General features: G+C 36.7%; 6 protein-coding genes across 7 annotated transcripts; 2 read left to right on the top strand and 4 right to left on the bottom strand.

Moving 5' to 3' along the window:
- Positions 1 to 6553: 6553 nt before the first annotated feature.
- Positions 6554 to 7330, top strand: LOC142605876 (uncharacterized). The gene is made up of 2 exons (XM_075777303.1): positions 6554 to 7129; positions 7244 to 7330. Exons 1-2 carry the CDS (start codon positions 6554 to 6556, stop codon positions 7328 to 7330), a joined length of 663 nt encoding a protein of 220 aa, XP_075633418.1.
- Positions 7331 to 35946: 28616 nt separating this feature from the next.
- Positions 35947 to 37317, bottom strand: LOC142605875 (uncharacterized). The gene is made up of 3 exons (XM_075777302.1): positions 37248 to 37317; positions 36434 to 36527; positions 35947 to 36310 (listed from the first exon to the last, which is right to left on the bottom strand). Exons 1-3 carry the CDS (start codon positions 37315 to 37317, stop codon positions 35947 to 35949), a joined length of 528 nt encoding a protein of 175 aa, XP_075633417.1.
- Positions 37318 to 40018: 2701 nt separating this feature from the next.
- Positions 40019 to 41630, bottom strand: LOC142605873 (uncharacterized). The gene is made up of 2 exons (XM_075777301.1): positions 41239 to 41630; positions 40019 to 40274 (listed from the first exon to the last, which is right to left on the bottom strand). Exons 1-2 carry the CDS (start codon positions 41628 to 41630, stop codon positions 40019 to 40021), a joined length of 648 nt encoding a protein of 215 aa, XP_075633416.1.
- Positions 41631 to 43945: 2315 nt separating this feature from the next.
- Positions 43946 to 70987, top strand: LOC142608040 (uncharacterized). The gene is made up of 14 exons (XM_075779743.1): positions 43946 to 44251; positions 45586 to 45676; positions 45825 to 45912; positions 46208 to 46277; positions 46828 to 46897; positions 48648 to 48717; positions 63738 to 63783; positions 63885 to 64134; positions 64237 to 64442; positions 64589 to 64663; positions 65545 to 65605; positions 65778 to 65858; positions 70218 to 70297; positions 70743 to 70987. The coding sequence occupies exons 1-14, from the start codon at positions 44109 to 44111 to the stop codon at positions 70819 to 70821; spliced, it is 1410 nt and encodes a 469-aa protein (XP_075635858.1). The 5' UTR covers positions 43946 to 44108; the 3' UTR covers positions 70822 to 70987.
- Positions 70988 to 80454: 9467 nt separating this feature from the next.
- Positions 80455 to 88309, bottom strand: LOC142605646 (leucoanthocyanidin reductase-like). The gene is made up of 5 exons (XM_075777081.1): positions 87783 to 88309; positions 87311 to 87451; positions 86949 to 87186; positions 81271 to 81474; positions 80455 to 81043 (listed from the first exon to the last, which is right to left on the bottom strand). The coding sequence occupies exons 1-5, from the start codon at positions 87981 to 87983 to the stop codon at positions 80796 to 80798; spliced, it is 1032 nt and encodes a 343-aa protein (XP_075633196.1). The 5' UTR covers positions 87984 to 88309; the 3' UTR covers positions 80455 to 80795.
- Positions 88310 to 94147: 5838 nt separating this feature from the next.
- LOC142605645 (transcriptional repressor ILP1) lies at positions 94148 to 117867 on the bottom strand. Of its 2 annotated transcripts, XR_012839094.1 has the most exons (8): positions 117632 to 117867; positions 116414 to 117529; positions 114768 to 114935; positions 99615 to 100282; positions 99105 to 99387; positions 98679 to 98968; positions 95226 to 95610; positions 94148 to 94641 (listed from the first exon to the last, which is right to left on the bottom strand). XR_012839094.1 is itself a non-coding variant. In XM_075777079.1 (7 exons), exons 2-7 carry the CDS (start codon positions 117512 to 117514, stop codon positions 95418 to 95420), a joined length of 2703 nt encoding a protein of 900 aa, XP_075633194.1. In that variant the 5' UTR covers positions 117515 to 117529; positions 117632 to 117867; the 3' UTR covers positions 94856 to 95417. The 2 variants fall into 2 exon arrangements, 1 of the variants encoding a protein (XP_075633194.1); XM_075777079.1 differs by lacking the exon at positions 94148 to 94641 and having other exon boundaries at positions 94856 to 95610.
- Between the last annotated feature and the right edge of the window lie 26312 nt (positions 117868 to 144179).

Raw genomic sequence — 144179 nt, 5'->3', positions numbered from 1 at the left:
CAACAAAAGGCTAAATTGCAAGTAAAAACAATTAAAACCCAAAAATGCCTACTAGAAACCTATTAAATTGTTAAAATACACCTCCAAAACCAATGTAAGGGCCAAACGGCCTCTAAAACGCATTAAATTCCAAAACACTTGCCGCCAAATTCATTAATATTGCCAAAATACAACCAAAAACCCATTAAATTGTAAAGAGATCCACACCAAAACTGATAAAATGGACAACTAGCCCCCCCCCCCCCAAAACCAATTAAATATCAAAAACACCCCTTCCAAAAACCACTGAAAGGGCTAAAATGCCACTTGAAAACCTATTAATTTGCAAAAATACCCCTTTCAAAGTCATTAAAATAGGCAAATTGCCCCCTAAAAGCCCGCTAAATTGTGAAAATACTACACCAAAACAATTAAAATCACCAAAATTTCCTTGAAAAATCCCTTCAATTGGTAAAATACACTATCCAAATTCATTAAAATTGCCCAAATCCAACCCAAACTTCATTAAATTGCAAAACTCTCCCCCTAATACTGTAAAAATGGCCAAAATGTCCCATAGAAACACTCTAAATTGCAAAACAAAACCCTTTCAATTTCGTTAAAATGGCCAAAACGCTCCCTTAAAACCCATTAAATCGCTAAAATTACAACTCCAAAACCCTTAAAATGACCAAACTTTCCCCTAAAAACACAATAAATTACAAAGTAGCATAAAAAATTCATTGAAATGATCAAACAAGTTGCAGAAATACTACTTTACAACCATTGAAATGGGCAAAACGTCCCCCTAAAAACCCTTTCTATCTCCTTCTCTCTCTATATTTATCTCATTTTGTTCTGTGTTTAAAGTTTTTATTAACGGTTAGGGGCTCCTTTCTACATTTTTTTATATATAAAGAGTGGATTGGTGGGTTTTAATGATTAGGAGTGTAGATACTAAAAAATTCAAGTGCTAAGGAAAAGCAATTGTTGTAAACTATAGACAATAGAAACCGTATTTGGATAATAAAAAGTATTCGAATAGGATTATTAACAATGTTATGCTGAAACTTGGGTATATGGTGTTGCAAAGAAGAAGCAGAACAGAGAGCGAACACCCAAAAATATTCCATCTCCTCTCTACGCTAATTGCAGAATTAGCAAGAACAAATTCTTTCAAATGTTCAAAACAAAAAAAAGGCTAAGCAAAAACCAAATTATAACCGAAAAACCATTATCAAAACCATAAATAATCGAAATGCCTAGATCAAAACAAAGCAAATACCCAAATTGCCAAACATAAATCATAGTTATCACAAAATTTTGGTTTTTTCTTTTAAAAATTTATAAAAAATCAAAAAACAAAGAAAGGAAAAATAAATAGAAACTCACCCTGTAATAGTACCGTCGGTTGAAGGAAGCCAATTTTTTGGTGGTTAGAGTTCGATGGTGGTGTTGGCCTGAGATGTCTCCCTTTCTCCCCTTATGCATACATTTTTTGCATTCCATGCCAAACCATAGGGAAAACAATGGTAGAACCGACCCATCTATATTTTGAAAGGGTTCAAAGAACAACTGTAGACAATTCAGCAAGGAAAAGCAATAGCAACTAAACTGAGGAGATATTGTTATAGAGAAGAGATGGGGGCAGTGCATGAACAGAGGAGATGGCAGTTAGTGATGAACGAATGGATTTAACGTTTATGTGAGATCCGGCTCTGAGTTTTTATGCATGTTTGTTTCATATGGTATAACCTTTCATGTTTTAATTGTAAACGTGGCTGAAAGTTAGATGAGTTTTTTTCCTTACGTGACAACACAGCCTTAATTGCGGGAAAAAGGCTTCTTCTTTTATATATAGTATTAGATATATGGATTATACTTATACCAAAGAATATATATAAATATATACGTCTTGAGAGACGTCATGTTCTGAAATCTACTTACCTCTAGTTTCTAAACCAAGCTTCACTTCAATTGTCCAGAACAATGTCAACTAGAACCTAATTAAGGATCAAATAACCCAATAAGGGCAGGTTTCGAATAACCCAAAAAGTCCTCTTATAAAACTTTTCCTTAGCCATTATGAAGATTTTACAATATTAAATCTACATAGCTTTCTAATGTATATCATGTCTATACTATATTTTATATAATTGTAATGTAATCCCTAATACTACAACCTGCTATACCTATATATATACACCATTGAACACCTATGGATGTCTATATAGGCTTAACTTATAAAGAATGGTGATACTACACACACACACACACACACACATACATACATACATACATACATACATACATACATACATATATATATATATATATATATATATATTAGGATCTCTTTCAAAATCAATAAACTAATGTACATTCATATAGATACTTCCATGATAGCCTATTTACCTTTGAATATATCAATATAGTTTCTAAGACTTCCAAGCAACTATGAGATGATGAATCCTAAGTCAAAGATGCATTTAATGATTCCAATAAAGCACGTATAGTTGGATGTTTACCTCGGTACAATATGAACTTGTTGGCTGCTCTAGTAGTACCACATTATTCTATTCTTTCCAATGTAGAGAAATCTTAATTCTCTGCTCCTAAACCTTTATGTGCTAAGCACTGACTTCTTCTCTTTTTTTTCTTTTTTTTGGAATCTTGCAGTCTCTCTCTACCTTTCATGTGGCTAACTTAAAAAGACCCAGCATATATACCTCTAAATAATACTCCAATTCAGTCTAGGAAGACCAATCCCACTCCAAATAGTGCTCTTAAATAAATTCAGCTTTACACGTTAAATACCTTTCCTACTTGGGCTAGAGTTTAAGACCCACTAAAACTTAAATAAGCTTCCAAGACTTTAAACCCTAATTAAACTCAAATTAAGGTTGTTTAGATAGGCTAGAACTCTAAAGGATTCTAATAATAGTTAAACTCCTAATCCAAATAGGTTTTAATCTCTTATCATTTTCCTTAACTAATAAGGAGACTAAAAGGTAAATATGAATAATCCACAAATAACTCTCCACATTACATCTTCTTTTATTTATTTTCTTTGTAGATATCATAATATAAAATAATATCACCTTCAAAATAAATTAAATAATTCATCAATTTCACTCCAGAAGCAATTAAATTAAATTTAAGTGAGGCGGGTGTTACAATCTCCCCCTCTTATAAAATTTTCGTCCTTGAAAATTGAAAACATATCTGTTGGAACATTTTAATATTAAATAATTAAAATGAATAAATTTTATAACATAAATGTAAAGATGTGGGAGTGAATGTGGAAGATGAGGAGTTAGTGAAAATGTTTAATCCCACATTGAAAAGGAGAGAGACTATTTTGTTCTTTTTAATTGTGGTGATTAATGGGCTAACATGAATTGTCTCAAATATTGGGCCAGATACGAGCGCAAGGGGGAGGTGAAGGGTGGAGGTGTCAAATTTGGAAATGAATCAACACCTTGGACCCTCCTACTTGACAGCCCATTCAGAGTAATTACCATATCCGTTGGTGAGTAAATGGCCCGAATTAATATTCCATTTTTATTATGGAAAATAATGAGCCATCAACCCACTTAATGGACTATCCGTTTGGGCCTTTTCATTATTCAGAAAACTCCTTATCTCACCATTAATTGTGTAACTCCAGCCCATCAGAATAATATCCAACAATTAATCTTGTAACACCCACTATATCAGAATAATGGACCTAATTAATCAGATTAATTTAGATAGTAATTTCGTGAGGCCCATTGAGCCTATAAATAGACCCATTCAGATACAATCCATGTGACTGCAATATACACTAAAAAAAATAGAGAGATTCTTGGCAAGGAAGGGTGTTCTTTCTGGTGGAGCTTTGGGCTTGAACACTTTGTGCAGAGGTTGTTCTAGCCATACGACACTTGTTGGGCTGTTGTATCCTGGGGGAGACAACTCAAAGACGGTCTGCACCGGTTACAAAAGTTTAGCCAACCAAGGGCTTGAATCTCCTTAAAGAGATCGAGTGCCGCGCCTCAGTCCAAAGAGTGTTGTGTAATCTCTTTCTTTAAACTAATAAAAATTCAGAAGTATTAATCAGTTTCTCTTCGTGTTATTTCCATTATTATTGTGTTTGCACCAACAATATCTTAATTTACTACTACTCCCATGAACACCACTTGATTCAACCAGTTGGGTCTACTTGGATTGCATTTCATCTTTATCTGTGGAATAAGTCCTCCATAATACCTTGACCAAAGGTATATGTCTTATTACATAGCACTTGCTCTTTTTGATCCAAATTATGAATTGGAGCTTATTCATAGGAAAAGTTCTCTTTAGGTTCAATCATAAACTAGTAATTTAATACTTCAAAGTATACAAAGTCTTATATAGTCCTTCAAATCAGAATCCTACAAACTCCAAAGTCTAATAAACAAATCAAATCATGGTAACAAAATTCTTACACATAATTTTTATAAATCTTTGATGCAATCACATGTCAATATTTATATGACAATGGTTCTAGTAAAACTATAGCGCTACCATGTCAAAACTAGGGAGTGATTACCTGAGAGATCAAACTTGAACACTAGCTACAGACTATAGACAATGCCCCCAACCATCCCTGCACACCTCTTTTTATTTTTTTATCAGCTACTTCATCCCAACAAATAAGTGACCTTCACCTTTGACCTTACAATGCCCTAAAAAAAAGATCACTTAATCCAACCCAATGTCACACTTCTTAAACTTAGCATATAAATTTCATTTAACAAAAGTGGCCTGAGGAAATACACTAGGTCATAGAACTTAAAGCAAAATGATATGCTCCTAACCAATCCATATTATATTACCCTAAAATCATAAATCGTTAAGAGAATCAAGTCGGCCATTAATTCCATGTCTACTATCATAACCACACAATAGTTACATAGACTCAGCAACCATTGTTTCACTTAATAAGAGAATATAAGGAGATGGTACCTGACTAAGATTCCTTAACATCATGCCCAGTAATGGTAAACACTAGTCCTTGGATTTTTGACCTTTGATTCACATCATTAGGCTCAGCCATTGGCTCACTCTTCAAAGCTGGGCAATCTTTGATAAAATGTCCAGTCTTGCCACATTTAAAACACTCTCTTAACTCCAAATAACATGTTTCACTATAAGCCTTTCCACATCTTGGACAAGTCTTATGTGCCTTCTTGTTTGAATTAGGCACCCCTTACTTCTTGAATGAACTTTCACTAAACTTTCCCTTAAGGAAATTACTCTAATTTGGCTCCCTCTCCTGATCATTGGCCTTTAAGGCCCCGTCCGTTTGGAGTGAAAATAGGGAGGATGGAAAACAAAGGGAGGAAAATAGGTGGAAAATAGCATTTTCCACTGTTTGTTTGGAGAGAAAAAATAAGAAGGATGAAAAACCCAGAAGGAAAATTCTCCTCCCAGCCCACATATATTTTCCTCCCAAATTGGGAGGAAAACGTTGGGAGGAAAGTGGTCCTCTGATCAACTTTTGCACTTTTACAAAAAAGCCCCCGTTCCACCAACGATTCATGACCACTTATTTACCCTCCCACCTACCCAGCTAATGCTTCTCATCTCCTTCACAATACAATACAGAAAAGTATCATCTCCTTCACCAACAGGTCTAGCCAGGTTCTCTTCTCTCTTTTTTTTTTTTCAACGTGACCAAATCTATTGTTTCTTGTCCTCATTATACTCCTCATTATCTATTGTTTCTTGTTGATTTTTTGGTTTCTTATGACACTAATTTATTTTTTTTCATTCGTTTATCTACCTTGTCCTCATAGTTTCCGTTTGTTTTTTTTCTCCAGCCAAAGGTTCTTTTGATTTCCTCTCCAGCCGAGACAAGTATGACCTTTTCCACTTTTTTTGCTATTTAATTTTTTTTCGGTTCTCCTAGAATCTTTCTCCTATAATTATATATATATATATATATATATATATATATATTTTTTTTTTTCAAATTCTTTTTCCTTTAATACACACACCATTGTGCTATTTTTATTATCTATTTATTATTTTTTGCAAACCCATTTGGGATTATTGAATCTATGCATATAAAGAATCCGTGTATTGTGTGTGAAAGAGAGAGGCTCATATCTTTTAATGCTTAACCACATCAGAGGACACTGTTGTGGAAAAATAGCATCTATTTCTACTTTTTTTTTATTCGAATTGCCAATTTTGGTTGTAAGCATGGGACTGGCATGCTTTTGTAGAAAGATGAAATTTGATATGTTTTGTATGTTGTATGAGGGAATGTACAAAGCTTAATGTGCTTATTAGCTATGTATATTGAGTGAACTACTGTGATTAATCCTTTCTTCAATTGATAATATTGTTTACTGCCCAGATTAAGAACTTGAGCTTGCATAATTTCTTACATGATTAGTTATGTGTATTAGTTTTTTTTTATAGTGTTTCTTTGCTAGTTATGTTTGGGATGATAAGAACAAAAAAACAAGGGTAAGGTGGTTTAATTAGTAATTATTGTGACCAATGTGTTGATTATTTCTTACTTGTGATGGATATTTGGTAGATGGATAATCCAACTAATTGGGATAATAGTCCACCGGAAGATTTGAGTAAGAGTTGGGAGGAAAATTGTCAAGATCAATTAAGAAATATTCATGAATTGAACAAATTTGGTTTACAACTTTTGACTGATTGGCAAAGAAGACGAGATGTAGCAATTTTGCAACTTCTTGTACATGTGGTGCATGGAATATGGATGATGGGCATATATTGTAGTCCACATTATGTGGATAAAGTACTTACCGAAAGTAGTGGGGAAAGAGAAAATGTTTGGCAAGAACTACTAAGTGAACTTAGATGCAGTAGGAAATTTAGAGACATAATTCGAATGGGGCCTTATGCTTTTGCTAAGTTGTGTGAAATTCTTCGAGGAACTGGCTGTCTTAAAGACAATAGGAATGCTTCTGTTGAAGAGCAAGTAGCCAAGTTTCTTTACATTTTAGCACATAATGAGAGAATTTGTACGGTTTCCTTTTTCTTCCGTCGTTCTAAAGATACCATAAGCCGTCATTTTCACAATGTGTTGAGAGCAGTCATCTACTTAGAAGATCAGTTCCTTCTACAACCTAATGGGGCAGAGGTTCCCCAACAAATACGAAATTGTCATAGATTTTACCCATACTTTAAGGTAAACATATTTTCAAGCAACTATATGGATTGCTTTAATATGAATAAAAAATTCTTGATTTTATAGATTGCTTTAATTCCAGGATTGTGTGGGGCTATTGATGTGACAAATATTCATGTAAAAGTGTCAGCAACTGATGCGCCTAGATATTGAGGAAGGAAAGAGTACACAACTCAAAATGTATTGGCAGCATGTGATTTTGGCATGAGGTTTACATACGTTTTACCTGGATGGGAAGGGACTGCCTCTGACTCGAGGATAATTAAAAACTCTTTAAGTAGGGAAGACAAACTTATAATCCCTAGAGGTAATGTTAAGTTATAAATACAAAGTATACTTATAAAAAATATATAGAATTACTTATATATATACTAAATTACTTATATAAATTATTTTCTTAATAGGCAAATATTATCTAGTAGATGCGGGCTTTATGCTGAGAAGTGGACTTATGGCGCCATATAGGGGTGTACGTTATCATTTAAAAGAGTATTTAGCACGTGGCCCAAAAAATGCTAAGGAAATATTTAATCATCGACATGTCTCTTTGCGCAATGTCATTGAAAGGACATTTGGTGTGTTGAAGAAACGATTTCCTATCATATCTGGAATGACGGAACCTTTTTTTCTAGTTGATACAGTTACTGAGATTATCTTGGCTTGTTGTATATTGCACAACTATCTTATGGGAGTTGATCCAGATGAAAGGTTGATTGCAGAAGTTGATCAAGAGATTTTGAATGGTGACATACATAATGAAGCTAGAAACAGTACAAATGATAGTGATGCAGATGCCAGAAGAGGAGCAATATTACGAACTAGTATAGCAAGTAGAATGTGGAATGACTATGTATCGCATGATCAATAATTTTAGACATTATGTTATGAGATTTGACTTGCTTATGCATATCTTTCTTTATGGAATAGTTTCGAATGGAATGACCGTTGCTGAACATTTACCAGTAGTTGCTTTTGTACAACTATTATGTGTACCTTATTAATGTTTTAGAAGAATGTTCAATTACTAGTTTATTTATAGCAACATTATGTTATGCCGTATTTTGTTTTGTTGGTTTGTTTGTAGTATTTGTATGTAAATCTTATTGGTTTCTTTGTAGTAGTTGTATGTAATCTTGTAAAGACTAATATGTTTAACATGCAGTCTTTAAAGATGTCTAAGACATTGAAGAAGACAACTGATAGCGAGTTTAAAGTGGTTAACATGAGATGGACTGATGACATGGATGGCTTCTTACTTAATGTCATGTTAGAGGAACAAAACAATGGAAATAGGCCCAATGGAACATGGAGTTCTCATGCTTACTCAAATATGTGTAAAAAGTGTTCAGCATCGTTCTGCAGTTGAGAAAAGTAACATCAAGAATCGCATCAAAACATTGAAAGGTACTTTCCATTCATGTCATGACATTTTCAAGAACATGAGTGAATTTGCATGGAATCCACTTACAGGACTTTTTAATGTTGAAGATGAAGTGTAGGAACCTTTAATAGAGGTTAGTTATATTTATTTTAATATTGTGAAATGTTTTTTTAGATCAAGTCGATACATTTTGTTGGTACTTTGTTGTAATAATAATAATACTAAAAAGGGTGTATTGTATTAGGCAAACCCATATGCTAAAAAATGGAAAAGAACTCGAATTCAACATTATGAGAAGCTGTTCGATTTGTTTTCCAAGGATAGGGCAACTGGTGAAGGTTGTATAAGTGCAAAGGAGAAAGTTCGTCAATGGGAAAAGGAAAGAGAGGATAGTGTAAATTTGGAAGAAAATTTTGATTGTTTTGATGAGTTTAGCATGCCAAATGTAGAATCATATTCTCCAATGGTCTCTCCTTCCTACTCATGTGAGACATCGTCCAAGAAGGCGAAGAAAACACCTCAAATGGTTGGAAATGCTTGAAAAGCAAATGGAAATTTCTCAATCCGGAATTGATAATGTGGCAGTAAGTATAAGGCAAGGAAATGAGATTGCGAAGGAGGGACTTGCTATCATGGAGAGGACATGAGATTGCTAAGGAGGGACTCGCTATCATGGAGAGAGGACGTCCACATTGTTACTCTGAGGATGAAGTATTTTCTAAATTGGTGAAAATAGGAATACTGACGGACATGCAACTTGATGCTATGCTCTTCCTAATTAAGGATCCAGCCAAAATGAGAGCATTTTTTGGTGTTCCTACTAGTGAGTTACGCCGACAAATATTATTGAAGATGATGTATGCTAAGGAACCTTAGTGGTTGGATAATTGTCAACTGACTTTTGGTAGTAGCTAAGTTACATAATACTAAACAATGCAACTTAACATTTTGCTGACTTTTGATTTGCTAACTTTTGTGGGCTGAATGTAGTATACTACATAATTAGCAATATTTGATGCATTTGTATTTCAATTAAGACAGTAGAAGATAATGTAATATTCTAACTTGCATTGTGCTATGGATGAATGAAATTAATATCATTTTGCTCCAAAGTTTTGTACTCCTTCTTGGTTCAGATTTGCATTTTGTCTAGCCTAGGTGTGTTGGGTTGAGATGGTTTATCATTCATTCTTGGTTTTGATGAAACCTGAGTAAGCACAGGTTATTCTTTTTCTTTTTTTTGGATAAGTCATCTACATATCTATGTTGTTGTACTTGTATGAGTTTTCTCATGAAGCTCAATGAACTGATCAGCATGGTTAAAAATATTGCAAAGAGATAAAGAGTTGTACGGGTCAAAGAAAAGTGGCTCAAAGCTGTTAAATTGGGCCAAATTTAGCTGGAATGTTTCGGTAGAAGGCAAATGCGTTGTTTGCATTTGAGATAGCCCTTTTTTTTTTTTGAATGAATGGATGAATGTGGCATAAGATTGCTTGGTAAACATGTGGCTGAATAATCTCCCACCCCAGTAGTTTTTGTTGTACTATGTGGATACCTTACATAATGATATTTGGTTTTGGATCATAAAAACCGTCCAAGGTTGGGAAGTCTTTATATATTAGATTTCAAAAAAAAAAAAAAAAAAAGGACTCAATTGTCTCTTTGAGGTGTGTAGCATGCTGATCACGTTGACAAAATTGTTACAAAATCTTTTGCCATAAAAGTTTGCTAAATTCCTCTTTGTTGACCACGTTTTTGTGGGCTGAATGTAGTGTAAATTTGCTAACCACCTTTTTGCTAGTTACAAAATCATTGGTCCAATTAAATTTATATGTACACTATTATAATTTTTACATTATAATAATAAAAATAATAATAAAAATTTATATATATGATGTGGTAAATTTTATATTATTTAATGAGTACAAATAAATCTATTTCTTACATATTCTGTAACAAGGGTATAATAGTCAATTTATATAAATTACATTCTCCATCCTTCCCTTTTTCTCTCCAACCGAACAAAAGAGTTTTCCACCCTCTCACTTTTCCACCCCTCCAACCGAACACACAAGAGGGAAAACTAAAATATTTTCCATTCTCCCACAATTTTCCATCCTCCCACTTTTCCACTCCTCCAACCGAACGGACCCTAAGAGACGATTTCAATTTCTCTCTGATATGAGAGCTCGATCTACCACCTCTACATATGTTTCCAATTTGAACATGGAAACTGATCCCTGAATTTCCTCCCTTAAACCCCTTTCAAAATTCCTAGCCTTCCTTGCTTTTGTGTCAACCATGTGTTAAGAAAAACAGGATAATTTATCAAATTTTCGCTCATACTCATACATTGATTGAGTACCTTGTGCTATGTGAATGAACTCAGCTTCCTTTTGGACCATTAGACTATCAGGATAATACCTCTTATGAAAGAATTCAACAAAATGCTGTCAAGTTATAACTTCTCTCTTATGTGTCCTTTCTGTGGACTTCCACCATTCCAATGCATCACCTTTCAATACAAAATAAGCAAGGATAAGTCGTTGCTCATCGCTAACCTTCATTGTCCTAAAGAACCTTTCCAGCTCCTTAAGCCAGTTGTCAACCTCTATTGGATCCTTGTACCTTTGAAGGTACGAGGGTCAAGCTTTCTAAACTTCTACAAAGCACTAGTCAGATTGGTGGCTCCTACTTGATGTTGCACTATATTGGTTAAGCCACCAAGGGCTTCAATAATAGCCTGAAGATTAGTGGTTCCCCTAGCATTCGGTTGACCATTCCTTGTGTTCCTCCTTGGTGAAGTCATCTCTCTAAGAAATATAACAAGGTATCATAAGTACAAATTTTAAATATCCCTAAAGGTCAAAACCAAACAAACAGATAGTACAACAATCATTCCTACACACTCTCAAAAAACACTATGAATTGTCAAATAATTCTAACACTAAAATTCCTCATGATCACACTCTTGTTCCAAAATAATCTCAAGATTAAACCTATAAGTCTACAGAATCATAAACCTATGCTCTGATATCATAACTATAACACCCCAAACTCATACCAAGGATTTAGATGCATAAGCTGTCTTATAAATAATCAACATTTGTTATAATAGAATAGAGCGTAATTAAATATCCCCAAATAAGATTCAAACCATCAAGTCTTTCTTATAAAATGTTTCAAACTAAAACTTTAACAATAAAGTCACCAAATACAATCCCAAATAGTTTCAAGAATATTAAATTCACTATCCTAAGAAAATATAATAAAACAGTCCATCAACTAACATAGCTCCAAAAGAAATCTTCAATCTATGGCTCCAATGATCTACCACCAAAAGATATTCCACTGCTTTAATCTGAAAGGGTGGAGAAAGGAGAGTGAGCTAGAAGCTCAATAAGAAACTACATTACACGAGAATGTCTTTCAAAACAAAACAATAGTATCATTGACAAAATGTAATCTTCACAATACATTTACAAATAGTTTTAACAATAATATAATATATTCTATAAAATTGTTAGAAAGAAAACATTTAACTATAACACTGTAATTAGTAAATAAAATAGTAACCACTTTAGTTGGCCAAAATACACTAAATAAGTAGAAAAAAATATAATATAGAAATGAACCATTTCTCCACTTATAAAGGTCAATAACAATAAAATAGTAGTTCGATATGGAAAACATTATTCAGACAAAAGACATAAACTGCTAAACACTCGGTGGGTGATTCCCATGGGGAACAATAACATTAACCTCAAAGAGGCAACATTGGCTCCAAAGAGCAAATGATAACGCTGCACCACACCACAATAACACTACTTCGATCAAAGGCCAACACTTAACTCTGTGTTGGCAAATGTTGCAGACCGTCTAGTTGACCGTTTGTAAACATTCTTACTTTATTACAATATTGTCAATACCAATCATATATCATATAATAAATACTTTATCAAAATATAGTTTTGAGTCATTTTTAACATATACAGTTTCACAGTAACATACAAGAAATAATAAAGTTCATGTATATATAAAGCATTGACAATGGTATAAGTTTGAAACTTCACTTTTGCAAAAATGTGTGTATATATATATATATATATAATTATACTTTTACCAATGAATATATACAAATATACATGTTTTGAGAGACGTCATATTTTGAAGTCTGCTAACCTCTAGTTGCTAAACCAAGCTTCACTTCAATTGTCTGGAACAATGTCAACTAGAACCTAATTAAGGATCAAATAACCCAATAAGGGCAGGTTTCGAATAACCCAAAAGGTCCTCTTATAAAACTTTTCCTCAGCCATTGTGAAGATTCGCAATATTAAATCTAACATAGCTTTCTAATATATATCATGTCTATACTATATTTTATATAATTGTAGTGTAATCCCTACTATAATCTTATATATATATATATATATATATATATATATATATATATATATATATTAGGATCTCTTTCAAAATCAATAAACTAATGTACGTTCATGTAGATACTTCCATGATAGCCTATTTTCCCTTGAATATATCAATATAATTTCTAAGACTTCCACGCGACTATGAGATGATGAATCCTAAGTCAAAGATGCATTTAATGATTCCAATAAAGCAATTATAATTAGATGTTTACCTCAATACAATATGAACTTGTTGGCTACTCTAGTAGTACCACATTATTCTATTCTTTTCAATGAAGAGAAACCATAATTCCCTGCTCCTAAACCTTTATGCGCTAAGCACTGACTTCTTCTCTTTTTCTTTTTTTCTTTTCGGAATCTTGCAATCTCTCTCTACCCTTTTCGTGGCTGACTTAAAAAGAGCCAATATATATACCTCTAAAATAACACTTCAATTTAGTCTAGTAAGACCAATCCCACTCCAAATTGTACTCTCAAAATAAATTCAACTTTACACATTAAATACCTTTCTTACTTGGGCTAGAGTTTAAGACCACTAAAACTTAAATAAGCTTCCAAGACTTTAATTCCCAATTAAACTCAAACTAAGGTTGTTTAGATAGGCTAGAACTCTAAAGGATTCCAATAACACTTAAACTCATAATCCAAATAGGTTTTAATCTCTTATCATTTTCCTTAACTGATAAAGAGACTAAAAGTTAAATATAAATAATCCACAAAATAGATATCATAATATAAAATAATATCACCTTAAAAATAAATTAAACAATTCTTCAATTTCACTCTAGAAGCAATTAAATTAAATTTAAGTGAGGCGGGTGTAACATGACCCTTCAAAGAGACGGCTAGCATTGGTGTATCCTGATACACCAATGATAGCCTCCCCTCTTATCAGCCACGTCATCAATCTTTTTCTAATTTATGGCCCAATCTTTACGTGGTTGTTTGGAGGCCTTTATGAGCTCTATTTTCTTCAAATTTTATATGTACGGAAAGCTCGGGATGTCTAGTTTTTAGTGGTGCTGGCCTTGTTCAATTTGGAGCTACGGTTTTTGAGATATCATGCTCAGAAGGAAGGTGACGCAAAGCTGAAAAATTCTGGACATTGTTTCTTGAAATATTCATATCTTCCAACCCAAAGCAAATGTCGTTGAGCCCTTTTGGTGAAAAATAATAGCTAAGACCTTTTGCTTCCAGATGGTCCAGCCCGTTTGTTCCAGTTTTTGCCCAATCAGTTTAGTTTATTGCGCGAAGTTAGGTAAAAAACTATCAGTTTTCCTGAAAAATACAGTGAAGATTTTATTAGGGTTTTGGTATTATTGTGATATCTCATCTATTTTAACTCTGATTTTGACCCGTAAACTATTGTTTGAAAGGAAAAAACATGCCCTACGAGATGGTCCAAAATTCAACATGATCCAACGATCGGATAAAAAATTCAACTTTTTGATCATACTCAAGGTTTTGGTCAATTTTTCTGTAAATTTGATTTTTTAAATGTTGTGACTTCTTGGTTCACCGTTCAAGCCTGTTGTATCTATTTTTTTTTTCCATTTTTGGCTATTAAGTTCATGATTTTGCACCTTTAATATATATATATATATATATATATGGGTCTTTCTTTTGACGCGTGAATTAGTGTCGAACAAAATACGGTATTAACAGCTGCTCCTTCTTTGTTTAATATTTATTGCCACAATAAATGTTAGACAAAGAATTAGATAAATTATTTTGTTCCTCCAGATTCTAGCATTAAAAAAAAAAATCTATTTTTTCTGTTTTTTTGGCTAAAAGGTCAACAATGTTTGTTAACAATAAAGACATGGAGGATTGATAATGTTAAGAGCCAAGAGGTAGGTATGTAAAGTAAAGGCTGACTAAAACCTTAAAATGGACATTGGACCTAAACTCACTCATAAAGAGAAGGGAAAAAAAAAAAGTAGGAAGAACACTTTACAAGAAAATATTGCTGTAAAGCTTTCCCCCAACTGAAAAATCAATGGCTGTAATTACAGAGAAATCATTCATAAACTAGATGTATTCATGAACATAACAATGATTTCTGGTGGCATGTCAAAATCTGTCAGTGTCCAACTGCTCACCAATCACCATGCAATTTCTAAGGTCGGAAATTCTAGCCAATTAATCAATGTCCATTAGCAGCTTATCTTCACAAAAAAGAAGAAGTCCATTAGCAGCTTATTCCTTCTTTAATCTATTGATTAATATTTTTTTTCTTGGACTCTAGCAAGGAAGCAAGTGGATTTAAAATTTTGAGGAACTAATTGGCTGTTGGAATAATTAGATGGTACTCCACAATCATTAATTTAACAATCCCTTCGAACAAATAAAGATGAATCTAAGTGGTGACGAATTGAATAATAGTTAACCCCACAAGGTTTTTTTCAGTCATTTATCGTATAATCAATATATCAATATATATAACCGAAGCTTTGACCTCTCCACAATTTTCCACATCAGCATTTTTTTTTTAATTTTTAAATCTGATTTATTTCTTTTTATTAAATATATATACTCTCCTTTCTCTACCTAATGCTCTTCCTCGATATAATTCTGAAACCAAAACACTCTGAAACCAAAACGCAAGGCAGAACCTCACTCTGAAACCAAAATGCCACCTCTCCTTTCGACATTACTCACCAAACACAGAACCTATACACTCTCTTAAACGCAAATACAAGCTATTTCACAGAAAGCTTGCAAGGGCACAACCATGGGAGCCAACGTTTTCAATCTCCGACCCAACCTCCATATCAGAGCATTCTCTCTCGGTATCTCTCAATTAATCTATGAATAAACTCTTTTCATACTGTCTTTAATTAGGGTTTTTTGTCAATTTAAGGATTTCATCTTTAATTAGGTTTTTTTTGGTCAATTTAGGGATTTCAGTTCCTAACCCCTTTTTCTCTCTATTCTTTTTTGTTGAAGTCAGGGAAACACTCATAGAAAATCAAATTGTATAGGTTTTGTAAGAAAGTGGAGATGTATTGAAGAACCTCCCAACCTTCAAAATTTGACAACAATCCTACAGGTTTTGCTTTATTTTGCTATCTAGGTTTTTTAGCACATCTGATTTAACTTAGCTTAATCATTTGTTTGATTGAATAATTATTTGGGCACCTAAAACGTCAGCCTTCTTTGTCTCCACTTAGTTCCCTGTTTTTTTTTTTCCAAACCTTCTACCTCTTCTGTACAAGTTCATGTCTTTTTTAATCAAATTTGTCAAATTTGTTTAGAAATCTATAACTATAAACAAATTTAATTAGGACTCTATAACGATTATCTTATAAATAGTTTTTGCAATAGTGTTTATTCTTTTTATTATTATATATATTTTCTGTGCACCAAACCAATTCACGGCTGTTCAATTTATAATTCTTTGTACATTTGTGTTGTTCCTTCCTTGCAACAGATTTAAAACAACAGATTTCAATGAATACCAAACAGCAACAGATTTAATTCTTTGTACATTCGTTTGCTGTTTTAACGCAGGTTTCATTCTTAATTTTTGCTCTTCCATTCGCTTTTATTTAGATTTAATATTTTTTGATTAATTTCTACTTTTTTATTGCCTTTCTCTTCAGTCTTTTCCTCCATTCGAATCAAGGTTAAAGGAATGGTATTCATTTGCCGCTGTACTAAATTGCTGAATTATTAGATATTGTTGTATAAAATAATACTAGGGATTAGGACATGTTCTAATTCTGCACCTAATATGACTATTTATGTTTCTACATTGGTGTTTAGCTTTGCTTGAAGCTTCAAGAAAAGTTAATTTCAGAGAACTCTTAAGACAAGGCTTGCATCTAGAAGGTATAATTTTTCCTTTTCCTCCAGTGGGATCTAAACATATTTATTTATATTAGTTTTGTTTACAAGTTTATGCTTTAAGGTAGAAGAAAGTGATGCACATTCTAGAATAATTTCATGTTCAAAACTTCGGTAGGCAAGAGGATTAGAAACTCTTTTATAATATTTTTTCTACAATATTTTAGATCCTTATTTTGTCTATAATATTTCAGATCCTTATTTTGTCCTATTTTGCCCTATTGTGTTCTAATGCTTAACCACATTAAAATTTGATGGTTCTTTCCCTTGAAAGTTGTTTATTTTCAATCTTTAAAGCAAATATTTTTAGTAATCAACAAAGTGGCATAAGATAATGGGGTGGCAGATTTTTTATTGATATGAAAAAAAGTATAGAGAAATTGTCATAGCAAGTCTTAATGACAACTTATGTTTGTTTATTAAAAAGTGTATTTTCTTTCTTTCAAGAGACAGACTAAACTTTGGTGAGATACAGTTTAATTTGATTAAATTCCTAGAACCATTGTTCTCTATTAGTTTTTTTTTTTTACGAAGTTTGTCTACAAAACTTTTGGCAAGTAAATTAATAGAGAGATTGAAAAATTGAATTGGAACTTAAGCAAACTTATCTGTCATTCCCATATTTGATAAAATTGTGGATTAGGAGCCTCATTAAAAATCTGAAAGGATTATCAAATAGTCATAATACAATTGTAGGATAGTTTATGTACCTTAAATTTGGTTCTCTAAAATCCATTTGTTTCTTTAATTGGGTACTGATCTTACGCTATGAGATTCCGAAAATTTTGATACTAGGATTTGTTTTAGGTTTCAATTTTAAGTAAAAGTTGAGTCTAATCTTGATGTCAAATATGTATTCTTGTATGATTAATTTTCTTTACTTTTAGATGAATTGCATGAGGTTGATTAATAATCTTTCTCTAATTGTATGTCTTACATAATTATATATATGATCAAAGTGTATTCTCAATTGGTATTGTGAGTAGTACTTTTTGCTCCCAATATGTTTCCTGTGTTTTCTTTATTTCAGAATTTCTTTCTTTTTTGGTTTTCAAGAAACGCATGTCTCTTCTCACGAAAGCCTACAACAGGATGTCTTCCCTGCACAGATTCTAATATGTACTTCTCTTTTCTTTTTAAATTTTCTTTTTGGAATTTGTTTGCTCAATTAATCCAATTTATAACTCTCATAACACATTATTATTACCAACTTTATTCCCATCATCTACAGGGTTTTTGGTTTGAATTTGTTGTTGATTCAAACCCTATATGTAAATCAAAAGAAAATGCAAATTGTTTGATGAATTACATTAGTTCTTTGTTCTTTTTTCCACAATTTGATTTTGTACAATGTCCCTTTTTTCAGGTTTAATAAGTGGACATATATACTTAATGCTTACTCAAATTTGCGTATAAAAAATGTATAATATACTCTCTTCTATTTTTGCATTGTCTCTTTGAGACCATGGGTTCTCCCAATGGCTACTCTATTTTATGAAATTAAGATAATAATAAAAAACAGAAAAATAAATTACATAATTATGACAATAACTAAAGAAAAGAAGCTATTGAAGATTAATATTAAACTCAAGTTCTCACTTGAAGTGCAGCTACAACCTACATTTAGAGTTCAAAATGCTTTATTGTGCACAAGAGCCTTAAGAATTGGATTTGTTAGGACTAAGGAGGGAGGGGTTATTTAAAATATGATGATATGACCTTCTTGGCTAATTAGCATTAGCAAGAGGACTATTTTCTTCATATTTAGGTTGTAACTTATCATGTAAAATTATGCATGATGGTCCCTTCTTAGGCTCACACCATGAAATTTCTATCCAAAAAACTGTATGTTTTAGTTTTACCTAAGAATGATATGATATTCTTTTTCATTTCCATCAAATTTGATAATAGTTTTCCCTCTCATCATAGCTTGAATCTCTAGGAGAATATGTCTCTTTCCAATTTACAATAGATTATAATATGCAGGATTTTGTGGTTGGGACAGTGGAAAAGAAGACTAGCTGATTGGAAGCATGGTAGACTAAAGGAGTATATTCCATCTCATTCTTTATTGTGATGTCTTTGTGATCTTCTTTCAAAGCAAAGTTGGTAATATCATATTAAATTTGGTACTTTTCTATAGAGTTTTTTGATATGTTAGATAGAGAGGTTTTTCTGTGCTTTTGTTGTTGAAATTCTAGAATTTAAGTTTTAGTCTTGAAATTCGATCTCAAAGTAAGCAAAAAAAGAAATACATGTTTGATCTGATTATCTCTCTTATATACCTACAACTGTTTTTGTTGCTACAACTATTTTTGTTGTCTCTTTGGGCTTTTGTTATAATATGTAACATTGGCTACACATTTTTGGATTGGATATTAGCTTTAGGATGTTGATTATAATGACAAAATTTTGTATAATCTTATACACATGCTTATGCAGTGACCGCATAGCACTTCTTAAAGCTTTTGAAGGATAGAAGGATGCAAACCATAATCAAAAGAGTCCTTTCACCTTGCAAATGACCGAGAATATGAGAATGCAATTTGTAGATCTATTTAGCGTTAGCTTTGTAAACAAATTGATGAGTGCTAACGTAAGTTCTATAAGATTTTCAAATTTTAAGGCATTAAATTTGCTAAAATCTTATAGTTACTAAAAACTTTCCCGTATCGCACGGGTTAGCAACTAGTTATTATTATTATTATTATTTTGAGAATTTATTGTATAATTATTTGATAAGAAACCAAACGTATGATTAGAAATAAAGTAGATATTCTTATTAAAAAAGAAGAAGCAATAAAGTAGATCTTAAATTCAATGCATGGTTATTTTATCCATTATAATGATAACTTCTTAATCGGTGAGAGTTCTTATTTATCGTACTAGTGGTTTAAGCCTTTTTTTTTTTTTTTACTATAACCATTAGGAATGGATTAGGATTTCGAGTTAGAAGGGGTCAGAGTCTAAGTAAAAAAAATGAAATTTCAAATAAGCATTTATTTAGTATTAAAAAATTATCACAAAGACAAATACACAAAATTATTGTTTCGTAATCTATATCTATATTTTATATTAGTAGACAAAATTTAGAAAAAAATACAATTAAATTCTACAATTGAAGTCAAATTTTGCACCATGTGTCCTAAATTATATATTTTTAGAGAGTTTTATTTCTCAATTTTAGATTTAAATGTGGGACCATATCATAAATATTCATCCAAGTGAGTTGTTAAGTATCAAAACCAAAGAATCTAGAATAAATGAACCGCAAAAAAAAAAAAAATGCTTCACAATATCAAAAATTAAAAATATATATTTATATATATATATATATAGATGGACAATTTACATTTTGTACCTAATAATATTCTTACAAGAATTTTTAAAGAGTTAACAAAATATAAGAATGATTATTAATAGTATTTAAATTATATATGTAGGAATTATACTATACGCCTTAATGTATATGTTTTAAGTATATCCATGCATCCATCTAATTTTTTTAATTTTTGTGGCAAGTGAATTATTGAGTGGAAAAATCAAAGAGTTTAAATTCATTTAAATTCTAAATTACATGTGTGTGTGTGTGTGTCTAATATGATTTAAAAAATGTGTAAGATAATACTATGTATAATTTAAACATCTTCTCAAAAAAATGTATAGTTTGAACCATGTAATTGTGATTGTTTTTAATTGTATTCGTGCATATGCATGAGGTTACACACTAGTACATTATAATACAATCATCTATTAACAAAGACAAAGACACAAAACACCATTGTTTCTTATTACATTAGAGCATCTGTTTGAGCCCATGCAATGTATTTCTGTTTATTTTAACATAATAAACTTTTTATTTTATTTTATATACTTACTTTTCAAAATATCTTACATCAGATTATTTAGCTTATACTACATTTTATCAGAATATTATTTCCTTATTATTTTTTTTATTATCTCAAATCATCTCTCTCTTCCTCAATCAAAAACCACTATCTTCAATTTAAATAATTTTTAAAACATTCATTTGCATAGCTACAGTAATTTTGTAAAATTTTCCACTCAACCCCAAAATACACACCCATGTCAATCTTTGTATCATTGTACAAAAATACATGTGCTATACTAATTGTGTAAATTTGCAAAAATACATTTGTGCTACAGAATTATGTAAATTTACATAATTAATGTAGCACAAATGTATTTTTGCACAATGATACATAGACTGATGAAGGTGTATTTTGGGGCTGATTGGATAAATTTAGAGCCTTATGCTATTTTACAATTGATGCAAATGCTATTACAATGAAATTAATGTATAATTGTAGAGGAGGGGGCCAAATATAAAATTGTAAAGAAAATACCTCTCTCTCTCTCTCTCTCTCTCTCTCTCTCTCTCTCTCTCTCTATATATATATATATACATATATATATTTAAAAAAAATATCTTAGGACTAGGAAGCCCGGGCATTCTGTCCCTGATAAGTGGACTGTTACCCTTCTCATATATAAAAATAAAAATAAAAACCTATAATTTAACCCCATATTATTTTTTAAGCCCAATAATCCAAATATAAGTAATTACTAACCAACACTTACAAGAAGTAGAGAATATTCTACTTACAACACTTACAATTATTTGTATAGGGGGCGGTTTGGATCCTAAGCCCAAAAGGAAATAGGATTAAGGCCTAACAAGCTCAACACAATGAATTTGTAGAGAGTGAGTTGGAAACTAGGTTTTAATAATTTAGATAACAAAGGTCCAGATGACAAGAAAAACCAAGATAAACAGATTTTAAGCAAAATAACTCTTCCTCGGCAAAGTCCAAGGATAATAGCTCTCGTATATATCTCTCTTAAGCTTGATTACAATTTCAGTTCTTGCTGCTACAGTCTTTTTTCTACAGATTCTCAGATGTCCTTTGTAATGGGGTCTTTCTTCCTTATATTCCCCTGTTTTGCTTCATCTCCACCCTCCACGTGTAGATTACGTTGCTTACTCTGATCCTTGTCCCATCAGCACATTCCTGAAGTCTTTAGAGGTAGCTGTAAAGCTAAATATCACTATTCAGGTATCACTTCCACATTAATGTAGCCAGAGTGTTAGCTGCAAAGCCTTTAATGCGGTGGTAGCAGCTTTCTCCTAGATATTTCTTAGCTTCCCTTTATCTTATTCCCTCCTAATGTTTATCCTTACCAGCAGAATCGTCCAGAGTATTGCCCTTGGCAACAGATTAAATCTTTTGACCTTTGCTTTGCCAAATCGAGGAGGTATTCCTTCTCGGACTACCTTCCCAAACCCCAATGGCCAAAAGCTTCCATGACTCACTAATTTGTACTTATTCCCTAACGTCTACTTGTCCTCAGATAAGGCCCATGACCTAATATACATTTCTGGGCCTTCTATCCTTCCAATAGCCCCCTCTTTTGCTCCTCGAAAAAAAGAAGAATTTCGATATTATAACAATTATTCTATTTTTCTCTCACATCACCTCTATCTGTGCAGGTGTCTTTTCAACTACCTAGAAGCACGCTTATGAGGTTTCGTCATTTGGGACACGCTTGCAATTAATTTCTGCGACTCCATGTTCCCTGATGGGACTGACGAAGTTATACATCGACGAGGAAATCTTACAGACGAACATAACCAGTCATCGGCAGAAGAGTTAATGTCACTAAATGCCGCCAATAAAGCCTCGGCCGTTACAGGACCAGCTAGACAAACCAACGGGAAGGTATTAACGCCCATTACTCCCCTGAAGACGTTACAAGAAGAGTCATTAATACCCCAACGGGTATAATCCCCAAGGGTATATAAAAGCCCTCACAAACACCAAAACAAGGTACAGAAAATAACATCACAACCTGGATATATTCTTGATATTTCAATCATTATCTTCTTGTGTACTAACTTTATCATCGGAGGCGTTGTGGCAGGCACCACACCGGTGACCACTTGAACAAGTTCTTGCTCCCGCAGGGTCGTCGAGCTCTTGCCGGGAGCCATACGGACGAATCCTAGCAAACCGACGAGATACCGCTTCCATCGGCTTGGCGCCGTACCGTGGGAACGACTTTCTTATACAACCATAACGTGGTTCCTACGGCTCCGGATGGAATCTAACCAAGATTCACGGCCTTGGCGCAGCGAAGTGCGAAACCTCACGGCCACCGTCGAAGAACTTACAAGACGGAATCAAGAGATGAGACAGAGGTTACAAAGCAAGAGGAGAACAGGTCGAAGGCGTTCAAGAAGACGAAGGGGATAGCCATGGAAGGAGTGACCGACCGACGGAGAACGGTAACCCCGAGAAGAGCGAGCATTCGACATCCTCCAAGAGATGAGGAAAGAGATGGATGAATTACGAAACGCCATCAAAGAGAAGACCGATCGAAGCCCCGGATAAAATGGTCGGAGCGACGGACTCCCTTTACCATGGCGATCCTGGAACGACCGTTACCGGCGAAATTTCGGTTACCTCGGCCTCGAGCCTTTTGACGGGCTCGGACCCCCAAGATCACCTTAACACCTTTAAGACGACCTTAGGGCCTTCAACGGCCCCCCGACGAGATCATGTGTCGTTCATTCCCCACTTTACGTTGAAGGAGGAGGCCGGACGAGAATGGTTCACGAGATTGCCCACTCGTCCATCGACAACTTTAGCGGTTAAGTAGTGCTTTCCGCGCCATTTCGTCGGGGGCAACGTCCCAAAAGACCGGCGGATCATCTACTCACTATTAAGCAAGGAGAGAGGGAGACCTTGCGATCGTATGTAAAACGCTTCACTCGGGAGACTCTAGGAGGTGGACGATGCGGACGATAAGGTCAGTCGACGACATTTAAGGCGGGGCTTAAGTCCCGAGAATTCGTCGTCTCATTAGCAAAGAATCCACCCGGACGATGGCAGAGATGTTGTTGAAAGCTCAAAAGTATATGAACGGCGAGGACGCATCGGCGGCCATCGTAGACGAGGGGAAGCTAAAGACGGAAGGAAGGAAGGAGGACGAACGCAGGGGACAAAAGAGGGAGCGTCCGAGCCGTCGGGGAGGTGACACCGATAGACGAAAAGACGAGAAAGCTCCACGACCGGTAAAATTCACACCCCTGATTATGCCTGTTGACAAAATTTTGACACAGATCCAGGATCAACACCACCTAAGGTGGCCAAGGCCCTTGCACTCGTCACCAAGTGTACGGGACAAGAGCAAATACTGCCGATTCCACAAGGACCATGGCCATTACACGAGAAGATTGTCGAGATCGAAGGGGACAGATAGAAGAACTCGATACGAAAGGAAAACTTCGAAGTTTGTCAAGAAGGGGGACTCCAAGCAGGTTCAGAGAGGGCAACATGGGCCAACAAGAGCCCTCGTCCAAAAACGAGAGCCGCCGATCTCAGTCACAAGAAGTAATCGGGGAGATAAGCACGATAGCAGGAGGACCTTTCATGGGGGGATCGTACAGGTCCCTCAAGAAAGCATACCAGAGACAAGTAAACGGTGTCCATATGGAACCCCGTTGAAACACGGATGGACGAACCAAGATATATTCTTCGGCGAAGAGGACGCGAGGAGTCGAGCAGCCCCATAACGACCCTCCGGTGATAGCACTCACAATTGAAGGGGTTCAATACTAAAAGGATCCTCGTCGACAACGGTAGCTCTAGACATTATGTACCTATCGGCCTTCCAACAATTGAAACTAGGTCTGGTAGATTGCGTCCGTTTGAGTCCCCCTCGTCGGCTTTAGCGGTGACCGGCATACCCCAAGGGCATTGTGACACTAAAAGTCACGATAGGCGCCTACCCGAAGCCGACGGGCAGTCATCTAGACTTCGGTTGTGATCGCCCTCTTCGTACAATGTGATCATTGGGAGGCCCACGCTCAACCAATGGAGGGCGGCAACGTCCACCTACCGCCTAAAGATAAAATTCCCAGGCGAAGACGGAGTCGGTGAGGTAAAAGGAGACCAAGTCTTAGCTAGAGAATGCTACCACGCCGTGTTGGTCATAGGAGAAAACCACACGTGGATGATTGAAAGAGAAAAAGAAGACAACATGGAAGCCCTAGAAGCTGGAACTCGTTGAGGGGGAAAGTTCGAAGGTGACGAGGATAGGTACAACTATAAGCCCCGAGATGAGGAATGAACTCGTCCGTTTCCTTAAAGGAAATTTAGACGTATTTGCATGGAGTCACGAAGATATGCGGGCATACCATGCCGTGTAATCCAACACGAGTGAAGACGGATTCGAGAAGAAACCCGTCCGGCGAAACGACGGGTCTTTGCCCCCGAACGAAACCAAGCAATCATGGAAGAAGTTAACGATTGTTGCGGGCGAGACTTCATCCGAGAAGTTTATTATCCCGAATGGCGGCCAACGTCGTGTTAGTGAAGAAAGCAAATGGAAAATGGAGAATGTGTGTAGACTTCACGGACCTAAACAAAGCCTCGCCCGAAAGATAGTTTTCCTCGCCGAGGATAGATCGGTTCCGCTGGTAGACTCCACGGTGGACATAAATTAATAACATTCATGGATGCATTTTCGGGTTACAACCGGATAAAGATGGTGAGGAAGATCGGGGAAAAAGCGCATTCATCACAAGCCAAGGACTCTCTTGCTATAAGGTAATGCCCTTCGGATCGAAGAACGCGGGGGGCAACGTACCAAAGATTGGTGAACAAGATGTTCAGCAAGCAAATTGGAAGAAATATGGAAGTGTATATGGACGATATGCTCGTCAAGAGCAAAGAAGAGTTGACTCACCTGGACGACCTGGGAGAGACATTTAATAGCCTCCAAAAATACCAGATGAAGCTCAATCCTAGTAAGTGTGTTTTTGGGGTAGCTTCGGGAAAATTCTTAGGGTTCATGGTATCCCAAAGGGGAATAGAAGCAAATCCGGAGAAGGTGCAGGCGATACTCGACATGGCATCCCCCAAAACCATCAAGGAAGTCCAAAAGCTCACGGGAAGAATAGCTGCACTAAATAGGTTTGTCTCTAAAGCGACGGACAGATGTCTCCCATTTTTTAAAACTTTAAAGCAAGCGTTCGCCTGGACTGACGAGTGTGAGGCAGCTTTTCAAGAACTCAAGCGTTACCTAGGCAGCCCGCCCGTCTTGAGTCCCTCAAAAGCTAGAGAGAGCCTTTATTTATACAGCGGCCTCATCCACGGCCGTCGAGTGCGGCCTTAATCCGAGAAGAAGATAAGAAGCGCTCCCAGTTTATTATGTCAGTCAAGCCTTCCAAGGAGCAGAGGCCAAATACTCCAGGGTTGAGAAGATTGTCTTCGCCCTAATAGTGGCTTCGCGGAAGCTACGACCATACTTCGAAGCACACCTTATCCTTGTAATGACGGATCAGCCCATCGGAAATCCATGAGCAAGCCTCGAAGCGAGGGAGAATGGTCCGGTGGGCAATCGAACTCGCCCCGGTTCGACATCGAATACCACCCCAAACAGCCATCAAGGCACGAAGCTCTAGCGGACTTCATAGCGAGAATTCACCCTCCCGAGACGATGGTGACGGCATGGACGAGGCGGAGCCGGTGGACGATTCGATCGACGGATCGTCGGCCCGAAAAGAGGGGAGGAGTAGGGGTCATTATAAACACCCCGATGGAGAAAAACTCCAATATGGAGTCCAATTAAAATTCCCAACAACCAACAACGAGGCCGAATACGAGGGCATGCGACGGGACTAAGACTTGGCAATGCTCTCGGGATTAAGAACTTGCTCATTCGGAAGTGACTCGAAAACTAGCGATAGGGCGCGAGGAGAAGAGTATGAGGCGAAGGAAGAAAGGATGCGAAGTACCTCAAGTTGGTCGGACATCTAGCTCGTGGGTTCGACAAGTTGAATTTCGTCGGGATCGAGAAGCCAGAATGCAGAGGCAGACGAGGTCGCCAAGATGGCCTCGTCTATAGAAGAACCAACGGACAAGGAGATTCTCATGGAGATTCAGAAATACCCTAGCATCGAGGAAGTCCCGATATTCCCCATCCATAACATAGGTGGTTGGATGGCACCGATCGTCTCATATCTTCAAGACGGACATCTCCCTCATGACTCAATGGAGGCCAGGAAGATTAAAGCCAGGGCGGCCAGATTCACAATTTTGAATGATACCTTATACAAAAGAGGGTTCTCCTCGCCTTATTTGAAGTGTATCAACGAGGAAGAAGCTAAGTACGTCCTCCACGAGATCCACGAAGGGATTTGCGGGGACCACGCCGGGCCCAGATCCTTGGTAAGTAAGGTTATTAGAGCAGGGTATTTCTGGCCGACTATGCGCAAAAGTGCGGACGCTATGGAGCTCGTCAAGAGGTGTGATAAGTGCCAGAGGTTCGGGAACGTCCAGAGGCTGCCAGCAGAGAAGATGACACCGATTACCTCCCCCTGGCCATTCGCACAATGGGGGATCGATATTGTCGGCCCGTTACCCCTGGGAAAAGGACAGGTACGATTCTTGCTCGTCGCTATCGACTACTTTACTAAATGGGTTGAAGCAGAAGCACTAGCAACGATCACAGAGACGAGAATTCGTAGCTTCGTGTGGAGAAATATAATCTGCAGGTTCGGGATTCCGCAAACGATCATTTCAGACAATGGCCAACAGTTCGACAGCCAGGGATTTAGAGACTTTTGCTCGGGGCTAGGTATCAAGAATAAGTTCTCGTCGTCGTGGGCACCCACGGTCCTAAATGGGCAAACGGAGGTAACTAATCGAACATTGCTCAGGATCATAAAAGCACGACTAGACGAAGCTAAGGGCGCGTGGCCAGAAGAATTGCCCCACGTTTTGTGGGCCTACAGGACGACAGCAAGAACCCCCACTAGAGAGACGCCTTTCAGGCTCACTTATGGCACCGGCGTAATCCCAGTCAAGGTGGGTATGGCCAGCACCAGGCGAGAAGTTTTCCGCGAAGAGAACAACGACGACCAGCTTCGAATCAACCTGGATTGCTTAGACGAGGTGAGGGACAAAGCCTCGAACATGACGATGAAATACCAACAGAAGATGACTGAATACTACAACAAAAGGGTCAGGCTCAGAAGACTAGAAATTGGCGATCTCGTCTTACGTAAGGTGACGACTGCAACTAGAGACTCTGCCCATGGGAAACTTGGCCCCACATGGGAAGGACCTTACAAGGTCGTGCACTACTCCCGACAAGGCAGCTATCACTTGGAGACCCTGGACGGACAAAAACTCCCGCGACCTTGGAACATAGAAAATTTGAAGAAATACCACCAACAGAGATAGATCAAGAATGTACTAATTACTCAAAATTAATGAAATGATGGTTCAAATGATGTGTTCATACAAGTACCAAGTATCGGAGAGTTAGAAATAAAAAAAATGCCTAAGTAATAAGATTCCGCATCGACGGATGTACATTACTGACGAAGGCAAAAGCAAAGAACTTTTGTCTAAGTAATAAGATTCCGCATCGACGGATGTACATTACTGATGAAGGCAAAAGCAAAGAACTTTTGTCTAAGTAATAAGATTCCGCATCGACGGATGTACATTGCTGACGAAGACAAAAGCAAAGAACTTTTGTCTAAGTAATAAGGTTCCGCATAGACGGAAGTATATTACTGACGAATACAAAAGCAAAGAACTTTTGTCTAAGTAATAAGATTCCGCATCGACGGATGTACATTACTGACGAAGGCAAAAGCAAAGAACTTTTGTCTAAGTAATAAGGTTCCGCATAGACGGAAGTATATTACTGACGAATACAAAAGCAAAGAACTTTTGTCTAAATAATAAGATTCCGCATAGACGGAAGTAGATTACTGACGAAGACCAAAGCAAAAAAAAATAATATTTTCATAGCAGAACATGTGAAAGTAGATATGATATTATAAAAGCCTAAAAACCAAAGGCCATTGTTTGTACGAAAAACAAAAGAGAAACCCATAAACACTGGGTTAAAAATACACCTTTAAAATGTTCTGGAAAGCAAGCCTTACAGCAAAGGGCACAAAAAAAAAAAAAAAAAAAAGAAGAAGATAATTTTTTGCGAGACAGGTTCAAGTGTCCAGATCGACATCGTCTTCAGCGGGGACTTCAGGAACAGCAGCTTCAACGATTGGGACCTCTACAGTAGGAAGACCTTCAGGAGCGTCAACAGCCGCGGCTTGAGCAGCCTCGTCAGCTGAGATTTCCCTGTCTACCTCCTCCATATCCAACGTCTCCAGATCGATCCCAGAAGGGTGCTTGAGGCAGTACCTCCTTAGAAGCTCGAAACCTTTGAAGTACCAGCTGAAGAGTACAGAGTTGTACTCCTCCGTCTGTTGGAATCCTTCAATCGCTCTGGAGGCGACGACCTTGATCTTCTCCTTTGCAACTGCCAGCTCCCCGTCTTTCTCAAGCACGAGCTGCTACTCTACCTTCAGTTCGTCATCCAACCTCTTAGCTTCGTCCCTGGCTTGTTGGGCGCTCTCCATTGAAGCAATTAGTTCCCTCTTCAGCTTTGAATTCTCCATCTCTAAGACCTTGATCCGGGCTAGCGAAGACTCAACCTTAACCTCCTGAGCAAGATACTCAGACGAGAGGTGAACAGTCTCTCCCAGCACCTAAAAATGTACATGTTAGTTTATGCACGGCGACATTTAGCTCAAATCAAATCAGCGTAAAAGAAATATGTGTTACCTGGACGAGCTTCTGGAGATGACGACCCATCAGTTCACTTGTGGGCATGCTCGAGAACACCCTTAGGTCTTCTGCAGTCACGACTCCACGAGCCCGGTCCATCGCCAGCTTTTCGTCATCCCAAATTGTCGACGAAGAAGTAGCTTCCTTCCCCCCCTCCGCGGTACGTGGCCTCTTCGAAGCGGGGTCGGGATCTCCTGCATCGAAGTCGGCGGCGAGGCCGTCCTCGTAGTATCGGCTCCGAAACCACGAAGAGAGACGAAGTAATCGGTGTAACGGAGGAAACTTTCCCCTTTACCCGAACCACTTTCTTCCCGATGGCGGACAGAGGTTCGTCCTTCTTGGACCGCATTCTCTCATACATACCCTTATTGAATTTAGTCGTCATCTCTGCAAGAGAAGGAAGCGTTAAAAAGAAAAACAGAGCAAGGAAATACGAAGGTAGATCTGACGAACCCAAACACTTACTCTTCTTCCCTTCAATATCGAGACTCCGGAGGACGAAGGGAGATGGATCGGGGCCTAAGTTGTAAAAAGCAAGAGTCCGAGGGTCCACCAGGTCGTCCCAGTTCTCGATAGACTGAGCATACACAATGGCTGCCTCGACACGCTCCTTGTACCTGCTTTTTAGCTTCGGTCTCCTTTTGACTGTAAAAAAAAAAGGGAGAATTTAGCAACGATAACACCGGACTCAACAAGGAAAAGAAAGGAAAGGATACTGACGCACCTAAAGTCGGGGTTCCCCACCGACGAAGCAATCGGGGGATATCTCCCCGATCACAGTTAGAGGGGTCTCGAAGTCGTCCCACGACACAAACACAAATGCGGGACTTCCAAGATCTCGAAGGACGAGGGTAAGCCCTTGACGATTCTGGCTCTTCTCTCCCAAGGTACTAGCTCATAATACCCATACTCCTTCGACTCTTTCAAACGGTACAAATAAACAAGCTCGTTTACCTTGATCATATCCCCATTAGCAGCCCAACCATATCTCCATCTGATTGACTACAATCCTCCACGAATTGGGCATGAGGCGCGGGGGCAATGCCCAAATATGCTAAAAGCTCCATTACAATAGGGTGGACGGGAAGCGTAAATCCACAAGTGAAAGCGGCCTCATAGAAGCACACTTCACCTGGAAAAAACTGACAAGCCCTCTCCTCATCAGTAGGCCGACGAACCTGAACTCGCTCCGGAAACTGAAACCTATCTCTAAACCTACCCACAGCCTCAGAATCTAGGCCACACGCCTTCACGAGGGCATGGAAAGCCTTAATTTCCCTAAACGACGAAGCGGCAGTATCCCCCTCCATAAGGTCGCCACTAGACGATAACCCCGTCTCTAGATCACTAGACCTAACCTCGGACATCTGCCGTCGCTCCCTCACTAAACCCTCAAACCAATCAACTGACTGGCGAAGCAGGGGAAACAAATCGCCCAAAACAATGCCTAAGCTATTACCCGCAAAAACGAAACCCTCCAAATTGGGAAACACGCCTAAAGACCCTCCTAAACGAGCAAAAAGAAAGGAAATCGAAGGGCAAGTTTCTCTAACTTCTAAACTACTGACCATGGACACCCAGATAAAACACAGGTAAATAGGAAAGTACTGAAAAACAAACAAACAAAAAAGCAGAAAACAAAGAGAAAATCAAACGTTTGCAAAAGAAAAAAAAAAGGGAAGAGAGAAAAATAGAATGGGTAACATACCTCGAAGAGAAGAAACAAGAAGTCCAACACGCACCAGCTCAGAGAAAAATGGAGAAATAGGTGAGGAAGAAAAAACTAGGAAGGACAAACTGAGAAGTAGAAAAAAAAAAATGCAAGATAAAGTAAGGGAGAAGAAGTTTAAAAACCAAATGAAGGTGAAACTAAAAATCGGCGGGAAACCCAAGGGACATAATTCTCCGCCAACCGCATCACGCCACGTGGCCACGACCCACGAAACGCCGCCACCACGCATTCAATGCGGCACGGAATTCAAAAAAAAAAAAACTGTTCGGTTTCCACGATCGTCACTGACGACCGTGAAACCCGGGGGGCATCTGATGGGACTGACGAAGTTATACATCGACGAGGAAATCTTACAGACGAACATAACCAGTCATCGGCAGAAGAGTTAATGTCACTAAATGCTGCCAATAAAGCCTCGGCCGTTACAGGACTAGCTAGACAAACCAACGGGAAGGTATTAACACCCATTACTCCCCTGAAGACGTTACAAGAAGAGTCATTAATACCCCAACGGGTATAATCCCCAAGGGTATATAAAAGCCCTCACAAACACCAAAACAAGGTACAAAAAATAACATCACAACCTGGATATATTCTTGATATTTCAATCATTATCTTCTGGTGTACTGACTTTATCATCGGAGGCGTTGTGGCAGGCACCACACCGGTGACCACTTGAACAAGTTCTTGCTCCCGCAGGGTCGTCAGAGCACTGCCAGGAGCCATCTGGACGAATCCTAGCAAACCGACGAGATACTGCTTCATCATTCCCCACGTTCTGCGATGTGATAGAGATCCAACGGCTGGGGATTTTATGGGAACTTGAGCGGGAGTTTTCCTGCTTGATTTTCTCTCTCATATATATATATATATCGCTTAAATGCTTCAACTGTTTCACTTTTTACACTCTCAAAACTCAAGAGCTAGTCTGAGAAGCCTTTCTTCTCTCCCGTAAGTTGTCTCTAGTAATTTCATCCTTCTCTCTTTTCTTCGGCCTCATCTATCTTTCTTTTTATTCAGAGCCTTCTTTTCCTCAGCTCGTCTAATTTCACCTCGTCTCCTTAGTACCTTTAATTTTCCTTTCATATGGGTAGATTTGCTTACCTAGTAGATACCTCAGAGTGTATAGAGAGCATTAAATCTTAATATCGAATCCCACTAGGGGTCTCTATTAGGTATTGCAAACAGGGAGAGTGGCATACCATGAGACAGGAGGGAGAAGTAGTAATCCCTATGATTGCCTTTATAGAGGGAGGGATGAGAGACCCTATGGGTAGAGTTACTAGGGATTATCTAATAGCTCATAGGCTTTCCCCCACTCAGTGTGCCCCCAATATGTTTAGGATTTTAGGTAGTGTAGATGCCCTCAATGAGAAGGTGGACGTGAACCTCACCCACCACGACGTCAATTGGATTTACAGCCGTTACCACTTAAAAGGGCAGGGGTACTACCTAAAAATTAGGGTTCCTGAGGTCAGGCTCATATTGTGCCTCCTTGAGTCCAACAAAGGCATGAATAAGGATTATCTAATTGTCTCAAGGGAGTGACATGATGGCCTTCACTGTTTGATGAGAGAAGGGACACCAGGTGGGGTTCTTAGGTTTGGGTTTATCGTTCTAATGACACCCCTTTTTCTTACCAACATCTTTCGTGCTCATTTCTTCTATTTGTACTTGTAATTTATCTTTCCTCTGGTTTGTTCTGCTTTTTTAATAGTGTTTTTTCTATTTTTGATGGTTTTGCAAGCAAGCACTCTGCTATCCCGAACATAAACCTTGTCAACCAGCCAGATTTGAACAAAGTACTCAAGGCCAAGGTCTTTGTCTACAAGGACGGGCAACTAAGAGCAGCTCATCTCATACTTGGCTATAATCTAATATCATCTAGCTTCCAGGCGCCAAAGTACATAATCAAGGCCAAAGGCCGGCGTCTACATTTGATAAACGTCACCGTACCGGGTTTCCTTAATCTATGCCTCGTTTCAAAAGGTGTAAAGCAAGTAGAGCTACCCTTCCAGTTCACAGCCGAGGAGGAAGCAACTCTTTCCCAACCAGCAAGTAGATCTGTTAATTTTTCACTGCGCATGTTTTGTATGAGATACAAACACAAATTTTCCATGTGTTTTTCTAACAAGGAATTGGTGACCAATTCCCACAGGCAGATGAAAGATGAAGAGTCAAGGCGCATAGCCACTGTGGAGGCCTTTAACGTGGCCGAGAAGAGGATCAAGAAGCTGAAAACCAAGCTCACTGGGGCTGATAGGGAGAAGAAGAGCGTTAAGGCTGCTCTGCAAGGGGCAGAGACTTAGCGCAAGCAACTTCGTCAAGCTGAGGATGAGCTTGCTGCAGCTAAAGAGAAAATAAAGATCCTGAAGAAAAAACTAGAGGAGGCTGAAAAGGCTAGAAAGCTAAGCAGGATGGCTATGATGTGGGGGTAGCAGAGAGAGATGAGGCACTCAAGGCTGAGGTCTCGGGGGTGTGTAGAACATACTACCTCCAAGTGTGGAATAAGGCCATCAACTTGGCTGGGGTTGAGGCCTCTTCGGCACTTAGGAGAGTAGAGAATCTCTACTATCCCCTGCAATCTGAGCATCAGGCCCTTCAATCACCCACGATGACGTTGCCCCTAAAGATCCAAGCCCCATCCAGGAGATACCTACCATGGACTTACCTCCTCCCAACAGTCCTCCAAAAGGGGTAGAGCAAGCTAGTGCAGCTAAGAAAGAGAAAGAAAAAACCAAGGAGTTAGCCCTTGAAACCACAAAGCCTCCAACTGCACTCAAGGATTCCTCTGAGAGAGGGGTGGTCTCCAAGGGTAAAGGCCCAGCATCCTTAGCAACTGCACCTGCCCAATCCACCAAGGCTCCAGCAAAAGACAAGCTCGTCCTCAAAATCAAGTAGCTCTCAAAATAGGTTTTTTTTTTTTTTTAAATGTATTTTTCTTTCTACTCAGTTTGTTGTTTATCTTCCTTAAGATGTATTCACTTTACCTTTTGCAAGATTGAACTTTAATGAAAAACATTACATTCTTTCATACTTAATTGCCTTTTTGCAACACTACATATGATGTCTCTCCCATTCAATGCTTAACTGGCATAAACACAATCTAATTTGAAATATATTCCTACATTCTTAATTTTGACAGTTTTTTAAGCAAGGGTCTAGCTGTAACACCCCATGCAAATGGCAACACCTTGGGCTAATTTCTCCCATCCCATGATGTTTAACAAAGTATACTTAAACTTAAAGGCATACCTCAAGTATAGTTAACTCAAAGGATCCTGTACATTGTTGACCTTCCCTTTAACTTCAGATAATGGTGAAGCATCTATCCATACAGGGCTCCACATAACCTTCCACTTAACAATAAATAATTAGCCACAAACAAATCATAGATATACTTGCAAATGCTTTAAGTGATGCTCAAGAGTATCCTTTCAATTAAGTTACTACAACGAGAGTCTTTGTTACTCACCATAGCTAAGCTGATTACCAATTTACCCAAGGCATGTGATTCAAAGAACCTAACATGGCCGAGGTTCTATTTAGCATTCTCACAATCAAAGAAACACTAATTTACCCAAGGCATGTGGTTCGAGAAACCAGACATAGCCTTGGTTTTGTTTAACACTTAGTCAGATGCTTAGTAGTGCTAATTTATCCAAGGCAGATGGTCCTCGGAATCAGATATAGCCTTGGTTCTGTTTAACACTTAGTCAGATGCTTAGTAGTGCTAATTTACCCAAGGCAGGTGGTCCGAGGAACCATACATAGCTTTGGTTTTGTTTAACACTTAGTCAAATGCTTAGGGCTAATTTACCCAAGGCAGGTGGTTCGAGGAACTAGACATAGCCTTGGTTCTGTTTAACACTTTAATAAATAATGAAAAGTATTAATTTACCTAAGGTATGTGGTTCGAGGAGCCAGGCATGACCGAGGCTTTGTTTAATACTTAAACAAATAATGAAGAGTATTAATTTACCCAAGGTATGTGGTCCGAGAAGCTAGGCATGACCGAGGTTCTGTTTAATATTTAAACAAATAATGAAGAGTACTAATTTACTTAAAGTATGTAGTCCAAGAAGTCAGGTATGACCGAGGTTTTGTTTAATACTTAAACAAATAGTCAAGAATATTAATTTACTCAAGGTATGTGGTCCGAGGAACCAGGCATGACCAAGATTCTGTTTAATACTCAAACAAATAATAAATAATATTAATTTACCCAAGGTACGTGGTCCGAGGAACTAGGTATGACCAATGTTTTGTTTAATACTTTAACAAATAATAAAGACGTGATCCGAGAAACTAGACATGACCAAGATTCTGTTTAATACTCTAACAAATAATAAAGAATATTAATTTACCCAAGGCACGTGATTCGAGGAACCAAGCATGACCAAGGTTTTGTTTAATACTCTAACAAGTAATAAAGAATATTAATGTCAGAAATAAAAACATGGCAGAGCTGCCTTTCATTAATAGTAGCACCTTCACAGGTTATTTACATTCCAAGGACGTGGTGTGACATTTTCATCCAAATTTTCTAAGAAATAAGCACCTATTTCAGCTACCGAGGTAATGCGGTATGGCCCTTCCTAATTGGCCTTAACTTTCCCCATGTAGGGTTTTTTGCAATACCCATAACATTTCTTAACACTAAGTCTCTAGGTGCTAACGGTCTCAATCTCACACTTGAGTCATATCCTTGTTTGAACTTCTGTTAATAGTATGCTAACTGAACCATGACATTTTCTTCGCTCTTCAATCAAGTCCAAGCTCTTCTCTAATAGGTTGTCATTGTTGTTTGGAGTGAACAAATTGGTCTTCAGCATTGGAAATCCAGTCTCTAGAGGAATCACAACGTCGGCCCCATATGTCATTGAAAATGGTGTTTCCCCTATTGACCTATGAAGGGTAGTGCGATATGTCCAGAGCACATATGGCAGCTCTTCCACACATTTACCTTTTGCATCATCCAACCTCCTCTTAAGTTCATTCACTATGACCTTATTAACAGCCTCAACATATTCATTCCCCTGGGGATAAGCCGGAGTTGAATACCTGTTTATAATATCCAATTCACAACAATACCTCTTGAAAGCTTTGCTATCAAACTGAAGCACATTGTCCGAGATAAGGATGTAAGGAATCCCAAATCAAGTGACAATGTTTTTTCACACAAACTTCTTGGCATCCAAATCCCTAATATTTGTCAGTGGCTTAGCTTTGACCCATTTGGTAAAGTAGTCAGTGCCAACCAAAATCCATTTCCTATTTCCTGTTACCTTAATTAAAGGCCATACAATATCCAAGCCCCATTAAGCAATAGGCTAGGGACTAGACAGGAGATTGAGGACATCCCCTAGTTGATGAATGTTTGGAGCGAATCTTTAACATTGGTCACACTTCTTTATGTATTCTTGTGCTTCCCTTTGCATACTTGGCCACCAGTACCCTTGAGTGAGGGCCCTATGAGACAGTGACCTGCCTCCTGTATGACTTCTACAAATCCTTTCATGTAACTCTTCTAGGAGTGGCTCTACTGCCTCAAGACGGATGCATAGCAAATATAGCCCAGAAAAAGAGCGCTTGTATTCTGATCCTCGGATAACCAAAAATGAGGAGCTTTTCTTCGCACTTTATCAGCCTCCCCCTTCTCCTTGGGCAAGATGTCATCTTTATGAAACAGGACTATGGGATCCATCCAACTAGGTCTTACTCTAATTTGATGAATATGGGCCTTCTCCCTTTTTATCTCAGCAGGCTGACATAAATCTTCAACCAGGATGACCTGAGGTAAACTCTGCGCCGAGGAGGTAGCCAGCGTGGCAAGAGAATCAGCATGTGTAATTCTACTTCTAGGGATTTGCTGTAAGGTGAAAGACTCGAACCTTGACTGCTAGTACCTAACCTGACTCCAATATGCTTGCATCCTCAAGTCCCTAGCTTCCAATTCTCCCTTCACCTAGCCTACAACTAGCCTTGAATCTAAAAATACCTCCAATGCTCTTCCTCCCATTTTCTGAACCATATTCATCCATATCAACAAATCTCATACTCAGCCTCATTGTTTGTGGCCAAGAAGCCCAACGTTAAGGATTTCTTAATAATAATCTTTTCGAGAGATACCACAACTAGCCCTACTCTAGATCTTCTTTGATTAGCTACACCATCAACGTATACCCTCCAAGATAGAGGTTCTTGTAAGAAAACCATCCCAACTGATTGTCCATCCATATTTTACTTCTCTCCCTTCTCTTCCAACGAAGATTTAGCAAACTCGGCCACCAAATCTGCAAGGATCTGACCCTTAATGGAGCTGCAAGGCATATATTTGATATCAAAAGCCCCTAGGATTGTACCCCACTTAGCAATTCTTCCTGTGTAATCAGCCCTCTGAAGTAGTGATTGAAGAGGAAGTTGGGTCAAAACTACAACTGTATGAGCTTGGAAGTAGTGAGGGAGCTTACGTGTAGTATGTACCATTGCCAGGATGGCCTTTTCCAATGGTAGATAACGAACCTCTGCCTCATGTAACGACTTGCTCATATAATAAACTGGTCTCTACACTCCATTATCAACTCGTATCAGCACTAAGCTCACTGCATGGGAAGCTACAGTAATGTAAGCAAACATAAATCTCCTCCTCCTCGGACTTGGACATAAAGGGCGGCCGAGAAATGTACTCCTTCAGCTGCTGGAAGGCCAGGGTGCACTTCTTAGTCCATTCAAATCCTCTCCACTTATTCAACAACTAGAAAAAAAGTTTACACCTCTCTGCTGGCCGAGAGATGAAGCGATTTAGGGTAGCAGTCATTCCTATTAATTTCTGGACTTCTCTGGGATTCTGAGGAGGTTGCAAACTATTAATTGCCTTAATCTAATCAAGGTTAACTTCAATTCCACAATGAGTGATCATGTAACCCAGAAATTTACCCAAGCTAACGCCAAAAGAACACTTGGAAGCATTGAGGCGCAGTTTATGCTTCCTTAGTATTTCAAAAATATTTTAGAGGTCATTCACGTGCTTGGACTCTACCTTACTTTTCACCACCATATCATCTATATAAACTTCAATATTTTTGCCTAGTTGTGGCTTGAACATCCTAGTCATCATCCTCTGATAGGTAGACCCTGTATTTTTTAACCCAAAGGGCATCACCTTGCAGTGGTAATTTATAGTAGGCGTAACAAAAGCTGTCATTTCCTGATCATCCCAAGCTAATGATATTTGGTGGTACCCTTGAAAGGCATCTAAAAAGCTCATCCAATGATGGCTTACAATTGCATCCACTAATTAATCTATCCAAGACATGGGGAAGGGGTCCTTTGAACAAGTTTTATTTAAATTTGTGAAGTCAACATATACTTGCCACTTCCCATTCTTCTTCTTCACCACCACTGTATTTGCTAACCACTTAGGGTAAAACACCTTTTTAATAGCCTCAGCCCGCTTAAGCTTGATCACTTCCTCTTTGACGGTATTAGAGTGTTCCTTAGATGAGCACCGAGGTGGTTGCTTTTTAAGGATGGCAGATGGATTGACGTTTAAATGATGGCAAATGAAATTTGGATTCACCCTAGAAGCTTCGTAAGCGCTCCATGTAAACACATCACTATTCTTCTTGAGAAACACTATCAGCTCTTCCTTCTCTTGAGGAGGCAACTGAACTCTGACCTGAAAAAACTTCTCCTTATCATTACCTATAATAACTTTTTCTAATTCCTCGCATCTTACCCCTTCTATCAACACGTTCATAGACAACACAGACATCCTAGATTGCTATAAGCTCCGCTCAGCAGAGACCGAGGACTCATTTTCAGCTTGATTTCTAATTGGAGCCACCAAGCACTACCTAGCCATAGACTGGCTCCCAACCAGCTCCTTAACCTGGTCTCCAGACAGGTACTTCACCTTTAAGAGCAGGGTGGAAGAAACAGCTCCCATGGCATGAAGTTAGGGTCTTGCCACAATGGCAATGTTGGGGGAGTAGGCATCTACCATAATGAAGTCCACCTCCACCATTTTTGACCCGACTTGCATGGGTAGTCTAATCTGGCCCCTTCGAATAACAATTTTCCCATCAAAACCTACCAAAGGTAAATCATAACATGCTAAGTCCATAGGTTTTAATTTTAGCCCCTTATATAAGTTAGGGTACATGATTTATGCACCGCTGCCCTGATCTACCAACACCCTCTTCACATCATACCCTCCTATCCTGGGGGTGACCACTAGTGCATCATCATATGGATGCAAGGTTCTAACCTTGTCTTCATCAGAAAAACTCAATACTGGTCAGACCTCCATCCTACCCCTTTTCAACTCAGGGGGCGAGTCCTCTGCGAGTGGATGAGCTATGGATATCATCTCGGAGGGAAGAGAACCAGTTCTTCCCAAAGCACAAGAATAACACTCTTTGTGCCGAAAGGTGGTCTTGAAGAAACATCTCTTTGAGCTCTCGACCTTATTTGGCCTCCTTGCCCATTGGGTTGATATAGAAATTGTTTTAACTTTCCACTTCTGACCAACTGCTCCAAATGACTCCACAAAGTCTTACAATCCTTTGTGGTGTGCCTTATCCTGGTGGTATTGGCAATGAAGGCTTTAGTTGTACTTCGTGAGGTCTCCTTCCATCTTATTTGGACATTTAAAGTATGACTCATTCTTAATCTTTTTTAAGATTTGATGTACTGGCTCTCGAAACACCATGCTAACCCATTTGAGTAGCAGCAGATCTACAATGCCCAACAAAAAGCTCTTCGAGGTCAGTTATTGTTATATCTGTCCAACCTAAAATTCCTTCTGTCCTGAGGGACCACCTTGGCCTTCCCCTTCCTTTGCTGTTGGTCCTCATCGACCCGCTTATACTCGTCAATATGGTCTATAAGCTGACGCACACTTCTAACAGGCTTCCTTGTCAAAGATTTACTCAAATCATACTCGGCGGGTAGGCCAACCTTGAAAGTCCTTATAGCCACGTCATCAAAGTTCTCATCTATCTCATTAAACATCTCCCAGTATCTGTTAGAATACGCCTTTAGCAGGGGCAGAGCCACCTTATGCATTGGGGGGGCCATGGCCCCTCCAAAATTTTTAAAAACCTCTCTAATTATAGGTAAAACTAGGCTAGAATCATGTTGAGTTAAGAGTTGGCCCCCACAAGATTAAAAGATCGGCCCTCCAACACGTCACTCATAAAATTCTTCCCACCCCAAATTCCAACCATGCAATCATAAAAATTAAGTCCTTTTTTCTTTTCCATTCTTCTCTAAAGCATGATAGCCACATCCATATTTTTTTTATTTTTTAGTTTTTAGTTATTCAATTTTTGTGAAGGGATAAAATTAAGGTGTAGCATATCAGATTGCCTGATTAAAATCATATGTATTGAATTTAATTGTCCTTAAAAATAATAACATTATTTGTATTTTATTGGTCATGTTAAACATGTGCTTGAATTTAATTGAAGAACCTAATGTATTATACTTAGGATATTGTACTTAAATTTTGTACTTCCTCAAAACTATTACAATATCCCCTTCCACTTAAAAACCACTGAAGAGACTCTCCTCATCACTTGGTGCTCTCTCTTCGGTTACTCTCATTAACTCTTCCATGGGATGCTCTCACATAATCACATTTTCATTAGTTTCTCCCTCTTCCTTAACAAAGAGTTTTCTTATTTAAAGCTAAGCAAATATTGAGAAATACCCAAATTCCTCTTTTCTTCTTTTTCTGCAGTTTTGTTGTATACTTATATTTGATTTCTATGAATGTTGTGGACTTATGGTTTTTCAAAAGAATAGGAGAAACTCAAGGAAAAAAAGACTTAAGGATGCTCAATTGATCAATTAACTTGTTAGTATTATGATATTTGAGCGCTATAGAATTACACCGACAAAAAAATTCTATCAATAATCTTGTGTTATAAATATACTGTACTTTGAGTTTTTCGTTGAATTACAAATCAAAATGATTGTTTTACCTTGGCCCCCCCAAGCAAAACTTCCTGGCCTTTAGGGTTTCTCCTTCTCGCATAGTCATGGACAACAAGGAATCTAAGGGCCGAGGAACTCTACTGCAAGTAACAAAACGAGAACCAAACGCTCTAATAAACTCCTTAAAGGAGTTAATAGAACCTTCCGTCAAACCATCGAAACATCTCAACCCCAAACTGGATGGGAACACCTTGTACATTAAGGTCTCATTCTTTGAGCGAACAACCATTCTCTGATTGAAATGGCTAACATGCTCCACAGGGTCTATTCTGCCATTATACATGGTGAATGGTGGCTGAGTGAACTGCTGAAGAAGTTTTCCTCCTTCAATCCTACACGTAAAAGGTGACTTAGAAATATGATTCAGAGCCCTGCCCATAGCATTTTTGCCTAGACTTTTGTGAGACGGACTCTCCCTTCTCCGCCTATAATGGTGATCCTCATCACACGAAAAAGATTCACTGGGTGGAGTACTTGACTTGGGTCGGTAGCTATTATCACTATCATCATCAGAAGAAGGGTCAAGAGTTGAAGGAGTTCCTCTACGTCACTTGCGGCGTAACCTCCTTTGCAAACGATCAATCTCCAATTGCATGCTTCTAGCATTTTCTTCATGAGAGATGCAACTCCCACTTCGAGATTGGCTCCTACTAGTGTGTGTGGTATGTACACTAACTTCTTAGTCCCTTCTTCGTTCAAGATTGAGAAACTGATCTTGTCGTTGGGAACCAACAGACTTTTCTCGGTTTGGCCCAGAACCTACCATAGCTAAATGTTGATCTCACTTAAGCTCAAGTTTCCCATAAACGGTGCCAATTGTAGAGGCGGTTTGGATCCTAAGCCCAAAAGGAAATAGGATTAAGGCTGAATTAGCCCAAGAGTGGGTTGGAAACTAGGCTTTAATAAGTTGGACAACAATTATAATGGGTCCAGATGACAAGAAAAACCAAGATAAACAGATTTTAAGCAAAATAACTCTTCCTCGGCAAAGTCCGAAGAGAATAGCTTTTGTATATATCTCTCTTAAACTTGATTACAATTTCAATTCTTGTTGCTACAATTTTTTTCTATAGATTCTCAAATGTCCTTTGTAATGGGGTCTTTCTTCCTTATATTCCCTTGTTTTGCTACATCTATACCCTCCACATGTAGATCACGTTGCTTACTCTGATCCTTGTCACATCAGCACCTTCCTGAAGTTTTTGGGGGTAGTTGTAAGGCTAAATATCACTGTTCAGGTATCACTTCCACATTAAAGAGGCCAAAGAGTTAGCTGCAGAGTCTTTAATGCAGTGGTAGCAGCTTTCTCTTAGATATTTCTTAACTTCCCTTTGTCTTATTCCCTCCTGATGTTTATACTTACCAGCAGAATCGTCCGGAATATTGCCCTTGGTAGCAGATCAAACCTTTTGACATTTGCTTTGCCAAACCGAGGAGGCATTCTTCCTTGGACTACCTTTCTAAACACTCATGGCTAAAACCTTACACAACTCACTAATTTGTATTTATTTCCTAACGTCTACTTGTCCTAGGACTACTAAATATCCTTGGACAAGGCCCTACGACTCAATATACATTCCTAGGCTTTTTATCCCTACAATATGCAATCCTTAATCCTTGATTAAAGTCTTACTTGGATCATAATATTCTACTTTATCATTAATATAACCCAAAACAATTTTAATATATTCCACTTTAACATTAGTATAAGTTGACTCAAATAACTTAATTTAAATTTTGTCGTAAATGTTATAGTATTAGTTTTACATATATGAGAAGTTTGTCAATAGAAAAAAAAAAACAAAAAAACAAAACAAAAAAACCAAAAGTTTGAGACTACTATAATATAACACAGCTAAATTATTATTTTATTTTTTCAAAATGGAAGCTAAGAGAGAGAATCAACTAGAAAACTCATTAGTTTTTATTTTTATTTTTAAATTATAGGGAACTTTAATCTATAACATTTGCTTTTGATAATTATTCTTTATTATTAAATTCAAACATCATTTAATTTTTAGTTAATTGACTTAAATATAACATTTATTTTTAAAGAGGTTTAGATAGTGACGTTCTTAAAAAAAAAAAAATAGTTATACTAAACTATATTCTTATATGTTTGCAAATTACTATTCTATCAAACACCATCATCCAAACAAGACAACAATAAGCCCAATGATGTAAAAAATGGTGTGATGGGATTTATTATTTTGTGTAACTCTTATGCAACGTTACTTTCAAATAATAATGTGAAGTTTTGTTTCAGCTGTGTGTACCTCTAGAAGTATTGTATAATCACCCCCAGAAGGATGAGTTGAGAGTTATCCCTATCCCTACGACTAAGGATCTATCCACCAAACCCCAAAACGGATAATATATAATAAAATTTATAAATATCGCATCTCATCTCATCAAATCATATACACAACAGTATAGCGATACCGCCAGCGCCATGAGCATAAAGTTAAGGGCACTGTACCAACAGCTCTATAAAAAAAAGTTTAGGAAAATTCCCAAAAATGACCCAAAATAACTTAACTTTTTATTATGGTGATCGCATCCAAACACCATGGTCATTTTCGTCCAAGGACAAAAGAATTGGAATTTACACAAAAGCAAAGAGGTTTCTTTAGCGTGAGAACGAAGTCAACAAGGAAGACGTTGTAAATAGAGTGCTGTACTTCAAAAGTGGGTAAGTTGTAGTTGTAGTTGTAGTTGTGGGGTCTTTCTTTTCTTTTCTTTCTCTTCAAACTTGAACTTATAAAAAACCTTTTTATTTTTATTTTTATTTTTGGTTGAGAAATTTGTAAAACTACTCGAGCTTTGAGTTTCTGGGAAATAATTAATTAGTAGATTAATGTTGATCTCGAGAAGAAGAAGGGTGATGAGCTGGAGGAGAGTAGGGAAGTCTGTTCAAGCATTAGTGGCTCATGCCTTGCTCTTCTCTTTCACTCTCTTGCTTTCTCTTAAGCTTCAGCGTGCCCTGCCTTATTCTTGGTGGTTCGTTTTTCCCTTCTTCTTTGCTTTTTCTATGTTAGCAAAAACATGTTACTATTGGTATTGCTTTCAATCTGGGTGCTGACAAAGTGGGATAAGAAAAAGTTTATTAGAATCCATTTGGGTTCTCAAAGATTGATTTTTTTTTTTTTTTGGCTTCATGGGTTGGTTCAATCTCTGAATATAAGATGTTTCGAGGAGGGAATTACTTGTAAATGTTGTGAAATTGGTTGAAACACTTGTGGTTGTGTGTAAAAATGTAAGTCTGTTTGTTTGTTTTTGTATTAGTTGCAAGCATTGACTTTATAGATTCTGATTTCTCTGAAATTTGTTTTATTTAGTTTTGTTTGGTTGGATTTTCTTATCCTTGTGGTTTTAATTCAAATTCTTCTATCTAGGCAGTATTTCGATTTAACTGGAATCATTATTTGCTTAAAAATTGTGGGAAATGCGATCAAAATTGGCAGTCAGTGAAGTTTAATGTACTTGCAGTTAAGGAAATATATTATGACAAAACTTACAAAAGGGTGGAAAAGTATAGAAAGAAAAATAAGACTTAAAAAGGGTATAATGAGAATGTTATCATTTTCTTGCTACTTATTTTATTATTATTTGTTTTTGTTAAAAAAAAAAAAAAATCTGTACAATTCACACATATATGGAAGAATGAATGACTTCACATTTGAGAACCATGATGTGGACTCATATAGAGCTCTGATTCTTCCAAGTTCAAAGATCTCACCAATTAGTGCATGTTGATCTGGAAGTGCTGCTTAACCAAGTTTTGACAGGAGTAGTGCAAAACCATGATAGACGTAATTTAAAAATGGAATTTTGAGTTTTAAATGCAGGTGTGAATCCCTGCAAGTTGCTTTGAATACTAACCAAGGAGAGATTATTCATATTCATAGTAAGGGATTTTTCTGATGGTATTCCCTTGCTATTCTTTGGCTAAATTATCTAGCAATTTCAATAGGTAATTATAAACTAAGCAATCTGCTATTAAATATAAATTTGTGTTGAGCACGTGTATGTTCATGTCAAACAATTCAAATAAGTGTACTATCTGTCCATTTCCTGCTGTGTAGGCAAGGAAGAGGGGAAAATTTGGTCTCATTCCATGCATGACAGCCGCAAATTTCCAAATGTATCATTACTTATAATCATATTGAGGTTCTATGTTTAAGCATGAACAGCCTTTTTAAAAAAAAAATTCTTGGTTAGGTTTGGTGGACGTACTTGCAATATCCTGCATGGGGGCTGGCAATAAGAAATAGTATTATTATTAATTTTTTATATGTTATTAAGTGGTTTTTGCTTTTGTTCTTATTCTGCAGGAATGTGTTTGCCCCTCTGTGGCTCTTTCATGCTGTTGTAGCGCGAGGCAGGTTTTCCTTGCCTGCTCCTTCACTACCTCATGATCGCCGTGTATGAGATACTATCTACAACTATTTTTTTTTTGGATATATCATCTTTATTGAGATCAATTTACTATAATAATCTTGTGCAAGTCTGAAATTTGGTAGTATAATTAATTATAGTGACAGAAAATTAAACACTTCTTTCTCATGGACAGTGGGCACCTTGTCATGCGATCATGGCAACACCATTGCTTGTTGCTTTTGAACTTCTCCTTTGTATACATCTTGAGAGCAGCAGTTATGGTAAGCAAGATCCATCATGACATAATCATCTATAAATGCTGTAGGGGCTAGCAATTTTATGTTCTAATGGTAATTAAATATGTGAGCTAACTTTGATAGATAGAAAAAAAATTGAATACTTGAATTGATTATGACACTCATCTGTTTGGCTTTTAAATGTTAATTAAGTAACATGTTGATGCACTTCCCTAAATGTCTACATGAACGTAAACAGTTTAGGGTTCTTGTTATCATCATTTCTCAAATTTTCAGACCTTATCAATTAATGTTCTTGGCAAACTTGAATATGTTGCAGTTGTAAACTTGAAGATTGTCTTTCTGCCCCTGTTGACATTTGAAATAGCAATTCTGATTGATAATATCAGGTAATGAGCATTTTTTTAAAGATGTTAAGCCGATGCCTCAACGTTCATTTTCTGTAATAATGGTGCAATTCACTCAACAAGAAATTCTGGAACAGAATCCTGATTAACTCCGCAGACATAACCATAGCTACTGCCACAGGGTAAATGATATATTTACAGGAAGGAGTGATTACCCAACACTTCCATTGAGGAATTCATGCATTTCGTCAACTCTTGCCCTTCCCTATAGTCCAACTGCTCACCAAGTTACATTTTCCATGTCTTCCCTTTCTGTTATCAATCCTTAACCCTGGTCCTTTTTTTTTTTTTGGTATTTACACTTTCACACAGTACGTCTTCAACCCATGACCTTACCCTCCCCTTTGCTCTTTCAAGGGGAGGAAGTCCCATTTGAGCTAGAGTCCATTGATCTTAAACTCTAGTGTAAGAATTTTATTGCTTAATTTAAATTTAAAAGTTTATGTTAGTATGTTTATTCAATTTTTAATTCATTTCGTAAATTGTTGATAAGTAAAATAACCCTGAGTAATTGGTTTGTCTTTTAATATAGGATGTGTAGGGCTTTAATGCCTGGAGATGAAGAAAGCATGAGTGACGAAGCAATATGGGAGACCCTTCCTGTATGATCTGTAATTATTTTATCAATTAAAGAATTTTTTTGATGATTTTTTTACTGTAATTTACCTGGATGATCACTTATGTAGGTGACAATGCTTAGGCCTGCAGAATTCCCTCATTTCTGATTCTCCCATTATAAATTCTGCATTTTGATCAAGCCATATATAACATATATAGTAGCTGTCTAACCAAGCTTGCAAACTATTGACTTAGCCCTTTGCCTTTCAATCTTGTAGTTGCGCAGTTAAAATGATAGAACAAGTTTGCTAGAGGACCATGATAGCCCTCATAAATTGGAACAATCTTGCACACGTCTCTCTTATGTACTTTATTAATTAATAGATCCTTGTAGGCATTTGCAATGGATGTGCTTGTGCTTCAATTTTTGCAAGTCTCAAAATAAAATTGCAAGGGATGGAGTGATAAGATGAAATAGATCTAGTAAGAGTTGTGCATACCTTCCCTGCTGGTGCCTCATAAGTCTAACTTGCATCTCCTCTCTCTCTCTCTCTCTCTGAAGGTTGCTAGTTTTATTCCACTTTATGGGATACTTATTCCACCACCAACCCCTCCACTCGGGGATTCGATAATCCTGTTATAGCAGGATTATAATCCACATCATACATTCTGTCCTGTCTGATGCATAGCATTGGAAACCAAATTGGATTGTCTTTATACTATTGATGGTGCAACCATTGCATTGCTAGAGAAAAAAAAAAAAAAAAAACTCTCATTGGAAGCATAAGATTAAGGCAAAGCTCAAGAAGGGGGTGGTTAATAAAGTTATTAATATATTTTTTTGTTTTTTTTATTTTTTTATTCGAGGGTATTTATGTACTTTTGTAACTGTTGGTCCTTGGTCTTACTCTGAGTTTTATTTTATTAATAGATAAGTTTTATTTATTTTATAAGCTTTTATGTGTCTCTTTTGGTCCAATTCAATTAGAGGGTTGTTTACTAGGTAAATTAGGAATCCTAATAATGCTGGTACAAATAAAAGTCCTTAAATATTTGTGCTCAATGTACTCAAATAATAGATAGAGTTGAGTATTTGGTTGTGAAAGGCATGAGTGCCATAGTGTGATCTTTCTCATCCTTTTCTCCTTTATACTCTTGTTTCTTTATCTCTTCCTTGGGTATTGTTCACAAATACTATTCATACAGCCTATGAACGCCCTTTAATTCCTAAATCACTACCCAAAGTTTTCTAGAAATGTTTGCTTCTAATTCTTGCCCTCTTTCCCTACCTTATCAAATTGTAGTTAAATTAGAGCCCTAAACTTTTATTGTATGACTAAATAATTTCTTGTAGACAGATTTCCCCAATACGTCCTATGTCACTTTTCCATTGTTTTTCCCCATGTGCCAAACAATGCCCTTGATACACATGTAAAACATACAAGTATATGTTTTCTGGATTTCTTGTTGGGACTACTTGAAGTATCTGTCAATTGCAACAATTTCTTAATTGTTATGATCTGGACAAATGGGAAAAAGAGATGTTTTGTGATAAGAAAAAAAATTATATTACAAAAGAGAGAAAACACAATTATTTAAATTTTAAAGCCATCTTTTCCTAATAACTTTCAATATTGTGTGATATTTGGACAAGGTATTATCATGCAACTGCAAGTGACAATAATGATGGGAATTGTTTTGCTTATTTTGATAATGTGAAAGTTATAATTTTGGAAATTTTGTGTTCTTATTCCTAGTAGTTTTGATACTATATTATCAATCTTTGATTTCTAGCACTTCTGGGTTGCAATTTCTATGGTCTTCTTTATCGCTGCAACAACATTCACTCTTCTAAAGATATGTGGTAAGTTTGTCAATTTCTTAATTGCAATGATTATAAATTGTATATTTTCTGAATCTTGATTATGCTACTAATCTCTCTACTTGAATCTTTTTGTGCTTTTGTATTGTAGTCTACCTATATAGGCATTCGGTTTGGTGTTATGACAAACTGACCCTGTTTTAAAGTTCTAAAGAAACCATCTTCTTTGACAATTTTATTGTGGTGTTTTTTTTCCATGTTTGTCTTCTTTCATGTTTGCAATGGTAAATAATCAGAGTAAATTACATAAACCACCCCAAGGTTTGGTGTAATTACATTTGTTATATACACAATTTTCAGCAAATGACACATCCTAATTTTGAAAATAATTAATACTCCGCCCTTCTGACCCCTTCCTGGTTGAACAAAGCTAGAAGTTGACTCAAATTAATAGTCCTCAAGAGAGAGAGAGAAATCTTAAATGGGTGCTCAGTCTGTTGCTGCGAGAGAGGAATGCATCCCAAAGGGTGAAATTGTTAAGTATAAAAATAATAACTCACCTAGAAAATGATTTAATTTAAACCAAAAGAACCCTAAAAAAAAATGTCAAATCATTCACAAAGCAATAATTTTTTTTGATAGGTTTTCACAAAACAATACTTTAACATTTAAGCATAGCAAAACTGTGAAATATCAGTCTTAGAACTCACCTAATCAATCATCTATATTTGATTCTGTATCAATACAATCCCAAGACCAAAAGGGAGGTCTCAAATTAAGGGTTTCACAACTCAACTAGCCACTGTGGAGTGCTGGCATGAAGTCATTGATGGTTACCAGATTTTTCAGTGTTGGGGTTGTGGTTGTGGCTTGGGCTTTGGTTTTTTTGGTTATAGGATGTTTGGTGGGTTTGTGATGTTTGTTTGACTTGCTGGCACCTTGCAAAACCAACAACTGTGGGAGGTGGAGAAGATGAGGGTTGAAATAGAAAAGAAAGGGGGATGGTCCAGCGGTGGTAAGGGAGAGGTGGCAGTGCCGGTTTGGCTAAAAAATATATTTTTTTTTTTGGGCATAATTCTTTGAAAGGGAATTTTGTGTGACCATTCTTTGAAAGGGAGCGGTGGTAAGAGAGAGGTGGCAGTGCCGGTTTGGCTAAAAAATATTTTTTTTTTTTGGGCATAATTCTTTGAAAGGGAATTTTGTGTGACCATTCTTAATACTTGTTGACTGACATAGGGGGTCAAGGGGCTAGATTGTTAATTATTTCTGAAACTAAGAAGGGTGTTGTTGTTTATTGAAAATTGGGTATAGGCATATAGCATGTGTAGTCACACCAAACCTTGATGGAGGTTGGTGTGATTTACTCAATTATTTCCAAATGCCATTTTGAGATTAAGTAAACATATTTTAGAAATCAGCTCTAAAGAAAGTTGTTCCCCACATTATTTGGTTATTCCAAGAGACTTTCCACTCCCATTTTAGGTTGGGTTTAGGTACTGCTTTTTGCGTCCACGTCTCCAGGCAAAGCGTGTTTTAGCTTTTTTATTTTTATTTTTTTTAAACCAGCATGTGCATTGGCTTATGAACAGTAACTTTTTTATTGTTTTTAGTTTTCAGTAAAATAAGCAGTATCCAAACTCACCCTTAATGGAAATCTGATTGAGTTAAATGTTTCCATTCAATAAGGGTCTGTTTGGATAGAACTTATTGCTGAAAATTAAAAACTGAAAACACTGTAGCAAAATAATTTTTAAATGTGTAAAAAATTACTGTTTACTCTTTTTTTACTGTTCATGTGCCTTAGTGCACTGTTCATATCCCATGAACAGTGCACTAAACGCTGGTCTATTAAAAAAAAAAAAAAAAACGCGGAAAGGGTTTGGACGCGGACGCAGACGCAGACGTGTATCCAAACCCTCTCTAAGTAATGTGCCAAAAAAGTTGTGGCATGGGCTACTTGGATAATCAAGAAAAAAGGTTATCTTGAGGACTACAAGATAATAGCAATCATGAAAAGCATTTAAAAATTAACATGGGTGTCTTGGACATAAGTACGAGGTGTTTTACACTGTTGACCAATACAAATTAGTAAATCATATAAGATATAAATAATTTTTTATCCAACATGATGCATAGAATATGTTTGACATCAAAATTGGTTTAATGCCCTTGTTCTATATGTGTAGATGAAGAGAAACATTGAAGTGTTGAAATGATTTGAATTGATCCTGTAGAATAAATATAAATATATATATATATATATATAGATTTATTGTAAAATCAAGCATTCAAATGTCACCAATCATAAGTTGTGACAATATTGAAGAAACAAAAGAAACTAGTAATAAGAGAAGAGAGGAATAAGATAATTGTATTATTGCTTGCTTATTCCACTATATACAACTCTGATTATAATAGTAATACAATAGCAAAAATAGAGAAACCCTACAACTTACTCAGTTTCCTTCTATGAATATTTCCTTCATCTTCATGCCCAAGATTATACCATATATAGCTTTCCACACATACCATACATAGAATTTGTCAACACTCCCCCTCAAGCTGAGTCGTAGATATCTCTCATGCCTAGCTTGTCCAGAATTTTGTGGAAGTGATTAGTTGCTACCCCCTTTGTCAAGATGTCTGCGAGTTGATCTCCAGTTCTCACATATGGAGTACAAATGATGCCTTTACGCAGTTTCTCCTTGATAAAGTGTCTATCAATTTCAATATGCATCATCTGATCATGTAGAAATGGGTTATGAGCAATATTAATTGCTGCTTGATTGTCACAAAACAGCTTGATGGGATCCTTACTATCATGTCCAAGCTTCCTCAATAATATCTTCATCCATAATATCTCACATATTCCATGGGCCATTGCTCTAAACTCAGCCTCTGCACTAGATTTTGCAACCACTGATTGTTTCTTACTCCGCCAAGTAACCAAGTTACCTCCAACAAATAGACAATATCTAGAGGTGGAGCGTAGGTCTATGATTGAACCTGTCCAATCAGCATCTGTATAGGCTTTTATCTTCAAGTGATCATGTCGAGCAAATAGTACTCCTTTACCTGGTGAGGATTTCAAGTAACGGAGAATTCTATGAATGGCTTTCATGTGTGTTTCTCGTGGCGAATGCATAAACTGACTTACCACACTTACTGCATGAGCGATATTTGGTCTAGTGTGTGAAACCATTTGCTACCAAGCTAGCTTTGTATCTTTCCACTAACTCATCTACTTTATGCTTAATTGTAAACACCCACTTGCATCCAACTGCCCTTTTTCCATTCTACAAGTCAACCAAATCCCATTTATCATTTTTCTTAAGAGCTCTCATCTCTTCTTGCATAGCTTCTTTTCATTTTGGGTCTCCTAATGCTTCCTGGAAGGTTTGGGGGATAGACATAGAAGACAACTTGGATAGGAAAGAATGAAATTCAAGTGAGATATGTTAATATGAAAGGGAATTTGATATGGGATGATGAGTGCATGATCTAACTCCTTTGAGTTGTGCAATAGGAAGATCAATATCATTTATGGTGGGTATAGAGAGAATAGGAGCAGAATTACCTAAGTTAGGTTCAGATGATTGCTTAAGAGCTTTAGGAGTAGTCTTACTTTTCTAGTGCCTTGAATAGACCCTTAGTTCTTTCACAGGTGTCTCATTTGGCTTATCATCAGTGGATGGCAACTAATTATTAGCCTCTTGCACTTCAACATCAATGGAATTAGTTTTCAAGTCAACATTAGTGGAGGTACTAGGAACAAGTAAGGGCACAGAAAACTCCTCATCACCATTATACTCCCCCTGAGGAGTTTGAGGTGACGAGAAGTAAAATTGTGTCTCAAAGAAGGTTACATCCATTGACACCAAGTGTTTTTGAGAAGGAGGATGATAAGATTTTGACGCAAGACAACCACACTATTTCAATGGAACAATTAAACAACAACAAAACAAAGGATAAACCTTAGGAGTTAGCACCTCATGGTTGCTTGGAATCAGCACCAAGCAAAACTGGAGTCGGCACCCATGTAAAAGAAAGAAACACACATTTGTTATAATTCTCAAAGCTGTCTTACAATAATCAGAAAAAAAAAATAGCAAACAACAAGATGCATAAAAAACCCCTAATTATTAAATGCTCGGGCTTGCTTAATTCTTAAGCCCAATTACTAGCAGTCTCCATCCATAAGGCCACAGATTGGGTCATCTTCTTTTTGCTCTTCCTCCCATGCATGCGTATAATTGGAGGCTTGTACCTTGTGTCTGCACCAACTCCCCTCAGGTGAGAAGAACTCGATCCCGTTGAGTGGAAATCTAAAGAACTCTGATAATACTCAAGCAAGTCAGTATCTAGTCAATGTAGCTCATCTCAAGTAATCCATGAGCAATCAGAATCTGGTCACCCCCGCCAATTAATTAGGAAACGGTGAACTCCTCCATCCCTAGTAGAAACAATTTGTTCATCTAAAATAGCATCAATAGATTCTTTATGTGCATAGGGCAGAGATTTAAGGGCAAAGGGGTAGGGATAAGGGCATTAATAGGATCAAGCAAAGACTTATCAAAAGGGATATCGGGAATAACTGTGGGGCCTTTATAAGCAAATAGATCCTTTATATTGAAGGAGGAGCTAATACCATAATCATGGGAAAGGTCAATGACATATGCATTTGGGTCAATCCGTTTCAATACCTTGAATAGTCCGATACTACGAGCCTGCAATTTCTTAACGGTCCTAGAGGAAAACTGTTCAGGTTGAATCCAAATCATGACATAATCTCCTACCTGAAACTCTGCATGACGTCGACAAGTGTCAACATGAATTTGATATTGAGAATTACTTACCTGAATTTTTTTGCGAATCTCATTATACAAATCATGAATATGTCGTGCAAATGCCTTAGCAGACTCAGAAACTCTAACATGTGGGGACATGGGCAAAGATCTAGTGGCTTCCTAGGCGTATAACCATGCACAACCTCGAAAGGAGTAGTGCCTATAGACCTATTGATAGAGTTATTGTATTCAAGCTGGGTTGTAGGAAGAGTTGAATCCCCATTCCGATTGGCTTCACCTGCTAGACACCAAAGGAGGTTGCTTAGACTGCAATTAACCACCTCAGTTTGACCATTAGTCTGAGGATGAATGCAGTGAAAAATTTCAATTTGATGCCTACTAAAGGCCATTAAGTCTTCCAAAAATAACTCATGAAGTGAACATCCCTATCAGAGACCATGGTTTTAGGAAGACCATAAAGTTTGAAAATCTCATCAAAGTAGAGTTTTGCAATCTTAGAAGCATCAGAGGTCTTAGAACATGGTAGAAAATGAGTCATCTTAGAGAAGTGATCAACAACTAGAATAGAATCATGCTTCCTAAAGGTGCAGGGCAATCCAAACACAAAGTACACTCACATCCTGCCACGGGCGATCTAGCACAAGAAGAGGTGTATACAAGCCAGTGTTTTGCTTGCGATGCTTGGCTAGTTGACATGTATGACATTGACCAACTATCTTGGCAATGCCCCTCTTAAGACCAGGCCAATAGAATTGACATTCCACTTCCTCAATTGTTGTCTCTACCAAAATAACCTGCAAGGCCTCCTACTTGTGTCCTATGATGCACGGACACGGACACTGATACGGCGATACGGCAATTTTTGAAAAACAAGGACACGACACCGCGTGGACACGGCAATTAAATAATTAATTAAATTTTATATTTAGGCATATTTTTAAATATTTTTAGACATAAAATACGTTTATGTCTAGAATTTAAATTATGTAAGAACTACAAATAAATAAACTAACACTCAAAATAGTACAATAATACACAAAATGTTTAGAGTACAAACCAAAAATTTAATTAGGCTACATTTAAAAGCTACAATATTCATTTTTAATTTATACTTTCAGTATTCATTTTAATAAAATCATCTACAATATTTAAGTTTAACTTTAATAAATTAATAAAATTATAATAAGTGAGTGGGATTAAAAAAAAAAATTCACGTTGTCCAGTGAGTGTTTATAAGTAACCCACTCACCTATTACCAAACGGCCAAATATCTAAAAGAAGAAGAAAAAAAAAAAAAAAAAAACACACAGAGAAGAAGCTTAAAGAAAGAAATCGGATCTGACGTCCACGCCGAGAGAGAGAGAGAGATCGGAAGGGACAGGGCACATCGGCGACGTCAATGGCGCTCGCCGATCGGCCCGATCTAGCTCCGGCGATGGACAGAGGGCAACGGCAGCGGAGTGGCAGCGGGCAGAGGGCACGGCAGCGGCGATGGACAGGGCACCGCAGCGGCAGCGCCGATCACCAATCTGTGATTTTCTTCTCTCTCTTTTTTTTTTCACTCCTGGCGTGTCGAACGTGTCGGCGCCGAGTCGGAGCCGCGTCGGAGCCGTGTCGGCGCCGTGTCGAAAAAAAAAAAAAAAAAAAAAAAAAAAAAAAAAAAAAAAAAAAAAGAGACACTGCTTGGACACCGGAGTCCGGCGAATCGTACCGGTTCCGGTGTCCGATACGTGTCGGACACCGACACGATGCCAAAAACGACGTGTCGGTGCAACCCAGCTTGTGTCTCCCAGACTAGGAAATCTCTCATTGAAGACTGAGTGATACATAACTTGTTGGCTTTGAACAAGTAGCCATCTTGAAGAGCATAATCATCCAGGATTGGCTGTGAGGCATTACTTAGGCTAGTGTAGAGCTCTCCAAAATTTGGGCATGACTTATGGTCATCCTTGAGTCGTTCATACTCAGTAACCTTAGCACTCATGATTGATAGCAAAGATACCCTTAGACTTAGCGCTTAGCGCATCAGCGGCCTTATTCTCAACTCTTGCCCTATGTTTCACCACAAAGGAGTAGTGTTGTAGAAATTCAACCCAACTACCATGCCTAAAATTCAGCTTCATTTGGGAATGGAGATAGCGCAAGGCTTCATGGTCAGAGTAGATGACAAATTTTGGAGACAACAGGTAATGGTGCCAATGCCAAAGAGCTTGAATAATGGTATAAAATTCTGTCATATGTGGAGTACTTTTTGCTTAGCATCATTCAATCTCTTACTAAAATAAGCAATTGGGTGGCGCTCTTGACTAAGTACTCCACCTATTCCAAGACCTGAGGCATCACATTCTACTTCAAAAGGCTCGGTAAAATCAGGGAGACGCATGACAAGTGCCTCGGTCATCTTTTGTTTTACTTCATTGAAAGTCTTAGCAGCAGCTTTCCTCCAATTTAACTCCCCTTGTTTTATGCAGTCAGTGATGGGGACATAATGGTACTAAACCCTTTGATGAATCGGCGATAAAAGGAAGCGAGCCCATGAAAGCTTCAAATTTCATGGATATTTTTAGGCGTAGGCCAATCCATAATTGCTTGAACCTTTTGGGGGTCGGCAGAAACTCCCTCTGAGGATACTATGAAATCTAGGAAAATGACTTTATCGGTAAAGAAAGAGCACTTCTTGAGGTTGCCATATAAACTCTCCTTTTTAAGGGCAGTACAAACTTGAGTTAGGTGGTATAAGTGTTGCTCCCTAGATTTGCTATAAATGAGGATGTCATCAAAGTAGACCACCAAGAATTTGCCCATAAAAGGCTTGAGCACGTGTGTCATCACTCTCATAAAGGTACTAGGAGCATTGGACAATCCAAAAGGCATAACCATCCACTCAAATAAACCATCTTTCGTCTAGAAAGTAGTTTTCCACTCAACGTAGGGATGAGCCCTAATTTGATGATATCCACTTTTCAAGTCTATCTTTGAGATGATTGTTGCTCCAGCCATCATATCCAACATATCATCCAATCGAGGGATGGGGAAAGGATATTTCACAGTGATCTTGTTGATGTCACGACTATCAACACACATCCTCCAAGTTCCATCTTTCTTTGGAGTCAAGGGTGCAAGAGCTGCACTTGGACTCATACTTTCACGAACAAATCCCTTTCGAAGTAGTTCTTCTACTTGCCTTTGCAACTCGACATGCTCTGTAGGGTCCATCCTATAGTGAGGCAAGTTTGGGATGGTCGCTCTAGGCATAAAATCTATGGTGTGTTGTATGTCATGCATGGGTAGTAAATGATCAGGTTGTTTCTTAGGGAAAACATCTTTAAATTCTTAGAGCAATGACTTCACTTCTTCAAGTTGCTCCTCACGGGCCTCCCCTTTGAGTTCCCTAGCAACTAAGGCAAACACAACTGATTCTTGAACCGCCACCATTTTAAATGCCTTTGAGCTTATGATGTTCAAACCTTTCGCCTTTGGTACTTCTTTCTTGCTCATGTCGATTGGCTTGGGTTTCAAGGATTGAGCACAATTTTCTTACCTTCAAACACAAATGAATAAGAGTTGGATCGCCAATGAAGGGTGACATCCAAATCATAAAACCAAGATCTACCTAAGATAATATGCCCCACGTCCATGGGAATCACGTCACACCATTGGTGAGGAATTGAAGTGGGACGAGGCATCTTTTTTTTTTTTAAATTTTATTTTTATGGCTATGGAGGAGGTGTCTACCCAAGACACTTTATATGGGTTAGGATGTGTGATCAATTTCAAGCCTAAGCAGGAAACAACATTAGAGGACACTGCATTAATACAACTCTCGCTATTTATAATAACCTTGCAAGTTTTTTCCCCACACTTGCTGTAAGTATGTCCAACCCCATTGCATTTGAAACATTGGAGGCAAGAACCTAATCTTGAAGGCTCGTTGACCAAGCCCTTTCCCTTATCATCTTTTCCTAGCGGGGTGCTATTAGGTTGACCTTTGGAGGGGAGCAAGTCTAGATTTGCTACCAAAAGGTTGAGGGTTGGTATAGGTATTCCAGAGCTCAGAACGTCGCCAAAAGGTAGATTTGGATGCTAATTCACAATACCTAGCAAGATCATATGCTTGGTCTAAGGTAGTGGCTCCTCGGGTGATAGCCTAGTAGGTTAGCATTTAAACCTTTCTTGAGCCTATTGAGCTTGACAACCTCTTCCTTGACTATTTGAATTTGCTTCTTGAATTCCTTGAATTTCTCTATATATTCAACCGCAAGAGTAGTGCCTTGCTTCAGGCAATCCCATTCCTCGAGGATGGAGCTCCTATAAGATGAAGAAAGATAATTCCTCAGAGAGTGCATCCTTCATCTCAAGCCAATCAATAATGGGGGGTTCACGTTGTCGCCTAAGGTATCCTCAAGGTCCTCCCAGAAAATGTCGGCTCTTCCAATTAACTTCATCCTAGCATACCTCACTTTCTTATCCTTAGCCCAATGGTAATAGTCAAAGAATTTTTCCATCTAACGTAACCAATCAGTGAAAACCCATGGGTCTAGACAACCATCAAAGGTGGGTGCTTCTATCTTTTCCTTGAACATCCTATCATCATAATCCCTGTGGCCATTGTGATTATAGTGATCATGTTCGAAGTTTGGAGCCCTATTGAAGTGACTATTATGATTTTGTCTAAGCATGTTATTTCCTTCATGGTTATTAGTCTCTTTTTGAGATGCTTCAACTCACTCTTCCCTCTTCAATAAAGCATGGACAGTTTTTGCTAGGCTCTCCATAGTTTGCTCTAAGGAAGACTTAAGCTCAAAAGTGGATTGATGTTCAAGGTTTGACATGATACGACCACTACGTAGATGCATGCACCACTATAATTATGAATGTAGTTGAGATTCCCAAAGAGTTTGAGTAATCAATTCTCAATGTAAAATCAAGGTCAAGCAAGAGTGTTTGTAGAGACTAGATCAATGAATCAAAGGAATAAATTGTAGTCAAGTAGTGATAGTGTTCACAATATTGAGAGATAGCCCAAATGAATTGCAACTTCCACAAAATAAAAAACTCAACAGTTAATAAAAAGAATCAGATACTTCAAAGGATTTTTTTTATTTTGTCTTTGGCTAATCAAAGCAAACAGATAACCTTTTTTTTTATTTTTATTAATGGGTATTGAAAGAAACAAATGGCCAACATAGCAACTAGCTATCAAAGCAATGGTAAAGTAAATAAGCTGGGGTTATGCACTTTAAGAAACTAGATTTGTATTTAAAAATGAAAAATTGAGTCTACCAAAGAAACAAAGAAAGAAAACCTGATCCCTGTAACGAAAGCCCACTTGAATGACTTGTTCTTGGGCTTGGGCTCTTCTATTGCTTGGTTTGAATTTTTTATTTTATTTTATTTTATTTTTTATGCCAAATAATAAGATGCACTACTCAAATATTAAAGAGAGTTAAACGAAACAACAGGAACTTAAAATAACCAACGAAACTCAAAATGAAAACTCTCTGCGATGAAGGTCTTTGACTGGTGTTGGGGAATTGACGGCTGGTGGTGGCACGAAGGCAAGGAAGACAGTGGCAGTGTGAAACATGGAAGACCGGTGGCTGCTTGCCTCAGGTCTTGGCAGCGGCAGTGGTTTGACGTTCTCAACAGTGGTGGATCAAGGTTGATGATGGTTCTCGGCAGCTGGTGGGCTGATGGGTCTTGCGTGGGTCACTTTTTTTTTTCTTTGGTAATGTGGTTTGTGGGTTCTGTGATCAATGTCGGGCATGAATGATGGTCACAGGCTTGGAAGGGGTCACTGGCTTCTTGGATGAAAAACTCATGTGGATAAAGAGGGTATATACAGACTGGGACTGGCTTGGGCTTGTTCAAGATCTCATGAGGTAAGAACTTGAAAGGTAACGGCATTTTTGGCTGCTTTGTTCTTTGATGGTTGTGCTTCTTCAAGTGTTTGCCTACGGTTGTGTTGTATGGATCGAAAGTTTGCTCTAATACCAAAACTGACGTAGGACAACCAAACTTTTTCAATGGTACACACAAAACAAAGAATAAACCCTAGGAGTCAACACCTAAGGGTTGCTTGGAGTCAGCACCAAACAAAACTGGATTCGACACCAGTGTAAAAGAAACACACGTTTATTATAATTCTCAAATCTGTCTTACAATAATCAGAAAAAAGTGCTTAAATAGCAAACAAGAAGATGCATAAAAAAAAACCCTAATTATTAAATGCTTAGGCTTGCTTAATTTTTGAAGTCCAATTACTAGCAAGCTCCATCCATAAGGCCACAGGTTGGGCCGTCTTCTTTTTGCTCTTCCTCCCATACATGCGTATAATTGGAGGCTTGTACCTCATGTCCGCACCACATTTATATTCCTTTTGAGTAGTAGAGTAACCTATAAAGACACATTTGAGGGCACGAAGGTCTAATTTACTCCTAGATTGACCATGAAGATGAACAAAGCAGATACACCCAAAGACACAAGGAGGGATGATAAAATTAGAGGATGGTACAGATGAAAAAGTACCTCAAGTGGCCTCTTGAAGTCAAGGTTGCGAGACGGCGTTCTATTGATGAGATAAGTTGTAGTGAGCAAGGCATCTCCCAAGTAGGACTTTGGAACATTGGCAGTAAGGAGAAGAGCCCGTGTGACTTCTAGGAGATGTCAATTTTTTCTTTTAGCAACCCCATTTTGTTGAGGGGTATAAGCACAAGTGGTTTTTATACCATGTGCATGAAAATATTTTTGAAGAGTACCAGACATATATTCAACCCCATTGTCTGAACAATTCGTTTTTATTGAGGTGTTGAATTGCATTTGAACCATTGTGTAAAACATTTGAATGATAGTAAGCACACCACTTTTGTCTTTTAACAAACATACCAAAGTAGTTCGTGAAAAATCATCAATAAAGGAAATAAAGCAATGACACCCATTTAGAGAAACAGCCCTAGAGGGCCCCTAAACATCCGTATGAATAAGCAAAAAAGGTGCATAACTTTTATTACTACTAAGAGGAAAGGACACTCGTTGGTGCTTGGCTAGTTCACATGTCTCACATTGAAATTTGGAAACATTATCATGCTGAAATAAAGAAGGAAATTTTTTTGTAAAAATGTAAAAGAGGGATGTCCTAGCTAGGGATGGCAATTTAAATCCGACCCGCAGATACCCGACCCGGCCCGACCCTAATGGGCTGGATTTTACCCGGCCCGATAAAAAATAGGGTCGGGTATGGGTTTTAAAAAAATCCGAAGCGGGTCCGAGTCGGGTCTGGGTTTTATAAAAAAAACCCCGGAACCTGACCTGAAACCCGGCCTGGAAAAATACCCGGTTATATATATGTACAATTACTAACATACCGTCTTATATATATATATATTGTTATAACCCTAAAACACCTCACCTCACACACAATCTCTTCAGACCAGCTGCCTCTCTTCTCTTTCTCTTCAACTCACCACTCTGACTTACTCTCCTCTCCCACTCTCACTCACTCTCCTCTCATGTCTCACGCCGTCAACCACCCCTCTCTCATGTCTCACCCAGTTTGACATCTGGGTTGGATTTTTATTTGCATAGAAGATCATTGAAATGATTTGGGGACCTTCGGATTTGTGTTTGATCACTGGCTTCATTGGTGGGTCTCTTATAATTTTTTTTTATTAAAATATGTGAAACCCATTTTGTATTTTTACCTTTTGGTTGTGTTTGTTTGGTTATATAGTTGATGGGTTTTGGTGATCAAGCTTGGGTTGGGTTTTGCTTATTCTACCTTTGATTTGGTTCATTTTTGGTGTTTGTGGGAGAGTTCTGATTATATGGGTATCTAATAATTTGATAATTTATGCTTTGAACACAAATTTTGAAAGAAAAGGAAATGAAGAAATAGCTTTGCTTGTGAGTTCTCACCGGAGTTTTTGGTTGTTGATGGTTGCAAGGAAATGTTTTTCTCGGCTTTGTTTATTTATTTTATTGTTTTGCTGTTGGGTTAAGGATCTTCTGTTTAGAGCATTTTGGTTGATTGCCATTTGTTTTGGGTTTTAGGTAGTTTCTATTTTTTGGGTTACATGCTTTGCAAAAGAATCTCATTATTTCATTCCATTTTTTTTTTAACTGATTGGGCGGGGCCCGTGGAGCCCGCAAGGCCCAACGGGGCGGATCTGGGCCCTGGGAAAAAAATCCGTTTAATAAACGGGTCGGGTACAGGTATGAAAAAACCCAGCCCGAACTCGACCCGTTGCCATTCCTAGTCCTAGTCTCTGATGCCATAACCAAATCCAAGTTGTTGAGTCATCTGATTGCACTGTATGATAAGCCTTTTTGAGCCATCCTTGTGCTTCGATTGTGTCCCGATAGTAGAGACCATCCTTAAGATTACCGCTGCCAATCACACGCCTTGTGGTTAGAACCTAGAAAAAACAGGATGAGTAAAAAATGGCTCGGCAATTTAACTCAAGGGTTATACGAGCAATAGCTAACTATGAAGCACGGGTGCGTTTCCAAATTTTGATGCTGGTGCGGGACTCAACAATTTTTGAAAAAGTAAGGTACGGGTGTGGCGATCAAAAAATTATTAAAAATATTTTTATTTATATTTTCTAGCATACTTTTTCACATTATATAAACACATACTAAATTTAAGAGCAATAATAGATGATAACTAAAACACAATGTTCATAAATTAAATACAATCCACAAGTTTGAAAGTAAAACATTGAAATTAGAATACAGGGATGGTTTTAGGTTTTTTTTTTTTCGAATATAAATAATTCTTACTTGAATTTCGACCTGAATCGGCCAGTATCGGACTGAATCGGCCGGTATGGCCTAAATAGGTCGGTTTTCGACTGGCCAATACGAGTCGATTCGACCCGAATCGGTGCGAATCCGGAAATGAAAATGAAAAAAAAAAAAAAAAAAAGCACCAACATGCAGGTAGCAGCATCGCCCACCGGACGCCGATGTGGCACCGCTGTAGTTGCGTCGATGCTTTCCAAATAGCTAATAAATCTGCAGCCAGGTTAGGAACATGAAGCATAGAAGATAAAGCCATGGATGGAGTCACAAAAATTGAACCTTTACCAAAGATAGGTGATAAAGAACCATTGGCTACTATAATTTTGTCCTTGCTGGAACAAAGGTTATAGGAGGAAAAAGATGAGGATTTATCAGTCATATGATTTGCAGTTCCTGAGTCAATTACCCAAGGATCACCAGACTTTGTTGAGGATGCATTAAGGGCTGTAGCTAAATTACTTGAATGGGCAAAGGATGAGGATGTATCATAGATGTTTCCAATCGAGCCATAAACTGACGCAGCTGTGCCGACTCCTCGGTATTAAGTGCCCTCTCATGAGTAGGAACTGAAGTTGGTGCTGGAGGTATGTCCTCAGTGGAAGTAGTGTGGTTTGCACCTGTGCCGACTCCTTGGTATTAAGTGCCCTCTCATGAGTAGGAGCTGAAGTTGGTGCTGGAGGTATGTCCTCAGTGGAAGTAGTGTGGTTTGCACGTGGACAAGAGAATCCACTAGAACGGCCCCCTCGTCCTCTTGTAGGACGGCCATGAAGCCACATGTCAACAGATGTATTAATTTTGACTTGTATCATGCAAAACTGCAGCATTTTGATGCATCGCGATGAAAGTGTAGTATATCCTTTCAATTAATGAAAAGTTGAAAGAGGAATAGGCAGGAAATCAATATGAACTTTAAATAGCTTTATCAATGGGAATAAGATTTATTTTATGTTCCTAATAGGCTAACCTAGTCTCATGCTGTTTTTGCTCATATTCCAAAAAATCTTAGGGCGTGGATGTTGAATTCCAGCTCTCATGGTCTATGTTATTAGAATATCAATGATGATACTTTGAAACACATGGCTCTTGTATAATTACCAATCTTCCCAAAAGCTTAAACAGCTAGGAAATTGTGAATTTAATCACTTAATTATAATTCTAACACTCCCTCCTCACACATGGGGTTTTTAACATTTTAAATGGGAGGTAGAGTAAAGTTAGAGATCGAACTTAGGATCTCCTACTTTGATACCATGTATAATTACCAATTCTAAAGCTTAAGCTGTGAGGAAATAGTGAATTTAATAACTGAACCATAATTCTAACAACTCTAAACATGCAATCAATGTGCGGTATGCACAGTGGCTGTGTTGTGTTTGCATGTAAAATTTAGACTCATGTTCTGTCTTCACACAACAAAATACTATTTCTGACTTTCTTTACAACTACATTCAGGTGACGTAGCTGCTCTAGGCTGGTGGGACTTATTTATAAACTTTGGGTATGATTCTTTTTTTTTTTTTTTTTTTTTTTGCAGTAATGTTTGATGATGGTATATTTGGTCTCTGCTTCTTGAGATAATTCTTGTTCATCCATTTGCAGTATAGCAGAGTGCTTTGCCTTTCTTGTTTGTACAAAGTGGTATAATCCAGCTATTCATAGGCAGTCTCAGATTAGAGAATCTTGTTCATCTTCAATGACTTTTAGATATGTTGACTGGAATAGAGGCTTAGTGGTTTCTTCAGATGAAAACCAGCACCAAAGTGGGATGTGCAACCTGCAGGACATTGGTGGACATGTAATGAAAGTTCCTTTTATTGGTTTCCAGATCCTGCTTTTTATGCGCTTAGAGGTATGAATGTTGAAAACTTTGAATTGTGAATATATTTGGAAGTTCTTTAAGTTGTATTCATTAATTTATATTACCTTTTTTTCTTTTATTTTTTTTCCCCAGGGAACACCGTCTGGTGCTAGGCATATGTCATTTCCAGTCCTTTTTGCTCCTCTTTTTTTGTTGCAAGGAGCTGGGGTCTTATTTGCTGCATATAGATTAGTGGAGAAAATTGTTCTTCTACTGCATAGTGAAGTTGGCTCTGGGACATATATTGCTCTAGCATCAAAAGCTTTTGATTTTTTTGGGTTTTTGCATCGTGGATCAAGGTAATGGTTTAACATTATTACTATTTTTAATATTTGAAAGGCCTTTATTGGATTCTTTTAAGCTGAACAAATACAAAGCGCAAACAAAATGTAAAAGCTGCTACTGTCAAGCAACCTTGTTACTTTTGGTTCATTCCTATTAATAGGTTGCTAGGTTGGTGGTCAATTGATGAAGGAAGTCAAGAGGAACAGGCTAGACTTTATAGTGCTGGGGATTCTGGGTGAGTGTTTTTTATTCTAACATCAGTACCTTATTTATGGGATATCTTTATTTATGCAATCTTCTTTTTGTGCTTGGCTGCTAACTTGTCCTCAACTTAGAGAGCCTCGGTTTTTCTATGTTGAGTTTCTAAGGATTTAAGTTGGTTGTGTTAATATTTCATTGTAGTTAATGCTTGCACATGGTGGATATTATTTCTTAACATAAATGCCATGCATAATATGGCTTTTAGACTAGCCACTTTCCAATGAACAATATGATTGACTATGCCGGTATTGTATTAAAATTTTGATCTTCATTCTTCAGGAACAAAATCTCTACCTTCTGTCACTAAGAGAATTGCTAAGAAGTTTTCTAAAATGGCAGACATTGTGGTTCTTCCGTCTGGGAATTTGTGAAGAATATAAAAAAATTTCATTTCCCATTGTTTCCATTGATTAATGGACACAACCATAAGAGCAGATGATCACTTTACCATATCTATGTTAGTCACTAGCTAGTCAAGTGTCTGTTTATGTGAAAAATTGTGGTGGTGTTCTTTTCTAGTAAAAACTATTCTGTCCATATGACGCCCATGGATCTGCACAACCCCTTGTATTTTGTGTGCATAGCTCCATTGGTCAGTCATGAAAGATTATATATTTGTATTATAAAATATTGATTTTTGCAACAAACTATACGATACCCTGTCAGGGCATGTATTCTTTTTGTGGGATTTGTGTATTTTCATAATGCTTTCTAGTAATTCTTTTTACATCTCATTGTCCCCCCCCCCCCCCCTTTTTTTTCCTAAATCTATTGCATGGTATCTTTGTAGTCTGAAAGAGTAGTTCATGAATAATGATTATTGTTCCTGATCTCTGCTTAATCCATATCATTCAGGTATAACACTTTTGCACCTGATATTGTGAAGAAAATGCCTAAATCAGATCTTGTTGAGGAGGTAAACGCAATATTTTTTGTCCCTATTATGCAATTGTACCTCTTTTTTGCATCATTTTGTCCACATAACAGCATATCTGTTACTTGGTCTGGTTAAAATTGCAGTGAATTTTAAATCTATTTTATTCCAATTGACTTTTTCCATATTATATTTTCAATTCTTTTCATCTCAGATCTGGAGATTACAAGCTGCACTTAGTGAGCAAACAGAGATTACAAAGTTCAGCCAGCAGGAGTATGAAAGGCTTCAAAATGTAATATTTCGAACCTTGAGTGAACATATCCATGTAAATTTTTCTGAGTACTGCTTTTTGAAAATCATAAACAACTACTACAATAACATCCACTCCTTTTCAAGCTGTTGAATTAATTATCAAGAATTACCATACTCACATTTTTCTAGTCAATTATATTTAAGGTTTAGATTTTAAACCCTTCCAAAATATAAGCATTTCCAAAATTCTCTGAAGTAATTTGTGGGAAAACAAACAGTAAAATGTATAAACCTAGGAATTGGCACCTAGTGTTTCTCCGAACCAGCAGAGCACGATAGAAGACCTAGAAATCAACACCTAGGTTGCCTAGAATCAACATGAAGCCTTTGAAAAAATTCTAACATAAATTTATTCATCTACCATAAAAAATTGTCTCCATTGGAGTATATGTCTACCAGGCCAAATCCCAATAAATGAATTACAAAAATAATCTTGACCAATGTTGATGAAATTGTGCCCAAAGCTCAAAAAGCCCCAAGGTCTAAGTGATTTGCTTTGTTGAAGTAAGCTTGTTTTCTAAAATATATATGAATCATTAATATCAACCACCCAACTTGTAGGAAATGAAGTGGATCATGATTTATTATAAAAACTCTATTCTTAAGTTGCTGCAATATATCAACAATTTTTTGTTTACATATCAAATTACGCTAACAAGATAATTTATGGTTCTTGTGCTTTTTGTCTTTGCCTTTGAGAATATTTAGATTGGACTATATATTTCATTTTGATCATGGCTATGACAGTTGTTTATTTATGTACAGCACAGGAAAATTCTATAAAATGTCATGTTTAAACCTTATATAACGAGATTATCATCATATTGAGCATTGATAATTATTTTGAAGTTTACTATATAAAAATTTTAAAAATTAAAATTACTTATATAAAACTTGAACCCATAAACTTTGTTTGATTGTTGTGCTATCTATTTGAGCTCATGGGAAAAATATAATACAATTTTGAGTTTATTATCTTGTCCTTACAGGTTATGAAAATTTTATTAGAGGTTATACATTATATTTGGACAATGTGCATTTTACTTAGATAAAAAGCACACTTACATTTTGTGCCTTGCATTTAGGCTCTATGAGGTGTATGTTTTTGACTGCACGTGGCTTTGATCAACATGTACTTGACATAAGAAATTAAATAAAATACTAATTCCTAGATAGCTAATAAAATCTGAAATAAAATTCAGTGGACCAACACCATTGGTAAAAAAATTGAATTCTAAAACTAAACGCAACTAAATTAAAATAAAATTTTCTTCACACTCCTGACACCATTCTCTTTTGGCTGAAGAAAACTTAGCCTCAAATTTTGTAGTCTTTAATGATAAGAACTACTTTTGAAGCACTTTTGGCAACGCTAAGAATAAAGAATCCTTATGCACTACTGTATCATTAGTTAATGATAAAATCAATGCGGTATAGCTTGCGAACAATATGGCCTTGTAGCCTTGTTTTGATCCAAAGAAAGCACCATTGTATCAAGTTTTCCGCTTTATTCACCCTGAAGTGGTTTGATTAGTAGCAGATGTGTCAAACTCATTTTTCACATGATGTGCGCCCTCTAATTCTTTCCTCTTTTGTAAATTCTCTCATAATCAAGAAGTGGGAAATCTTCCTTCTCAGTGATAAGCAATATACCTGCCTCTCCAACAGACTGTATTAAGTCTACTACGCATGTTTACAGTATTCCAGCTCATCACTAGACTTTTCAGTGTGTTCTCACTTCTCATTGGTTTAGCGCTGTAGCAACATTTGTTGGCACTTGTACTTTTCTTTCAGCAGTAGCTTTTGGTGGTTCTTGATGTTTCTTCGTCACTAAAATCTTGTCACCAATGTGATTGTCTACCATGTAGGATGCTGCACTTTCATTTCTATCAGTCATCCCTTGAGGGGAATGACCCATTGACTTAATCCTTCAGACAGGTCTTGGATTGACTAGGATACAGAACAAGAAACTACACCTAACAGTCATATTGTCTGTTCCCTCGTCTCAAACTGTTTCTTCGATATAAAAAGTAACCCTGATTCTTTGGGTAGATATTTCTCTTTGAGTTTTTATTTCATTTAAACCAAATCATTTATGTAAAACTTAACTCCGTCTAAGGTTGAGGTTCTCGATACTCTACCAGTCTTCTTTGGCTTTACCTATAGTCTCATCTTGGCAAACCTTTATTTTCCTATCATCTGATGAACATATTCGTTCGAAGAATTAGTCCATCTCGTATAACCAATTGGTGAAGATCCATGGGTATCAATGTCCATCAAATGTAGGTGCCTGATCGTGTACTGGAATATTAAGTTAAACAAAGAATTGTAATAAGAACCTAGCAAGGCTATTTTTAACCTGGGTGTAAGAGTGAGAGTTAGGGGCTTTCATCAGTGCGGTCTATAGGTTTTTGGAGGCATTTTTTCACTGCACCAATTAGACAGGTCTCTCCAAAAACTGCAGCTGCATTGTAGAGAATGGAAAGCTGAAGTTGGCAGCCGTGGTTTTCCTCTAATGTGTTGAGTGGTTGACATTGGTGGAAATAAAATAATAATAATAATAATAACTATAAAAATAAAATAAATAAATAAATAAAATAATTAAAATAAATTTACATGAGTTTTAGCTGTGGGTTTCTCAATTTGGGCTTCTTTGTGAATTTCTGGATTTGTGGTGGTGGGAGTTTGGGTGGCAGACTTGCGGTGACATGCAGCGGTGTTAGGCTTGGGTGGCTGATCTGTGTAGATTGGAAGGGCGGGGGAGGGGAGCAAAGGGGAATAATATATTCAGGCTGTGGGTGGTGCGGTTTTGTCGGCTTTGCAAATCCCCAGTTGTCAACCATAATGCAGAGGTCGGTTTTGTAAAAAACAAAACCCACTGCTGACGCCACAGAAGACCATCAAAAGTGGCCAATACAGTTTGGTTGGGTCAGCATGGTCGGTGGTGCAATGACCTTGAACAGCCCTAGTGAGAAAATGAAATCAAGCTGGTGGGATGCAGATTCAATATGGACCTGCCTCACATGCTGGTCCATATGCAAGCAACTGGGCTGCTGTCTCATGAGCTATGTGGGATTATGACAGATCTCAGTAGGAGGGGCCTGGCACAGATGGGCCTCACAGGTCTATCCAATCACCTTTTTGAAAAAAATAAAAAAATCACTCATTCTTTATCTGACTCCCTCTCAATGACTCTGGTTTGCTGTTGTTGGAGTTTCAACTCAGTCTCTAGGGCCTTGAAAAGTCAAATCCCAAGAAATTCAAAAGACAGGTCTGCGGGAAACACAATTGTGTGTTGAGAACACAGCACTGAAGTTGCAGTCAGTGGAGATCTCTTATAAGCAAATGGAAATAATGATTGGATGAAGAAGTAAAACCAAGCTATAAAATAAGCATCTCCAGAACCTGAAAGAGTTCAATGCAAATGTATCCAATGAAAAGATATTGATTTCTAGCTCCCTTGTTGGTAAATATATATTGAGATCCTAGAAATAAAGTAATGGCGATCAGATTTAACTGCTGTTTGTGCTCCACAATCTAAGGCTCAAAAGTCCAGAAGGTTATTCTGCATTATTAAATTCTCAGGACTTACGAAAGCAATTATACAAATCTCTTTTGATATATCTTTTTGATAAGTAGCTCTTTTTACATTTATTCTTATAGGAAATGCCCTCTTTTGATATTTCTTTTTGATGAATCAACTATTATTAGTAAAAAAAAACATTTAAACTTGCATTTTCTTACAAATAGAGCTCATAGATCTCATTCAATTTCATTTCCTAAAGGCATTGATAATGTAGGGTGTATTTGGATACCGCTTATTTGCTGAAAACTGAAAATATATTGCTGACTTATTACCGAAAATACTGTAGCAAAATAATTTTTAAATGTGTGAATAATGCCATAGGACCCAAATTTACCTAGAAATTTGCGTTTTGCTGAGTTTGGCTGGGTCATGAACAGTGCCGTGGGACTCAGCCAAAAAAGTAAATGCACGCAAACAATAATTCTGCCGCTATGCAAATGCACACATAGTGTTATAACAGTTTCCTCTTGGTTTTTGTCGATATCCAAGGACACCAACTGTGGGCATAGTGACCCCAAAAAATAAAAGGAAATGAGTCTCTGTCACTACAACAGATGTACTCATGTTACTGATGCAATCAAATTGATATTCATGGAGTTCAATGTTATTCTATATTGCGATGACATGGATTTAAATATTCAACCACAAGCTTTTGCTCTTTCATGGTTTTGTCAAATCTTTTCCTAGTACTCTCTTTCTAACATGTTTGGATCTACTACCCATGCTTACATACTAATTTGATGATTTTACCAGGAAAAGATCCTATGTAGAGTATGCTTTGAAGAACAGATTGATGTAGTCCTTCTCCCATGCAGGCATCACATCCTTTGCAGGTAAATTCAGCCCACCCTTACACTGCCAAGATCCATTTTTATATAATTTATCGGTAACCTACACATCAACACTAGTGAGAGGAGGAGCCATTTAAGCCAGGGTTCAGTGACCATTTTTATCCACTTACATTATTTAGACAACGAATCTAATCGAATTATTTATGCTGCATATGTTAATCCCTCTCTCCTTTTGCGGGCATATTCTTTCAAAAGGAAGAAGGGACAAAACCAAGGGTTAGGTAGATAGTAGAGAATCTTCAATATACTTTAATCTCTCGTAGTTAATGAAATTTATCATGTACAACTTTCAGAACTTAGTAAGAGTTGTAGATAAATGAAAACCCCCCACCCGCTGGTATCACATTGGTTCTTTATATTTCCATGTCAAATAAATAAGCATGATTTTTGTTTTCATTTTTGTTTTTCCCTCCTTGTTGCATTTCAGTACTTGCTGTGAAAAGTGTAAAAAGTGCCCCATCTGCCGTGTCCCAATACAAGAGCGATTGCCTGTATATGATGTGTAGTTTCAAGTTTCAAATCAGACAAAAACAAGGCCAGGAGTAGGGCTTCCTCCAAAACCCTTAAATTTTGTTGCTTGTGATTTTTAATTAGCAAGCACTAAGAAGCTGGCACATGTGATTATTTTTGTCATTTCTTGCGAGTGTAATATATAATGGTCAAGAACTATATATATATATATATATATATATATATATATATATATATATATATATATATATATATATATATATATATATATATATACTGGTTTGTAGTGCTCAATACATGAATGCACTGCTGTTGTGGAAGTCTTGATAATATTATTTTGTTACAAAAATACGCTATTTTCTTTGCCTTTCTTTTTGGACGGAAAAACAAGATCCATAAAACAGAAATGGATACTTTATCATGGGTTTGTTCATATTAAAAAAGAATAAATAAATAACACAATTTTGGGCTAGGGCTTGTCAACTTCTTTAGTCCACCACAGAGAATATCTGCAACTGACAAGATTGTCAAACAGTGTCAGTAGTTAATTTTGGCATTCTGTTTCTTCCAAGGTAAACGACCCAACTGAAACAACCGCAATGACTAAGTATGTATATAGCTAAATATTGTGTGCTAGGAGATATTAAGAGTCTGTTTGAATACAATTGAAAATTGAAACTGAAAAATATTGTAGCAAAATAATTTTTTAATAATAAAAAATACTATTCACGTCTAAAATTACTGTTTATTGTCCTAAAATTACTGTTTATAACCAATGAACAGGGAAAAATGAACACAGATGCGCGTCTAGCAAAAAAAAAAAAACTGTAACACAAACATGCACATTTCAGCCCAATCCAAATCCTCTGTAAGTGTAAGAAAAAAAAAATCCAGAATACACATTTTATAAAATTAGTAAAAAACTACAAACTGGGCCTGACAAATTGGACTTAAAACTCATTGATTTACCAGCCTTAACCGTTTAACCGTTGCAAGCAAAAAAAAAAAAAAAAAAAAGGTGTTTTGTAATAGGCGTAGCTACTTGTTTTACTGCTACTAGTTTTTGACTCGTACTTGATCTTGACATGAGTTGGTCATTAACTTGGACCATATTTGACATGTTCACCAGCCACTGTTATAAATTTTTTTTGATATGGAAATGTCAACTTTCATTCATCATGAAATTGAATTACAACAGAGAGTTCTACCGTCAGGGAGTAGAACGTTTTGGATCAGGTGAGAGATCATGGGAGGATAAGTCCCTTTCCAAACCTGAGATTCTTCTCTCCTTCTGGCCTCCTGTGCTAACTTGTGTGCAACTCTGTTGTAAATCCGTTTCACATGTTTTAAGTTTTAGCTATTAAAATCCTTAAGGATGAGGATAATTCCATGAACTAAATGGCCGAGGCAGCCTCCTGTTTCTCCCTTTTCTACGCTTTGAATTGCTGCCAGCACATCGGATTCAATAATGATATTTGATATCTTCATCTCCTTGGCAAGCGGAATACCTGATTCAATAGCCAGCACCTCCACTTCCTTCCATCACTGAGAATAGTCTGTCAAGATACTTAGACCAAGCTGCTATAACCTTCCCTTCTGAGTCTCTAATGACCACTCCCACCCCAGAGTTTCTTTCCTGCTTAGAAGTGGCTCCCATTTTCTGCTCTCTACAGTACAATGCTTGTGCTGATTTCTCCCGTTTTCCTTAAAATCTCTCAAATATCCCATAGCGAAGTTCCGGGGGTGTTTGATTTGTGTTTTCAAACAACAATTTTCAGTTTTTAAACAACATTACACATATTTTCACACACTTTTTTACCCACACGTATTTTCACAAATGTTTTCAAACAACAATTTTCAGTTTTTAAACACATGTACCAAACGGACCCTCCATATCTGTTGAGGGAGTTGGCAAGTGGATTCAAACACGATCTGGTTTCTATTATACCAGATTGCCCAACCGCCACAAAAAAGGATTCTAGGTCCGAGGAGGTCCCAACTGCAATAATTTCTAGAGCTGACCCAATTTATGGCACCTCCTTAGGTATTTTATTTAGTACCTAGGGGTTCAGGGATAGGGGAGAGTTTCAGGTAATGGAGGTTTCTAACCATTTCAATAAAATAAAATAAAATAAAATATAGAATTTGGCTTTTTTATTGACTACTTTTTATTCTATGTTTGAATACTGAAGTTATATTAGATTTTTTATATTATAGATGAAAATATTGATGACATTATTAGTCACTTGACATGCAATTCTCAAATATAATTATTTTTAGAGTCTGTTTGGGAACAATTAATTTAGTTGAAACTGAAAGTTTTTTGCTAAAAGTACTGTAAATAAAGCTAAAATCTAGTTGAAATAAAATAGTAGAACCTATAAATAGTACCAAAAAGTATAATGAGACAATGAATACTGAATAGTAGCATAAATAAGATAAATAGTAAAAAAAATGTCTTTTTCAGTCAATACCAAACGCAACCTTAGTGCCATATCTACTATACTCACATTTGGTAAATTTTTGTAAGGCCATTATATATTTTCTTTTTAATTATATATTTTTTCTTTCACCTAACTTGTTAAATTTATTCTTAAAGGTCTATATATATTTATTGTGGGCTTATGGTTAGGCCTTTATATATATATATATATATAATCTTTATAGCTTTTTATCTTATATATCTACTTATGTGCAACTTTTTAAAGCCTCAATTTTTAAAATACAACAACATTTTTCCAATTTTCAACAAATAAGCTTATAGAAATAAATCAAAACTCAAATTCATAATTATTTTTATAGATGATTTGACTTTATTTCATGTTTCATTGTATAACATGTGTACATGTTGATGTTGCAAGTGATTGCGAGGGTGACTTGAATACACAAACACCTGTGAAAAGAACAAGAACATTAAAAATTTTGCCGACAGAAAACTCTTGAATGCCTAAGTCAAAGGATGTATAAAAAATAATCCACGAAATTAGTGTGAATTCAAGAGTATGTTGCTCACCACCGCACACCCTTGGTGCAGTGATCACTTCACAAGTATAAATGCTTGTGAGGTGTGGGGGGTAAAGACCAGAGTTCAAGTCTCCAGGAGGGAGCTTCATACACATATACACTTAAATTATACTAGAGTAGAAATTCTATCTTGTAAAAAAAAAAAAAATTAGAGTATGTTGCTCATACCTTTCCCTCATCGATCTGTGGAAATGATTTTCTCCTTGATTTTATTATGGTTTTGAAATTTGATTTCTAATGGCTCCTTGAATGGTGTTTGTGTTTTTGGCAGTTTGGTTTGAGGTTTGAATGCTCCTATATCTCATTAGGAACATTACTCTCTAAGGGCCACATTGCTTCTTCGCCAAGGTATGCTTGGGTCGGTCAATGGCTAATTGCCAGTTGGATGGATTGAGATGTCAAGTTATTCCTATGCTCATTTGACTTCTATTGGGCTATTATAATTAATTCGCAAACTATAAACTTAATAATATTTGTCATTTGACATTTTAATCTTTGAATTTTTCGTTATTATTTTATTTGTATTGAAAGAAATATGAAAAATGAGATTAGAAGTATGTTAAAGTTTTTTTTTCCTAATTTGTTAAAAAAAATACATATAATTTTGGGTTGATAAGGATCATAAGAATAATAGCTCATTTAGTTCGATAAAAATACTTTCATCTACTTTATAATCTATATATATAATTGTAAGGACGCGATTTGGGTCCTAAGCCCAAGAGGAAATAGGATTAAGGCCCAAAGAGCCCAATATAATAAATTTATAGAGAATAGGCTAAAAACTAGGCTTCAATGGATTGAACAAAGTTCAAAATGGACTAAAGATGGTATGCAAGCAAAGAAAAATAAGCTTTATGCAAAGAAATCCTTCCTCGGCCAAGTCCAAGGAGAATAGTTCTTGTATATATTTCTTTTAGACTTGATTACAATTTCAATTCTTATTGCTACAATTTTTTTTCTCTAGATTCTCAGGTGGATCTTTATCAAGGAGCCCTTCCCTCCTTATATTATGTTGTCTTTCTTCATCTTCACCCTCCACGTGTAGGTCAAGTTGCTAGCTTTAATCCTTATCCCATCAGCACCTTCCTGAAGCATTTGGAAGTAGTTGTAAGGCTGAACATCACTGTTCAGGTATCACCCCACATTAATGCGGCTAGAGGGTTAGCTGCAGAGCTTTTAATGCGGTCGCAGCAGCCTTATCTTAGATATTTCTTAGCTTCCCTTTGTCCTATTTTCTCCTAAGGTTTATCCTTATGAGTAAAATCCTTCGAAGTGTTGCTCTTGATGGAAGATCAAACCTTCTGACCTCTGCTTTGCTTAGCCGAGGAGACATTCCTCCTCGGACTACCTTCCCAAACCTTTTATTTATTATTTTTGGCTTAGAGCATTTCTCATGTAATTATTTATTATTTAAGTCCATGTTTATTGCTAGGCACATGTGTATCTATCTCTTTAAAATTTTGGTGGTACTCTCAATGTTAGAGGTGACTTATACTGAAGTCGGGCATAATACCTAAATAATTTAAAATGTCAAATGATGGTTAGATGGGTTCACAATGCATAGCTATGCTGAAAATGATGATCCCAAGAACATAAGCCAACATATATTATCCTAAAGAAATTAAAAATTAAAGCATCTTAGTTTTGACTTGAGATTCAAACAAAACAAACAAATCATGCACCTTTAATGTAACACCTTAGCATTAGCAGCTTAGCATCAACATGCTTCAATTAGTAAATCAATTTGGGATTTCTCAAAGCATCCATGTAACTGTTTTGGAATCCCCTTCTATCATTGCTCCTTGCAAACTATTCCCAAACATTAAATTTACAAAGCCCCTTGGACGACTATGCTAGCTAGTCCCTTAGGATACCAACCAATGCTCAAAAAATAATTTTCCAAATATGTACAAAGATTATTATAAACCAGATTTTTGCGCTGAGAGATGTGTTCAACCAGACCCACAATGAACGAATCCTCCTTTGAAATACCCAGATATTCCGGCGGACCCACAAAATTGAGAGGTTTTGATCTCGCCTTCTTCAATGGTCTCCTTCTTCCTCGGTTTTGAGTGGGTGAAAATGTGTGAGAGTGTTTTTGAGGAGAGAGTGTGTTTGATCTGTTTTGTGTTCTAATTTTGGCATATAAGATGTTAGTCTGACGGCAAGTACGGAGGTGGGTTATGGAGTACTAACAGAAAGAACTACAGGTGGGTAAAGTGTCAAAAATCAAACCACAAGTAGGTAAGTTGAATTTCGAGCAAACCACAAGTGAGTAAGTTGTAATTTTCCCTTGAATTTTAATTGAAGTTCAATTTTGTGCCATGTTCCCCATCTAATTTTTTTTTAATTTTTATGGCAACTGAATTATTAGGTGCAAAAAATGAAGAGTCTAGATCCAATTAGATTCCAAATTATATATATATATATATATATATATATATATATATATATATATATATATATATATATATATATATATATAATTGTGATTGGTTTTAAATGTACTTGTGCATATACACGGAGTTACACGCTAGTTAAGAATAATAACTCATGTTAATTTGTTTTCTAGAACTGCATAAAAATGCTTTCATCTACTTTCTTTGGGGGGAAAAGGGGTGGGGGGAAGATGTGTATGGAGCATGACAATTTTTTCATAAGGTCATGTTACGTAGAGTAGGATAATTAAATTGAAATTTGGAGGCATAAGTTCAAGAAATAATCACTTACATCACCTGAGGCAGATACACTTATAAATAATCATAAAAATGAGACTTACATGTCTCTAAAATTTAATCTACTCCCCACCCCATATCAAGACCATGTTTTCCCACTGTTGATGCTCATTTTTGCAAATCCATGAGGAGGAAAGCCCAATGAAAAGCAAGGCCCAAATGGCCCACCAAGAAGACCAAAGAGCAAGAGAGGTCCAAAGAAAGAAATGCATAGGAAAGTGAGCTGCAGCAATACAAATCTGCTGCAGAATACGAATCTGCCGTAGAATACGAATCTGCCGCAGAATACAGCTCTACCGCAGAATACAGTTTTCTAGCATAATGGCTTCAGCAGATGAAGATAAATTGGGCCCAAAACCTTTTTGATCCATTCATCATTATTCGGTCCACAAAGGCCCAAATCCTTTTGTATAAAAGGAAATAGGTGTGAAAGCTAATATGAAGAAGCACAATGAAAAGAAATAAGGAACGACAGGAATGGTCAGTAGCAGAAATCACATGAAGGAAAGAAAAGTCAAACCTAAGGAAATGACAAACGCATAAGACAAAAAACACGCAGCAGGGCGAAACAGAACTAATCTGCTATGGCAAAAATGGTTTGGGAACGAAAGAAGACAAAGACAGAAGGGCCGAAGCACCACCAACCTGTACCCAGCCAATACAAGGGAGGTGGGCCCATGGTCAAGGAGATTCAGAGGGTGTGGTTTGGTGGTGGGGGGGGAAATGGGGTCTATATTTGGTTTCCTGCCATAACTTCTTTTGGAAAAATGCCTTGTTGGGATGGCATCTTACCCAAAAGAAGTAGTGGATGGTTGGAACCATCTGATGCATGCCATAGAGCTAGGTAGTGAGGTAGCCCAATCCATATCCGTTTGAACCTAGAGTAGAAGTATACAGCAAGAACAAACAAAAAGGAATTTTGTCGTGAAATGAGGAATGGTGCAGCAAGCATAGTGGTCTGGGCAACCAATGGGTTAGTGGGTGGTCTTGAATGGATGCCCACAAGGAACCAAAAACAATCGGTGAAGCCCTAAGGGTAAAAGGGAGAAATCTCATTGAATTAGCTCACTATAAAAAGAGGTAGCTATGGATGAAAGAGGGGAAACCCAGAACCGGAGGCAGTAAGTACGGGAGACCCAATGAGAAATGGACCCAAGAGAGGAAGCACCTAAAGGAAAAGACCCAAGTGAGAAAAACAACTTACGGCAAGAGAGTAGTAAGGAAACTAAGAGTAAAAAATAGAACGGAGAGAAAGAAAGGAAGTGGTAAAAAGAAGAGAGAAAACACAACAGGAATAGGGGCATGCATCAATAGACCATCTTTTCCCTCCCTCTTAGCAAACCCATTCTTTGAAATCTCCAAAAAGTAATAGCTAGTAGCCATTTAGGCCTATTCTCCAAAATGCACAACTTTGATGGCAGGAGCCTATAACAAGGTTATTCAAGTTGGGGTTTGGGTTCTTTCTTGGTTTACTTATTCTATGGTAAGACTCAAAATTTGATTTTGATCGCAAATATATTTGATTTCACTCATTAAAAACTTATATCTGATGTATCTAGTTATTCTGCTGCAGCACCTTTTTTATTATATTTACCGTGTTAGCTACTATTCTAACTAAACCTTTTCTGCCGAAACTTTCTTCTTTATTTTTGTTGTTACGTGTTTAACTTTTGACCCATTATCCTGTCATAAGTATATATATACATATATTTTGTTTCTCACGTTCTGTGCACCTATATAAGTATATTTATGAATATGTTTATGTATATATTTGAGAATATGCTAACCCATGTAACCTAACATTTGCTCGATTGGTATTTTCCTTGGGTTTCAAATTTGTTTATGTGTAGGAAGTAGAAAAGCTTTTCTACAGCAAAAATGAAGAGTAGTCATTCATATTTCATAAGGCTTTACTGCATGACAGAAGGCTTAAATGCACAGCAGACAGCTTTATTAGCACGGCAGAAAGCTTAACTTCACAGCAGACAGCTTTGTTGCACAGCAGATAGCCTCTGCAACAAACAGTTTTACTGCACGGCAGACAGTTTTACTGCACAGCAGAAAAGTTAGACCTGCAGCAGAAACTGGAGAAAAGTTCCTTCTGCGGCAAAAACAAGGAATAAGCCCACTTTGCAGCGTCTTCCCTTGGGCTTGGACTCATCGTTTGCACACAAGCCGGACCAAAGAGGGTTGCTCTTGGACCGGTCCCAACTCCCTGATCCTGAAATCTTTGGGCCTAGTGTAGCGGCAGGCGGCCCAGCCCAACATTTGCAAAAAAGGCCCACACACCCACCAAAACAAGTAAGATTACAAATGTTTCTCCCATAAATCTATATATACATATATATATATATATATATATATATATATATATATATATATATATATATATATATATATATTGTGTGGGTAAAAATAGTCAGAACACACATTGGGGCCTTGGGCCTGATTTGGCGGTGTGAGTTTGTCCAAGCAGAGCCTTTGATGCCCACAAGCCAGCTCTTACTAGAAAGGTTGGTGAGATTGTCCGAGGAGAGGCATCTCATCGGCTAAGTCAAGTGAAGATCATATGACACGTCATGATGTTTGGGGAGAGAATTCTGGAAAGCTTGTTGGGTAAAGATGTGTTCCACACAGTTATAAAGAGGGGGAACGTATGAGAAATATCAAGGGAAAAGGCTGCTATCACCGCATTAAAGACCCTGCACCTACCTCTCTGGCTGCATTAATGGGAAAATGACATCTAAACAGTAATGTTCAGCCTTCCAGCTATTGTTTGAAGACTTCAAGAAGGTGGTGGATGGGACAAGTATCTAATTGGGTGATCTGTGCTACACGTGGAAGATGAAAGGGAGAGAAAAAGGGATATAAGAAAGGAAAGAGGCATGAGGAAGGGGGGATGGAGAAAAAAGAGAGGAAGAGATAGAGAAAGCACTGTACATATTATCTTCAGTCTTAATCTTTTGTTTAAAGATAGAAAGGCAATACAAGTGATCATCGGCTTACGTCCGAGGAGAGTTTCTGTTATTTTCATCCATTGATTGCGTAGGTAGTGGCGATCTAGCCCACCTATCTGTTGTCCAATATCCGTAAAGTCTAGGTTTCAAGCCCACGCTCTACAAATTTCATTGTATAAGGCTTTTTGGGCCTTAACCCATCACTCGTTTGGGTACGGGTACAAAGTGTGCACCTACATATATAATAATAGGTGAACCTAAGAGAAAATACAAGTAAATTTTAAATTGAAGTCTAATTTTGTACCGCCTGTCTTATCTGATTTTAAATTTATGTGTCAAGTGAATTATTAGGTGCAAAAATCAAAGAGTCTAAATTCAATTAGATTCAAAATTGAATTTTAATTGAAGTTCAATTTTGTGCCATATGCCCTATCTAATTTTTATATTTTTGTGGCAAGTGAATTATTGGGTCCAAAAATCAAAGAGTCTAGATTCAATTAAATTCTAAATCGAATTTAGACTCTTTGAATTTTGCACCATATGTTTCATCTAATTTTTTTAATTTTTGTGTCAAGTGAATTATTAGGTGCAAAAATCAAAGAGTCTAAATTCAATTAGATTCTAAATTGAATTTTAATTGAAATTCAATTTTGCGCCATGTTCCCCATCTAATTTTTTAATTTTTATGACAAGTGAATTATTGGGTACAAAAAATGAAGAGTCTAGATCCAATTAGATTTCAAATCATATATATATAATTGTGATTGGTTTTAAATGTACTTGTACATATGCACGGAGTTACACGTTAGTTAAGAATAATAACTCATGTTAATTTGTTTTCTAAAACTACATAAAAATACTTTCATCTACTTTCTTTGGGGGGGAAAGGGGGTGAGGGGAAGATGTGTACAGAGCATGACAATTTTTTTATAAGGTCACCTTACGTAGAGTAGGATAAACAATCATATCACCTGACGCAAATACACCTGAGGCATAAGTTAAAGAAATAATCACTTATATCACCTGAGGCAGATACACTTCTAAACAATCATATAAATGAGACTTACATGTCTCTAAAATTTAATCCACTCCCCACCCCATATCAAGACCATTTTTTTCCCACCAAAACAAGTAAGATTACAAATGTTCCTCCCAGAAATCACTAGGAAATCTTGATAAATCATAGAACAACAAATGGACTCCCAATTTATTGAACAGTTTCTTCACACAAAAAAAAAAAAAAAAAGAAGAATAAGGGAATAATACTTTGCCCTTGTGATATGATAAAGCGTATCATGCAGTGATTGCCATAGATTCAACTACGGGATTTGTGGTAGTAATTTTATTGGTGTTCACAGGTTTGTCACCTAATTTGGCAAGAAAGTCATTGAAGCAATCATCCAAGGTTTGGAAAGTTTCATCTGGGTAAAGAGTGCTCACTTCAATATCTTGAGGACCATCGATTGCGAAGTTAATTTGACAACCCTTTATGAATATATCATGAGTGAATGATGCAACAATACTTTGAGGTATGCAATTCGCTGCATATATAAAATAATGAAAGTATTAGACAAAGTTGGTGTTGGTTATAAAATATTGAAATGATTGATAACTCTGTGTCATCAGGGAAAAAAAAATTATTTAAAAAAATGGAACTATAAAATAATATTGAACCTAATGAAAACGTTATAAATAGCAAAGTTGCATTGATTATAAACAAATAATTGAGACCATGTATAAAAAAATGAAATTATTAGATGAATTGGACCTGCAGCGGCAGCTAGTAGGTCATTTTCAGTGACGATCACTCGAGGGAGGGTTCTTCCAATCTTTTTCTCCCATAAAGATGCAAGCTCATTGATGTTACACAGATTGGAAGTTGGTCGAAAATGCACACTTTTGTTGACAGTTCGAATATCATCCACAGTTTTCATTGTAAATTTTCCAATATCAGTGCCAGCAACAAAGTAGGCTGCATAATACAACATCCAACATGAATTAATGAATAATAACACTACCAAATAAAGAAATAAAATTTGCGCCATTTCTTTTTTATAATTAGATAGTTACAATGGGAGAATAGAACTGAAATCCTAGATGTTTTCATTGAAAATATCAAAAGATGTCAATTAAACTAGTACAAAGCTTACTGTAGAAGAGTTTTTCAAGAAGGCCAACTTGCCATCCTCTCTATGTTGTCTATTACTCCTATTTGATTAAAGAACAAAAATGATTAAGTAATAGGTTAAGAATCGGACAAGTTCTTACAAGAATAGTCAAAAGTATAAGCCAAAGTTGCTGAGTTCTGTGACTAAATAATTTAATCTCTATTCAAAGTATCCAGCCAAATCATGCTAGTGAAGAAGATATCATTGAAATTGGACCCCGCGATTGTTGTTGTGACCCGAAAATGTTACGTATTTATTAGTCAGGGCAAGCCTTGGATCATCAAACACGTCTCGTTTGTCGAAGGAGAGACGCGGTGCCGGTTAGATTTTGTTTGTTTGCTACTCGTTTGTATTTTTATGTGCAAAGTCTCCCCATATGCTCAACAAACGACTTTTATACTGACATGAAATCCCCCACAAAAGTTGCTATCATTTAATTTTGTTACAATATTTATCAGCTTGTGACATACCACCTGCCAAAACATTCGCCATGTCATCTCCATTTCAACGAGAAGATTATTATAGAGAAAAAATATATTTCAAAATTAATGCGTATAGAGTTGGTTGACCATAAACTTGGTTCATTTGTAATTCTGAATCCCTATGATGTAGGTGAAGAAAATGACTTCAAGCGATTTATTATGATTTTTTAAAGAAAATGTCTCTTTTTAATTTTATATATATATATATATATATATATATATATATATATATATATATATATATATATATATATATCTCTTTGTCAAAAACGCAAAGAAGTGCTAATAAGTTGAACTACACAAACTCTTTGTATTATGATTTCTGTTACCACAAAAAAAAAAACTAATAACAAAATTAAATAGGAAAAAAAATCAACAAAGAAAACAAAAAGATGAGAACATTTTGCTTAGTTTTTGGGACCACCCCCCCCCCCCCCCCCCCCCCCCCAAAAAAAAGGGATTGAAAAGTAGTTGCTAATCGGATTACAAACCTGTTGGTGAAGAGAGGAGTATATTGACAAGTTGAAAATGGGACCCAAAATTGGTTCCTCATTAATGGACTTACTGATGATAGAGTGAATGGTATATTAAGCCAGGTCACTGTTAAAGACAGGCAAGGAAATTCTTTCTTTTTGTTTAATTTTGCTAAGGGTTCAAGTAATAAGTTAATGATAATGTAACTTTACTCAATAAAATAAACATTATTACATATTTTTAAAATCTAACCATGGAATTATACGTTCTTTACACTCTTAATATACATGTCAAATTTTGTATCAATCAGATATTATTTACTCTATGATCTATAAGATTATATTTTATGTATAATTTTGAACTACAAAAACTTGCAATTTAAAAAATTTATTGATGACATAACTATTAATCTATAATTTTCTATAAATTTTGCATGTATAGAGGATATAAGAAGAAGATGTAGAATGTGTTTGGATCCAGCGTCCAGCGTCCACGTCCAGCCTTCAGTTTTTTTTTTTTTTTTCCCCTTCCCAGCCGCAGTTGTTGACCAAGTCTTCCGTGAACAGTGCATTCGTGCACTGTTCACGGACCCACAAATTTTACTTTTCAACCACTTTTTCATTAAAAATGGGTCTCGCGGTACTATTCACACATTTTAAAATTATTTTGCTACAGTGTTTTCAGTTTTCAATTTTCAGCAATAAGTTCTATCCAAACAGACTCGTAATCTAATGGAGAATTTATTAAATTTCAAATCCAATAAAAAGATATTGAGTAAGGTTATAACCAAAGGTCACAACCAATTTTGTAACTACACTTTTTCCTTCTTTTTATAATATTCCATATTTATGGTTTGAAAATTTTTCATCTACTACTATTTACTTATCTACTGCATTACAATTCATTTCTCATATACATTTTACAAACTATTTCTTCTTTTAGTTATAGTTTTTTTTTTAAAATAAAACTTAAGTAAACATAATTGATATAATGGTAAAATTATAATTTCTTCTCTTTCTTTAAAAAAATTTTAAACCATTAGAAAAAAAAAAATCGTTACTTTATATTTTATCTCTTTCATTTTATTCATTTTTTTTTTATGAATTAGGATTCTTATTTTATTTTATTTAGAAAAATGAAAAATTCATGATTTCTAAACGTGGTAGAAGCGGGACACAAATTTTATTCATCATATTTTATTTAATTCCCATCAGTTAAAGAAAGCAAATATGGAAGATTGAAATAATATAATTTTGATTTTCATGTCTCATGTTGTCAATACCAAAAGTTTATTTGTTTACATATGAAAATCAAAATATAAATTTCAATCATTTTCTACTATATCTTTTTTATCACTCTTCTAATATATATATATATATATATATATATATATATATATATATATATATATATATATATATATATATATTATCACATTAATTTAAATTAAACGGTATTGAAAATAAACATATGATAAAGTAAATATATATTATTTAATATCATTTTCTTAAAATTTGTGTTTAATCAAAATAGCTCAAAGAATAAATCTACTACACCATAGAGTTCACCCGCTGAAAATTTTAGCCAGGTTCAAATAAGCCAAATGTTGAATTATGAATTTGAAGAAAACACAATGCAGTATTTTCTTTCCACAAAACCAATAAAAATATCTCAACAATTAAAAAAATTAAGATATAAAATGAAACAAATACAAGAATAGTATTGTCATGCAAATAGACTTAAATATAATGAAAGAGGGAAGTCTGGCAAAGATGTCTCAAAGTTTCCGGTTTCCTCCATCAACACAAGGCAAGGATTGGGTCAAAGAAAAAAAAATGGTTGGGTCTAATGTTATTATGCATTGAGCCAGATATAATGCTGACACATTATAAGTATTGGACACGTGATAGCTAATAACATCTTATTATATTTAGTGCACAAAAGTATTGGATCCAAGTCATATTCTATCAACATAATTGAATTTTTATTAACACAAAAATAGCAAAGTTTGTTGCTATACAATAAAATTGGATAAACTATTTAAATATAACAAAAACTAAAAGTGAGAGAAATGATAAAATCGTTAAGATTGAAATGTGTTCAAAATTTGGAAAAATAGAGATGAAAATCCTAAAATTATATTGGTTGGTGACAGAACAATATGTGTGTAAGACAAAAGAAACGCAACTATAAGATCTATGGCCTTCTGCTATTTCTTTCCTTCTTTCTTTCAATTCAAATGCAACTCCAAAAGTCTTTTTCAACAGATGGTCCCGGTCCCCCTTCGGATTTAACTTTAATTCTAACTAGAAATTACCTATACAATTTATTTTTTAAAAATAAAAAAATTCACAAAAAATTATATATAATTTTTTATATGATAAGTTGTTAATGGTAGATACAAAAATGATGTCAATCATAAACCTCATTAAGAATGGAAAAAAAAATTGCTAAATAAATTATTAAGACAAATATTATGGAAAAGTATCCAAAACATTACTCATTTGGTATCTCAACTTGTGTTCAAGAACAAGAAAACTTTCAAATATTGAACTTTTCCCCCCTTGTCAAAATATGACGATAAAAATAAATAAAAAATTAAATAAAAAATCTTCATCTCACCTTATGTTAAAGAAACAGAAAACTTTTAAATATTTAACTTTTCTCCCATTTGTCCAAATGATAAAAAAGATTCTTCAACCCACAAATTCTCACCGATTAGATATTGATGCGTGTTTAGCTCAATCTTGCGCGTTTAGATGTGAATGTGGTGTTCACTTTATAAATGCGCGTTTAGATCAGTTTTGCATAAATGAGAATAAAAAATCTTATTTACTAAAAGATAATAAAAATATAATTTATCTATAAAAAAAAAAAACAAGACTAAAAAAGTACATAAAGAATTGATAAACTAATTAGAAAAAAATTAAAGACTAAAAATCAAACGAGGGTTCAAAAGTGGGTTATACGCACTGGTAAGGTTTACATATTGTAAGAGACCCATTATGATATACCATCTCGTAAGTGTAGGTGTGGCATAGAGTCGTAGACCACTCACCGAACCGACGGGGTTGTATCGATAAATGTTGAAAACTGAATAGTGCAAAGTTTGCACTGCAAACAGCTCGATGGTACATCAACTTTCTGAGATTAACAACGACTACATTGAATTAAACTTGTCAATCCAATAGGCAATAGCCATTGTACACCGTTCAATTTTTAAGTGATCCATTATTTAAGTTTTGATTCCTTCGATCGTGGTGAAAGATGGACAAATGGCTCTGTAGCATGCATTTTTTATTTCGGGAATCTTTGGAATTTATGCTACTTTCATTGTTCACTTTTCCACTGACTCTTTTTAAAGTTAAGCTTTTAATTTAAATAGTAAAAATATTATTGTTTGAAATAGTTGAATAGCCATCCAAGTGGCCAAGAAAGAAAAAAAAGATATATATGTGAAATTAAAATTTTTTTTTTTTTTTAAAAAAAACTCTTACGTTCAATTTATTGGCATTCCTCTCACAAGCTAGTAAAAGTATGGATCCACGGCTTGTGAGACGCACACGTTAATATTCTATATATGAAAGGCATACTATAAATACCCCATGGTCCCCACCTCTTAATTTCAAGGGTTAATGATTTTCAAATCTCTTTTAATCAAGTGAATTTCAGTTAACTCAATTAGTAAAGTTTTTGATGATAGAATAAGAGATCTATAGTTTAATCTCCGCTTACACCAAAAACTGATTAATATCTTCGTCTAATAATAAAGAGTGGACGTCATAGATTAAAACTATCTAAAAAAAAAAACTCCTATAATCAATGAGATTTTGGACTAAATCTCTTAATCAAAATTCATGGGAAGACTTCTGGTTTTTTTTAAATTAAATTTTAATTATAATTATCTAATGTATATGAGTTAGAGACCACAGGCACGTTATTCAAGCTCTCTTTTTCTATAAAATAAAAAACAAAACAAAACGTTATTCAAGCTCTCTAAAAGCTGCTTGACCAATAAATTTTTAACAATAGAGTGATTCTCTTTTAACTACCAGTTGTGTGGCACCCGCAAAATTAGTTAGGCGTTTTTAAGAGTTTTGGACCATTAAGGGTAGTTTGGTATGATATTTTTAGCAACAGTTTTAAGTTTTGAAATAATATTATACGTATTTTCACACATTTTTTCACCTACACATATTTCTAAAAAATACGAACAATATTATTAGAATAACATTACCAAATGGACCCTACAGACTATAATTGCCAATAAAAGTAAAAAAAAAAATACATGACAGACAAGGTTAGATGAATTACTCTCGTACCTTTGACACTACCATCACCGTAGATTTGGAACTGATCCAACGGCGGGAGAACCTCGGAAGGGTGTGTGTTGTCGTGGTATGGCCAAGAAGCAATGGAATTGCAACAAATGTAAGTATAAGGTACACCGGACTCCTCAACCAAACGCCGAACCCTGCGCTTTGCTTCATACATCCTGAGACCCGGTTCTACCGGGTCAGCCCTGTCCACGTCATGCCCAAACTCGGATGGTAGGAATCTCTGCCACATATTTAGAATATATTCCCACATGACAATATATCTTTTTTCTATGTCGCATTATAATTATATCAAATACAAACAGTACTGTTTTAAATTCTTTTTAGGCAGGTTTTGGTAGCTTTACCTTTATGGTACCAATAGTTTTAATGGCTTCAATTAAGCTGAGCTGGTCTAGTATGTTTTCACCTCCCACAGCTGATATTACTATATCAATCTCATGCTCTCTCAGTATTTTCTCCATGAATTCCTTATCATTAACCAGTCCCTGATAACATGACAAAAATACCAATTAGTACGTTCAACCACTAATAATAATAAATACCAATTAATATATATTTATACACGTGTGTGCGTTTCATGTGGTCAACATTGACGACTCTGTAATGGGTTAACAAAATTTTAGGCACTGTACTTTGGGTTTTGTTCTTACAGATGTGTGTGTGCAAACGTTTGTCGGTTTTTGTTTTTTATTTTGTTTCCTCGTTTACAACAAATGGGACGAGGTGTTTAAAATTCAATCATTTCATTGAGTTGCAGAAGTCTTAGCTGCACGGTTTTATTATGTATATTACATAAGATCGAAACAGAGAGCTTACATGTAAGATGACGGCGCCTTTGTCTTGGAAAGCCCTGATGATTTTGGCCTTAGAAGGGCCACAGGCACTAGGCCGTACAAGAACATAGGTGGATCGGCCGGCGTCTAGGCTGGATTCCGTGACAAACTGACCGATGAAACCTGTTGCTCCGACTATAAGGACACGGCCCTTGGCTGAGGAAACAGAAGGTGTGACAGTCATGCTTGGCAGTGATGAATTGTCCTCAGGTTTCTTTTACACAAAGGCCAAGTTTTAGTTTGATCCTTAGTTTTGTTTTACAAAGGCCGAGGTTTCTACAGAGACAGAGGTTTGGGAGAGCCAAGGTTGGCACGGCTGATATGTACAATGAAGTGCATGTATTCAAGTCTACCTATATATAATCGGAAGTTTAGTGGGGCTGAGCACCTTAGATAAAAACATATGAGAGAAGGCTGATAATAAATATTATCGGGATGCTAAGGGTACTATGTTTTCAGCTACTCTTCCACAAAAACAGGACAATATTCACCATAGCCTTCTTGTTTTTGCTGTGGTAAAAATCCACTAGTTGAAGTTTAGCTAAAACCAATTTTTGATGCCTTTGACTGATAGCTAAGAACCTCGTGCGAGTTCTTCTTTTTAATTCGGTAGATTCGTTAGGGATAATGCAAGTCCTTTCTTCAAAAAAAAAAATTTTAATTATATATATATATATATATATATATATATATATATATATATATATATATGTAAACACTTTTGTCAAATCCTGTAAAAGTATTTTTTTTATGCGTAAACCTATTGTTGATTAGGGATCATTTATTCTAACAAAGTATCAACATGATAAAATATGTATAACAAGAACAGAGGTTCTAAATTAGTTGGTAGAGAACTTCAGCTACACGCATACCAATATTTCTTAGAGGAGTCTATTATATATTTAAAACAGTTGATAATTATGTAACCTAGATAGAGAAAAATCCATCATTGATTGAGTCCGTTATTTCTCATAATGTAATTAATTTATTTTTTTCTTAAAAAAGTTACAAGTTTTTTATATAAAAAAAAAATGGTTGATTTAATTCAGAAATTTATGTCATACTTTGTAGTTTTAGAAACAAAAGGTTAACTCTACTTAGGTGAGAATTAGGGCAAATGTGATTCTGTTATCTAAAAAATTGAACCGAACCGCTCCTCGTACTATATAAATTATATTTTATATATTTAATTTATATTAAATATATAACTAATTATATTAAAAATTATTAAAATTTTCATAGCTGCAGACATTTTTGCAACTAAAAACTCATTGGGCTACTCTTAATTAGCTTTAAAAAAAAAAATTTGGGTTGGCTCAAACCAACTCAAAATAGTAATAAAACACCCAACATGACATTGACTAAACAACACAAAACTGCATAGTAACTAATCAAATTAAGGTGAGGTGTGATGAGGGCTTTGGGCAAACTACGCCTAGCAGTGCAATGATAAATATGGCCCAAAACCACACTAAACTACACCATGTACCCCTCTAGCGAGAATCATGGAACGCCCCTCTCACTAATTGTAAATCCTATAAATCATAACCTAACAAAAAATTCAATCTAGTTTGACAAGGATGATCTCATGTAAAAAAAGATCCACAATGTAGAAGAGTCCAACTGTATTGGAATTGCGTATGCTCACACAAGTAAGTTCTACTATAGGTAGCAATACAGGATTTGGGATATTTTGTATTCTAAAATTCCATTCTACTATAATAGATTCTTCAAATTAGTGATAAGGTTTAAACCACCCATTGAGGTTTTTTTTCGTTAAGATTTTCCCCATCATAATCATATTGCTATATCAAGTTTATATTCCACAACACGTAGATTTTTTGCAATATGGTTGTGCCCATCATAAATTTAATTGGACCTTTGCATCATTAACATAATCGATCAACTTGGGACACCTTTTTTTTTTTTTTTTTCAAGTTGCCTACTCCCATAAGTATTTCCACATTGGATTCTTAGGCGACGTGTTTATGTGTGCATATGTTTCTAGAGTGAGGTGTGTGTGTGAGTCTCTTTTCTTATTTTTATTTTTAAGGAGTTACCACCAACCATTGGGTTTTGTTTCAGGTGTAGTTGGTCTACTGTTTGTCTAATTCATTTTACCTAATTGACTAAAAACCAATTCAAGGGTCTTTAAATTAACTAAGGTAAACCAAAATCTTGAACCAGAGATTCTTGGACTCGGAATTTCAATTACAGGTAAGGGAGGTGTTAGGCACTCCACACTGCCTATCTAATGGATAATAACTCATTTTAATTTAACCTCAACATTCACATATAGGAAGACAAGAATTAAGCTCAATTGTTAATTTAATTAATCAATTGACATATGCATGGATAAATAAACAAAAACACAATCTCAATCAACGATCAAGGACCTACATGAACACCGATGTGTTTATATAGAGAAAAGTCCGAGAATTGGACTTCAAAACCTCTTTGGGGCTCATAGCACCAAATGGTCCACTAACTTAAAATAGTTGCAATACATATCATTTTGCAAGACCTTCCAAGATAATCAATGACTATGTACTTGAGTCTCCAATTCCTCAAATCCTTTCTCCTTGATTATCACCGAATCCACAAGTTGAGCTGCTAATCATATGATCAAGTCTTCTTGATCACTCCAAGGCCTCTTGGAGATTTGGGATTGTTTTCCAATTATTCTCAGCACCAACAAAGACTCAAGAACTCTGATGGTTACTTTGTTTATGATGGATTTAATCTCCTTTCATAGTAATTGACAATTGGAGAGGAAGAAGGTAGAGAGAATAAGAAGGTAGGGATCTCTCTTGCTCTTCAGTGTGGGAATTGAGTCTGAATTTCATGGGAAGTGAGAAATATATAACAAGCCTAAAGGCTAGAATAATAAAAGTTCATAAAAAATTCTTTCAAGTTTTGTCAGTTTCATACAATTGAGAAAGAGGCAAATGAGTTGGGCTAACCACAAATTTTTAGGCCTAAGGTGACAAATAACAAATAAAATGAGGCATTTTTTATTTATTTAAATATTGTTGATGCTCACTCTGGCAAGGAGACCTAATAGCAGGAAGAAGCCTAACAATATGGGAGGAAAAGAGTTAGTAAATTGAGAAGAAAAACATCAAGCTCGAATGGCAGGAATAATGGGTCATAGGCCTGGAAAATAGAAAATGGGCCTCAAAAAGAGCAAGCGGGCCTAAATGAGCCCAAAGAAAGAAGTAGTAAACTCATGGGCATTATATGAAATAGAAAGCAAGCACAAATGGGCCAAAGAGGCTCAAAGTAATGAATTAAGTGAGTAAGGGATTGATAGAAAGCCCATGAACCCCAAAAGTAAAGAATATGATAATTAGACCGGAGAAACCTAAAAGACTTAGCAAAGGCCCATGGGAATGTAGAATTAAAATGAGCCGAGGATGCCCAAAAATGATGAAATGGGCCAAGGAAGCCCGTAAGCAATGGAATGGGTCAAGAAAGCCTAAACTAGTATGGATGCTAGTCCAATGATAACACTGGGCCGCTGGAATTAAGCAAAGGGAAAGTATACAGCAGACCCAAAAGAGAGCCTAGTAAGCACGGGTCATACAATAGCATAGCAGGAATGACAAAATAGCATGACAGAAGTGCTAGCAAACCTACGAAAGGAACAAAGAATGAGTTAAAGAAAGAAAAACCCACAATCAAGCAAGACCTAGCTTAGGAAGGAAAGAAGCAAGCTATAAAGAACAAAGGCTCAAAAACCCATTCAGGCCACAAGAGACCAAGAATGAGCAGTAGAATGCACAGAAAAACCTTCAAGTCATGGCAAACACATGAGTAGCAGACAAGCAATAGACACACATGGAAGTGGAGTACGCACAATACTCAGGCACCACCAACCTGTACCCAGCCAATACAGGAGTGTTGGGCTATGGGTCAGAGGTAAGACAGGGTATGGTCTGGTGTTAGGGAGAAAGGGGAGAGCCCATTCTAGGGTTCTCGCTCAAACTCTTTTGGGGGAAATGTCCTGCTGAGATGACATACCACCCAAAAGAGGGAAAGATGAGTTGGAATTGCTAGGTGCATGCCATGAGGGATAGTGAGAGAGAATGTCCATCCTTATCCGAATGGGAATGCCACGATGAACAAGCAAACAAAATAAAACTCTTTGTCTAGTAATGAGATGTGGCACGGTTAGCACAAGTAAGTGGTAGTGATTGGGTAGCTGACAAACCAGTGGGTGGTTTAGAAGGACACCCAAATTGAGACAAAAGCGGTTAAAGGGTAAAATGGTAAAAAACCCTTCACGGCAAGTAATATAAAAGGGGGCCTCCGCCGTGCACAAAAGCGGGAGGGGGACAACAAGAACACAAGAACAAGAACACGAAAGCAAAGAGATAATAACAGCAAAAAAAGAAGAAACTGAAAAACAGAGTAGCAAAACTTAGAAAAGAAAGAGAGTTAGAAAGAAAAACAAAGAGTAGGCAAGAGTGAGATAGCAGGCATGCACCAATAAGCTAGTCCCTTCTCTCCCTCTAAAAGCCTACCTTCTAGTAAGGGTTAAGGAATTTGAGCATAAGCCATTTAAGCTCATTCTCTCAAAGTGGGTAATTTCCGTAGCAGGATTTCCCTATAATGTTACCCACATTGAAGAAGTAGTTCCCTCTTTGGACTTAACACCTCTCATCTGCCATGGGCATGTGACCAAGGTATTACAAAGGGTCTCTAGTCTGCACACAAACCAGTTTGAGGTGAGTTGCAATCAAACCAGTCATGACTCTCTAACCCAGAACCTTTGAGCCGAAGTGTGATAGGAGGTAGCCCAACCCAAAATCTCAAAAAGGCCCACCACAAATATTAATTGATATGATATATATATATATATTACTAATTGATTAGAATAATAAAAACAAATTAAAGAAAAGATAGATGAACAATCAATTTGTAGAGATGAACTTTAAAGCTAACAGTTGGGTAATGGAAAGAGACTAAAAAATGAAAGACTTAAAGATTAGGATAAAAGATAGATGAACAAGGTTTTTTTGTTTATTAACTCTCCTCGGGCGCGCCGAGAAACACTATTACATTGGTGTGATAGCAATACTAAAGCTCAAGTGTTTATAATAATCTCTATTTCTTAGGTTAAATCTTTTTTAGGCATGTGAGATATTTTCCTATTTATAGTTTCATTGGTCCTATCTTAGCCGTCCATTTGTAGGGTGGATAATCCTCTTGGCGAAATATTAGTCATATCTTCCCCTTCCCCTCCTTTTGAGGTTGAGTTGAGTAGGTAATAGGTTGTTGGGACACTGTTCAAAAGGATGATTCAGCCATAAATGCAACATGATTGGTTGGTGTAATGCATTTAATGTAGAGGAGAGAGTGACGTAAACCAAAATTAATAATATTTCCACTCTGGGTAAATCCAATAAAAAATAAAGCAATCCTTGATTCACTTCCATTGATTGAAAACTCATTAAGTCATATCAAAAGGAAATGATAGAAGTTCATCTTTTCTATGTCTTAACCTAAAATTTTCAAGTCAGAAATGAATAGTCATGGTAAGCCAGTCCAAAGATTATGGATACTGATTAATTCTGCTTAACTAACGGTCTTGCTGAAGGACATAGCAGCTGATAGCCCTATGATGAATGACCTACCAGTTAATTTCGATGAATAAAAATTATTTTATAATTATAAGGGTGATAATGTACAAGTACCTTTTGTTTTTGCTCAATAATGAATAATGCCTATGTTCATCAAAAAAATAATGAATAATGTCAAGCAAATAGTGAATATGTTGTTGTCGTATTTCCTGTGCATTTCCGTTGACTGAGGTGTACAACAATCTCGATCAACACGGATAAAATTTTTCAATGAATATTCTCATCAAAACAAATGTTGACGGTATTTATAGCATCTGATGCATTATCATTCTCTTTTTCCTCTACCTTAGTCTCGATTTTTGTGGGATCTTTACATAATACTATGCAGAACAAGATTTCCTTAAATCCTTGCCCACAAAATGAAAATAAGCCTTTCCACTTTATTACTCAGAGGCTCAAGGCTAGAAAAATGAGATAATTCCATCATGAATACAACATACTTTTTTACCTATCAAAAAAAAAAAAAAAAATACAAAATACTTTTAGTTGGACCTGGTGACTCACTTGCCATTTTCATATAATTATGGGTCTAGGCCTAGCATGGGCAACCGTCCACCTATCTGGTATAGTCAAGTCCACGTTATTAATCACATGGCTGCCTAGCTATCTTGCCTAATTTGTAATAATTATTATTATTATTATTATTTTGATAAGTACAATTAGGGAATGAAAAATTTACTCTAAATTTTTCCATTAGATTATTAACCAACAAGCAACAAGCTGAATTTGCTCCCGCTCTAAATCATTCAATAAGATGGTTACAAGCGATGATGGCTCAACTTCCCGCACGCTTTTTGAACATTAAAATGAAAAAGGAAAAGGACAACCATTTGACCAGATACACATACCCGAACTTGAATTCGTGTATGGAGTTTTATAAGTGTATCTTTGGCCAAACTCTCTAGCATCTAAATTTAGAGAAAACAAATTTGCAATCAGAACTATATCACCTATGAATTAAATCTAGGCAAGATTGAAATTATTATATTTGAGTGGCTATCAATCCTCTTTGAGAGGCCCATAATAAAGGAATGACTAAATAAGAAACACGTTACCAATTGCAGTGGTAAAGCCCGTCCGTTCTATAGGCCGCATTTCCTAAAAAATTTGGCACCATTAAAGCGCATCAGGCTTGACTGGGTACCAGTAATTTGACAAGCTTGTGCAAGGGAGACCCTTCTCACCTATCTCATCATACTACAAAACAAAAGACAGAATGCTTAAAAACAATACCCATAAGCACCAGTACAAATTGAGTTAAAAATTTTACATAAATAAATAAGATAGAAAGAAAGGCATCATTAGAAGATACATATAAATGTAGCAGGTAAAGGCACCTGTTACTGTGAGGTTGATAAATTGTAGTCTGGAAAGAGATCCCTAGTTGGTTAGCTGGGGTTCTTCATACTAATTTAACTCAATTTACCTCAATAAAAGTTCTCTAATATTTGATCAACTCCCCGGAGCCAGAGGTGTGGCCCCTCAAAAACATACTATAGCAACCAAAAAAAAAAAAAAAATGGTCCAGCTTTTGAAATAATCACAAGAATCACATTGTTGCCTCTCAAAAATTTTGCAACATTTACCATTACCACCAGAATAGAAATAAGATTAGAGGAAATAATAGACACATCCATGAATGCCTCAAGTTACAATTCTAGGAACCATCGGGCAAGCCAATAGTTCAAATGAAGTACCATAGCACAATGAAGGAGAGGGTTCCTCAAACCTCTATGAGAATTGAAAAGGTCAAGACAGACACAGGCCTTTGATCAAAGTACCTTGGAAAAATGAGGGTACAGAGTGCCTCGTTAATATTTAAGTGCATAGTGCTTGCTCAAGTGCCTCATCCGAATGTTAAGTCTGACACATGGCCCTAGCCTTCAATATTTTTCTTGAGCTTATCCTGCAATTTCATCTTATAAGCAAACCTTTTAGTCCAACTGTGTAACACAAGACAAGCTTCTCATATATTACAATGCCTCCTTCAGATGAAAGGTCCTGGCTATGTCCCTAGCAATGTCATACTCATTGAGCTCAACCAGCATCTTCTTCAATCGCCGGGCAAGCCCACTCGTCTCACTCTCAGTAATACCAATCACATGCCTTTTCTCCAGGGTCTTTCCAAGTAGCAGCAAATAATCAACCAGTGCTTGCAATTTGTGGCTGGATATTTAAATTAATAAAAAGAAGAAAAATAAAAAAGGTTAGGAACCTTAGCATGCAGCCTTCAATGATATTGAACAGTAATATATTACCTATCAAAAAAATTCAAACTTTCTTTTTAAAGATGATATTAAAAAAACAAATAACAGCCAACGTATAATTAATTATAAACATCTGTTCTAGATCCTATGGTCAGAAAGGTTCACTTTGTGTTTTTTTATAAGATATCTTGTTAATTCACATAATAACCATTTTGGCTTTCAGTAGCACTCTCCCAGGATGTAACTACAAGTAGTGGTGTCAATGTTTAACACAACCTGTGTACACAACACGAACACAACACAGGTTAGGGATGGACCTTTTTTGGGTCATAAATGGGTCAACCCGAAAATGACATGATAAGAAATGTGTCATAAGCAGGTCAACCCGCAAGTGACACATTTGACACATCAATTTATTCATGTCAACCTGAAATAATCCATTTAACACAACCTGTTTAACTCATATAACAAATAAATATTCATTTTATTTTAGATTTGTCAAATACCTTTGTATCCAACTTATATTTTAAACTTTAAAATATAAAAAAAATAAAAAAGAAGAAGACAAACTATGTTATATTTTTTATACTTATCATTTGGCAAGTTCTTTGAATATTATATTATTGTTGAAGTATGTTATTTTGTATATGGGTCAAGTGTATGCACTTATTTTGATGTAAAGTACTTATTTCTAGATGGATGTATATTTTTGTTGAACTATGTTATTTTGAATTTAGGTTGAAGTGTAGGCACTTTTTTTTTTTTTTGATAAGTAGTGTATGCACTTCTCTTTAGATGTAAAGAACTTATTTCTAGATGGATGATACTACATTGTGAACTTAATATTTATTAAGTAATTTGATGTTATTTAGAACTTTTGGACGATGTGTTTCATGCATTTGATGTTAATATTAACTTCCAAATTGTATGCTAGGAATTTTGATGTTATGAATTTGTATTAAATTCTATGAAGCATAGGTGCGTTTCCAGATTCAGGTGCGGGTGCAGGTACGGGACTTGGCAATTTTTGAAAAAGTAGGGTGCGGGTGCGGGTGCGGTGGGATGCGGCAATTAAAAAATTATTAAAAATATTTTTATTTATATTTCTATATATTGCTACGCATACTTTTTAACATTATATAAACATATACCAAATTTAAAAGCAATAGTAGATAATAATTAAACATGATGTTCATAAATTAAATACAACCCACAAGTTTGAAAAATGATGAGAATTGTATTGCAACAACCACGTATATTCGTTATACAAGCTTCTCACTGAATCGGTCGGATTCGGCAAGACGATACGATCTGATTCAACCCGAATCAGCACGAATCGACACGAATCAGCACAAGTCGGCGTGAATTGGCCCGGTTCGGCACGCCTGGAAACAGAAAAAAAAAAAAATATATATATATATATATATATATATATATATCCAACGCGTGGGCAGTGCGTCGCCCACCGCACCCCATGTCGGACGCCGGTGTGGCACTCCTGTAGCCGCGTCGGTGCTTTCCTGATTATTTCTTGTTTATTAAATTTATAACAATATTAATCCGGTGTTCTTTTGAAGCAGGTTAAATGGATTGAATTTGTGTCAACCCAACCTGTTTAATATTAAGCGGGTTGAAATGAGTCGTGTCGCATTTATGTCAACCCAACATGACCCGTTTATTAACCGTGTGAAGTGGGTCGTGTCAACCCACTTCATTAACCGGTCATGTTAGGATTGAAGTGTTATAACACGATTATTAAATGAATCAGGTTTGAGTTGAGCTATTTAGCCGAATACTCCTATCTCGACACGACACGTTAACCCAAATTGACACCCCTAACTGCAAGAGGCTACCTCAATAGAGGTTAGGAATGAAAGGCACAATAGAGGATAGGAATGAAAGGCATAATTGATTGGACGCCCAAGAAAACCAAGGCTGATCCAATCATGGGTTGTAGGCTTGAAAGGCAGATCATGCAACAAGCCTTTTATTTTGTTACTTAATACTTTGTTACTCAACTAAGACGACGTTATCAAAAGACAACTGAAAAGTAATTGAACCACAAATCAGGCCGGAAGGCCCGAGATTGTCTATTGGGTCGTTGGAGGTCAAAGACCTGGCTACCTTTTTTTGATAGGTAACGTAAAATTTTATTAAAAAGTAGAGCCAACCCAAGTACATTGAGAATATACTATAGGGGCAAAAATCAAGAACAAAAATTACAAAGATCAAGTAAAACTGGAAGGGATTAACAAAAAAAAGATGGCAAAACCAAAATCAATGAAGGTGAATTCGAAAGAAAAAAGACTTAATGTCAATTGTCAAGCATAGACCGTTCACATCCCTTGAAGCTTCTAGCATTCCATTCTTGCCAAATACACCACATCAAGCATCCAAATAGCTATATATTGCAATGTAGACTGAATTTACCCTGCCAAGACTTGAACAACTCGATAACCCTATGCAGCATAACCCAATGAATTCCAAACAAGCAAAACACCAAAGACCACAACTAATATGCTAAAGGGCAATGAAGACCTTGCTACTTGGTGGATCAAATTGTATGGGCTGAGGTCTCAGCAATCTCTGGGCGGCAGCAACTATATGATGGAGCAGAGACCACAACACAAGGTCATTGATTTTTTTTAAAATTTTGTTTAGGTGTTGGCAGTGGAAGGATTTAGGTTGTTTGATCTATGAAACACTAGCAGCTGGACTTTGCTAATGACACAGTATGGACCCTGAATGTTGTGTTGGAAACACCATAAAGTACCAGTTGAGCTCCAAAGCTCTAGGCAAATTATAAAAATAACATCAACTTTATAAAATTAAATAAAATACTAATAACCATAGTAATAAGACCAAAAATAAAATCCAAATGACCAGTCATAAAAATATAATTGACTTCAAAATTAAATAAAACTAAATCAACAAAACAATTTTCTTGGTGCTCCTTGCATAAAAAGTAACATGTGGAGATCACTCCCAAGGGTAATTTAAAGGCAAGATGAGAATAATTGTATGTACCTGCGTTCACCTGAGATATTTGGACCTGCCCATACATTAGATAGAGATGCAACGATCCTTTCAGTTCTTGTGATTGCATCATGAACATTTGTTGTAATGCTTCGTACATGAGGTAGAACTTTACCAAACAAAAGCTCGTCAAGAACAAGCTTCTCCAGAACAGGCAAAGCAAGGATTTCCTTCCACAAGCAGATATTTCTCATCAAACGAACGGACCTTCCAAATCGATATGCTGCTACTCGTGCAGCATTTGGCACAGCCTTCAATACAAGTGGGCTCCATGTTGGGACCTACGAATTGGAAGTGATGGTAGATTCAATATCAAGAGCATTAAAAGTGAACATATCATGGTTTCTTGAATTTACAATCAAAATTAGAAAAGAAAAAACCATATTAATAAAGAGTTTTATAGTTGATAAGTTATACCGTTAGATTAGCAACAGCATCAGCTAGACGAGTGCGAACAGCTACTAATAAATCTGAAAGAGCCTCACTGGAAGCTGGAACATAATTTGTAACCAAGTTTGTGGCATTAACTGCATTCTTCGTCTCTTGTGTACTGAGCATGTCCCAGCAGTGGGCAATTTCGTGATGCAAAATTGGGAGTGCTACCTTTTCCACCAGTTCAGGGACAAGGTTAGCATCAGCATCATCAGATCCAAAATCACTTCCATCATTTGGCACACCATAATTGAATAACAATGAATGCCTGAAGAAGCAAAGAAACACTGAATATAAACAACAGACTGAAGAAAACAAGTACTCTTATAATACAAATCTGTGTGTGATGTGTTAATTGGATGGGAAAAGTTACAAGTGGCTTAAGCCTCAAGCAAGTTTAATCCAGCCAGAAAGGTGAATCCTTCTGAACAGAGGACGAAAAAAAAAAAAAAAAGAGGTACTTTTAAACTAGCGCTGGAGCTGTTAGTCAAATACCATTTCATATCAAAAAAATCTACATCCTCATGGAGTGGGTCCCACTTCAACAGCTCCAGTCTCACGTATGGAGAAAAGATTTCAGGAACACTTAATGCCATGTAAGCATCATGGTAGCTTGCTGAATAATCTCTCTTCCACTTTTCAAATTTTTCTTTAACCACTGAAAGTTGAGAATATTCCTCAGCAGCATCACTGAAAATTTTGTCAGCAATCTGGATCAACGACTTTTGACGATGCTCGAATAATTGAAGCTCGCTGTCACTCTCATCAGAGCTTAACTCACCTTCTATTCGTTGATTTGAACTGTCCAATTCCATCGATGATATTCTCTTAGAATCAAACCTAGCTTTCCGGCGGTCAGCCCTCTTTGTCATGTCCATATGCTTCTTCCGGTTCATATCTCTACCAAACTCATCTAACTTTACCGATTGATTTGTTTGCTCTCTTACAGCAGCAGATGCTGCCTGTGCTGCACTAGTGGCTGCTGCAACCATTTCAGCACTACTACCTTTTTTACTGAAAACAGATGTTGCTGCATTCACAGCTGCTTCTACCTCCATTTCATCATCATTTTCAGCAGCCCGCCTTTCCAAATTAGCTGAAGCACGTTCTTCATGAATTTTCTGCATCTGCTCTTCAAGTTCCTCTATGTAGGGAGCTTTATACTGAAAGTAAAGGGTAACAGCACACTCATAAACACAGATAAAAAGGCAGGACCTTGCTCATAGGCTTAGAAAATTTTAAAAGTAAAAAAGATATGGAGAGGATGAGGGTGAGAGAAAATGATTATGATGATAACAAGAGAACCCATATCACAGTTCTACTAATACCTCTGAAGCACATTGGTTAGAAAGATAAAATGCAAAGACAGTGAGCATGCATGAAGCCTTTAACCAAAGTGTTTATTGACAGGTCATAAATTTTTTATTGAGAAAGAAAAGGGGTGCAACACAAGGACTTCCTAAGAGGTCGCCATCCTAAAACTAATATATATATATATATATATATATATTCATTCATTAAGAAACCAAACCAAGCACATGAAATCATGGAGGCAACTCTTAGAATAAGAACTATCATGGGAAACAGTCTCTAGTTTATATGCATTTAATCTTCTACCTGGTTCTCAGACAACCTGGAGGATGTATCCCAGAGCTTTTTACCCTACCATCATAAGTGGTCAGGAATGAGACTTCTTTTCTTTTCTTTTTTAATATGTGAAGAATGAGAATTCTTCTGACCTTTTGGAGAAGCTAAATATGGTTTGCTTGCAAGTGTAATATTCCTCGGTGTTGTGTCTCTTTGTATGGGAAAGTGGAAAGGGACTAACCTGAAAGGGCTGCTATGACGAAACCTGTAAGGCAATTCATGACAGATTCAGAGGACCTAGTCCCTGGATTATCCACTCATATTAGGACCAAACAATGTAGGCAAACTTGTAAAGGAATTGGGGAAATTAAAATTCAATATGAACATAGTACAGGATGCTGGGCTGTCAAGAGCCAAAACATACACAGTTGAATATAAATGAAAAGAAGATCTTGGAACAAATTTATCCAGTATGAAGTAGAAGATGGTTTGATTAGAAGTGGATGGGATTTATTCTCAAAATTTATGCAATATGACGTAGAAGATGGTTTGATTTTGGCATGATCAATGGGTGGAGACGTGCCATTGAAAAGTTGCCTAGTCAAAAAATTTCCATATTGAAGCTGACAGAAATGCAACAGGGCCACAGGAAAATTATCTGGAATTTTCTTCTAGATGTGTAACTTGGACACCTAGGTTCCCTAGGTCAGTGAAAGATCTGGAGTTTATGATTTTTTTTGTCCCAGGATATGTTGTACAAGGCTAAAGTTCTAAAGGAAGAAGACGTTAGGATGATATGGGAACCTTCTAATTCAAAGGAGTACACAGTCAGTTAAAGTGTGTTGAGGAAAGCAGACAACAACTTTTTCTTTCCTTGATATAAGGCAGGTGAAAGCACTGCCTAGAGTTGCAATGTTCACTTTCCTTTTTCTTTTTTTTCTTTTTCTTTTTTTTTTGTGTTGCTTACGACAAGTGGGGGAGGGAAAATTCAAAGCAAGGATATCCTCATAGGGAGAATTGGGCAATGCCCTTGAGCTATAGACAGATGTTGTATGTGCAAAACCAATGGCGAGTCTATGAATCATTTACTCCTTCATTGCTCCATAGCAAGAAATCTGTGGTCATTCATCTTGTCTCTTTTGTGTCAAGTGGGTTGTGCTTAAACTGTGGTTAAATTGTTGACCAATCAGAAAAGTCAGTTGGGGAAACATATGATTGCTATGATTTGGAATGCTGTGCCATCAACTCTCTTTTTTTATAAAAAGTAAAGTAATGTTATTGATCAAAAAGAAAAAAAAAAAAAAACCAAAGAACACCGGGGTGTGCTTGGGGAGCAGTACAATCAAACTTTCAAATTACAATGCTCAAGCATATCTACTAAATTAGGACAGGGAATAGGTTTAAAAGTAACACTCCACTCAAGTAGATATGAAAAAAAGAGATTTAATCCCAAGAATAGGCCGTCCACATCCCTAAAAGCATCTCGCATTACATTCCAAAGACACCACATAATGCAATGCGGCACAACCCTCAAAAAATCTATATTTTTGTATCTACAAAAGGAACATTGCTAAGCTTCTAGCAAATCAAGGACCCTCTCAGGCATAACCCAAAGAAGACCAAACAAACTCCACACCATTGCCCATAACTCATATGCTACTCGCTCTGTTTACACATGTAGCACTAATCAACAATAATAATACCTCTCTTACATAAATTATCAGAATACAAAAGCTTCCCTAAGGAGTAAGGTGGCAGCACACGAGAAGAATGTGTTGGAAAATCTAGTTTTGTATCTCATACAAAACACACAGTCAAGCAACAAACATGGATCTATTTCATTCATGATTGATAACATGCACTAGGTAAATTTTAGAATTTAAGAACAAGATAGCGACCTTGGTGTGCAGAAATTCAAAACAAAAGATTAGAAGTACTTGGGAACACTTTTAATCATCACTCCAATTCCACTTTACGCCCAAGAAATGTGGTCTCAATTAGTTTCCAAGGGAGAATTATCGAGTAGCTTCATTCACGCATACACACAATTTCACAATGATGTCTCTCTTTTTCTTTTTCTCTTATAAAAAATTCTGTATGTTTCTCCCTTTATAACTAACTGATTATCTAATTGTGTTGGCTTATTGGACCTTTCCAATTGGGTTTTAGTGTGTAGCTTGGAGTGGGACCAAAAGGGACCAATAAGACACTAGCTCCAATGGGCCTTAGGTTTTTCTGTCAATTCTTGACAAGTCCAAAGTTACTATTAATTATATTTAATATCACTATATAAATATAATTGCACTCTAGACCTTATTAATAAATTATATCTCAAGACTTTATTAAACATGCAACCCCTTCATAAAATATTCGTAGTAATACAAAGTCATGAATATAGACTACCACTTTGAAGATTACTACATCTTAATCCTTGAGTACCCAGTTTAATCCTTGAAGTTATTCATCATATATTTATGAAATCCAATACTTTAGTAACTCCTTACTAAAGTGGTTAGGCCTAACACCCTGAATGATGTAGAACACAATTTACTGTTTAATTATTGTAATTTATTATTTTTGGTATTTTTATGTAAAAACGTTATTTTATATTTAGGTGATTTATTTCCTTGTTTTTAGGTGCATTTAATGCTTTTTAAGTCAAATTTGATTCATGATATGGTAAGATATCAATTAGGAGTTATTATAGAATATATTTTCTTGTCTGTCAAGTTTTGTGGAGCCCTTAAATAGGTCATTAAGTCTATAAACGTTTTTCATAGATTATTGAATAAAAATCAGAAAAGATGAGGCTTTGCTCTTCTTTTGGTTCTTCAAGAACTATGAACTTATCAGGGATTCTTCCTTGTGGCGTTCAAACTTTATACCTTCGGTTCGTGATTCATTATAATCATTGGGTCAAGGTCAAACTTATACCTTTGGTTCGCGTTTCGATTATAAACGTTGGGTCAGGGTTTCTATCAAAAATCTGAATTTTAGCTTTCTTGGGCCAATATTCCAATATTGTTTGTTGGGTCTCAAAACGTGTCGATTGAGGTTCGCATCACTGAATAACCAAACCCATTAAACTTATCTCAAGGGAATATTTTATATCTCCAGGGAATATTTTATATCTCCGTTAAGAGATTATGAATTTCATCTTAAGAATATATGTTCCATCAACACTAAATATGGCTACTCAACATACTAAAATTTTGATCGTGACTTTAGATCTCACTCCTGATATATCAAAGTAACCTACACCTCATGATCAGGTCCATTATTCTCTTAGGTTTAAGAGTTCATGCAAATAGAAGCCGTGAGATTTATTATTCATTTGACAGTCGTTAGGAGAGTAATAAATCTTACAACGGTCCAGTTTAATATGTCTTAACTTTTAAAACATATCAACATATCAACTAAAAGTCTCCACTTCCATAATCAAGACAAATAATCTTTAGTTGATACGTTATAGTCTTCGCAGATAAAATGTCCAATTTCATCACTGACTACGAACTATAAATTCTGAGTTTACAAAGAATTTGTGACTTATATCTTCAATGACTAAATCACATAAATCACATACTATGCATCTCATGGACTATATGATAATGTCCAAATATTCATGTTACCATTATTAAAACAACTTTATTAATCATAACATTAAGTCATACATAATGTCATATATAATATCATACAATAGGATTTAAGGGCACACACATCCTAACAGAACGCTACTCTAGGTGGAACCTTCTTTTGCCACACCATCTCCAAGGGAAAGAGAAAGGGAAAGGGAAAGGTAGTACCCACACACCTTAAATCCCCGACTCTTGGCTGGACTCCAATAGAGTTTATGAAGACCCTCACCTTGTAGATTAAACCCTTAAAAGCAGACAAACACTTCAACTCTTAATCTTGGACGGGTCTATATAACTTTGGGAAGGCCTCTTTAAGTCGACAATCACCGAACCACAAATCTTGCCAAAAGTAGCACCATTGCCCACATCGAATTGATTAAACCAGAAAAAATTCAACCACTCCTATGTATGGGTTTCCAAAGAATTAAATCATAAGGGCCCAAACCCCCTTTTGTACAACCACCACCCCACTCACTCCCGTACTTCACCTCCATGATCCTCCTCCAGAGATAGTCTCTCTCAGTTCCATATCTCCACAACCATTTCCCTAGCAATCTTGATTGAATATTCTCAGTTTCTGAACACCCAATCCTCCATAGGGCAACAATTCACAGATCTAGGCCCAATTAACAAGATGGAATTTAGGCTCCTCACCAATCCACTACATGAGAAGTCCCTTCGGAGTTTCTCTATATGGTTAGCCACCTCCACAAGGATAGGAAAGAGAGAGGAAGTGAGCAAACTCAGAAGAGTGCTTTTAATCAAAGCTACCTTACCCTTCTTTGATAGACACAATGACACTGGACAATCAATAGATAAAAATAAAAGAACAAGAAAATTGCATCAAAGCTAATCTTAGGCATCAGCACCTAGGGCGTTAGGAATCAAACACCCAACTATTGGAAAATATCCAATCTAAATTTCATTAATCACATCTATTCCTAAAATACAAGTAAACCAGACTCTTATATAGAGCTAGAGATTCCAAGAAATAGATGAAAACTAATCCTAACTTAATTCAAATATTAATCCCTATCTAATCTCAAATCTAATCCCTATCTAAATGAAAATCTAAAATTATCCAATTTCCTAGAGATAAATACAACAATATGAAAATGTAAATTCTAAAATAATTTTGGTTTTGCTCCTGCATTATACTCCCCTGGTTGGAGAAAACTCGACCTTGAGTTTTAAAGCGTTGAAGGATAAAAAATCTGGCACATAACACTTGCTGTAGTTGAGAACTTGTCTTTGGGAGCATTGAAAATAGATAAACCTTGTATTCCACCTCATGCAACTCTTTTGGAATCACAACCTCAATTAGTGGAATTAGCATGTCAACAATTTTGACCTCATCAAGTTGTGGATATTCATGCACCGTGGAGGATTCTTCAAGTATAGAAGCTTCTTGCTGTTTAGGCTCTATAGTAGACTCTGGATGCTTGAAGGTTGAGACTTTGATTGACACTTGCACTTCATTGTCAACATTAAGCTTTGGTGGTACTTGATTTCCCTTCATTTGAGTTGCCAAGTCTTTAACAGTTTTCATTAGATTTCCTAAGTCTTGGCGTATGGAAGATACTTCATGAGTGAGCTTTGCATTATTGCACAACCTCATACTCGTTCTTTGATCTTGTAAATTTCCATGAGAAGGTTGTTGTAGTTCCTTGTGAAAATACTGTGGGAAATATTCAATACAAAGATCTTTTTTCATTCTTTCTCAAGTAATTTGAGACCAATGGCATCTAAAGTGAAGGCTCTCATAATGATTCCAGTACTCTAAAGCTCTACCAGCAACTCTTGTTTTGGCGTACTACATCTTTTGTTTGTCATTTGATAAATGCACTTGTGCAAAAAATTGTTCCACCTCAGATATCCAAAATTTGAAAATCCATGGGTCATGATTTTTATATCCATAAAAAATAGGTGGTTGGGGTACTACCATGGGTCTCTTCAAATAATAAGCTTTGGCAAAGAATTTAAAAAAGAACCTGGATTGCTAAATTTGCTGCTTAGACTCCAACCTGTGCTTCAGAGGCTGTGGTTTGGGCTTCCATTATTTTTGGGATGGTGGCAGGATGGTTTTGGCTGTTGTATGACTTGATTTCAGGCAGATGGGTTACTGTGGTTTAATGGTAAACACAAAATTTTTTATTTTTTAAAATTGGATCTGTTTTGCTCTGATACCAAATTTAGGTAACTTGGAATCAGCACCAAGCTAAACTTAGGCATCAGCACCTAAGGCATAGGAATTAACACCCAACTATTGGAAAATATCCAATCTGAATTTCATTAATCATGCCTATTCCTAAAATACAAATAAACCAGACTCTTATATAGAGCTAGAGATTACAAGAAATAAAGAGAGAAAAGATAACAAATAACGAAAACTAATCCTAACTAAACTCAAATATTAATACCTATCTAATCCCTATCCGAATAAAAGTTTACAATTATCCAATTTCCTATCAGATAAATACAAAAATATGGAAATGTAAATTCTAAAATATTTTGGTTTTGCTCCTGCATTACATAACCGCTTCCATCCCACTAATATTTGCTCCAACTTCACAAGAATAGGATTCCAGATCCCAAGTATTTCATCCAAAGCTAGGACTGTAGACATCCTAGCAAAGCCACTAATTCCCCCATGTTAGCCACATCCCCAACTAGTAACAACTCTAACTTGCCCAAATTAATCTTCAGCCCAAACACCGCATCTTGGCTACTTGGCTAGGAAAAGCATCACATTCCAAGATGTGTTATCTGCAAAAGCAAATGAAAACAGAGAAGCCTGAAAGTTTCCCTGCAAAGACAGCTCCATCTAACAAATGACTCAATGCCTTCATAACAATAGCATATAACAGCGAGGATAAAGGATCACCTTGTCGCAGTCCCCTAGAGTTCCTAAAGAAATCTTTAGGGCTACCATTAATCAAAATGGAAAACCTTACTGTGAATAAACAGAACATGATTAACTTCTTCCATTTCTTTGGGTCAAATGCTTTCTCTACATCCAATTTACATAGAACCCCTGAAATCCCTACCTTCAGTCCACTATCAAAGCACTCATTTGTAATTAAAACTATGACCAGAATATGCCTATCTAACACGCGTTTCTTACCCTAGTAGCCAAGACCTTGCAAATAATTTTGGAAACACCACCCACTAGGCTAATCTATATATTTATATATATATATATATATAAAACCGAAGCTTCTGCTCGCATCACAATTTTCCACGTCAGCACAACACAATATTTATAAAATTAAAAATTTAATTAAAAACACTATTTTCAAAACCTAATACTTATCTTCTTTTTTTTTTTTTTTTGAAACCTAATACTTATCTCTCTTCACGCTGCCCCTCATTTGTTTCTCTCTGGCTTAAACGCAGATCTCTTTTTCTTTTTTTTGGGGAAACCTAATACTTATCTCTCTCCTCACGCTGCCCCTCATTCGTTTCTCTTTGGCTTAAACGCAAAGCATCCCTCTTCTCTCAGTCTGGCTCTCTCTGTTCATAGCCTTTGCTAGCTCATAGTCTTGACCTCTAAAGCTTGGTACATTTTTGTAATCCTATTTGGTTCTGGAAACCATGTTGATTTCATATGATTTTGTTCGTCTCTCTTCATATTCAAGTCAAGCTATTTTGTAGATTATGAAAATTACAAAAACGATTGCTTACAGTTTTGGGTCTTATGGAATTACTAATTTTCTGCTCCAATTTTGTTTTAGGCCCGATTGTTTTATTATGGTTTTGCAGCAATTTAATTTTGATTTTTTGTTTGCTCTGTAATGAATATGAGTTGTTCATTTTGTTATGCATGTTTAATTTTTGGTTTTTTTTGGGTTCAATGTTATGGTTTTTTTGGTTCTCTGCCATTTGATTTGTTTTAATTTTTTGATATCTTAGGTTTTATTTTAAACAAAAAACTTGGGTCTTCTTCGTTAAGAAAAGCACTTTGTGTTTGCGTAGACCAACAGTCCCAAAGCAAAGTAAAGACTGAGAGACACAGTGAGAGAGAGAATCCAAAGCACTGAAAGTTGTGATTATATATGCTTTGATATTTGTTATTTTTCTTTAAAGAGTATAACTCAAGGGGATTATTCAGTTTGCGTAATTTGAAAGATGAGGTTTTTGATTGGTTGCTGAGAAAATGGAGGATTAAGTGAAGGAATGATGAGGGAAATTGGAATTTATTTTTGGTTCAATTGGGAACTGATTGAATGAGCAAAGCTTGAGTTTTTGGTTTTGTTAAAAACTAAATAGTAAAAATGTGTGAAAAGGTTATTAATTTGATGCTTCATTTGTTGCTGGAATTGTACTGGAAAAAAAATAAATGTGAACAATATTAAGGCTTTTACTATTGTTCTTATTTTAAATTTTATGCTTGGTAAGCTTATCAATTATCACGTTTAAACTTATGCTTATCCCTTCAAAGTATTTGCAATGTAAAAATTTGCTTTCAATGTCACTCCACCTTTTTTTTTGGGATCAAACTAAATAGTAAAAAATGTGTGGAAAGGTTATTAATTTGATGCTTCATTTGTTGCTGGAATTGTACTGGAAAATAAATAAATGTGAACAATATTAAGGCTTTTACTATTGTTCTTATTTTAAATTTTGTTCTATTTAAGCTTATCACTTATCACGTTTAAACTTATGCTTATCCCTTCAAAGTATTTGCAACGTAAAAATTTGCTTTCAATGTTACTCCACCTTTGTTTTTTTGGATCATCTTATTCTTATCCCACCTATTACCAAAATAAATTTAACAAAATAACTTTAAATTTTTTATAACAATCCAATCTATCCAATTTTAAAGAATACTGTATTAGATAAGTTCAACCCAAACACAAAGTTTGGATTAATACATAACTCTCTCTTTTCTTATCTAATAAAGAAATTTAAAATCACTATTCTATATAAAACCAATCACAGAGTTTAGATTAATATATAACTCTTGCTTTTCTTTTCTTATCTAATAAAGAAATTTAACTCAACTAATAAAGATTTTTTTTTTGACTGAAATGATAGAACTAATAAAGAAATTTAAACTAATTACGTTCTACTAATAACTGCTAAACCAAAAAAATATATATTCAGTATAAAACTATCATTGTTATAAATTATTCCCTTTACATATTAGTAACTTAATAATACTTATTTTACAGGTCCTACTCTCATCTTTATTAGATAATAAAGATTGTGCCCAAATCTGTGTTTGAAGCTATGACTTATGAGCTATTGGAATGTAGGTAATAATGTTTTCATTACCATAAAGCTACCAAGGTGTGGCCTTTATGTGTTATGTGGAATATCCTACATTTGTAATCAAAGAACATGTTTTTTGTTTTTTTTTTTAACTATTTGTAATAGTTATTTAACTGATTATCCCATGCATCGCACGGGTTAGCGACTAGTAGGTCCAAAATCTCTAACATCCACAGCATCAACTTTTTTAGGAATAACAGCAAGGAAAGAAGCATTAAGGCTCTTCTCAAAATCAGCTTGGTTATAAAAAATATTGAAGAGCTCCATAATATAAGATTTCAGTGTGTCCCAACAAGACTAAAAGAAAGCCATCGAGAAACCATCCAGGCTTGCAGCCTTATTAGCATTACAACCTTTTACACTCCAAACACTTCCTCCTTTTCAAAAGGTCTGTACAACCAAGTAGATTCCTCCTCAGATTTCCTAGAGAATTCCAACTCATCCCCTCCATTCTCAAAATACAGATGTTTATAGAACAAAGAGATGCACTCAGCTATGGCTACCGGGTCCAATAACAACTCATCATCCTCCATTAGATTATCCATATTAAACCTTCTAGAAGCGTTTGCAGTTTTACGAAAAAATTTAGTGTTTCTATCTCCCTCCCTCAGCCAAAGAGCTCTAGACTTCTACCTCCAACAAATTTCTTCTAAAAGAGTAGACTTTTCAAGTCGCTTAGAAGCCAATCCTTCTCCGACTTCTCCTCATCCAATAGGGGAAGAGTTTCTTCAACAGAATCTAACTAACCAAGGCCCTTCCAAAGCTTGTACCTCTCCTCAAACATTGCCAAATTCATCCTCATTCCATTTCTTTAGGTCTATCTTCAGAGCTTTCAATTTGTTTGCGAGACAAAAGCTTGGGGTCCTTGCAATTGATAGGACTCCGACCAAGATTGCACTATCTCCACAAAGCCCTGTAACTTCAGCCACATCTTCTCAAATCTAAATGGTCTACTACCCCTCTGGAAGGTTCCCCCCTCTAAAAGAATGGGTAAATGGTCTGAGAGTAACCTAGGCATTCGGCTATGCCATCAACTCTTATGTGGTGTATTTGGTGGGAATGGAATTCCAATACATTTGAAGGATGTGAACTTTCACTGCAAGACATCTAACATCAAGCTCTTATTTCTTAGAATGTTATGAATGGACAGGTACTAATGCTTTACTTTTCTTCTATGTTGGATATTGTTAGGCTGTTAAGCTCTAGATGTTAGTGTGCTTTTGTTTTCTCATGTATACCTCTAATATCCTAGGTGGGCAAATCTTGTTGCCCTCTTTAATACATGTTTACTACTTATCCCACCCCCCCCCCCTTCCCCACCCTACCTCAGAGTCACCACCATTCCCACCTCTGCTCCCCTTTATACCACCCTCATTCAACCAGCCACCTCCTCACTTTCCTAGTTTCTTCCCAACACAATTTCCATCACTTTTTGGCTTTTTTCCATATCATCTTTTTTGTCCACCTTCTTCTTCACCGACCATCCCACCCCCATCTAACCTGCCTTTACAACCATCGTTAGTGCCTAGATCAACCATCGTTAGTGCAAGCTCAAAGGCCTCAACATCACAACCAAATATTGAAGAGGAAGATATTGATTCTGATGAGACCAAGGAAGAGAATGTTGATGGTTATAAATCTGGTTCAAGTGGCTTTGAAAGTGATGGAAACTTGAGTGAAGAGTCTGATGATGACCTTTAGATTAAAACTAACAACCACGTTCAGGCTATTAACCTATTAGAATGTTCAATCTTCAAATGCTTTTGTTTTGTCATGGACAGTCATGAAGTTCAACGTTTTGTTTAGGAGTTTTCTTCTTTCTAATATGAAGTTATGAACAATATTTTGGTTTATTATTCAGACTTAATTGATATTTGATAATTATCTAGACTTAGTTGACTGTTGATATTTGGATGGAGACTAATTTTTTAGTTTGGATTCAAACCCAAAAACTGGTTTAATAGACCAGCTCCTATCCATTAGGAATGGAGTCAGATTTGTTTATATAATATTCTTATACATCAAATACATTAGATTGGAACCCTATATGTAAAATAACAATATTTTGAAGTTGGCGCCTCGCTTCACTCAGGCTAGCGCCTTTTTGGCGCCTCATCGCCTCAGGCGATACAAGGCCTTAGCGCCTTAAGGGCGCCTTTTGCTTTTGACTACCATGATTCTTATACACCAAATACATTAGATTGGAACCTTATATAAAAAATAACTATATTTAGAATTTGGTGCCTCGCTTCACTCGGGCTATCACCTTTTTGGGGCCTCATCGCCTCAGGCGATACAAGGCCTTGGCACCTTAAGGGCGCCTTTAACTACCTTGAGTTGGACATAGAAAAAGCCTATGATAATGTGAATTGGGATGCCTTATTCTATTTGTTGACTAGGATGGGTTTTGGGGTGAAGTGGAAGGGGTGGATTTTTTTTTTTTTTTGATAAGTAAGATGTTTATTAATATCAAAAATGTAACACCCTAGTACACAGGGAGTGTACAAGGGTTAAACAGTCAAGAACAAAAATTACAAGAATCTAAGAAATCAAGAAATGATAAAAATGTTTGGTTCTGGAAAGCAGTCAACCAATCTCTAAGGGAAGTGGAAGGGGTGGATTAAGGCTTGCATTACTACTGTTTGTTTCTCTGTTCTTGAGAATTGATCCCCAACAGGGTTTTTTTGGAAGTTCTCCTTGTTTGAGACAAGGTGATCCGTTATCCCCTCTTCTTTTCCTTTTGATTATGGAAGTATTAAGTCGGATTCTGAAGAAAACTGAGGAGAGTGGTATTCTTCGCGGTTTTCATGTGGGACCAGTTAACTCCATTGGGGTACGCATATCACATTTTTTGTTTGTGGATGATACCATTTTGTTCTATGATGCTTCTAGAGAACAATTGTTGTTCATTAGGCTGGCTTTGTCTTGTTTTCAAGCTTTTACTAGTTTGAAAGTAAATGTGGGGAAGAGTGAGATTGTCCCGATTGGGGAGGTTAATAATATAGGTGTTTTGGCTAACACACTCCGATGCAGGGTGGGTAGCCTGCCTATGAAATATTTGGGAATGTCGTTGGGTACTCCGTTTAAGACAGCACCCATTTGGAATCCTATTTTGGAGAAGATGGAGAAGAAACTTTCAGGTTGGAAGCGTCTTCATTTGTCTAAGGGTAGTAGACTTACTCTGTAGAAGAGTACCCCTTCTAGTCTTCATACGTAATCTATCCTTATTTACCATCCCTATAGTTGTGGGTGATAGGTTGGAACGTACTCAGAGGAATTTTTTATGGGGGTCTTCAGAGGAGTATTTCAAATATTCTTTGGTGGCTTGGGAGAAGGTGTGCTCACCTTTAGAGATGGGTGGTTTGGGGATTAGGAAGTTAGTGCATTTCAATCAAGCCCTATCAGGAAAATGGTTATGGAGGTTTGCATAATAACGAACCCATCTCTAGCGGAGGGTTGTTGCCACTAAATATGGAGAGGGTCAAGGGGGGTGGAATACTAAAGTATGCAAAAGGGCCCACGGGTGTGGTCTATGGCGTGGTATTAATGAAGGTTGGGAGAGATTCTCCAAACATTTGGCTCTAGAGATGGGTGATGGCTCTCGCATTCTTTTTTGGCATGATAGGTGGGTTGGGGATATCTCACTTAAAATGCCCTATCCTCATTTATATGCATGTTCAAATGACAATGAAACTTGCATTTCTAATGTTTTGTATTATCAGGAGGGTGGAAATGATAGAATTTGGAATTTGAGATTTTTATAGGGCCTTTCATGATAGGGAATTACAAGTTGCATTCTCTTTTTTTGATTTCATTCAATCTCGAATTCCTAGGGGTGTTAGGTGAATAGTTCCCATTGGTGTCTTAATGGAAATGGTAAGTTTGATATTTGGTCCAATTACAATAACATTCAAGGTGCTTCTATCCCTAGTTTCCCTTGGAAGGGTATTTGGAAAGTTAAAGGTTCCTAAAAGAGTAGCTTTATTCATGTGGATAGTAGTTCATAGTTGTATCATGTTATGATCCTAGCGTCTCACATGGATTAAGTATAAGCTTAACCATGTGTTTTTAAGCTCTTGAGCATCCTCTCCTTGCAAGCCAGTTTTCAAAAGAGAGTTCTATCCATGAGTTTGTAACATTTGGTATCAAAATCAACCACCGCCTCGATTAATCGGGCAAAGCTCATTGAGTATGAGATAAAATGAGTTGCAGCTTTGTAGTTGGATCCCGGAATGGGTGACCTAAATTGCAAATTAAAATAACTTATAGGTGAGTAGAGCCACCAAAAGAAAAAGGGCTACAATCAGGTCAGTGTCGCTAAAGTAAGCTGTCGTGGACGTCATCTACGAAGCGTTGTGGTCTGTTATGATCCCAGTGTCCCTCATGGATTAAGTATAAGTTTTACCATGTGTTTATAAGCTCTTGGGCACTCTCTCCTTGCAAGCCAGTTTTCAAGGGTGAGTTCTACACATAAGTTTGTAAAAAATCCTTACCTTGGATAATTTGATGCTTTGGGGTCCCTCTTTGGAGAATTGGTATTGTATGTGCTGCTGTAAAGAGGAATCTGTGAATCATCTTCTCCTCCATTGTCCTGGAGTTCACTCATTGTGGGTGCATACATTTCAAGTATTCAAGATCCAATAGGTCATGCCAGGTTCTATGGAAAGTTTGGTGTTTTGTTGGAGTTATTGGTTGGGAAAATTTAATTCAGACATATGGAATATAATTCCTGGCTGTTTGATGTGGATTGTTTGAATGGAAAGAAATCGGCGCTCTTTTGAGGCTAAAGAGAAATCGTTTATTCAGTTACAAGCTCTATGCCAAAGAACTCTTTTTGATTGGTCTAGGTGCTGGGATTCTTCGAATTGTTTTTCCATCATTGAGTTTCTTTCTTCTCTTAGAATTGTCCCATAAGTTGCTTTTTCTATCTCTCTTGTTGTTTGTTGCTTTTTCTTGTGTTCACCATCATGAACACCTTGCATTTGCTTTATTCATTTTTTCTCCTTCATTAATATTATTCTTATTACTTATCAAAAAAATGTTTATTAATTATATTTAAAAAATAAAAATAAAAAAATTTGTTATCATGTACAAGGCAAAGAAAAGAAGTTGAGCACACAGGTATTCTGGACAGAATTTGATAAATTCATACCTGCAAAAAGTCACATATGACTGAAACAAATTGGCGAAGCTTTTGCATAAAAATGAACTTATCATTGGCAATAGACAGGGACTTTCCAAAAGCAGTAATATTCGCATATGAGGCAGACAAATCTTCATCAGTCTTTATCAATGAAGACATGGTTCTGCCATGAGATTCCTTATTAAAGAAACAAACAAAAAGAAAGTAAGTTTAAAGTATGGAGATATATGCATAGACTAAAAGCATAGAACATTGTTAATATATATGTCATTTCAACACTTCGTTTCATACCCATGGACAATTTTGCACAAAAAAAGGAGGAAAATACACATGTATGGTCCAAGGTTAACCATCTTCCATTATGCAACAAACAAGTTACTTCAAATAAAAAATGAAGACACCATTCAAGCAATATTTGAAGGCCAAGACAAGAGCTTTGTAGCTCAATTGACACCTCCTAGTGTATCCAACAAACGCATCCAATGTTCAAACCCACCATCTCCCAACTATTGAGGTCTTCACCTCTATCTAAGCGAACCTGGATAAAGACAAGTCTGTTCCAATGCTTGGTTTTCTTTTTCTTTCAAAGTCTCATTATATAGTGGGTGCTATTAGCATGCATCAATATAACCAAACCCATGGCACCAACCACCAACAAAAACTCTCCAGCCATCTTTGAACATAATAGAGATTAGTACAGCAGTTTCCTAGCTATTTATGACCTAATGACAGCCACAAATGAATGGCTACAATTTGGTTTTGTAAGTTACACATGCATCTAATGGGTCTTAAACCCATGACCAAACTCTCCACCCCATTCTTAGTTACCTCAAAGTTCATTCACTTTTTGTCTAATGGTTGGCACCAAGAACCTTGCAGCTCAATTGATTGGCACCTTAAGGTATCTTAATGAAACATCTAGGGTTCAAATATCCCCACCCCCCAACAATCGAATTATTAAAAATAAAATAAAAACAAAAAAACAAACTTTTTTGTCTAATGAGATGAAGATGTTTATTTCCAATAGCATTTCCATTTTCCATTCACCTACACAGCTAGAGCTTCCAATGCCTCTCTTCAACCTATAATAGGTTACAAAACTGCAACAGCACCTCGTTGCTGCTTCTAACTGCCAGAAACTTCAAAATGGCAACTAATTCAACAATGCATAACTAATGTATATGCATGATGATTACAGAAATTTCTGAAAATTATTAGGTGTTGATTGTAAAGAATTAGATTTATGGAGTTATTTTTTTCACTTCAATAAATTCACTTATCTACAGGCTGAGATGAAAAGAATACTTCTTAAATGTTAAAGAAATTCTACTATGTTAATTTGCTTCATCTTTTTCCAACGGAAATATGTATTTTGCATCTAACCAGTTCTTTCTTCTTAAGGTTATACTCTTAAACTTATATATTCTACAATATTTTTCCTTCTCAAAGGCACTCATATGCGAAAAACTCATAAATAAGAAACCGATTTTATCAGACAACAACAATAGGCCACTCATGACCAATTATTATCAAACTTACTAGCTCCGATGTTTTAGCATACAGCACAAAAAGAAAATACTATAAGAACATAATATATTACTACATACATAAACAATTCTCAGGTTCAATTTGGCAATGAGACAAGTATTCCATACCTTGAGCCTCTTCACATTCTCCAGCAAAGCTTTTTTAGCAATCTCAGCTTGCTTTGGTATCGACATCATGGCATCCAAACCTTGTGAGGCTCCAACTGCCCCACCTATACTTGGCACTCCTGACACACTCGTCGCCGCAGGATAAACAAACTTCTGCTGCTGCTGCGCACTGTGAACAACAGGAACAACACTAGTAGCAGTCACAACAGCCACTCTACCCGTCCCATCATCCATTCTCTTCCCTAAACCCTTCCGAAACTGCTCTTCCTCCCATATCTTCTCTTCCTCATCCTCATCCACTCCCTCATCCTCAGCGATATCCTTCTTCCCAAAATTCACATCAATTCCACTCTCATCCACATCTTCAAACACGCCCTTCTTCATTGTAACCATCTCAGTCTTCTTCTCCCCAAACATTGCAATTCGGCCACGAAACTCTGGCTCCTCATCGCTCAACCCTTCAGCCTCACCATGATTGCTACCTCCATCCAATGAGATATAATCAGGCGCAGCGGCACGCGATTGCCGTAACCGCTCCCTCTTGGCACGAATAGCATTGATAGTAGCTTGATCAGGAAACGACGACGAGTCCCTCGTAGGTTTTCCAATCCCTAACGAAGCCAATTTCGCCTCAGTATCCTCAGCATTACGCCTATCTTCTTCTTCGTCGTCCAATTCTTGTTCAGAGGAGGGTTTGACGAGGCCTTTGAGGACTACGATGGGCTCAGAGGCCGGACGAGAAGGCGCAAGTGTTCGAGTGTTTTTCTGGAGTTCTAAGAGGGCTTCTTTGGTGTAAGTGCCGGCTTGGGGTTGAACATTGGAGGAGGTTGTTGTGGCGGTCGCCGATTGGCGGTCTCTGAGAGAAGTGATTTTATGTTTGGTTGTTGGGCGAGAAGAGGAGTTACTAGTGGTTTTCTTGGAGGTGGCGACGGAGGCGTCTTCGTCATCTGCGAAGCTGAGGAGTTTTTTTGGTTTAGGTTTGGCGGAACGGCCAGTCGTTGTAGTGAAGGAGGAGGGGAGATTGGCGTCGTCGTTTTGGTTGTCGTCGTTATCGTTTCCGGCGCGGCGGCGGAAGTTCTTGGCTCTGTTGCTGCTGCTCATGGTGGTGAAGATTCACTGCAAATAAAAATTTTGACTTAATAATAGTTCTTGAACTCGGAGTCCGAACTGAGTATAAGAGCGAACCCCTAGGAGATAGAAAATCACAAAATTGTTTACCTGTAGCTGTAATGGAGTCAAAACCCTAAATTAAAGACTGAAGATAGATAATCCCTACAAACCCCTGATTTGCCAGAATGTATATACCATTATATACATACATACAGACACACAGACAGACAGAGGGTATATCTGCATATAGACTGTAGAGTGACCGGAACGGAACGGAACGGAGAGAGTGTCGGAATTTTTTTTTTTTTTTTTTTTTTGTGGTTTATAAAAATCACAGAAAAGAAGGATGATGATACAGATACAGGCGCGTTTTTTCTTTTCCCTCGTACTAGTCCTAGTCGTAGAGACGAGAGAGTTCGAGTGGTTGGTTTGCAAATTGCAATTTTGCATGGATGCTCGGTCCTCAAACAAGGCCCAATCCGACACAACCCAACTCGAATTAGAGTTTCAATTCAACTGAAACTCAATCATACCCATTCTCCAACAAAGGCCCAACACGAAATCCTAAACCCCAAATGCTCATTTAAGCCCACGCATTGAAACTACACTGACACAATCCGTCTAAGAGGTATAAAATTATGCCAAACTAGCATTATGCTCGTGCGATGCATGGCCTAATTAAAATTTATATGTAAATTATTTTTTTTAATAATTTACTTAAAATAAATAATAAAAAATAAATGAATATTTTACTTTTAAGTTACATAATGAATATATGTTGTGTGAAACTAAGTTATCGTAAAATGCATATATATATATATATATATATATATATATTGATGGAGAACTAAAAATCTAACCAACTCCAACTCGTCCATAGGAGACGTCCAGAGAAGAAGAGGTGTTCCACACAAGAAGGTCGTCCATGTATGGACGGCCATAAGGTTGTCCATAAACGACCGTCCGTGAAAAGGTCATCCTTGGAGGGACGATCGTCCGTAGGAACAGGGTGCGCTCGTCAAGAATGCTTATGGACGTCCCCCTAACACTTGGAGAATTCTCAACTATGGATAAGCCTACCAGAACTGGCGATGGAACCACATACTATTATTCCAAAGCATGAGTAAGATCCAGGTTCATCACTAGAACTAATTAAATACTTTACTTCCAATGACAATTATATGAAAATATATATAACCTCCATGGGGGTTAAGGAAGTTATCCCCAAACCCTTTAACCTCCTCAAATATAAGGGAAGTTACAAACCTAATAACTGTTTCTAGGGTACACTATATAAGCGCCCATTCAAACCAGACAAAGGTACGTTTTTACAATTCCTAAAAAGTTAGAACTCTAGAATTTAAGAAAGAAACTAACTTCACCATCGAAGGGTTCTTGGCCGGTCAACCCTGGCCACCTTTGATCGTTTGTTCTTTCATTTCAGGCCTTCAACACAGTCGCTGGCCCTTTGAATCCCGAAGTATCCAGTCTACTGATTTTCTTCGCATCATCAGTTGACGCCGTCTGTGGTGAAAATCATTGCTTTCGATTATTTGTGCTTTTAGCGATTCGCCTTTCCCAAACAAAAGGTTGTATGGTTCAGACAAGATTAAGGGCTACCAGCCCAGGCCATTAAGAGAGTAGGGATGCTTCTAGTAATCCCCACCGTGATCGTTAGTCAGCGCTTGTCATGCAACCGCCTTCCATTCAACACATACAATCCATGGCTGCTGTCATGGCGGAACTGACTCGTCAAAACCAAGAATTGAATAGGGAGATTAATCTAAGGAGGCAACACCATGAAAGACACGTGGAAGGGCAAGCCTAGAGTCAAGAAGGTAGAGGAGAAAACGTTAAGCTCGAGAATCAGTCAAAGGGTACTTCATCAAGGAAAGAACCGCACTTGGAAAAGGAGATGAACCAGATGAGAAAAGCCATAGAAGAAATGAGGGAAAACATGAGAAAGGTGAACCCCGTGGATGACTTAGTTCATCAAATGAACTCCCCTTTCACGGTTTCCATCAATAGTCATCCCTTAACCCTAAAATTCAAGATGCCTTCCTTGGATTCATATGATGAAACTCATGACTCGTGTGATCATATTGCCACCTTCAAGACTACTATGCACCTTCAGGGGATCCCAGACGAGATTATGTGCAAAGCATTCCCTACCACCCTTAAGGGACCAACGAGGGTGTGGTTCAGCAAGATACCCCCAAACACTGTGGGCTCATTCGAAGAGTTGAGTAAGTTGTTTGTCAACAATTTTATTGGAAGACAATGCCACGACAACGCCACAAGCAATCCTCTTCCAGTATGCTAACCATAGAGCAAGGGGAAAATGAGAGCTTGCGGTCCTTCATTACTTGGTTCAACAGAGAAGCCTTAACGGTAGATGAGATGGACGACAAGTTGTTGTTGGCCGCCTTCCACAATGGGGTCAACTCTGACTTATTCATTCATAAGCTTTACGAGCAAGAGCCGCAAACTATGGCTGAACTTGTCCATTCAGCCCAAAATTTCATGAATGCGGAGGACGCAATTATAGCCAAGAAAAGGAAGAGAGCATAGTGAACGGAAATGGATCTCCCGCGTCATCCTGATTAAGGTCCTCGTCCAAAGAAGGCTATGGCAAGAGAGAAAAAGGAAAGAAACAACAAGAATGTGAGTTCTTTAGCAAGGAATCAGCAATACACTCCATTGAATACGCCACTTGATTAAGTGCTTATGCAAATTAAGGATGACCCGTCCATGAAATGGCCGGAAAAAATGAAAGGAGATCCTAACAAGCTCAATAGGAACAAGTATTGTCGCTTCTACAGAGACCATGGGGCATGACATTACGAGTGTTTTGATTTGAAGCAGCAGATAGAGAATCTCATCAGGCAAGGAAAGTTGAGAAATTTCCTTGAACGAGACCACAAGGACGAGAAGTTGAAGACAAAGGTGGAAGAGTCATCGCGACCCCCACTTGGAGAAATAAGAGTTATTATAGGAGGAACCTCAGCAGGCCAGTCATCAAAGTCAAGGAAGACATACCTAAAGGTGGTGCAAAACGTCCAGCTGTCTGGACGGTCTCCCAGGATGAGGGTGGCTGATGAGCAAGCTATCACGTTCATGGACAAGGATGTTGAAATAGTTCACCACCTACACGATGACGCGATTGTCATTACTCTGCTCATTGCCAATTATACGACCAGAAGGGTGTTGGTAGACAATGGTAGCTCGGCAGACATCCTGTATTACCCCGCCTTCCAACAAATAAGGCTAGGACGAGATCAACTCCGACTAGTGAATTCGTCATTGGTAAGATTTGGAGAAATGAAGGTGCATCTTGTGGGCACCATTACATTACCTGTAGTAATTGAAGTGTACCCGCAACAAATAACCAATGAGGTAAACTTTATTGTTGTTGATTATTCATCATCATATAATGCTATTATTGGAAGACCGACTTTGAATAGTTGGAAGGAGGTAACCTCTACCTACCATTTGTCCGTCAAATTCCCGACCGAGCATGGAGTAGGTCAAGTGCAAGGAGATCAGCTAGCCGTCAGAGAGTGCTATTTAGCCATGCTGGCAATGGACGAGCACATGCAGACAATGAGCATAGACGAGAGAAGGATTACTGTGGAGCCCACTAAAATGTTAGAGGATGTCCCGTTGGACGAGAGCAGCCCCGAGAAGTTTACCAGAATTGGAGCGAGTATGGAAAAGGAGACAAAGCATACTCTGGTCCAGTTTTTGAAGAAAAGACTTGATGTCTTCGCATGGAGTCACGAGGACATGTCGACTATTGACCCAAGTGTCATTACCTATCATCTAAACGTGTATCCTTACTCCAAATCTGTGCATCAGAAGAAGAGGGTTTTTTACTCCTAAGCGAGACAACGCCATCAAAAAAGAAGTCCAGAAGTTGATTACGGCGGAGTTTATCCGGGAAGTTTATTATTCGGACTGGTTGGCAAATGTGGTTATGGTCAAGAAGGCTAATGGCAAGTGGAGGATGTGCGTGGACTTTACTGATTTAAAGAAGGCTTGCCTAAAGGACAGTTATCCATTGCCACGCATCGACCAGCTGGTGGATTCGACAACGGGTCATAAATTGCTGAGTTTTATGGACGCATTTTCATGCTACAACCAAATAAGGATAGACGAGGTAGATTAAGAAAAGACCTCCTTCATTACAAGCCAAGGATTATTTTGTTATAAGATGATGCCTTTTGGTTTAAAGAGCGGGGGCGACTTACCAACCATATTTTTTGTTCGCAAATCGGGCGAAATGTAGAGGTTTATGTGGATGACATGCCGGTAAAGAGTTTGGACGGGGAGAAGCATCTAGACGACCTTCAAGAAACCTTTAATACACTTAGGCGATATAACATGAAATTGAATCCAAGCAAGTGTGTTTTCGGAGTTTCATCAGGAAAGTTCCTAGGATTCATGGTTTCAAACAGAGGAATTGAGGCGAATCCAAACAAAATCCAAGCGATACTGAACATGGAGCCACCGAAGAATATCAAAAAAGTCCAATCTCTCACCAGACGAGTTGCCGCCCTCAACAGGTTCGTCTAGAAAGCCACTGACAAGTGTTTACCATTCTTTAAGGTTCTCAGAAGGGCATTTGAGTGGATGGATGAGTGTTAGAAGGCCTTCCAAGACCTCAAGGCTTACCTCACTACAGCAACTTTGCTGAGCCCGTCAGTACCTAGTGAAAAATTATATTTGTACTTGGCAATGTCTCCACATGCGGTAAGCTCAGCGTTGATAAGAGAAGAAGGGCGAATTCAGAAGCCAGTTTATTAATCTGAGCCAATCGCTAAGAGGAGCGAAAGGACGATATCCAATGATGGAGAAGCTAGCCTTTGCCTTAATCATAGCTTCTAGGAAGCTAAGGCATTATTTTCAAGCTCATATTATCAACATCCTAATAGATCATCCCCTAAAGAAAGCAATGAACAAGTTGATAGCCGCAAGAAGATTAATCCAATAGGCTATAGAGCTTAGTGAATTTGATGTTAGGTACCAACCAAGAAGTACGATAAAAGCACAAGCATTGGCAAACTTCATCGCAAAGTTCACTCTCGGTTAGGACGAGCTAGACGTAGGGTCTCAAAGATGGATTATCAATGTAAATGGCTCATCCACGCTATACACGGAGGGGATTGGAGTCATACTAAAATCCCCGGAGGGAGACAAGTTGGAATACATAGCTTGTCTACAATACCAAACCATCAACAATGAAGCTGAGTATGAAGCTCTCCTTAAAGGACTGGAATTGGCTAAGTCTTTAGGGGCGGAGTTAGTAGTGGTTAAAAGAGACTCTTAATTAGTTATTAATCAAGTGAATGGAATGTGTGAAGCTAAGGAACATCGAATGAAGGGATATCTCAGTAAAGTGAAGCGACTTGTCCAAAAATTCAAAGAAGCCAGTTTTGTTAAACTCCCGAGGGAGGAAAACATGGAAGCAGATGCCTTAGCAAAAGCAGCTTCGACAGGAGGAATTATGGACAAGTGTGACAAAATCCAATACATGCCAAGTATAGACCTTCCAAAGATACAGCAGATAGTTGGGGGAGAAAATTGAATGAGTCCAATAATAGTCTATCTTAAGGATGGAAGGCTTCTAGAAGACAAGGACGAGGCCAGGAAGTTAAGGGTCAGGACTGCTAAGTACGTCCTCATTAACGAAATACTATACAAACGAGGTTTTTCTTAGCCCTACTTAAGATGCCTAGCTCCGGACGAGTCAAGGTATGTATTGAGAGAAGTCCATGAAGGCGCATGTGGGAATCACTCGGGAGCAAGGTCGCTAGTCCATAAGGTCGTCCGTGTAGGCTACTACTGGCCAATGATTCAAGTAGATGCCAAGGCTTATGTCAATGTGTGTGATCAGTGTTAGCGCTTTAGCAATGTTCCCAGACAGCCTTTGGAGTACCAGATCCTGATGATGGCCCCATGACCTTTTGCGCAATGGGGACTGGATATCCTAGGTCTTTTCCCGCTAGGAACCAGACAAATGAAATTTTTGGTAGTAGGGATTGACTACTTTACCAAGTGGGTGGAGGCTGAACTTCTAGCGAAAATTACTCAGCAGAATGTTAAGAACTTTGTTTGGAAGAATATTGTATGTAGATTTGGAGTACCTAGAGTACTAGTATCTAATAATGGACAATAGTTTGATAACACACCTTTCAGAGACTTTTGTGAACAGTTTGGAATCAAGAATCACTATTCATCACCCTCTCACCCACAGGCGAATGGACAAGCAAAAGTAGCAACCATATCCTTGCTGAAAATCATCAAGACTTGGCTCGAAAAAGCAAGGGAATATGGCCAAATGAGCTGCTAGGTGTTCTTTGGGCTTACAGGATGACTGTGTGGACCCCGACAAGAGAAACCCCATTTAAGCTAGCCTACAAAAGTGAAGCAGTTATCCCTGCAGAAGTTCATATGGCTAACCATCGAGTGATGAAGTACCAGGAGAAAGAGAATGAGGAGCAACTTCGTCTTGGCCTCGATCTCATTGATGAGGTATGGATGGATGCAAAGCAAAGGATAGCAAGATACAAAAACCTCATGACTAGGCAGCATGATTCCATGGTAAAACTTAGGCGTTTCATCATTTTGGACCTCGTTCTTAAAATGGTATCCTTGGCAACCAGGAACTCAGCTCATGAAAAACTAGGACCCAATTGGGAAGGACCCTATAAGATAATCAACTACAAAAGGTAGGGGTCGTACTACTTGGAAGCTCTAGATGGATGGAAGTTAGAACAACCTTGGAACGTGGAGCATCTAAAGAGGTACTACCAGTAAAGGGTGAGCTTGGACGAGGGTTATGGGACGAGGTTATAGCTGTGGTCTGCGTATTTTCTCATGTTTACTATTGTGGCGTGTTTTTACTACTATTACGTGTTTTAAAAATAAAAAGTGCACTAGTTTCTACCTTTTGCACTGTCTATAGGCAAATTTGTGAAAGAGGAGGTTTTGTACTTGTATTTTAATTTCCTAAGGCACTAGCTTCTAAACGTGTGCCATTTTTGTGAACAATGCTTATATAATAAATACGGTTTGGATTTTCAATGTATTAAATGCATGAATCTAATTTCCATAATAGTATCCACAAGAAGGCTGAAAAGCCTAAGACGAATAAAAATCTCTGGACGCAGGGATGTAACATTCATAAGCTTTCCTTGAAATGAGGATAAAGCAAAGAAAATTAAGTTAAGGCATATTCGTCTAAAAAATAGACAGGAAAACTTCTGCTCGTCCAAAGAGAAGGATGAGAAGGAACTGTAAGCATAACACCCCAGTAGTGGAAGAGAAAAAGCATACAATAAGCACTAGAGTCCATGGACGAGCGTCTAGTCTAGACGAGTGAAATACTAGAAAACGTCCTGACAAAAGATGAATGTCAGTAGTCCAGCCTAAGGACTAGGAAAAGAACTGGCAAAATTATCATTGTCACTTCTAGGACGAGTTGTACCTAAAAGATTTACATACAAATAGGTCGTCCATAGGAAAAGCACATGGACAACCCTCCAACACTTGGGAATGGGCAGACCCCGTAAAAGCCAATAACATGAGTGGAGCAAAAAAAAAAAAAAAAAAAAATAATAATAATAATAATAATAATAATAAGTAAATGTGTATATATATGCACTCGTCCATACAATAATATGTTCAAAAATATACAAATAATGCAAATAAACATTCATAGGTCAGCTTTAGAGGGTAGACGACTATCGTCCAAAAACCATTATAAAGTAAAAACCTAAAAAATGTAGTTGTTTGTGAGCTCATCCTAATATCTTGGATGAGTGTAATGTACTTGAATAAATTTCAAATAGTCCCAGACTGTGGACCTTATAAAAAAAAAAGAAAAAAAGAAAAGAAAACTGAGATAAACTTTTTCTGATACAAATTTTTATTGAGGGGCATCTCCAGCCTTAGGCTCGTCTTAGGCAGGCTGCGTGGTGGCATCGTCCTCAACATTAATGTCTTTTGAGCTCGTTTGGAGGAGGGAGCCATCAAGGTGGAGTTTAATGGGGCTAAAATCTACCTCGAGGAAGCGTTCGACGGCGTCCATGCGGAAATCTTCGAAGCCAGCAGCATAGTTCGTGTCTAGGAGGTCAGTGAACTGGCAGAAAGCTTTGAATTTCTCCACAGCTACCTTTTTGGCATCCTTGAGAAGGGTACTAAGCTCGTCATTCCTCTTCTGGAAATGATCCAAACAAGTGTCCTTTTCAACAATGTCAGCCTTCAGCTCATCGACGAGATTTTTAAGCTCCTTAACCTCATCCTTAGCCTTGCCTGCTACCTCAACCCAGCCTCTGCATTCGTCCTTAACTTGCTGTAACTTTGTCTCAAGCTTGGCCCTCTCGTTGTCTATCTCTGTGGCCTACCTGGACGCTGCTATGAACTTTGACATTGCCTATGCAAACGATTAAAAGTCCTATTAAAAATAAAAACAATGGCCACAGTAAAATGACAGTGATAGGCCAAAAACGTATTGACCCCTTGTGATGGATTAATTGATTAATTAACCAAGTTATTAATTAATCAAATTAACATGCAAATTGCGTGGTAACACAAACAAATTACCAATTAAATTAAGTATGCAGCGGAAATTAAATGACACAATGATTTGTTTACAAATGGGGAAAACCTACACGGCAAAAATCCCACCGAGTGATTTTAAGGTCACCACTCCCAAAATTCTACTATTATCACAACAAGCGGTTACAAGTAAAGGAATCTCAAGTATCTTACCAACCTACAGTTGAACCCTTACCCCAATACCCAATTGGACTTGTTCTGTAGTGACAATTTCTCCTTTCAATGCGTGGCTCCCAAATACGTGACTAACCAATTGAGCGGATCCCAGTACGCAACTTCAGTCACCAACTAGAGAAGGTTGTTGGCTGCAAAGTTCTTCAATTCATCCACACAATGAAGATCAAGAAGATGCTTGGTTACAAAACCTTACGGTGCACATTACACAGCAACTTCTTCACAAGAGAGATGAACTAGGGCAAGAACTTTGTCTCTAGTCACAATTTGCTTGAACAAAGATTTCTCAATGCTTGTGCAACTTGTGTACTATTTGACGGCCCTTAAAATAATCATTTTATATGTCTAGGGTTAGGAGAAAAGAAAGCCCAAAGACACATCTACGGATTGGAATCAAAATAGAACTCAAATGAACTTGCACTTTTCAGCTTGTTTCTTGGACAAACTTGATGACTTCTACTCTCGATCTTGAAACATAGTTTCTTGAAGCATAAAACTCATCCTAAATCTAACCAATTACAAGTAAAGTGCGTTTTGTCAAAGGATTAGCCAATTACATAAAAGAATGGCATATGTTCTAAACAAGTGAAACACACATGTCCTAACAATCTCCCCTTTTGGCAATCCGTAACAAAATCACAACTAACAAATGAACATATGAGAGAAGTCATAAATCACTTAACTCATATTCACTTGTTGAATACAATAAAATCTACCCTAACACAAACTTTTGAAAAATTTTGTAAGAAGAGAGTTTATGGCAAGTAGACTTTGACAACCTGTATTTCTGAAACACTTTAAACAAAAATCATTAAGGCATCTTAGTGTGAAATAGAAATAATAGATTGCATACAAGTAAAAAAAATGTGTATAAAGAGAGAAAAGAAACAACACATATAGAGATAGGTGAAGAAAACATACATTATCACATATATATATATATATATATATAAAATAAGCACAATGTATATAAAAATGGTCACAAGACCTAGGTACAAGAAGAAAATGTATCTAAAATAGAGAAAAGAAATGATAAAGTGTGAGGGAAAATCTATGGAAAGATCCTCAAGAAGAGACAACAGAAAACGAGCACGAGGCTTTGTGATAGAGTTGTAGTGAGAGAGAGGATACAGCACAAAAGTCATCACCATGTTCAAGAAACGAGGACCTTTAGTAAAAGGTCGACATGATGTAAACTGACGCTCACCCCAAACAGTTGGGTGCTCACAAAAGGCAAAGATCATCTCATCTTTGAACACAGTCTGTAGACACTCGCAACCGGGGTAGTCAAGATGCGCAACCCTCGGAATATGAAGCACATCGGATACTAACTCTGGTGTGACTACTATGCATGTACCTCGAATGCGAGTGTGAAAGAGAGGTACTAAAGTATCAGTTCCATGCATGTTGGAGTAGAACTCCTGGATTAGCACGGAAAGACATGTGACCGGGACGTCACATAGTGACTCCCATTCCCATTTGTGAATGACATTGGGAAGGTCAGTGTCGGCGAAGTTCACCAGAATAACTTGGCGTTTCGAATGAACACCACATTTAGAAAAGTTCTCCGAGAAGTCCTTTTGGGCATCTTCATCACAGAACCGAAACAGAGTAAGGAGTAGGATCAGAAGACGAAGAGACCCTAGATCAGAGAAGGTTCTGGGATGGAACAAACTTACATTTTAGTGCCATAGACACTACTAACATAAACAGAAAGAGAGGGAGGAAAGAAAGAAGCACTCAGAGAAGTCCTAAAACAATTCAAATATAACAGGTATATTGAAAAGAGAGAACGTATGCATGAAAAATGCATGAACATATGACATGCAATATGAAAAACATCATGGGCTCAGCCCAATTCAAACCTACCAGCACACAAACAGTTTGCACACATCTAAATGCATGAGAATACTGTTAAAATGTAAATGCAATGCAATGCATGGAGTTTTTAAGATCAAATCTACAAAACTCATCCCAAAGATTGTAGCAATAACTCATCAATTTTGAAAAACCCCAAAAAAATTTCAAGAACCCCAAAAACTAGGTTTCAAAACATGAAATGCATGTAAATGAAGAAGATTAGAAGCTTACCAAGAGAAGGAAAGCTTGGAAAAAATGAAGAAACCTTGGGTAGAAGTTTGGAGTGAGAGAGAGAGGTTTGGATGGTGAAGACACAGAGCTATCGAGAGAGAGATTGAGAGAAGTGAAAAGCCGGATCGCACAGAACCTTTAAATAGAGGTTCAGTAAATCTCGACAGATACAGGTGTCAAGAGGTGTCAAGTCATCTGTCGAGGAAGGTGTCGAGAAAAACAACTTTAATAGATAGAGCTATCGAAAAGGTGTCGAGGAACAAAGCAGAGACACAAGAACAGATGCTCGATCGATCCACCAAGTGTCGAGAAGCTATCGAGAGGACAGAGGTTTTTTCGATCGATCCACCAGGTGTCGAGAAGCTGTCGAGATTGCGATAAGAAAAAGTTAGGAAGCTCGACAGACAACCAAGTATCGAGGAGGTGTCGAGCCAGCTTTTAAAAGCAGTTTTTCGAGAAGGGAAAAACACAGACATGAATGCAATCACGCATGCAACTCAACCAAAGATCCAATCAACATATTAGACTCTCAAAAATCATCTCTCAACTACAAATGTAAGCACATGGATCCCAAAACACACACACACTAAACAAGTCTAACCGATTTTAAATTTCAAAAACAAGTTAAGACAGTTTAGTGAGTATACATCAACATGTGTAAACCTTGTGATGGCCAAATCACATTGTGCCTGTACATGTATCAAAAGTAGCAAAAAGTATTGCGTGTTGTGTGTGAAAACATTGCAAGAATGCATAAGTGCTCTATGTTATGACGATTTGAGAAATGAGAAAATCACTTTAACTCATACACAATCATAACTGTTTGATGGGGACTATCACCTTTGAGGTACATCCTATAACTCTCACATCTCCTAGAAAACACATTTGCAATCATATTTAAAGCATTTTGTTCATTTTGCTTTTATTTTTCTTTGCATATTTTCTTTTTATTAAGAAAACCATGCATGGGTATATAAATGAGAGAAAAGAATACCCAATTATGTTAAGCTTTTGACATTGCACTTTTGCTATGCCGAAGCATACAGATGTCAATTCATGATTGGCGGGTAACAGTGGTGAGATGGTTATTTATGCATTTCTCTTAGGATTTTCTAGTCCTTTCCATAAAAAAGAGTGATACGAGTGTTAAGTATAAGAGATCACTTAACCTTACTTATCACAAACAAAGAGCCACAAAACTCACTTGCTTAGTTATGCATAAGAATGCTCATCTAAGTTACAAGATATAAAAAGTTTAGAAAACTCTGTTTTAATGGCCATTTTAAGGTTCACAAGAACCAATGTACACATACACACACTGTTTTTGTTTTTGTTTTTTTTCATTTTTTCATCTTTTTTATCTGAAAAACAAAATAAAACAAAAATTGAAAGTAAGCAAACAAAAACATTTTAATTAAAGCAAAATAATGCATAATACTAGACTGATTCAAAAATAGTAAAACAAGACACACAAGTAATGCAAAAACAAAAACAAAAAAAAAGAAGGGGAGAGAGAGAAAAAGTGATTAAATCACTTGGAACCCTTTTCCTTCCACACCTTGGAAGAACCTTTCCTTTTTGCAAACCCTTGAACCGGTGATGAGGGAGAAGAATTGAAACCGTTCAAGTTCGAAAGGAACATGAGGGCTTTGAGAAGATCTCTAAAAGGAGCAAGAGAGGTTTAAGGCTGATTCTGATTCCCAGATGCTATCATGCCATTGCTTTGTTGAGTGATTAACCACTTATAGCAATTTGGTCGAGTATGACAGGCAATATCACAATGATGATAGAGATGCTGCTTCTTCTGTTTAGGCTTTTGAGAGTTAGCCTTCTTAGTCTTAGGATTTTTAGTTTCCTTCTTCTCACGCTTAGGGGGTGCTCCTAAGATGGATTTACCCTTGTCTAGGTTCTCACTTGTTAATTCAGTTTTAACATCATTGTTCTCAATTTTAATGTTATTAGCAAGAGGAACAAAAACAGAAGTACTAGCAGAAGCAATATTAGAAGAAGAGAATTCATACTCCAAGCCGGTTCAATCAGAAGCAGATTTATGAATGCTGAGCATCTCATCCAGCTTTGCACTTGATGTCCTCTCCAATTGAGCTCTAACTTGAAACAGCTCCGCTTCAAGCTTCTTGGTCTTCTCAACCAAGAAATTGTTCTCGAATCTCAGTGCCCCAATAGTCTGATTAGCTTCATCAAACTTAGTGGAAAGCTCCTCACGGTCAAGTTCCACATCACTGAGCTTCTTGGTGGCCAGCCTATAAAGTTTCTCATGCTTCTTAGAAAGCTTGTACAGTTTCTCATAGGCTGTATGGATATCATCTTGATTATCCATCTTTTCAAACTTGGATTCCATTAATTCCTCTTCTTTATCCATATCTTCAACAATCCCTTCAGTAGGATTGACAGTGGTAGTGAAGGCATTCAAAATTCCGTCATCCTCATTGTCGAAATCATTCTCAGGCTCAGCGTCGCTCAAAGTAGCAACAAGTACCTTACTTTTCCCAATACTCTTGAGATATGTGGGACACTCCTATTTCATGTGACCGAAGCCTTGACACCCGAAGCACTTAGGTCCTGCGGGAATAGTGTACTGACTGTCATCCCTAGCATCCTTCTTTCCTTTATCTTAGCTCTTGAACTGAGAAGAACTGGATTGCCTACGGTCCTTGTCAAAGCCTTTTCCATTGGCATTTTTCATGAATTTCTTGAATTGCCTGGTGATGTAGTACTTCATCTTAGAATCTTCATCGTCTGAAGACTTACCTGTCTCACTGCTCTTGGCCTTCAGTGCCATGCTCTTGCCTTTACCCGACTTGTCAATTCTTGTCAATCCTAGCTCATAGGTTTGTAGATTACCAACCAATTCTGTCAAAAGAATCTTGTAAATATCCTTTGATTCCTCTATTGCCGTGATCTTGGCATAGAATCTCTCGGGTAGAGATCTGAGTACTTTTCTCACAATCTTGGGTTCAGGAATGGTTTCCCCAAGATTGAAGACTGAGTTCACTATGTCCTTGAGCTTGGCATAGAACTCATCGAACGACTCATCCTCCTCCATCTTAATTTCTTCAAAGCTTGTAGTGAGCCTCTGTAGCTTCGAATCTTTGACAGCCTTTGTACCCTCATAGATTGTCTGGAGGATGGTCCATGCTTCCTTAGTAGTTTCAGTGGAGGATATCTTTTTGAACTCCTCATTAGTGACCGCACTGAATAAGGCATTTAATGCTCTGCTGTTAAAGTTTTCCGCCTTGATCTTAGCATTTTCTCAATCGGCCGGTGCTTCTTTAGGCTTGGTCCAGCCTATCTCCACAGCTTGCCATACCTTCTCATCTAGAGACTACAAGAAAGCTCTCATGCGTACTTTCCAGTATGCATAGTTAGTACCATCAAACAATGAAGGTATAATAAGAGACTGACCTCTATCCATGACAAACAGAGGTCAATGGATCACACACAAAGATTAACCCTAATCAGAGTGTGCCTGCTCTGATACTACTTGATAGGCCAAAAACGTATTGATCCCTTGTGATGAATTAATTGATTAATTAGTCAAGTTATTAATTAATCAAATTAACTTACAAATTGCGTGGTAGCACAAACAAATCACCAATTAAAATAAGTATGCAGCGAAAATTAAATGACATAGTGATTTGTTTACGAATGGGAAAAACCTACACGGTAAAAATCCCACCGGGTGATTTTAAGGTCACCACTTCCGAAATTTCACTATTATCACAACAAGCGGTTACAAGTAAAGGAATCTCAAGTACCTTACCAACCTACAGTTGAACCCTTACCCCAATACCCAATTGGACTTGTTCTGTAGTGACAATTTCTCCTTTCAATGCACGGCTCCCAAGTACGTGACTAACCAATTGCGCAGATCCCAGTACGCGACTTCAATAACCAACTAGAGAAGGTTGTTGGCTGCAAAGTTCTTCAATTCATCCACACGATGAAGATCAACAAGATGCTTGGTTACAAAATCCTATGGTGCACATTACACAGCAACTTCTTCACAAGAGAGATGAACTAGGGCAAGAACTTTGTCTCTAGTCACAATTTGCTTGAACAAAGATTTCTCAATGCTTGTGCAACTTGTGTACTCTTTGACGACCCTTAAAATAATCCTTTTATATGTCTAGGGTTAGGAGAAAAGAAAGCCTAAAGACACATCCACGGATTGGAATCAAAACATAACTCAAAATCTATTTTTCTTAAACCTCGACAGATAGAGGTGTCGAGATGCTGTCAAGCAGTTGTCGAGTTTTAATGAACTTGCAATTTTTAGCTTGTTTTTTGGACAGACTTGATGACTTCTACTCTTGATCTTGAAATACAGTTTCTTGAAGTATAAAACTCATCCTAAATCTAACCGATTACAAGTAAAGTGCGTTTTATCAAAAGATTAGCCAATTACATAAAAAAATGACATTTGTTCTAAACAAATGAAACACATATGTCCTAACAGACAAGACGAGGTAAAAGATAGAGTTACATACCTTGAAGAGGTCATGGACAGCAGAGTGCTCAAACTCCTTTAAAGACATATCATAGCAAGTAGCCACGTCTTTCTCAGTCACAAACTTTTCAAGCCTCTCCCAAGCTAGATCCTCGTTTTCAATCATGTTCATGGGAACCTTTGGACAAGGCTGAGATGAAGCAGGAGTGATGATCTTGGACGGGGTAACGCCAACAGGCTCAGACGCTTCCACGTCAAGGACTTGGATGGGAGGCACTTGGGAGACAGAAGGGGTAGTGCTTGGCTTAACAATTTCGGGCTTAGACGACCCATGTTTCGCCTTCTTGTGCCCTCGACGATTGAGAAGATTTTCCAAATTTAGGGTTTTATACAAATTCTTCCTTTTATCCCCAATGGCAAAACGAGGCTGAGACTGAGCCTCTGGCCTAACAGCCTCGTCCACTATCTCATTCCTTTTGTTCTCCTTCATAGTGGCCATTCCTACAAAGAAACTTGTTGGAACCATTCCTAAAAATGACAAAGGAGTTTCTCAAAGTAAAAACTTACATCTACGGACTGTAAGTTCGTGGGCTATGGCTTCAGGAGAAGGCTCTGGACCAAGTCCCCAAGTAGCGAGGCGTTGAAGAGTAACCAAGGAATGGAAATCCCTCTCAAGGTGAAGACGAGCTTTTTGAATGCTTCCAAGGTAAAACTTGTTCAAGGACGGTCGTCTAACGCCTGCAAAAAAGAAAGGAGTTAAATAATTATAGAACAACATACATGATGAAGATAACAACACGATGGTAATAAGCATACCTTCAAGACGAAAGTTCTCTAACTCTCCAGTAATGGGGCAAATGGACCCCTGCCAACCTCAACAGAGTGTTCTGCCTATAAATCAGAGACAAAAAAAAATTCCATCTTCTAGTTCCTATTTAACGTAACCAAAGACTTTATAATCCTACAATCTCTCCCTCTGGCTGTGAATTAATAAAAGCCAAGAGATTGACTAATTTCATATGGTTTATAAGAATAAAGGAATTCGTCTACAGTAAGAGGAAGATCCTTTTCAAACACCTCTTTCCACAAAATTTGCATAGAAACGACTAGTCTCCATGTATTGGGGTTAAATTGACACAACCCTAAACCTAACCTAGTGAGTAACTCCCTAGCAAAAGCGTTAAGAGGCAACCTAAGACCTCCTAAGAGATAAGCCTCATAAACTCCCACACCAAAACGAGGCTGGCAACACCATTCCTCTCAAACGGCCAACCTAGAGTTCAATTTGTCTGGGATTTGATACCAATTCCTAAGAGACGCTAACTTCTTATTGTCCGTCCTAAAAGGGACTCCCATAGCACAGCTATATATGGTTTCTACCTCGTCCTGAGAGACGGATGGGGGAGCACTCGAAGGATCGGCCATAGACCCAGACGCTGCTCTCATCCTAAGTTGTTCTTGAAGGACTTCCAAAGGAACCCCAGGAACCCCAAAAGTATACTCCTTGTTCGTGGTATTTCCCCCCACTACTACTATCACTACTGGAGCCACTATAGCTAGAGGAGTTATGATACTCGTCTATCTCTTTATCAACACTATTACTAGATGAAGAAACGACAATTTCAGACATTTCAAAAACTTAAGGAAAACCTAAAGACGAGTATAAAGAAGATACTTGGCTCTAAACAGAGGAAAACTAGGGACGCTGGAATACTTCTAGAAGAGGCGATGGATGAGAAATGTTAAAGAAGAAAATTTGAAAAATGTAAAGGGCATAAGAGGAATTCTACTATTTATAGGCGTTGAAAATTGGTACTTGGAAAGACGTGACCAATCAGGAAGCGCTACGTAGAATTTCCCTTGGAAACCTAAATTGACGCGACAGTTCACCAATAAAACCATGACACGTGGCGCACTCTAGAACATTAAAGTTCAGCCATTAAAATCGTGACACGTGGAACAACATCTGATTACAATATGTAGACACATGTCCAAAGGACGTCAGTAGATCCTCCATCACTCTGGATGACCCTTGGACAATGGGGCAACTGATGGAGAACTAAAAATCTAACCAACTCCAACTCGTCCATAGGAAACGTCCAAAGCAGAAGAGGCGTTCCACACAAGAAGGTCGTCCATGTATGGACGGCCATAAGGTCATCCATAGACGACCGTTCGTGAAAAGGTCATCCCTGGAGGGACGATCGTCCATGGGAACGGGGTGCGCTCGTTAGGAATGCTCCTGGACGTCCCCCTAACACTTGGGGAATTCTTAAGTATGGATAAGCGTACCAGAACTGGCAATGGAACCATATACTATTATTCCAAGGCATGAGTAAGATCTAGGTTCATCGCTAGAACTAATTAAATATTTAACTTCCAATGACAGTTATATGAAAATATATATAACCTCCATGGCGGTTAAGGAAGTTATCCCCGAACCCTTTAACCTTCTCAAATATAGGAGAAGTTACAAACTTAATAACCGTTTCCAGGGTACACTATTTAAGCACCCATTCAAACTAGACAAAGTACGTTTTTACAATTCCTGAAAAGTTGGAACTCCAGTATTTAAGAAAAAAATTAACTTCACCATCAAAGGGTTCTTGGCCGGTCAACCCCCGTCACCTTTGATCGTTTGTTCTTTCGTTTCAGGCCTTCAACACAGTCGCTAGCCCTTTGAAGCCCAAAGTATCCAGTCTATTGATTTTCTTTGCAATATATATATATATATATATATATATATATATATATATATATATATATATAATTGAATGGGAGATGGTAGATGTACCTAAAAAATTTATATATATAATGATTTTCAATAATACATTAAACTTTAAGGCTCAATTAATCACATATATTTAAATGGAAAACCCTTGAATTTAATAATTAAAAAAATATCCAAAACAATAATTGAAATCGTGTTTAAGTGAAACCTCAATTCAATAATTAAGAACAATCTAAATTATTAAACATTTAAAAATTTGAAGTAGAGAGAGACTCACATGAGAATTTAATTTTTATCCTTGAAAGCATGAAAGAAGACATTGAAACTTGAGTGAGTTTCACCCTACCAAGTTTAACTTCTATGCGTTGCACGCTACATGTGTGTGTATATATATGAAAAATGATCTGAATATAAAATTTATTGTAGAAAAAAGGTGGTGTAGTCTTACCCCTATCTAGCTAATTCTTATTATAATTCCTTTGTGTAGTGTGTATATATGCATGAAAAATTATCTAAATTTAACATTTATTATAGAAAAAAGGCGATGTAGTCTTACCCCTGTCTAGTTAATTCTTGTTATAATCCATTTATTTTGAGAGGAGGGAGAAAACCCTTCTTTTATAAAATAAAAATAAATAAATAAATAAAAAGTCAGCGTTAATATATAGTAGCTAAGATATTAATCTTTAGAAGTGGTATCTCATACAGATTAGTATTTTAATTGTGAGTTTTGGTAGTCAGAAGTTACCGCAAAGTAGTTAATAATTAGAAAATTACTTTGAAATCTTTTTAAATCAATCCCTTAAAAAAGTTTTAGTAAAGTTTAAATTACATTAATAAATTATCTCTCTATTCAATTTTTTTTTAAATCATGTTAATAAAAAGTTACTAATAAAACTATTATTAGTAAACATTTTTTAGGCTTATCTATTTAGCTCTATTGCCAAATTTATATAAACTCTTTTTTTTCTTTTTTTTTCCAAAGAATATAACACAACCAAAAACCTATAAACAGCAATTTACATTCAATACAAAGAATATAATCAAAATTATTCATAATTTAAAATTAAGAAATTAACATAAATTATAATTTAAGATATAAATTTATAAAAACAACAAAGAATAAAACTGTTTGTTTTCTCTATCACTTTGAGAACATTTTTTTTTTGTGTATACACGTAGTAATATAATTTAAATAAAAAATGATTAGATGAAGAGTTTGAATTGTAATCAAACTAAAATTTTTTATCAACTTATAAATTATAATAATAAAATGATTAGATGAAGAGTTTGGAGTGTAATCAAATTAAGATTTTTATCAATTTAGAAATTATAGGAGAAAAGGATAAGTACAAAAAAAAAAAAAAAAGATGATTTCAAAGAGTAATAAAAATTTGATAAAAAAATATTTTAATAAAATGTAGTGTAAAATAGATAATATGACATTAATGTCTTTGACAAACAATTGTATAAAATAGAAAAAGTAAGTTTTTATACTAAAATAAACATAAATTTTTGTATGAGTTAATGTGAATACTTTAATAGAATTTTCAAAGCTATAAGTTCAAATTATTATTGTGAAAATATTGTGGATATAGGACTTCTAAAAAAAAAAAGAAATGTTATAATCACAATATTTTTACAACGCTTTCGCAACAAATCATATGTGGCAGGTTACAGGTTATTGGTGGGGCAAAAAAGCAATTTCAGTAATAGGTTCAAATTAGAATCAATAACAACTAACCACCTATAATTTGTTGTGAAAATTTTATGGATGTAGCACTTTTCTAAAAAAAAAAAAACCTCATTAAAAAATAATCCAAATGGACAAAGCGATGTAGCATGTGCAAGCTCATCCCTGCTCCTTAAATTGACCTTAGGTGTTGTTAAGCCCAAGCTAGGGAAGTTGTAGCCTAAGAATATCCAAAAATCTATATGAATTTGAATTTTGATTACATTTAATATTCAGATGTTTCATTTTCCCTAAAAACTCACCACACACCCTATATAAGGATCACATATGTATCATTCTAACTTTCTAAAAGTTTGCACAATAAACCCTAGCTACCACTTTTGCTAGCAACTTAAACCAAGGGCAAAACTAGAAGTTTTGATTTGGAATGGTTGAATTATAATAATGATATATCAGTAAAGAGAAATCTAAAACACAACGTTCACACATTTACACATGCACAAGAAAATTATTAATAATAATCCTTTAATATAGCTCATAATTTTTATAAACTTTAATGAGTATTCAAAAGTTGCCCACTTTGCTATAGATATGTATAATAATTTTATTTTATTTTAAGACTTTATTTTTTTAAATAAAAAAAATTGTCTCTTATCCATCGAGTACTATCAGTCATAACTTTAAATCTCCTTTTCTAGTTTCTCATCCATTTTGAGTCTAAATCAAACATTGACAAACAATTAGAAACATAACAATAACGACATCAACCAAGAGAAAATTGATTTTATTAAAAACGACTTGAACTTAAAACCATAATTGGCTACATAAGCGTGAAAATAAAAATAAAAATGAGAAATATAATTCTAATGATACTTATTGGAGGGGGTGAGAAAAAATGGATTTACATTTACATAGTGTTGTAGTTGAAGTAAAAAGGAAATTATTGAAAAAGGCGAAAGGAAAATAGAGGGGACATGGGGATATTCCAATTAGACCCACCAATATTTTTCCTTCCAAATAGAGGGGGTTGGGGGGCATGGAGATTTACAATATTGTGGAAGCCAAAACTACAACTGATGCAATTTACAGGCTAGAGCAATTACACTTCATTTGGATAAAGCTAGTTCCCAAAATTTCAAAGTGTTGTTTGATAAATGAAACCCCTTTGGAAGTTCACGTGCAAGAATAGTACTCTCTTGCTCAAAGGGACAAATGATCCCATTTTGAAGCCCACATCATTTTTTATTATTATATTAAAGATGTTGTTGACAGTCTGCCACCTAAACTCATTTGCCCAATCAAACCCACCTAGTTAAATAAAACCCAAAACCACCCAATTATTAATTGGAACAAATGGGTATTGGCCCAAGTAGAACCAATTAGCATAACTATTATTTACCTAGCCTAGTCCAACCCCTATAGATTTTGAAAATAAAAAATAAAAAAACTAAATTCCCTTAGTCTCTCTTCACGTCTAGGTTTTGATATCCTTCACTAGATATACAAAGTAGACCTTCGAAGTATTTCCTCTAAATTGCTTTAAAGAGTAAAAGAGAGTGTAAAAAGATTATTTCCAATTTGACCATCTGAGCAACTGGGGATGAGAGAGCATCTTCCTTTTGAATCCCAGGAGATCTACTTCAGGATCACCTGCTTCATATCTTAGAGTGCCATAATGTCTTCTCGTAGGATTTGCTATTTTTTTTTTCTCTAAGAGCATAATCCCTTGAGATTTCATTCCTTCTACTTGAACATAATTTTTTGAACAAATTTGGATAAGGATGAAATCTCTTCCTCACCATTAAACACTAAGTCCTTGCATCCCCTCTCATTGGTAGAGGAAGAGGATTGGGTAGCTCCCAAGAGTCAACACGTGGCAATCCCGGGTCAACTTGGATAAGCAATGCATCATTGGTACACCCTGATCCTCCGAACCCAATTTCACATCCCTAATTGCTCAAATGGTCAAATTGGTTTTCACAGTGGTCCTTCCAAAAATCTAGAGTCAAGGAGTGCCATTCTGGAGCTTCTTCTTGGTTAATCATCATCATCAATTGATTTTTCTTCACCCTCCACCTCCACCACCCATATTTCATCGTGGATCATAAAATCCTATGTATTTTCAAAATTAAAGCAAAAAACACATTGATAGTGACTTTGTATGTTGAATAATCACGTAAGTTATGAATTCATCAATAAAAAAACAAAGATTTGCGTTATATGACATAAGTTTATACCATATAGTGTTACGTCTATACATTACACCAACTAGGGCATGGGAGAGTGCTGACATGGCTGGATCCAAACCCTACATGTAGGCTAGCCGTGAGAGAAGGAGGGGAAACGTTGGCTAAAGAAGAGGATCTTCGGCTCGTGCCAATGGCGTAGCCACTTTAGGGAAGAGTGAGATTTGCACCTGACATGGAGACCCAACACTTGCACAAAAGGAAGATAACAATCCTCTATGATCAGATGCTATAAAACACCCCATTATTGGATAATTTTGTGCTGGACCACTGTCGAGGACAAGTGCATCACTCCTAGCTCTCTTGATGTCCATTTCCTTTTCTGTGGCTTGCTCCCCACGTTATAGCAAAGCCGCCTTTCATCCCACTACCCTGAAATTGACGTGTTTTCTCTATCCTTCAGCCTTAATATAGTACAATAGCTATATTGAGATTCAAATGGAGGAATTATGGTTTGACACCTGTCCCTATGTACCTAACAACATTCATTGTACTATAAAAGAAATATGTTGCTAGACAATCAGGGCAAGAACCTAGAGAAACCAAGAGAAAGAGCAAAAAGTTTGGGTATGAAAGTGAGGTAGAGAGAAAAGGCTTTCTTTGGGAAAGAACATTACTGTTGTACAAAGTCCTTCATTTTTACATAATAGAGAGCTATAAAGAGTAAGGGACATTCTCCTCTTGCTCATCTATGGTTTTTCATCCCTTTTGAAGGGTTTTCCACGTACTTCCCTATGTTTTCTTTACTTTCCATGTTATGCTTTCCATTTCTCTCGACTTCAAAGTGTTAAAGTTTTTGTTTTTATTATTCTTAAGCTTTTTCACTTAAATGTACTGTTAGATGCATCACCCATCCTCTCACATAGTTTTGATAATCTAACTTGCACATACATTTTTTGTAATTCCACTAGGGAGAATCTCTGGTTATTTTCCCTTTTAGGTATACTTTGTTTGTCCTCTTTCCACTCCTATATTTGGTTATCTTTCTCCTTGGCCATTCAATACCTTCAAGAAAGAAAAACGCAGGTGCTCAGGTTGGTTCAAGTGCAAACTAGCAAGCAGAGGCAAGCATGAACCACGTTTCCATGCATACTGAGGGCACAAAATCGTTTGAGGAGGTCAGACGGCCTGATAACAGGGACCTTTTGGCAGCCACTAAGGACCTTTAACGTTCTCAGGCCACCATATGGGTAAAGTTCCAGTCCTTACGCCAAAGAACAACCACCCCTCAAACCCCACAAGGAGGCAAGGACCTCAGGGAGAGATCAAAAGGTCGAATCTTGTTCCACCCTAGTACCCAAGATCCACCTCTCAACCAAAGGGCACTTCCACAGCCCAAAGGACCTCAAGCATCTCCCTACCTAGGGGTGTGCATCCAACCCACCAAAACTGACCCGACCCAATCCAACTCACCGGGTTGGGTTAGTTTTTAGGCCTTGGTGGGTTGGGTTGGGTTACAAAATTTTTTTTGATAGCAGGTCGAGTTGGATTTGGGTCATAAAATTTCAAACCGCCAAACCCAACCCGACCCACCCATATATTTAAATATATATATATATATATATATATATATATTTTAAAAATATATTATATAATTAATAAAATTTTTAAAATAACCAGCTCTTCCTATCTTATATAAAAGCCAATTAGTTCACACAAACCCTAGTAAATTACTATTGTTGTTTAGTCATTAGTGTTGTTTGCCTTCAAGGAGTTACATTGATACTAATCTTTGGGTTTTTTAAATATATTTATATTTATATTTATATTTATATTTTTTTCTACTCAATTTAATAATAATAATAATAATAAAAATTTGTCCAACCCATGAGTTTAACCCGACCCATGTGGGTTAGGTTAGGTTGGGTTGGACTTATGTGATAGGTAGGGTTGGGTTGAATTTTTTTTGACCCACCATGGTGGGTTGGGTCAAAAAATCCTCTCAACCCGACCCAACCCCACCCGTGCACACCCCTATCCCTACTTAACAAAGGGGGATATTGCAGCCATCTTACTTGAGGCTAGAAAGGCGAAGAGTTCTACTTACATTGACATGAGACCTCCTTACCCCAAAGAGATGGCTAGGAAATCTTATCCTACCAACTACACACCTCTTATCTTAAGCATGATGGTATGTGTAGACACTCAATTTCGCACCCCTAATTTAATTTTGGAAGATGAATGAAATGATCATTCTGAATACCCAAAAATCGTAATTGCATTTTATGCATTAAATCATTCATCACATATCATGTGATCTTGAGACTCTAACAATCGCGATTATATACCCAGTTCTTAAATCGAACTATTGGATCGACAGATATCATGAGATCAAGTTTTCATGGTCTACATGCATTTGGTGTGGATGAAGCTGATCACGTGTGATTAATTGAAATTAATTTTGATTGGTCAATAATTAAAATTAATTAAGTAATTTATGAGATTGGTTGTTGGATTTGATAAAATATAAGCTTGGTTACATAGGAATAAAATGGATGATCAAATAATAAGAGAATTGTTGATAATTTAGCTTTTAAAAAATAATTATCTTTCAAATAATTATTCTTTTAAGGACTTAATTACCAAATTAAAATGGATTTATTTTGGAATACAAATTTAAAAACGTCTAAGTGTAATTCCTGACTCAAAAAATCCCTAAAAAAGAGTCCAAATCGAACCAAAAGAGAAAACTAGGCCAAGCACCTAGGAGTGCCAATCGGCATTCTAGGAGTGCCAATTGGCACAACTTTGAGATCTGGCCTATAAATTTTTAGATCAAGTTAAAACACATCAGATTTCATTTTTTAAGGATAAAATTTGACCTAACTTGTATCTGCTGATTTCCTAAGCAACCCTATCTCGTTTTTTAAGCACAACACCTCTATAAATACAGAATTAAAAATCAGAACCCCTTTGCTCTTAACGTTGAAGAAATTTTGGAAGTCCAACTTTAAGACTTTCTTTTCTGTTAAGTATAATTTCTTTAGGATTTAGAGAGACTTACTCTCTCTCTAACTCTAAAGTGATTTCCCCATTCCCTTGTAGAATTCATTGATGCAGGTAAACTTCTATCTTCTTTATTTACATATTTGTGCATCCAATTCAATTCTCCATGCTTTTCTAACATGATCTTTCTTCTATTTTTTGGATTTTTTTCTTATGTCAAGTAAACATATTATGATTGTTTGTTTACATGCATGTGTTTAATAATGTAGATGTATAATGCATATGATTACATCCTATGTTAGAGACATTTTATGCAATTGGCTAATCCTCTGACAAAATACACTTTACTTGTAATTGGGTAGATTTAGGATGAATTTAAGACTTCAAGAAACATGTTGTTCAAGTCAAATGTTAAAGCCATGAAAATCTGGCCAAGAAACAAGTGAAGAAAAACTGTTAATTAAATCTCGATAGCAATCTCAATAGAAAGACTTCTATTGAGGTTTATAGTCAAAGCTCGACAGAAGTTGTTTCTGTCAAGACTTACAAAATCATAACTTCCAGATCTATTTTCAGTCCATGCTAAAATATTGGTATAAGATTTCTATTCTCACAACCCTAGACATATATAAGGCTTATTTTAACGGCTTTCGTACATGCAGAAAGTCCCTTAGTTCATTATTCTTTCTGAAAGAAACTACTGCGTCTTTACACCAAGGGTTTTGTAACCAATGAACTTCCTGAACTTCATTGTTGATGAATTGAAGAATTTTGCAGCCAACAACCTTTTTTAAGTTGTTGGAGATAGTCATGTACTAGGATCCTTGCATCATTGGTTAGTCACAAACTGAGATTTGTGTATTGAACTGAAAGATTGCCACTACAATACAAATCCAATTAGATATTGGGGTAAGGGCTCAACTGTAAGTTGGTATTTCGGAATAGGCCAAAGGGTTTGGTAAAATTCCTTATACTTGTAACCGCTTGTGATTGATAATAGTGAATTATTGGGAGTGGTGACCTTAAAATCACCCGGGGGGTTTTGCTTCGGTGGTTTTTTCCATTCATAAATAAATTACCCATGTCAAATTTATTTTCCCCTACATTTAGATAATTTGGTGATTAGTTTGTGTTGCCACGCTATTGCATGAAATTTGATCTAATTAATTAACTTGGGTAATTAATTAATTAATTAAAAGAGTCAAGCTAATCTTAACCCAACAAGTGGTATCATAGTGGGTACACTCTGATTAGGTTTAATATTTGCTGTGTGATCCATTGATCCCTGTTGTCATGGCTACAAGCGGCATGAAAAGATCTTTTATTTCAAATATATCTTGCTTTTCTAATCTCTATTTGATTGAATATTTCAGAAAATGTAAGTCTAAAAGTTATTTGAAAGCTATCTTGATGATTGTTGAAAAAAGTCTTAGTGTGACAAAGAAGTGACTAAACTGTCTCAAAATGAAAGTGTACAAATGAGTTCATACGAGAAGAGTGAAAATTAATGGTTTTGCTCATAAATGGCAGCTGAGAGAGAAAACCATTCCTACTGATTTGTCAAGCAAGCGTGAAGTGTGCTTTAGGATGAAGTCAGCGTTTAAAGTAATGGGCACATGTTTATGGTACATTGATAGTGAATGCTCAAGACACATGACTAAAGACCGTTCTCTCTTTAAGGTTTT

The sequence above is a fragment of the Castanea sativa genome, chromosome 8 (genome assembly GCF_040712315.1).
Source record: "Castanea sativa cultivar Marrone di Chiusa Pesio chromosome 8, ASM4071231v1".
Taxonomy (NCBI): Eukaryota; Viridiplantae; Streptophyta; class Magnoliopsida; order Fagales; family Fagaceae; genus Castanea; species Castanea sativa.
The sequence above is the reverse complement of the archived record's forward strand: the minus strand, read 5'-3'. Positions and strand labels throughout refer to the sequence as shown.

What these genes read in the sequence shown, in the direction of transcription:
- LOC142605646 (XM_075777081.1), bottom strand. Translation starts at nt 87,983, where the DNA reads ATGACTGTCACACCTTCTGTTTCCTCAGCCAAGGGCCGTGTCCTTATA. An exon ending in AAGGCGCCGTCATCTTACAT is followed by an intron (nt 87,452 to 87,782) that starts GTAAGCTCTCTG and finishes TCATGTTATCAG; the next exon opens with GGACTGGTTAATGATAAGGA. An exon ending in CGGTGATGGTAGTGTCAAAG is followed by an intron (nt 81,475 to 86,948) that starts GTACGAGAGTAA and finishes TGTATTATGCAG; the next exon opens with CCTACTTTGTTGCTGGCACT.
- LOC142605873 (XM_075777301.1), bottom strand. Translation starts at nt 41,630, where the DNA reads ATGGGCAGGGCTCTGAATCATATTTCTAAGTCACCTTTTACGTGTAGG. An exon ending in TTTTGCTTGGGGGGGCCAAG is followed by an intron (nt 40,275 to 41,238) that starts GTAAAACAATCA and finishes GTATTCTAACAG; the next exon opens with ATACTGGGAGATGTTTAATG.
- LOC142605875 (XM_075777302.1), bottom strand. Translation starts at nt 37,317, where the DNA reads ATGAGGCTGAGTATGAGATTTGTTGATATGGATGAATATGGTTCAGAA. An exon ending in TGGGAGGAAGAGCATTGGAG is followed by an intron (nt 36,528 to 37,247) that starts GTATTTTTAGAT and finishes TTAAGGTAACAG; the next exon opens with GAAATAGGAAATGGATTTTG. An exon ending in AGGGATTTGGATGCCAAGAA is followed by an intron (nt 36,311 to 36,433) that starts GTTTGTGTGAAA and finishes TATTATAAACAG; the next exon opens with GTATTCAACTCCGGCTTATC.
- LOC142608040 (XM_075779743.1), top strand. Translation starts at nt 44,109, where the DNA reads ATGTTGATCTCGAGAAGAAGAAGGGTGATGAGCTGGAGGAGAGTAGGG. An exon ending in CACTACCTCATGATCGCCGT is followed by an intron (nt 45,677 to 45,824) that starts GTATGAGATACT and finishes TCTCATGGACAG; the next exon opens with TGGGCACCTTGTCATGCGAT. An exon ending in TTTTTGCATCGTGGATCAAG is followed by an intron (nt 64,443 to 64,588) that starts GTAATGGTTTAA and finishes TCCTATTAATAG; the next exon opens with GTTGCTAGGTTGGTGGTCAA.
- LOC142605645 (XM_075777079.1), bottom strand. Translation starts at nt 117,514, where the DNA reads ATGAGCAGCAGCAACAGAGCCAAGAACTTCCGCCGCCGCGCCGGAAAC. An exon ending in AGAATGTGAAGAGGCTCAAG is followed by an intron (nt 114,936 to 116,413) that starts GTATGGAATACT and finishes TTCTTTAATAAG; the next exon opens with GAATCTCATGGCAGAACCAT. An exon ending in AATATCTCAGGTGAACGCAG is followed by an intron (nt 95,611 to 98,678) that starts GTACATACAATT and finishes TTAAATATCCAG; the next exon opens with CCACAAATTGCAAGCACTGG.
- LOC142605876 (XM_075777303.1), top strand. Translation starts at nt 6,554, where the DNA reads ATGGATAATCCAACTAATTGGGATAATAGTCCACCGGAAGATTTGAGT. An exon ending in TACAACCTAATGGGGCAGAG is followed by an intron (nt 7,130 to 7,243) that starts GTTCCCCAACAA and finishes TTGATTTTATAG; the next exon opens with ATTGCTTTAATTCCAGGATT.